At 47.4% G+C, this 101,384-nt stretch overlaps 3 protein-coding genes across 4 annotated transcripts; 1 reads left to right on the top strand and 2 right to left on the bottom strand.

Annotated features, from left to right (window-relative positions):
• Nucleotides 1–426: 426 nt before the first annotated feature.
• LOC100765804 (stimulated by retinoic acid gene 6 protein-like) lies at nt 427–39,504 on the bottom strand. The gene is made up of 18 exons (XM_027403169.2): nt 39,485–39,504; nt 29,726–29,801; nt 27,390–27,490; nt 23,336–23,466; nt 21,999–22,119; nt 20,871–20,916; nt 18,163–18,291; nt 17,655–17,725; nt 16,348–16,459; nt 12,751–12,904; nt 8,368–8,443; nt 5,717–5,798; nt 5,471–5,519; nt 4,917–5,034; nt 3,775–3,894; nt 2,567–2,730; nt 1,137–1,283; nt 427–575 (listed from the first exon to the last, which is right to left on the bottom strand). The coding sequence occupies exons 1-18, from the start codon at nt 39,502–39,504 to the stop codon at nt 427–429; spliced, it is 1,866 nt and encodes a 621-aa protein (XP_027258970.1).
• Nucleotides 39,505–56,005: 16,501 nt separating this feature from the next.
• Nucleotides 56,006–70,239, top strand: Igfbpl1 (insulin like growth factor binding protein like 1). Of its 2 annotated transcripts, none has more exons than XM_035439000.1 (4): nt 56,006–56,441; nt 65,821–65,934; nt 66,608–66,720; nt 70,090–70,239. In XM_035439000.1, the coding sequence occupies exons 1-4, from the start codon at nt 56,006–56,008 to the stop codon at nt 70,237–70,239; spliced, it is 813 nt and encodes a 270-aa protein (XP_035294891.1). The 2 variants fall into 2 exon arrangements, with proteins under 2 accessions (XP_035294891.1, XP_035294890.1); XM_035438999.1 differs by having other exon boundaries at nt 65,821–65,930; nt 66,604–66,720.
• An 8,998-nt stretch (nt 70,240–79,237) lies between these two features.
• On the bottom strand, nt 79,238–80,797 carry Aldh1b1 (aldehyde dehydrogenase 1 family member B1). Its single transcript, XM_035438975.1, has one exon. The coding sequence runs from the start codon at nt 80,795–80,797 to the stop codon at nt 79,238–79,240; it is 1,560 nt and encodes a 519-aa protein (XP_035294866.1).
• Nucleotides 80,798–101,384: the final 20,587 nt, after the last annotated feature.

Here is a 101,384-nt window from a genome sequence, read left to right on the forward strand (position 1 = left end):
AGTGTGTGTGTGTGTGTGTGTGTGTGTGTGTGTGTGTGTGTGTGTGTGTGTGTTGTGCTCCATTTTCTCAGCTTCTAGAATCAAATTGTCAAAGAGCTGTTGCAGAGATTCAGCTAGAAGAGAGGACCCTAGCATGTGCCTCAATAGGATCAAGTGTACACAGCAACCAGGTGCAAGCACTCTGAGACTTTGGGTCCTCACAGCAGTTGTCCAGGTACATGAGGGACTGTCAGCAGTCAGGCTGTGTCTGTCCTGGGCCATTTTTGAGTGTGAAGATTTGGGTAAGTGCTGGGCTCTGCGAAAGACAATGCCTACGCCTCACAGCCTGGCACTAATGTCTTTTGAATGAGTGTCACCATCTTCTAGCACCTGCACCCTGCTCACACAGCAGATCACATAGCCTTGGAGCAGAAGTTGGTGGCCCAATCAGCAATCTGAGCAAGTTGGCAGAATCTGTGTCAACTCTCGGAAACCATGGCCTGATTTTGATTTTCTAAGCGTGATGAGCCTGGGGTTGTTGATCAGCGTCTGCAGCAAGAGCCACCTCGTTTGGGCTCTGGCTGAGAATCGGGGACCTAGGACAGAATCAGAAAGAGCAGGGGTAGGGGTGTGGGTGGGTTTGGGGTGTGTTGCCTTTGCTATTCTCAAACTTTTGGAGCTGTTACCTACAATGCAAAAGGAGTGACTGGAGGCTTTGGATCAGGACTCCTGGGAATGAGAAGTAGAAGGGTTATCCCACAGACCTGTAGGGAATGTTAGTGAGGATATCTGAGCCCTTAAGGGGCAGGAGGAACTCAGAACACTTTCTGTAAGCAACAGGCTAAAGTAATCAAAGCTGAGCTCTATTTTTGAAATGGCATCTGCCAGTAGCTTGAGATGTACCTTGGCATCCCAAGACAATGGGATACAGATTAACTGTGCTAGGAGAACTGGGGCTCAGTTCTGGAATAGGCAGGTGAGCTAGTCTGCAGCCCAAGGCCATGCAGCTTGACTGACGGGAGCTGTACCTCCTGAGCAGCTTGTCCCAAAGGGATGCAGAGAAGGGGGAGCAATAAGGGGATTGGGCACCTTGAGGAAGCCCTTGGGTATCCATTTCCCACTCTGAACTCAGTGCAGGTTCAAATAGGAGAGACTACCTGCTGACTGGTTCAGGTACCAGTATTTCGTGATCTTCTGCAGCTTCCGGTCCCTGTGGCTTGTGATTAGGATGTGGCAAAAGCTGACCAGCACAGGGTTGGTGTGATAATGGTCCACAAAGAGCATGCCAACCCATGCATTGAAGCCTGAAAACCCAGGTGAAAGCAGGTCAGGTCCAGCCACACACCCCATCATTGCCCAGTTGTACTTTTTATGATGCTATTGCTATTTATTATTATTATTATTATTATTATTATTATTATTATTACTATTATTATTGGAACCATTTCCCTATGTATCCCTGGCTGGAAGTCACTGTGTATACCAGGCTGGCCTTGAACTCACAGAGAAAGATCTACCTGCCTCTACCCCTCCTGTCCTGGATAACTGCTAGTCATTTTCTTTTTACCTAGTGGTCTGAGTTCTTACAGAGAATCTGCAGAGTCAGTGTAAAGATTTGGAAGGATTTCAGAGAGAATATTCTACTCTGTGCATTTGATAGAGAACTTGAAGCTTGAAGGGGCTGAGAGCAGCCAAGATAAGACAGAAGGTGCCAGTGCAGATTGTAAACAGCAGAGCGAATGAATGACCAGGCCCAGGGGCCAGAAGCACTAATTTTACTTCCTACTTCCTCGGGAACAGCTTTGATTTTAGAGTATATTAAACTAGATATATTCTTCACTAAATGTTTAAGTGACAATACTAATCATTCTGAGATTTGTCTCATCTCCAGTCTATGTGGAAAGTTTGAGTCTCCTGTCCCACATCTCAATGGCCTGTGGAATGGGCAGGATTAAGGAACCATGAATTTCCTCTGACCACCAGAATACACATTTCTTGTGTGTGTTCATGTGTATACAGGAAAGAAGAGGTCTTTCACCCGAATCTGGGGCTCACCGACTAGGCTAGGCTTCTGTCCAGTCAGCCCAAGGATCCTCCTTCCTCCACAACCCCAGTACTGGGATTATAGGCAGATCATGCCTTGAATGGCTTTTTGCATAGGTTGTGGGGATCAAACTCAGGTCGTTAAGCTTGCACAGTAAGCCCTTTAAGGACTGAGCCATCACCCCAGCCCAGAATGCATGTTTCCATTACTTGGCTTTATGACCTCTACCAGAAGACAAGTTCTAGGCCTGTGAAGGTGTGAACTCATGTAGGGAGAAACCCTGATTAAAGGTGCCGCTGACCAGGCCCAGGCGTGATTAACAAGAGTTTAAGAAGGGGGGAGGCAAGCACAAGGCTCTTTTTCATCTGGCTGAGCTGACTAGGAAGCATTTTGTGGGTCCCTCCTGCTGAGGTACAAACCTGGTCACTGGCTTCCTTGCATGAGTACTTTTCCCCATTAAACTACTGTTTATCAACCTATCTCTGACTCCACTTTGTAAACGTCAATAAACTCATATCATATCCATGTAGACCCATCACTTACCCATGTCTACCCCCTCGTAGCCGCTCTGCATGATGGTTCTGTCAATGCGTGCAATCAGCCATGTGCCCAGGAAGCAGCTGATGAGCAGCCTGGAGAGGCAGGCGCCCAGGCCCAGCAGCACATTGTAGAAAAACAGGAAGTAGTTGAAGTTGTGGAATGCTCTCCTACAGATAGAAGCAAGCACGAGACAGCCCCATAGTCAGGCAAGGCGGTGACACAGTCTGCTCTGGCTTCATCCAGACCAGACATTAAATTCTGAGACATTCTCCTAAGTTTACGATCTCCTGCTGGGACATAAGTGTAGCTGAGTGCCTAGCTCACAGTGCTGGAGGGTACATGTGGTCCTGATGGGGGATAGGGAGCACTGAGCAAAGAGCAGGGTGAGTGCTACTTACTTTGTGTGACCTTAGGATTCTTGCATGAGGCTTCTTGGGGCTGGCTTGAGGGTTGCAACAATATTGTGGTTCACCCTTGTCAGACCTGTTCCTGGTCCTCCAGAGGGAAGGTCCCAAAGGATCACCTGACCACATGGTCCTGTTGCTCAGGGCCAAACTGCATCCTGAAAGTCACAGACTCCTCTGACAGAGGACTTTTTGGTCTTGTCACTCTGTATGGTGGACATTTGGGTATCTCACTATTCTCCCAGCTCATACAGTTTATATCTTACTGTCATCCACGCCAGTTCCTCCTCTCTCCTCATCTCTGGCCTCTCCCCTCCTCCCAGACTCTGCCCCCCACCCCCTCCTCCTCTTCTTTAGATCACTCAGGAATCCTTGTCCCTTACCCAGGTGCCAGTCCTCTCTGGTAACCGATGAAGCTCTTAGAGGTGTCAAGTGGGGATATCTATCTCTTTATTGTCAGTGCTAAGGCTGCCTCAGTGAATGAATGGATGAGAATTACATGTACTTGGCTGTACTGTTCATATTTTACATGTGTCTTCCTTAAAACACCCCTTTAATGCAAAATAGCTTACAAATGGGGAAACTGAAGTTCACACATTTAGTGAAGTCGTACAAGGTCACACAGCTCTCCTACCACCGGAAAAGGCAACTCTGGATCCCAGGTCATGTGGTCCCAGAGCCTCCCTCTGTGCACATTGTAGTAACCTCTCACAGAATTCAGAGCCCTCCAGAACCCGTGCACCACTAGGTAGAAGGTGGAAGCAGCAGCCACAGCCCTACATACCCACTGCCCTCCTCTGCCCTCACCTGTTGTGGAGAGCCAGGGGCTTCTGCTTGTCAGCCGTGCTCAGCTTGGGCTGCAGGAAAAATCTGCCAGCGATCCACACCTGCAGGATCATGAGGCCCACGACTATGGATAGGGTGAGGCTGAAACACAGGGCAGGTCCACCCTGAAGTGTCTGTGCTACTGTCCCAGGTCCTTCTCTGATACACAGTGAGTGGAGAGAGAGGAAGAGAGAGACAGACACAGACACAAGAGAGACAGACACACACAGAGACACACAGAGAAAGACAGAGAGACAGATAAAGAAATAGAGACAGAGAGAAAGATAGAGACAGAGAGAGGGAAAGATGAAGAGGGGGGGAGACAGCAAGCACCCCTGATGAGCAGCAGAAGAGCAACTCCTGTGCAAAAGAAATAAAGACCCACAAAGGGATGGTGACCTCCCCCCAAGACCACATGCTGACTCTCTAGATCCAGATCACTACCCATGGTTCCCTGTTGTGTCCCTTTTTGCTAAGGGTGGCAGTGGAGTGGCAGCCCTCAGAACAGCACAGCCAAGTACATGCAATCCTTTCACACTGAAAAGGAAAGCAAAGAATAAGCTTGAGAACATGCCATGGAGTGGATAGGCAGCACTGCAGGTGCACTCGGCTCCAGGCAAAGAGCCGAGGAGTCCTCCAGCTGAACTGACGTGGGTGGCAGTATGGGGAGCCTGGGCTTCAGCCTGGCCTTCTCCTTGAGCATAGCTCCAACCCTTCTAACACTTGTCTCCTGGTGGCATCAAACTCTCAGGGCTGTCATGAGGAAGGGGCTTGGCAAGTGCTCAGCAATCAGCCTTTCACAGTCTCCAGAGAGCTGGGTAGGGTAGAAATTTTGCACCGGGCAATATAACGCATCAGCTACCTTACCCGTGCATGGTTCCTCCCTGCTGTCCCACCTCTCGCTTCATCCCCTTACAACTTATTTCCTTGTTGGGAAATGGAATTCTCTGTATCATGAACATGAATGTGAAGTCCCATGGAATGACGGGAGAAGACTTGAAAACATAGATTCCCTCGCTGGGAGGTGCTGTGATGACCCATCCCTGGGTCATCAGAACAAGACCTTGGACCCAGGGTCTGGGTCCCCAGGACCAATAAGGAGAGGTTGTCTACTCAGAACTTACACCCCAAGGCCCAGCCCTCGCAGCATCTCCAGGCCTTGATGGTGGAGAATGGGTAGCACTAGGCTGTACATGAGCATCACACCACAGAGGCTCTGCACCACATGAATGATGAGGTAGCCTGCAGATGAAGTAGAGGGGGTCACCAGGGGGTCCTTCTTGGCCCACCCCCATATGCCTCCCTGCAGGCAGACCTGGCCTATGCCCCGTTCCACCAGAGGCACTTGGCACATTGGCTGGAGCTGTTTCTTCTGCCTACCATAATTTCCTATCTTCCTGCTTGCTCAGCAATCTGCCAGATGCGGTTCAAGTGTCAACTCAAAACCTTTGAGTCCCTTGCTGGTATGGAGGCCACTCCCTCCTCTGCTTGTTGATGCCCTTAGCAAACACAGCCGTTGAGATGAGGGCAGATAAGAGATGACACATGGTGTTTCTCCACTATTCTCCAGACTCCTCAAAGCTAGAAGCTATGGCTGTTTCTCTAGCCCTTCTCCTCACCAGTAGAGAGTGCTCAGGGAACATGTGCTGGGCTACATGGATCCTGGGGTGACACTTACCCCAGAGGATGTAGGCTATTTGCCAGCCAGAGTACCTTGCAATGGCCACCTGCAGTTAGAAGGAAAGCAGGGGTCTCAGTAGGATGAGAGCTTCCTTCCCTCCAAGCCTTGTACCCAGGACCCCATCTGATCTCAGGGTCACCCATAAACCAAAGCAGGTTCTTCACAGAGCCACATCTCGGGATGGAGGCCTGGCTTGACATCTTTGGGCTCTTGTCATGTGGCTCAGCTCCCCTACAGACTCACCACACTAGCTGCTGAGGAGGGACTCTGGAAGTTCTGAGGGAGGAAGTCTTTGTCTCCAGCCCACAGCCTCTTCATGTGCTTTCTGTGGGAGAGGAAAAGTAGGTAGCATAGTCATGGCACTTTCTGTAGGGTCAGAGCTCAACAGAAAGGCCTGTGGAGGCCTATGGCAGTTGGTGTCAACCGCAGCTCCAGGAGAAGTTATGATTTCTCTTCAACATCTCCAAGGTTACTATAGTTCACAAAAATAATACATATTGATCAAATCATAACAGCAATTGAATCTGATAGATGAGATTACATGGTTTTTTCATTCTATTTTCTATACTTATTCTGTTATGGTGAATGCATATTATTTAATATTTTTAAACAGTTAATACCAGAAACTCAGTTTCATTGATAGCTTAACCTTGTAGCAACATAAAGAAAAATCATAGATGGGTGATATGGCTCAGCAGGCTAACTCCATTGCTGCTGAGCCTAATGACCTGAGTTCAGCTCCCAGGACTCACATGGTAAAAGGAGAGAGCCAACTCCCACAAGCTGTTCTCTGACCTCCACACATTCCATGGCACATGTACCCACACAAACACATCATACACACACCCACACATACAATAATAATACATTTTTGTTGTATGGGGGTGTTTTTTATTTGTTTGTTTGTGTTTTGAGATAGGCTCTCTACATAGTCCTGACTGTACTGGAACTCACTATGTAGCCCAAACTAGCCTAGAACTCACAGAGATCTGCTTAGCTCTGCCTCCTGAGTGATGGGATTAAAGGCGTGCACCACCACACCCAGCCTAATAATACATTTTTTAAAAGAAACAAATTAAAGGGGCAACAACCCCTCATAGAACCCCATCCCTCACCCCTCCATTTCCCACACCCCTGTGCAGTTTCTGGGCTATATATGATGGTTAGGTTGGTGGTGTTCTGCTCCTAGGCCACACTTCCATTTATGGGATTCTTCCTTCCTTCCTTCCTTCCTTCCTTCCTTCCTTCCTTCCTTCCTTCCTTCCCTCTCTCTCTCTCTCTCTCTCTCTCTCTCTCTCTTTCTTTCTTTCATACTTTATACTTAATCTCTAGTATTTTTCCTGGCTGGGTTCTACTTTTCATGATTGCTAAACTGGAAATTCTTAGAATGACAGGAAAAATGTATCTCTGGGCCCCCACTCCCAGGGAACTGAGCAGATTCTCTCCCATAGCCTTCCCCCATTGCCCATGCCTTAGTCTCAGCCACAAGCACCCTCGGCACTCTCTCCCATCAGCCAGTGACTCAGATCCTCACAGCAGACCCAGTTCTCCTCCCTCCCATAGATGCTCTCAGCCCTCTGTCCTTCTGTCCATCTCCATTCTTTCCATCTCCATTCCTTCGTGTCATCCCAAGTACCTAGAAACAAGTTCTACTGGAAACCCCAGTGGTCAGGCCTGGAAGGCACTCAGAAGCACTCCCTACCAGGCAACCCACAGCCACCACACTCTACTAAGATCCAGAGAGGACATCAGAAACCCACCCAACAAAGACAAGACCTGATATTAACACATAGAATTACTGTTATCCCAAACCAAGATGCCAACATGAACACACAACCAATAACAGCCAGGACAGTATGTCTCCAGTAGAGGCCAGTAGCCTCCCTACAGTTGGCCCTGAGAAATCCAGTATAGTTGAAACACAAGACAAGGAAGCACAAGACAAGGACTTCAATGTGTCTATTACAAATACGATCCAGGACTTCAAAGAGGACATGAATAAATCCATGAAAGCACAAACTGTGGAATGAAGTGAAGAAAACTGTTCAAGACATAAAAGTGAAAACAGAATCAATGAAGAAAACCCAAACTGAGGGAGAACTGGAAAAGAAAAGTTTAGGAACTCAAACATGGAACCTCAGAGGCAAGCCTCTCCAACAGAACACGAGAGATGGAAGACAATCTCAGACACGGAAGACAACAGGGAAGACACTGACACCTTGATCAAATAAAATGTTAAATCTAAAAAGCTCCCACGAAAAAATCATTTGGGAGATCTGGGACACTATGAAAAGACCAAAGCTACTAACAATAGGAAAAAAGGGAGATGACACCCAGGTCAAAGGCACAGAGAATATTTTCAACAAAACCATACAAGAAAATTTCTCTAATCTAAAGAAAGATGTGCCTATCAAGGTACAAGAAGTGTACAGAGACAGAGGAAGACGGAGAGACAGAGAGTGGGCACAAGCATGTGCCCTCTTCCTGCACAGCTTCTCTGCTGGGAGCCTGAGCAGCAGGACAGATCTGACACCCAGCAATGATAATGCACAAGAAATGCCAAGGTCTCGAGTATCAGGAGTACCTGTCCCTCGGCTCAGTGCTGGAGCATAACTGTAAACGCTGAGAAGAAAATGCTCACCTCTCAAGGTTGGGGTGAAGTTGGGATGAGGACTCTGAGCATAATGGTAGGTCATCATCGATGTCCAACTGTTAGGCTTATATTTTTCTTATACATTTCTTATATGCATTAGACCATACCTGGCCCTTATATTCACTTCCTAGTGCCACACTAAGCCAGGCAGGTACTGTTCAGGAATTCTGGATAAAGAATGCTATTCTTTTTTTTTTTTTTTCCGCTGAAGTCACACAAATGACTCATAGAATTCTCTTACCTGTAACAGGCCAAAATGTGGAAGAGATAGCTGACACACGTGAGGGAGGCGGGCAAAATGGTCACCACCCAGACTCCTGAAATATGAAGGGTGACATGAGAGGGCTTGGAAAACACACCTGGAGTGGACTTGCCACCAGCAGATCCTCATCAGAAAGGTGTAGGCGAACCTATTACACTCCTTCACCTTGTTCTCTGAGAGTGAGCATGTGCAGGGTTTAGCCTCACACATCCCCGGGACAGTTGATGGTTTCTGCATGGTATTCTGAAACTTTTGATTCTAATATGTTCCAACTACACTCAATTAAGGTTGGGAAAACTATATATGATCCGTATCAACAGTAGGCTCCATCCAGGAAATAGCTGACTTCTAATTGCAACTTTTGGAGAGGTGACAGGGTGGGAGTACATTGGTCACATGAATAGCTGGGATCAACAAGTTGTAGCATTCACCTTTCATGGGGTTTTGTTAGTTAGGCTCTGTCTTGGTTACTCTTCTGTTGCTGTAACAAAATACCCTGGCAAATGCTGTTTAAGGAAGGGAGTTTTTATTTTGGTTCATAGTTCTTAGGTACAGTCACTCAGGGCGGGGAGGTCACAGCGGTAGTAGCTTGAGGCAGCTAGTCCCATAGCATTTGCAGCCAGGAATCAAAGGCAGATGAGTGACCCCGAGGGCACCAGGTGCACAGGTGTACATACACCTAAAGTAAAAACTGCTGTGGAACAATCTTTGTACACTGCAAATACATGTTAATGTCACTGGTTAATAAAAGTGCTCATGGCCCATAGCTAGGCAGGATTTTCAGGGAGAGAGGACACTGGGAGGAAGAAGGGCAGAGTCACGGGAGTCTCGGAAGTAGTGAGGCTATGCAGAGGAAGCAGGAGATGAGCATGCGGTACTGAAATAAAGTACTGAGCCGCACGGTAGGACATAGGTAGAAATATGGGTTAAGTTGTAAGAACTAGTTAGTAACAAGCCTTTGTTATTGGCCAAGCATTAATAATAAATAGTAAGTCTCTGGGAGTCAGTTGGTGGGACAGAGCTGACTGGCAGACCTGATGAAAAACTCTACCTACAAAAAAAAAATAAATAAATCTTTAAAAAATGGGTGGCACTAAAATGGAAATATAAGGTGCTCTTTGAGTGTGGCGCTCAAAGACCCATCATACTGAACATAAATCTACATTAAAGATTCATAAGATGTTCACAGGCCACAGTAAAGCACAGAAATATGGAAGGATCGGCTACTGCCTCAGGGTTCACTTGTAAGGTAACTTTATATGACCATAGAGCTGAATTAAGTAATTCATAGCAAAGATGTCCCCTCTGGCTTTGGTGTTCTCCCAGCTCATAGTCTTAGTGGGAAGAAAATCACTTACAACAGGTTGTCTTGTGACTTAAGGGATTGTGGTGGTTTGAATGAGAATGTTCCCCATAGGGTCAGATGTTAGAATGCTTGATCCCCAGTTGGTGGAGCTGTTTGGGAAAGTTTAGGAGATGAGGCCTTGTTGGAGGAGGTGTGTCACAGCAGGCTGGCTTTGAGAGTTTAAAGGCTCTTGTTTACAATTCAAGATGGGGACTCTCAAATTCTCAGTTCTGCTCCAGCTGCAATTCCTGCTTGATGCTTTTCTGCCACAATGGACTCTTATCCTCTTGGAACTCTTATAAGCCCACAGGAAGTCTCTATAAGATGCCTTGGTCATGGTGTTTTATCACTTTGATAGAAAAGGAACTAATACATGGATATTAGGTGAGTTAGGATCATAAAATATCAGCACCATAAAATCTTTTGGAAACTATCATATTGCCTGTCTAAGTCCCAATTTACAGATGAGACCAAACATATGTGTGTGTGTGTGTGTGTGTGTGTGTGTGTGTGTGTGTGTGTGTACATGCCAGAGTACAACTTTCAGGAGTTAGTTGCAAGGACATGTGCTTATATGGGGGAGGGCAGAGGTCAGCCTTGAGTGTTGTTCCTCAAGAGCTGTCCACATGGGGACTGGAGAGATGGCTCAAAGGTTAAGAGTGCCGAGTGCTCTTCCAGAGGTCCTGAGTTCAATTCCCAGCAACTACATGGTGGCTCACAACCATTCATTATGAGATCCGGTGCCCTCTTCTGGTGTGCAGATATACACAGAAGCAGAATATTGTATACATAATAAATAAATAAAATCTTTAAAAAAAAAAAAGAGCTATCCACATTGGTTTTGTTGTTGTTGTTGTTGTTGTTTGAGGCAGGGTCTCCCATTGGGACCTAGGGCTTGGGGGCGCTGGCCTGCAAGCCCTAGGGATCTCCCTGTCTCTGTCTCACCAGTCCTAGGATTACAAGCATCATACCCATTTGTGTGTGTGTGTGTGTGTGTGTGTGTGTGTAAGAACTTGAATTGTCCTTCTTGCACAGTAAGCATGTTGCTCACTGTGGTGGTTTGAATGAGAACAGCCCCATAGGCTCATATGTTTGAATGCTTAGTCATCAGGGATTGGTACTACGTGGGAGGGATTAGGAGTCGTGACCTTGGAGTAGGCAAGGTCTTGTTGGAGAAAGTGTATCACTGTGGAGGCAGGCTTTGGGGTTGCAAAAGCCCAAGCCAGGCCCAATATCTCTCTCTCTTCCTACTGCCTGTGGACCCAGATATAAAACTCCCAGCCACTTCTCCAACACCATGTTTGCCTGTGTGCCACCATGCTTCCTGCATGGTGATAGTGGACTAAACCTCTGAACTATAAGCCAGGTCCAATTAAATGTTTTCTTTTATAAGAGGTGCCATGATCATGGTGTCCCTTCACAGCAATAGAACTTTGATTAAGACAGTCATTTAGTCATCTCCGCAGCGGGCATTTATCCTGAAATCTTGTCCATGATTCTTTCTCGTCTAGGAGATAGTGGACATCTCCTCTCTCCAGAGATGGAGGACATATAATTAGGTATGTCATTTTCTGAGAAAGCTTCTGTTATAAAGTACCTTTCTTGTTACAAAGTGTGTGTGGGGGGGGTCACTAGACAGTCCTCCAAAGGAGATATACAAATGTCCAACGCACATACAGAAAAAAATGCTCATTATTTATCTTCAGGGGATGCAAATTAAAACACAATGAAAAATCACTTCACAGCTGTTACCGATCATGGTGGGAGGCACGCAACAGGCAGGCATGATGGCTGTAGCAGCCACTTAGTGCTCACATTTCCGATAACAAGCTGGAAGGAGAGAGAACAACTGGAACTTTAAACTCTCAAAGTCCTCCTCTATCAAGGCTACACTTCCTACGCTTTCTAAAACATGACTGGGAACAGATGTTCAAATATATGAGCCTGTGAGTGTTGATCATTAAAACCACCACAGCTTGTCTGCAGGAGAGTATCTGGATTGCACTCACTGAGGTGGGAAGACCCACCCACTGTGGGTGGCATCTTTTCCATTGTTTGAATGGGGAAAGGGAATTGAACACAGACCACACTTGCTTCTCTGCTTCCTGACAGTGGTTACGATGTGACCCACTGCTTCAAGCTCCTGCGCTATGATTTCTGTGTGTGATGGACTGCCGTTAGCTGTGAGCCCGAATAAATGTCTCCCTTAGGTTGCTTTTGAAAGAGTCGTTTATCACCACAATGGAAAGCAAACTAAAACAACTACTGAAAATGAGAAACTCTAAGGCAGTGGTTTTCAACCTCCCTAACACTGTGACACTTTTATATGGTTTTTCATGGTGTGGTCACCTCCCAACCAGAAAAGCATTTTCATTGCTACTTCATAACTGTAAGTTTGCTACTGTTGTGAATTATAATGCAAATGTCTGTGTTTTCTTAGGCAACCCCATGAGAGGGCTGTTTAACCCCTAAGAAGAACCTCTGTTCTATGGGCATGTTCAGTTCAGCCCCAAATGGCTTCTCTCTTTTTTTTCACTTTTTTAAATTAATTACATTTTTTCACTTATTTTACATCCTGACCGAAGTTTCTCCTCCTGTTCCCACCCCCACATCCTGTCTGCCCCCTCCCCTTTCACTCCTCTTCTGTTTCTGATCGGAAAGGGGCCGGCCTTCCATGGGTGTCAGCAAAGCATGGCATATCAAGTTGAGGTAAGACTAAGCTCCTCCCTCTGTATTAAGGCTGAGCGAGGCAACCCAGTATGAGGAATAGGTTCCCAAAAGCCAGCTCAAGCATTAGGGACAGGCCCTGATCCCATTGCTAGGAGTCCCACAAATAGACCAAGCTACACAACTGTCACATATCAGTTCCAAATGGTTTTTAACAAAATGAGCTGTCCTGAGCCTTCCGTCCTAGTCAACCCAGGAAGGCACAGGTCAACTCTAACACAAAAGAAATCCAGACACCCTGGTCAGGCAATCTCAGGGCTGTTTGGATGATGGGGAGTGGGTGGCTTTACCTTTAGTAACACTGATCAGTTCTTTCACCTGTAGGATGGCAGGGGTCGAGGTCCCCGTCTCGTTCATGTGGGTGAGGTAGCTCTGCAGCCTGTCTTCAAACAGATCCAGCTTGTCTTTCACAAGTAGAAACACACAGAACTCGATGACAATGAACTGGGAATGCAGAGCACAGGCAGGCGTCAAGGTCTCCCAAGACCAGCTCAGCTTGGGGACAGATTTCTTTGGGACTTGAGGCCAGCCTTTCCAGGCAGCCAGAACTCTTTTTGAAAATGACTGTGCAAAGCTTGTTCTTCACTCACAATGACTCAAAGGACACTTGAAAGATAATGTAATCACGTGATGGAAGGGTGACCCTCGGGCCAAGACCAGCCACATCTCCATGGCTCCCCTCCCTAATGTTAACAGGAGTCAAACTGGAGAAGGTAGTCCACATGACAGCAATGCTTGTCCTCTGCCCTGTCCACCACACCCTTGCTTCTCTGGTTGCCATCACCTTCTTTCTCCACCAACCAAATCATGTTCGTTTTCTAGAGTGGAGTGCAAATGCCACCATTATCGGTTTCTTAGTTCAGAGTAACTCACTGAACTTTAGAACATCACCATTTCCTTTTCTCTTCTGGAATGGGGAGGCAGAGACAGGCTGTGAGTTTGAGACCAGCCTGGTCTACAAAGTAAGTTCCAGGACAGGCTCCAAAACTACACAGAGAAACCCTGTCTCAAAAAGAAAAAAAAAAAAAAAAAAAAAAAGTCTTATAGAATGGCAGAACTCTCTCTCTGTCCATGTCTTACTCCTCTTGAACCCACAGCTTCTCCTGGACTAGGACTTTGCTAAATCATCTCTTTGCCCTCTCCTAGCTCTTAATACAGTGCTTACTATACAGTAGATGTTCAATGACTTCCTAAGACACACCATAACACAAAAGTCAAGTGAGTTATTCAGTGCTGCAGAGAGCTCCAGCTGTCCCTTTTAAATCCATCCTCTGGGGACTGAAGCTCACTGGATGAAGTGCTTGCAGAGCAAGCATGAGAACCTGGATCTGATCCTCAGCATCCACATAAAAAATCCAGCATGGTGGCATGTGCTTGTGTAACCCCAGACAGAGTTGGGAAGGCAGAGAGAGGCAGGTCCCAGGAGTTCAGTGACACTGCCCCCACCCGACCCCAACCCCTGGCCCAGGCCAAGCCTAATCAGGGATCTCCAGGTCCCAATGGGAGACCCTGTCTCAAAAAAAACAAGGTTGGGGAGGTGGCTTGAGAAATGGGTCAGGGAATAAAGCACTTTTAATATAATCATGAAGATCCATATAAAAGCCTGGTGGGTGTGGCAGCCGCCTGCAATCCCAGTGCTAGGGAATAGAGCCAAAGGATCCCTACAACAAGATGACTAGCTAGAGTAGCTCAATTGCCAAACTCTAGGTTTAGGAGAAGCCCCTGCCTGATGAAATAAATGGAAACAATTGAGAAAGACACCTGATGTCAACCTCTAACCTCCACATGCACACAAACACACACAAACACACACATTGGAGCACGAGCACTGTTCACACACCCTTATACACCACACATATATACACACATGCAAAAAAAAAAAAGTGACGACTCTGAGTAGCAACACCCAAGGTTGATTTTTGGCCTCCATACATGTGGATGGGTACACATACATTTATACACACAACTATACTAAATTAATTAATTAAAAAATCATTCTCCCTTCTTTGGTCATACAACTGGACTGCATTTCCAAGCCTCCTTTTGTTAGATGTGGCCACATCACTCCATTTGGACAGTGGAAAACAAGCAGAAAAGACAGGTTCTTCTATACTTCGTTCAGGAAAACCTTCTGCAAGCATTTTGGTATTTTCCCTCCATGCTATTAACTAGGTGGCCTTGAGGTCCTAGGTATGGGGAGGCACTTGATAGACGATTTGGGGTGCCTTAATGATTGCAAGGCAGAGAGCTGCCTCCCCTACCTGCACATGCTCTTAGCGTTAGGGGTGGGAGTTGGGGCAACAGACATAGTGACAAGCCACTGGCATTTAGAAATGTGTGGTAATTTAAATGTAATTGGCCCCTATGAGCTCATAAAGAATGGCACTATAGGAGGTGTGGCCTTGTTGGAGGAAGTGTGTCTTAATTCACTGCCTGTTGCCTGTGGATCAAGATGTAGAACTCTTAGCTACCTTTCCACCACCATGCCTGCTGCATGCTGTCATGCTTCCTGCCATGATGATAATGAACTAAACCTCTGGAACTGTAAGCCAGCCCCAGTTAGATGTTTTCCTTCAAAAGCAGTTGCCATGGCTGTGGTGTTTCTTCATAGCAATGGAAACCCTATCTAAGACAAAAGGCATGGGAACTTCGGTATAACCTAATTAAGGCATTCTCTTAAAACCTTGACCACAGACTTAAAGATACATCATCCCCCTGCCTTAAAAACAAGCAAAGACAACTAGGCTTTACTGTCTGAATTCTGCATGTTACAGTTGTCTTTGACTCAGCCATTTTACTTCCAATGACTTAGACCATGACCAGCATTTTGATTTTATATCTGATAAAACTAAAGTGAGAATTATAATAACACTGAAAACATTTTCTTGAGAAAAAAGCAAATGAAAGATATTTAAATTTCAATCTATTCTAATTTCCCACTTTCATCTTTAATTTACTAAAATTATTATCTTTAATTTACTAAAATTATCTTCTTGAGGATTAATTACCTGCTGGACAGTGGTGGTGGCACACGACTTTAATCCCATCACTTAGGAGGCAGAAGCAGGCAGATCTCTGAGTTTGAGGCCTGGTCTACAAAGTGAGTTCCAGGACAGCCAGAGCTACACAGAGAAACCCTGTCTCAGAGGAAAACAAAACAAAGAGAATCAATTATTTTATATTTAAATGGCTTAATTCTTCACAGTATAACTTATTATCTATAATTGCACATTTTCTTTAGAGATCATTACTTCTATAATCTTTCCTGGGTCAGTTTTACATATCAAATGATACCTGCCATAGTTTTCCTTTTCAACTCTTAGTCAATGCTAAATTTTTTTTAGCAATTCTTTTATTTTAATGATTTATTTTAACTTTCTGTACATTGGTGTTTTGCCTGCATGTGTGTTAGATTCCCTGGAACTGGAGTTACAGACAGTTGTGAACTGCCATGTGGTTGCTGGGAATTGAACCTGGGTCCTCTGGAAGAGCAGCTAGTGCTCTTAACCACTGAGCCATTTCTCCAGCTCTGTCAATGCTAAATTTTATCATATGGATTTTTTTTTGAGACATGGTCTCACTATGAAGCCCTGGAGCTATATAGAAGAGATTATCCTTGAACTAAGAGATCTACCTGTTTCTGTCTACTGTGTGCAGGGATTAAAGGTGTAAGCCACCACCGGTTTAGTTTTATTTATTACTCTCCTGTGACTGTCACCACATGGGTGACATGCAGGTGAAAGGTAGGTTGAAGCACTGTTCTTCCTCAACTCACATTTCCATTCTGACCTAAGCATTAAGCACACACTGCTCCCAAAGACCAGGTGACCGAAACCCAGACCCTTCTCTGTTACAGAATAGGAAAGGATTTTCATGGTGCTACTTACAAGGTATAGGCAGATGGATGCTAGCACGAGCGTCCCAATCATCCTGCTGGGGAACTGGAAGCAGGGGTCCCAGTCATACACCCTGGTCTGAAACCAAGACTTTTCTCTTTCTCTGTGAATGAATGAACACCAGAAAAGGGACACTGGGAGTTTCCACCCCTCTTCACCTTCCCTCATCCTTAAGGACAGAGAATGGAGGTATTTTTTTGGAGTTATAAAAAAACACAACAAAACCACAGAAACCCCAACTTCTCTTGCTGCTCAAGGTTCTAACTAGGTTCTGGCCACCCTGGGTGTGATATGAGGCTTAGGGGAGACTTCCCAGGTGGAACTGACACAGACACAAGCCCCTTTTGGTCTGCCTTGTCTTCGTCTGTCTGAGGGCAGACAGACGAAGAAATGCAGAGTAGTGGCTGCTCCAGGCTGGAGCTGCAGCAGACACACTGGACCACGGGGCAGTACTGAGGAGGAAGTCACATACTAAGATGCTGGAACAGAGACAGGTGGCTTGTGGGCCAGCAATATGGACAGTCTAGGGTCACTATGGACTGCTCACCTTCAGAGTTCTTATATATGAGAAAATAATACATCTGGGTTTTGTTAATGCCAGTGTTATTTCAAATATTTTGATATAGGTTCCAAAAGCAACTCTCACCACAGTAGGAACTTTGTCTCTATGGGACCTGGGACAAGATACATTCCTTTTCTGGGATCCACCCAGTGTGAATTGGTGGCTGAGGCAGAGGTGGGCTGGACTGGACTATCTCAGAAGCTCCAGTGGAAAGCTAATAATCCCCACCCTGCATCCTACTTGTTAAGTGAGGCTGCCACTACTTCCTGTCCCAAGAAGTGTGACAGGAAGCATGTGACTTGGGCTCAGCCAATCTCTGTAGGCCAATCATCTAGACATAGTGATTATTTTTCAGCTGGAATTTGATACAATGGAATATACTCAAATGATTTATTTTAAAAAATGGAAAGTGAAATGTCTTCTTTCCTCTTGAAGTCTGAAGACTGTAGTGTGGAGGAAGCCTACCCAGTGTGAAGCCTGGGCAGTCAAGAGCACAGCTGGGGGCACTAGGAAGACATAGTTCTGAGGTTGTCTCTTAAGCGCCCTGGAACAGACTCCCTCTCAAGTCTTTTTAGAGTCCTGGGTCCCCCATTGCCCTCCCTGCTTTTGTCTGCTTTGGGTTGGTTCCTGCTATCAGCAGTGCCTCTCCACAGTCCCAGGGTCTGTCCCCACCCCCCACCCCCACCCCCAGGGCCTGGCTCAAACCGCAGGGCTGAAGAGGCAGAGGGGCACTTACTGTGGGCAGGACTTCCTCAGGAGCCGCTTCACATGCTCTGCCTGGTGGGCCTCCAGCACTGACTTTTCTTCCTGCGAGGAAGCAGGGCATGTTCTGGCTCACAGTGCCAGCTAGGCTTTGGTCTCTTAAGGGGTCATTGCCCATGGAGGCCAGGATTTGGTCTCAAGCTTTGCCATCCCAGCTCCTGTCATCCTTCCGGGCAGGTTTCAACTTTGTCAGGCTCCTACTTGTCCATCAGCCCCCCCCCCAAACACACACACACACACACACACACACACACACACACACACACACACACACACACGGTCAGAAGTCTGGCCCTCCTCAATTCTCCTAGCCCAGGCTGGACCAGCCACTGCTCTGAGAAGCTTGTCACCCTCACCAGAGAGGCTGTGCAGGGAAGCACAGTGAGAAACAGTGACAGACACTCCCCCCCCCCCCACCCCACCCCCACCTCCCGGCTGCTATGAGGACAACTCTTCAGGAACCACCTAAATTTGGCACTCACTGCCTGTGGCTCCAGGCCCAAGTGGATTGGCAGAGCCTTAAGGAACATGTACAGGAAGCGACAGAGCAGAAAACCCAGGCACAACAGTGAGGGCCAGTAGAAAATGAGGGTCTCGAATCTCCCTAGAAACTGCAACAGAAACAGAGTTGGGGTGGGGACATTAGCAGGCTGTAGTGAGGTAAGGTTGGGGTACATGACCCCTGTGAAGACATGGACAGGACTGTCTTCCCAGGGGCTCCCACCAGACAGATGTCCCTTTCCTGCACAACTAATTCAGTAAGCAATACTTGCTCTACATGGTCAGCCAATCTCTGACTGCCCCCCTTCCACCTGGTCAACCAATCCCTGCTTCCCTTCCCCACATGATCAGCCAATCCCTGCTCCCACTACATGGTCAGAAGAAAAATGGATTTGGAGTCCAGCAACCCCAGATGGAAAAGTTTGAGCCCTTTTATTTTATGAAAACAGCTTGTTTCGTTTGTTTGTTTTAATCTAATGAAGAAAGTAGATGTCTCCTTTGGGGAAATATGAGAGACTGGAATACGGGGTTGAGTAGGTAGATGGAAGGAGGAGGTTGGGATGGGGAAAGGAAGAAATAAAAGAACAGAGAGGGATAGGAGAAGGGAGAGAGGAGAGAGGAAGGGGGGACAAAAGGGAAGAGGGAGATGGAAATGAATGGGCTTCTAAAGGGAGTGTTTTCAACTTCTTTGAAATCCTTTTTTTGTTAACCGCTTCAGACAAATGCTAGTAGGACTCAGCTTTCACACTGTTCTGGCTGGTTTCCTGTTCTGTCACATTCTGGGGACCAAGTTCCCCTAGGAAACTGGGGTTTGGTGCTGTGATTAAGGATACAGGATAGAGACGCCCTGAGATGGAGGTGTCGCAGTTTCCTTTCCTCCCCCAACACATGCTCCAGCTCACCGTGACCATGGCCAGCATTTTCGTGTTTTTCCTCCATGTCTGTCTGTCTCTCCATGGATTGGAGTGGAACTTAACACATAGCAGTTCACAATGAGAGAGTCTGAATTAGAAGTAAGATCCTATCCTCTCCCTACATAGAGCCAAGAACATTTGGAATTTCAAACGCACTTCTGGAGACTGAGAGGTTCAACGAGGTGCAAAGGAAGACTGTAACCCAGAATCCAGGTCCTGGAATCAGTGGCAAAGAGGCATCCTCCTGGGCAGAGGCTCGCCAGGCCTTCCCAGTCCCAAGTCGAGATGTGGAGGGAATGCTCAGCTGCTTGGTCTCACCTCTCTCTCTCTCTCTCTCTCTCTCTCTCTCTCTCTCTCTCTCTCCTCTTTTTTCTTCTTTCTTTCTTTCTTTTTCTTTTTTTTTTTTTTTTAAGACAGGGTTTCTCTGTGTAACAGCCCTAGCTGTCCTGGAACTTGCTCTGTAGACCAGGCTTGTCTCGAACTCACAGAGATCTGCCTGCCTCTGCCTCCCAAGTGCTGGGATTAAAGGCGTGCACCAGCATCCAGCACCAGTCTCTCTCTTCTAACTGGGCTCTACCACACTTGTCTTTATCACATGCATCTAATAATCCACTGTTAAATCCTGGCAAGTGTGGTAAGGCCTGATCTCTAGGCCCAGATAACCTCCCTGACTCCCCCAAACCTTCCTGGGAGCCCTTCAAGTGCAGTGTGACACTTGAAAGACCACAAGAAGGAAGGACAGACAAGGAACAAGCAACTTGCTGATGGTGTAAGCCTTTACTTTGTGTAAACCTGCTTCATCAGGGCCCACTGACAAGCTGGGATAGTTATGGCAGAAAGGTCAACAGTGAGGAAGGAGCTTAAAAAGCATCTGGCTGGGGACTGGAGAGATGGCTCAGGGGTTAAGAGCACTGACTGCTCTTCCAGAGGTCCTGAGTTCAATTTCCAGCAACCACATGGTGGCTGAGACCATCTGTAATGAGACCTGGTGCCCTCTTCTGGCATGCAGGAATAAATGCAGGCAGAATACTGCATACATAATAAATAAATAAATAAATAAATAAATCTTTAAAAAAAAAAAGCATCTGGCTTTGGCCCCAAGTTGGCCATTGCTAGGGTAACCAGTGAGGGGTCAGTTAAAGTGTGTCCATTGATGACAAGCATCTTTCCTGGCTGGTCATTACTGGGGTCCATGGGACAGGGAAGGTAAAAATCTAGAGAAATACGTTCATTTACTGCTAGAAACCAAATCAGCACCAGAATTGTCACAGTGTAACCAAATGGAGCTTTTCCAGAACTGTGTGGCCCTGGTTAACAATATCCTTTCCATTTTGCTCCTTTTCTGGGTTGCAGCTTCTATTAACTCTGGTGATGGCACCGGGTGGTCATGCTGGAGTTTTCCCCTGTGTGGTTCTCCAATTTTACACCAAGAGAAGCTGGGGCTGAGTGGAGGGGAAAGGGGCCTTGACATCAGCCTTCGCGGCCCCAGATCCCAGCTCTGCTGCCTCCTGTGATTTACTTGGCAAAGTTGGCATAGTCTCCTCACCTATGACATAGGTTTGATGAGCTGTCTTGAGGACCAAATGAGACAATGTCTGCTTGTGACCAGGGGGCAGTGAGTGAAAAGTGCTACACAGAAGCCAGGTGAACCGTACGTGATCCCCTCCCCCAGAGGTGGGGAAACTGAAGCCCTGAGAAGGCTTGTCTGAGCTCCCAGAGCCAGATGGCCCTGAGGTGGTAACTGAACACCCTGAGTGAGGTCATCAGGGACTTACCTGGCCATGGGGACACTGTGAGATCTGAAGAATGGTAACCACAAACCTGTAGGAAAGAAGCAGGTTAGGGTTGGCTTCTGTCCCAGCATAATCCACAGCAGCCCAGCCCTGCCTGCTACCCCCAGGGAGGAATGTGTATGTCCCTTCCTGACTGGGCACCTGCTTGTGCCTAGTTGAGCGCTGCATTTGCTGGGCCTGCCCTGATGGGGGACACATCTCAGAGTCCTTGTGGACCAAAGAGGAAGACACAGGATGCTCCTCCTCTCTCCCTCTAACATTCAAGGAGGCAGAAATCCAGGGCTGGCAAGTGATTTATCCAAGCCACTTACAGACACAGAGCCAGGGCAAGGTCTTAAGTCTCCTGACTGAGGCTGAGGCTCTTGCTGAAGGTAAGAGTAGGTGGGTGGGAGAGTGGGAGCAAGGGATGACCCTCAGAGACTCAGGAGTGGAACTGCTCCAAGGCAGGTCACTCAGTTGACAGAGGTTTCCTGGTGTCAGTTCTGCATAAGTATGTAGTGCTGAAGTCATATTCAGTGTGAGCCAAGCATCGTTCCAGGAAGGAAAAAGGAACAGGGAAAAGGGACACAGAGGCCCAGGGACCAGGGTACAGAGTCCGTGAGGCTCTTTCTTGCTTTGTCCCTGGCTTACTGTAGAACATAAAGAATGATTGTTGAGTAAGTGGAGAGGTATGGACTGTAGGAAACTGTGTGGCTGAAGGTGTGTGCTCGACATCCTTAGGGACTGGAGAAGGACGGGGAAGAGGCCAAATCAGCATGGCCCTGAATGTTAAGCAGACATGGCAACTTTCTCTAGGAGAAGCCGTGGACATGGGGCTCCTGCCTCCTTTGTGAGGACCTAGTCAGTTTTCAGAGTGAATTTTCCTTAATTCCTGGCATCTAGGAGTATTCTAATCATGAACACCCTCCTAGGGTGCACACAGGGTCCTGAACAGACTTGTGGAAGCCTCAGAAGTACACCCAAGAAGAAGCAACAGAGGGGCATTGGACAAGTCACCTCTGTCCATTCTGGGCCTTGTTCTCCATGAGGAACCCAAGCCCTCTTTGTCCCCATGCCTAGAGTTCAGCCATGGCCAAAATGGCCAGAAGAAAGCCAGCAGAGTCATCTTACCAGGTCAGGGAGTAGCTGAAGCCCAGGATGGAGCTGACCAGACGGAACTCTGAGGACAGGCAGGCAAAGAAGGGAAAGTAAGACAGGCCAACTTCCATGCCCCCGATGAGAAGCACAAAGGCTGCAAGAGACAAGGCCGGGATGCTGTGGGATCCTCCGCTCACTACTCAGAGGTGGCCAGGAGAGCTGTGGCACTCCATTCTGAGCTCGAGCCTGTGCCTCAGGATCTAAAGAGCTGACTGAATGAAGGAAGAGCTTTAGACCATGGCAGAGGAATGCACCAATGTCCTTCCGTCAGCCACAGACCCTTCCTGCTCCTCTCCCCATGGCTGGTGCCAATTGACCATGGAGATGAAGACTGGAATCTTTACGTGTGAGTAACTCACAATATGCAGACAGATACAAGCCAGCCAGCAAACTAAAACAGCTATAAGGACAGCATCTAAGAGTACCACGGAGGCCCACACAGGCATGTTGTGTGTACTGGAGAGCACTTGAGGGAAGGTGGTGGTCACACTGGTCCACCCACTGTGCACGCTGGAGAGCACTTTCTACAGAAGTGATGGTTACATTGCTTCCCCACTGGCTATCTCTGAGATGGACTGACAGCATCGAGGAAGGGCTCAGTCACCCGAGATGACCCATACAGTGTGTCAGCTTTGAGATGCTCCTGGGCCTATTGCACAAAAGAAATGGCCAGGGTTCTTGCTTTGAGAAAATGACAGTGCAGTGGGGAAGACTGCAGGAGAGCAATCTGAAATGAACTGTACAGAGGCACATTCGTCCTGCCACAGGGACACAGACACAAAAACCAGTGACACCCCATCCCCAGGAGACAAAGACTCGAACAGTCTTCCTGGAGATGTTGACTGTGTTTCAGCAGTACATATTGCAGTTTGTACCATGGAGAGGAGATTCTGGGATTGTATGAGAGCTCACCAATCTGTAGGTCAGAGTAACTCCTTTAAATAAAGCATGGAGCCTGGGGAGAGAGGCCGTGGGCCAGTGTCCAAAGAAGCATACATCATTTATTGAGGAGGAGCCGCAGAAACTGCTGCTGTTAGAAGGCAACAATGGGGGCACTGGCTGAGGAGATGAGGAAGATTCTACTTCCTATGCCTTGGTTATGTCTGTCTAAAGCACCTCTGAGTCTAACTGGGAGGAGCTCCCTAGGCAAGCTGGGAAGTGTTATGAGCTACTAAGCATTGACTTTGGGCAAGGGACAAGGCTAAGAATGTGATTGCTCACAGAGTTCATGCCTCCAGACAACCCCCATGGCCACTGAGAGCAAGTATGTCCAGCAAGCATTCCCAGGATGTGTGAGGCAGGCCCGGTACCTTGGGCCCACTGTGGAACCTTCAGGGGCTGGTAGCCTTCTGAGAACAAGAACATGACCTTATTGGCTGTGGCCCCAAAGGCAATTCCATAGGACCATCGGTTGCTGAAAGTCCCCACAAAGTCCAGAGGCCTGTAGACAACAGAAACAGTGTGTGAGGTTCTGGATTACCTGGAAAGCAGCTGATTGGAGGGAGAGGGATCTGCTCATTGCAACCAAGGTCGGGAGCTAAGCACAGACTCAGGACTCTAAAGTAAGGAAGACACAGTTCTTCCCACAGAGGACCTCAACATCTAGTAGGGATGGAGCAAGGACACTGGGAGCCATGACACCTAGCAAAACAAAACAAGCTTTTATTAGATACAGACAGTGTTATTTGAATACCAAAACAAGGAGCATGTCTCATCAAATTTAGGGAGACTGTCAGGCACCCAGACATAGCCTGTGAAGACTCTTCCCTCTGATATCTCTGATGAAGGTCTGGGTGTCATTGGCTAAGCTAGAACCATGTAAAGGAAAGAGCTAAAACTATGCCACTTCAACTATGCCACTTTGGCATATGGGATATTTTGATTTAAAGACACTTCAAAAAATGACAATTAGAAGAAATATGGGGCTGGAGAAATGAATCAGCACTTAAAAGCAAAGTTTGCATCCTCCAGATGATTTCATTCCCAACACCCATATGATGGCTCACAATCATCTATAATTCCCAGTCCTAGATTATGCAAAGCCCTCTTCTAGCAATTGTGAGCATTGCACGAGCATGGTATGTAGACCTACATGCAGGCAGAATACCCACCACATATAAAGGTTAAGGTTGGAAAACTTTAAGGGAAAACACACACACACACACACACACACACACACACACACACACACACACACATACACACAGAGTGAGGAGCCAGAGAACAGACTCTGCAGTGTAGAGTGCCTACCACTCTTGTGGAAAACCTGAGTTTGATCCCTAGCACACATGTCAAGTGGCTCACAACTAAAAGTCTGTTAACTCCAGGACCAGGGAGCTCTGATGTCTCTGGACCCTGAGAGTACCTGCACTCTTACGAATAAAAATAAATCTTTAAGAAGCATTATAAAAATATTTCTCTGACCAAGTTAAAAACAGATGAAATTCCCATGTAAAAGATGCCCCCAGAGAGTAGAGAAATGGCATGATAATTCTCATGGATGAGAACTTGAAGCCAAGAGAATTCTACAAAATAACACTCTTTGATAGTTACTCTTGGTTATCTACTTTCCCCAAACTTATTACATGCTCTCTCTCTCTCTCTCTCTCTCTCTCTCTCTCTCTCTCTCTCTCTCTCTTTCTCTCTCTCTCTCTCTCTCCTTAAAAAAAAAAGGTGTGTGTATATGTGTGTGTTAGGCATATGGAGATCAAAGGACAACAACTTGTGGGAGTCAGTTCTCTCCTTCTACCACATGGGGAACTAGGGAAGGCCATTGGGCTTGATGGAAAGTGCCTTTACCCACTGAGCCACCTTGCTGGTCCTACATGTTCAACTTTAACTGCACCTTTGAATCTTGTGTCCTTATGGGCTCCTGTGCCTGTAAAAGTCACATTAAGCAAATTGATGTTTTTCCCCTGTCAGTTTGTCTTCTGTCAATTTAATTCTCTTGACATTTTGGTTGGGAGTCCAGCCTTTAATGGCTGAGCCATCTCTGCAGCTCTCAATTTAATTCTCAAGCCCAGCTGGAAAACCCTAAAAGCACAGAGGTGAAATTTTGCCCTCCCTAAAGTGACAGTGCTTTCCTGGCCATGGCTGACTGATTCATGGGTCACTGCTGGAGTTTGGCTACAACAGGCCAATGTCTGGCCTTGTCTTTCTCTAATTGTGACCCTGACTGAGGCTGTGAGTTGTTAAAGTCATTCCAAGTCAGGATCAGAGTGCTGTCACAGGAAAGCCAAAGTCACAGGGAAGCAGGAGCCTAAGTGACACCACCAAAAGGAGCATGGCACAATGTCTCAGAGATGCCCCAGTGACATGGGGCGACAGAAAAAGACAAAGTCAGCTTGGGAGTCTCCTTTCAGTTCTCAGGAAATCAATTAGTTACTTATAAGAATGTTGTAACTTTCTTTTTAAAATTATCTCTTTTTGTTTCCGGCACTAAATGTGGATAGATAATGTTTCTCCTAAGCAAAGGAGTTTTCCCTAGTTCAGAATAACAACCAGAATAAGAACCTGGAGGCAGGAATACTGGAACATGCCTGTAATCCTAGCACTTGGAAGGTGGAGGCAAGAGAATCAGGAGTTCAAGGTCATCCTTGGCTTCCCAGTGAATTTGAGGTGAGTGTGAGTGTGAGTAACATGAGGCCCTGTCATCAGGAGAGAAAAACAGAGTTGCACTCTGGGGATCTGAGAGCTGGTCACTACAAACCAGAGTCTGCAAGACCTCTTCTGCCTTCCGTTGACCTCAGCCTAAGGAAGTGTCTTCATCTCCTGCCCCATCAGGCCGTCCCTATTGCTTTCCTCAGCACCAAGTTCATGTTCCTGTTTCAACACACTGCCCTCCATGTCACCAAGTGCTTAGGAACTATAAAGTCTGCAGGGTGGAACCTACAGGACTTTGGGAGGAATTCCAGCTCAGTACAGGCTAGTCAAACTGAATTCCATTAAGACCCAACCATGGTACTTAGGTTGCATGTGAGATTCCATTTACCAAAGTTTAAAAAGAGACAGAAGCCTCCTACTTTGCTTATCATGAAGTCTTTGTGGCCAACAAGAGGGGATGTGTTAGTTACCTTTGTGTTGCTGTTATAAAATACCCCAACGAAAAGCAAATCGGGGTGGGATATTATTTGGACTTACAGTTCTAGAAGGGATACAATCCACTGTGGTGTGGAAGGCATGAGTATGAAGCTGGCCACATATTTCTGATCACATTTCATCTGTGCACAGAAAGGAGGGAGGGAGGGAGAGAGAGAGAGAGAGAGAGAGAGAGAGAGAGAGAGAGAGAGAACAGGAACTTCAAAGCCTGCCTCTACTGATATGCTTCCTCCAGCAAGGCTCTTCCCCTGGAAGGTCTCATCACCTTCCCAAACATGGCTACCAGCTGGGACCAGGTTTTCAAATACATGAGCCTATGATGGACATTTCTCATAGCAGGGAGCATTAGTCAGTGACAATGAGAGAGGCCAGCATGACTAAGAGAACCAGGTGTTGTGACAGGAGCCAGTCAGATAAGCCATGATCATGTAAGTCCAGGAAGTTTAATGTGGTTGCTTCACAAGCTCTGCCACATGTCCAGTGTGGGGTCAAAGAGTCTTTATCAATGTGGCTGTTAATCTTGCATGTTAACTTGATGAGATAAAGAATCACCATGGAAACATGTCTGCGGGTAAATTCATGAAGATGTTTCTAGAAAGGTCTAGCTGACCAGTTCTGAACTTGGATAATATCATCCCATCCCATAGTTTGGGTCCTGGTTAGACAGAAAGGAGGAAGTGAACAGAAAACCAGCCTCCACTTCTCTCTGCTTCCAGACCGCAGAAGCAATGTGACCAGCTGCCTCCTCCTCTGTCACCATGTTTTCTCTGCTATGACGAACTGTATTGCTTCTTAAACTGCAGACCAAAATGAACTCTTCCTTCCCTCTGGTATCTGGTACCTTCTTTGTCAGGTATCTGGTCATAGCAATAGAAAAGAGTAACTAACACAGCCAGCCTCAGCCCTTCACCTTGCCTTGTAGCTTGCAGGCAGAGCAAGCCATGGGGAGCAAGCCAGGAAGCAGCACCCTCTGTGGCCTCTGCATCAGCTCCTGCCTCCAGGTTCGTGCTGGCTTGAGTTCCTGTTCTGGCTTCCTTTAGCCATGAACTACAATGTGGAAGTATAAGTCAAATAAACCTTTTCCTCCCCAGCTTGCTTTTGATAATGGTGTTTCATCACAGCAATAGAAACCCTAAGACAAGCTGGAAGGGCAAGTGTGTACAGTGGAAGAAGACTGATTCTTCACAGCGATGTGGCCTTGTGCTTTGTATTAGTCCCAAACACAGGATACCCCAAACTTCAGGGGATGACACTGAACCAACTCACATGATGATTCCAAAGTGATCCCCCAGGAGGTAGAAGGTGTCATCTCTTTGTCTACGATGCTCTCGTCTTTGGAGGAAAGACAAGACCAAAATGATGAAAAGCTGTAAGGAGAGAACAGTATGTTATGGGACCCAGTCACCCTCAGGGTGGCCTTGGTGGCCTCACAGGAAAAGAACATGTGGGCAATGGAGAGCTAAAAGCACCTGTGACACCCTGAACTCCATGTACTTCAGAGCTACCAGAAGGTTCTGTACTGACCTTTTCTCTGTGTGGCCCTTCACAGATAGAGGTTCAAGTCCAACCTCTCCCACATACTGCTAGGAGGGAGGCAGATCCTCCCTGTGCTTGGTTTCTGTCTGTACAGAGGCAGCCACGCCTATCAGGCTTTTCCCATTTTGCTTTTGTGGATGTGGTCATGTTCTTAAGCACCAGATGCATATTCTTCTTTTATTGTTTTTAAATCTATCTATCTGTCTGTCTGTCTGTCTGTCTGTCTGTCTGTCTGTCTGTCTGTCTATCTATCATGAATACAGTGTTCTGCCTGAATGTATGGTGGCTCACACTACCTGTAATGAGATCTGGTGCCCTCTTCTGGCATGCAGGCAGACATGCAGGCATATTCTTTATCCTACTTTTACCAGGAACTTTTTGAGAATTGTTTATATGTGCTCTCCATTTCCTTGTCTTTATTGGCCCCTCAGACCCTATCATTGCATTGAAGGAGCTATGACTGAAGTCACCAGAAGTCATTCTATAGCTCAAGGCAATGCCCAACTCCAATGTGATCTGCCAGCGGTGCCCCAGGCTGACTGCACCCTTCTCATTCAACCATCTTCCCTGGGTTTTTCCACCATGCATTCTTGCTCTCGCCATTTCTTCTCCAAGCCCCTGGATAGCTCATTCCTTCCCTGGCTTCTGGAGAGAGATCTCTTGTATGTCCAAGCCCTTGTCCCTGTTTTCCTCCAGGTCTGTCAGGCTATCCAGCTGGCATTTCTGTTGAAAGCGTCTCAGATTCAGCATGTTTTAGGTGAAACTTACCATGTTCCTATTGCCCTGTTCCTTCATCCACCCCAAACCTGGAACTCTCTCCTCCCACCTCCTCCCCATACTGAGGGTTGACTCTAGGGCCCTGCATATGCTGGGCAAAGTGCCTTACCACTGAGCTGCATGCCTAGCCCTCTTTTTACTTTTTTTTTTTTAAAATGTGGGAACTATGCCTCATGAGATTGTTTAGAAGAGTCTTGAACATGATCTGTAGCCCAGACTGGCTTGAGATTTTCACCCCGCCTGGCTCAACCCTCCTCCCACAAAGTTCTTTCCCGCACAGCCCACCCACCCACCTCCTAGACTCTCCCACCACCTCTTGGTTCTCTGCTCTAGTTTTCAGTTTCTCCACTTTGCCTTCCTCCACCCTCTACAGGGCCTTTGCACAGAAGCTTTCCTCTGTGTCTGGAATGTTCTTCACTGTATCTTTCAAGGTGACCTTAGCCCTATCTTTACTGCCTTAGGAAAGTCCTTCCTGGGGATTGAGGAGATAACTTAGAAAAGCACTTGCTGCCCAAGCATAAGGACCTGAATTAGATCCCCTGCAGCCACATTAAAACAAACAGATGTGGTGGCATACATCTGTAATCCCAGTACTGGGGAGGTAGAGACAAACAGATCCCTGTGTGCTGGTTATCTAGCCAATCTGCTTTAATCACTAAGCCTCAGGTCTCAGTGGGAGACTGTCTCAAAAAAACAAAACAAAACAAAACAAAACAAAAAACAAAAAGTGAGGGCTAAAAAGAGGATGCAGTTAAGAACACCATTAAGAATACTGCCTGCTTCCAGAGGACCTAGGTTCAATCCCCAGTACCCACACAGTACCTTGTGGCCATCTGTAACCCCAGTTCAAGGGCATCCAAGGATATTAGGCATGTGGGTAGTGCCCAGACATACATGCAGACAACACATTCATAAATAAACAAATTTAAAAACTGAAAAACCAAAATCAAAGGTGAACTGTACCTGAGGCCTTTGGTCTCCACATGCAGGCATACACACGTTCACACACATACACCTGTGCACACATACACAATAAAGGAAGAAAAGAAAGAAACCCCCCTTTACACTCTGTCAGAAGTCCCATATCCCTGACACTTGGACTCTAAATGCTTTCTTGTGTGTGTTTGGACACACACTGGAAGGAAAACCATCTGCTCTCTCTCCCTTGAGTGATGCAGGCCTGCCCAAAAGCTGTGTGGTGGAGCATCCCAAACTCCCCTCCCTGGTGCCCCCTCTGCTCACTGCCTGTGGCTCCGTGACCTCCCCTGTGTTCCCACACCTTTACTTACTGAAGGGATGAGGGAGTAATGGAGGAAGAACTCCCTGTCCACTGAGCTGTCACAGGTGACATTTAGCTGCCTGGTCCTGGAAAACAGGTTCACATCATCAGTCCCCAGGACAGCACTGACTCCAGTCTGCAGGAGTTTGGACCATCTGAGCTTCCTTACTTGCTTTCCCCAAGACCGGGACTGCTCACTCACCATCTTCCCCAAAGGACTGCTGTCATCCATTGTTTTGAAGATCTATCCAGCATGCCTGGAGCTGGCACCAAAACCCCCATTCATTTCTGGATGACATAGTCATGGGTAGATTTGGGTTTTGTGGGGTGTTCTTTTTACATAATACTACAGAGTTTTTCACATTTTAAGGGAAATTAATGACTATGAAATCCTTTAACCAGAGTTCTTCCCACCCTCCCAGAGCCTCACAAGGGCCCTGTGCAGGTGAGGGGACTGAGGCTGCGCCATCATTAACTTCCCAAGAAATCAGCCTGTGAACCTGGTTTTTCATAGCCAAGGTCAGAAATACCAGTGAGCTGCTGGGACAGGAGGGCAGCCATTCGACTACACACCACATATGTCCTCAGAGTTCAGGATCTCAAGGCAAAATTGCCAGGCAGCTTTCCCTGACAAGGGATTTTCTCTTTTCTAGGGGACACCACACCTTGCAGCTGCTGCCCTGACTGCACAGCACTACCGTGGCCCATCATAGCATCACCTCCATCCTCTTCGTTCTTGCCCTTCCTGACTCCAGTACACCCAGCCAGCCATCTCCTCAGCTGCGTCCTGCAATCAGTGACTCCTGCCCCTCAGAGGTGTCAGGGAGAGCAACCCTCGGGGGAGACCAGGAACACACACATCTCCTGGAATCCTTTAAAATCCTAGCGGCTTCTGCTTATGCCTGACCACACATCTAAAATATCTAGATATCAGTGGGCGGGGCTCAATAGGTGAGAAGTGAGACAGAAGTGTAGTTCTGTTTTTGCCTCTTGAGAAGGTAAGCTGAGCACATGCATCAGTCTCTCAATCATACAAAAAACCCTTACATGGCAGGAAGGAAGGAAAGAAGGAAGGAAGGAAGGAAGGAAGGAAGGAAGGAAGGAAGGAAGGGAGGGAGGGAGAGAAGAAGCCATACTTGAGAGCAAAGAGAAGTATCAGAGAACTGAGACAAGATTAAAGAGAAAAGACCAACAAGCCAGCAGGACCACAGAGTGTGAGACCACATGTAACGAGCTCCATAACCATGCAAGAAGCAAGAGCAGGGCCAGTGAGATGATTCAGCTGGCAGAGGGACCTGCCACCAAGCCTGGGGAGAGACAGAGTGTGTGTAAAATGCAATGATCCAGTCAGTGTATCTGGAAACAGGCATAGAGTGCTGACATGAGGCTTGCAAAGGGAGCAGTAAAGACAGAACAGCTTAGCCCAAGTAGCCTACCCTTGACCCTGGTCAGCCAGGGACAGTGTATTTACATCTCCAGTATAGAATGCATGGATCACAGAGAGAAGACCATGGCTGCATCAGAAGTAGCACTTGGAGGGAGCCTGGAGCTTCACAGACCAGCCACTGAAGTGTCACAGCTAGCACATCCACCCCCCCACCCAACCCCAAAGCCAGCCTTAAACCACACCTGACATCAGTTACAGTCAGGCTCCCGACATAGGCAGCATATCCTCTCAAGCACACGTGAACACCCATTCCAAACCCAAGATACCACAAGAAAGACTGCCCCCAAGACGCCAGAGACTCAGTGAACACTGTATTTATTCCCTTCCTCCTGAGGAAGTGGCAGGAACGCAGGCTCTCTCTGGAGTGAACGCTAGAGGGCATGCCCTCCAAGGGAAATCAGAAAAAGAAGACTGCCAAGGGCCCCAGGAATTTGAATATGTAAATATTTGTTTTAAATCTATAAATGCCAAATTTATTCACATGTAACATTCCATTTAATGATGTAGTCAATGCATATTTATAAGCAAAAGAACTGAAAAATATTTTCCATTATAAACTGTCTGAAAGAAATTAGAGAAGATTCTCAGGCAATAAGAAAAATGAACCTATGAAGAAGGGTTTGAAGCAACAGGAACAGAAGAAGCAGCAAACACAGTCAGTAGCTAGGTGAGTACCTCAGGATAGGATGTCTGAGCTTACAAAATAGGATGTCTGATCCAGCATCAGCTCAAGCACCAAATGACAGCTGCATGGAGGGCAGAGGGAAACAACAGCTGGCTGGCTCCGCTCCCCTGTTTACAGGGGACTCCAGACTCTTGCCTCCTCCCTTTGTGACTTAGATAAAAACGAACTTCTAGATAAGCAGGTTAACAGTTCAGAGGCAGGCCACCATAAGAGAACGGCAGAACAAGAGCCAGTACCATAAAAAGTTACAGGAAAGAAAAGGTTCGATCACGCCAACAACGACCAGGAAGAGAAAGAAAACTAAGTCAACATAAATGACAGACACAGACCGATGGCATCTAAAAACTAGTAAGTAAGCTGCTAGTGGAGGAAGAAAAGGTATTTAAACATAATTTGCAAGTGACCTGATTTTTCATTTCTTTTTAAATGATTTGCTTATTTTATTCTATATGGAAGAGTGTTTTGCCTGCAGGTCTGTAAGTATACTGTGTGCCTGCCTGCCTGGTGTCAGCAGAGGTCAGGAAAGGGTGTCAGAGCCCCTGGAACTGGAGTGCAGGTAGGCTGCAAGTCACCACACGGGTGCTGGGAATCGAACCTGGGTCCTCTGGAAGAGCAGTGAATGCTTTTTACTGCTGAGCCATCTCTCTAGCCTCCAGAGCTTTCATTTCTCAAAAGATGTAAGTGGGCCACTGGTGTTAACTAGTGTGAAGCCTCCCTAGCACCACAGGCAGGAAAAAACAGGGCTGGTGAGGACACACAGAGAGGGTAATGCTGAATGTTGGTAGGAATAAAAGTTAGTATGGTCACTGGGAAAAACAGTATAGAGGGTCCTCAAGATCTAAGCATAGAACTGGGAATGGTGGCATATTCCTTTAAGCCCAGCACTCAGGGGACAGAGGCAGGTGGATCTCTGTGAGTTAGAGGCTAACCTGGTCTACATAGTGAGACCCTGTCTAAAAATAAACAACTGACTAAGAATGGAACTACAACACTTAGTACATCATTCCAAGTGTGTGCATCCAAAGGAAAAGAAATAAAAATGTTCCCTGTAGAACTATTGTGGTAGCTGAGATAGAGAATGAGCAGAGGTGCTCACTAATGGATAAACTGATAAAGAAAATGTGGTATGTATATGTGATGGAATATTGCTCAATCACAAAAAATTAAATCCTGTAATTTTCAGGAACAGAAATGAGCCTGTAGAATATCAGGTTGAGTAAAATAAGGTAGACACAGACAACAAATATGCTTTTTAAAAATTGATCTCATGCAAGTCCAGAGGCTGGGAAGGACAGGGAGCAGAGGGAGACAGGCATGGGCTACAGCTACAGAGGAGGGGTAAGGCCCAGAGTTACAGAGCACAGAAGGGTGGTCACACCCAGCAGTGATGTACTGACTGCTTCCAAATAGCTGGAAGGGAGGGTTGAGATTGCTCCCAACACACAGCAACGATCAATGTTTGAGATGACTGCGGGATAATGAATGGCCCTGCTCTGACCAGTGTATGAGGACCTGCCATGTCACACCCACACCCTGTGTTGCTATTGTGTGCCAGCTAAGAAGTTAAAATAGAAAACAACAGTCCAGTATGGGATGCAGCTGCAGCTCCAGCACTCACGAGGTGGAGGCAGGAGGATCACAAGTTCAAGGCCAGCCTCAGACATACCTGGAAACCTGAATTGCATGAGTCCTGAATTTTTGAAAAAGGCTAATACCATAAAATAAATCCTTAGCTATCAATTAGTACTGAAACGAAAGATGTCATCTGCCTTTTCAGATTGGGAGCCCCTGAAGGGAGCTCCCAGCTGTGCTGAGGGGCTGAGAGGAGATGGCATCCTCGTTTATGGGAGTCTCGATGCAAACAAGAGTGAGGGCTCTGAGCACTGCTTTGCTTATACACCAAGAACCTTTCTGGATGCAGTAACTCCACTTCTGAAAATTCTACTTCTGAGAAGCACAAGCCAAGGATGGTCAGAGAAGCGCCTGCAGAAGTGAACTAGGATGCAGATATTCTCTCCCCCTCTGGCTCCCCCTCTATTTCTAGTTCATAATTTAACTTTTTGCAGGTTAGGTAGCATTCACTTCTTTTTAAAACAAGGAACTGACAGGGGGCGGGGGAGGGGAGGGAAGTGTCAGGAACCCAGTGGGTGAGCTCCTTGTCCTAGCCAGAGCATGGCAATCTCCCCAGAGCACCAGGCCAGCGTTCTGGGGCTTTCTCATCACCCATTTTGAGTCTAGCTGGTGCCTGGCACATGGGGACTTGGAATGGTCACTGATTTCCAGAAGAACCTCCTTCTAGAGGCTGGAATCCAGAGAGGGGCAGGGATCAGAGAAAATCACACAGCTTGGGTCTTTTTCAGGTCCTGTTCGGTTTGCCAGTATCGAGGGCAGCAAAAAGAATGGTCCCTAGTTCAGTGCAGAGGAGGGGTCATGGAAGAGGGACTAAATGCATGCAGTGTGTCTGCACAGGACTGTGTATACACCTGGTTCGGTGCAGAGGAGGGGCCGTGGAAAAGGGACCTGATGCATGCAGTGTGTCTATGAAGGACTCTGAGCACACCTGGTGCCAAGGAATCTGCTTTAAGGGGAATCCCATGAATCCTCAGGCCTTGGAGGACCAAGGTGGACACAGGTGTTGCCAAGGCTGGCTTGGGTCTGTTTGACAGGACCAGCTGTCACGATGAGAAACACTGCATGGTAGTTATTAAACACCACTGTCAAAAATTAAACAGGTTACATTAAAGGCGTAAGCAATGAAGCCTGAAAATGCCTCATTCCTGGGGAGTATGCCTTCATCTGCATTGTGGATCCCGCCCTCCTGAGCCCTGAGGCTTGGGATCAGCAGTGACAGGAACCCAGAAGGAACCAGGGATTACTTCCAATCAGCGCAAGTTGACCATTCTATGAAGACTAAAAATGATAGAGAAAATGTCTATAATGCAGAGCTTTTAATCTGTTATATTTCTTTTTAAGATTTGTTTATTTTCATTGTATATATATGGGTGTTTTGTCTGTGTCTATGTCTAGGCCTGAAGAGGTCATCCGGTCCCCTGGAACTGGAATTACAGATTTTGAGCCACCATGTTGATGCTGGGAACTGAACCTGGGTCCTCTGCAGGAGAAGTCAGTGCCCTTAATGTTTGAGCCACCTCTCTAGCCTCAAGCCTGTTATACTTATAGCTATGCTTTGTAAGCTACTCAAAAATGATTTCTTTTTTTCTTTTGAGGTGCTATTCTTCCAAGATTCAAAAACTCTTATCTATGGCTCATCAAAAAGTACTTTCTATACCAGGGCCTTCTCACTGGTATCTTCTTGCTTCTTCCCCATTTGTCTGACTCATTCATGTAAATAAAGCATCTACCACCACTCATGTCGAAACCAGGCTCACTGACCAGCTGCAGTTCAAGGCTGACCCGGAGACAAGGGATCAGCAAAACTCAGAGTTGTCATTGAGACAACTAACTGGCTCTGTTCAACTGGAATAAGGAGCAGGGAGTATTTACCACATGGGTATGCTATGTGCCTATCTGTTTTATCAGTATAATCTATAACGAACTCGCATACAGCTATGCCTATTTTTGTGTAAAAAGCCCATCATGACACATCTCCAGCATGTCCCCGGTAGCTGTACTCCTGCCTTTGGGCATGGCCTAGAAGAAAGAGGGTGTCCACAGTTGGAAGACAGAGATAAACATTAACTGTGAATTGGCAAGAGTGGAGCTAAGAGTAAGAAAACTGTAAGTTCAGTGCCAGCAATCAGAGCAATGTGAGCACACTGTGAGTAGGGCACCGGAAAGCTATGTGAAACCTTGTTTTAGTTTTAGGAGGTTTTGGGGGTATGGAAGGGGAGTGACATTGAGACAGGATTTCTTCCTGTAGCCCAGGCTAGCCTCTGCCTTAAGGTTCACCTCTAAGCCCTCAACTCCCCTTCCTCCTCTGCTGTGGGCAGCTCTGAGAATAAACAGGGTTTCTCCAGCTGAGCATCTTCACCCTGTAATCAAAGCCCTCTGGGAAACTGAGGCATGGGGCAGGGATTACAAGGAGTTTGAGGCCAACCTATGCTATATATTAGATTTGAGGCTCATTTGGGCTACACACTGAGAGCTTGTCTTCAAAAAAATGAAGAGAAACACAGGAGAGCTGAAGGGGACTCTAGTGATTGAGTAGCTTCCCCCCAGACTCCAGAGCACTTGACCAATTCTTCTGAGAGTGTCCTTCCTCCCAGGATCAGCCTTCTGGCCCCTCCCCTCCTCTGACAAGTGAGTCACTGTCACAGGGCTACAATATCAGGGCTACCTGACCTGGGCCCCTTGCCATGATGTGGATTGCAGTCCCTCACTTTGGTAACCAACAACCAGTGTGACTGCTGACTCTGGCCCCATGATCAGCCCAGCAATGTGGCCCAGAGCAGGACACTTGTGCTCTGATGTTGCAGCTGCCCCCTTGAGCTGCCAGACTCTTCTATCAAAGAAGCCACACAAGGAAAATGGCCCTGTGTCACCACAGCTCTGCTGAAGTTGCTGGGGCTCCTGGGGCTCAGATACCCTCTGCTCTCAGCTGGCCCCTGGGAAACAAGCTCTAAGAATCAGAAGAATGACCATAAGGGCCCTCACATACGCACCCTACATCCATTCTGTTTTCTCCCTGGCCCCTTGTCTTCTCTGTGTGCAGACCTCTGGTCTCTTGCCTCCACCTCTCTACTTGTTTGGAGTTGATTTCCTGGCTGGGCATGGCCAGATCCTGGTTGCTGTCTTTCTCCGAGGAGCATGCATGACTGTTTTTATGTGTGTCTGAAAAGCCCAGAGCAGCCATCATGAAAAAAAGTGTGTCGTGGGTGGGGGGGGGAGCAACTAAAGAAGAAAGGGGTCCATTTCTACTCCCTACATTCTCTGTTTAAAGATTTATTTTACCAGGAACAGAGACATAGCTCATGAGTTAAGAGTACTGGCTGTTCTTTGGAAGGATCTAGGTTCTATTTTCAGAACCTATACAGCAGCTCACAACCATCTGTAACTCCATTTCCAGGGGATATTTTCTTCTAGCCTCCATGGGCACAGGGCATACACATGGTACACGACATACTTGTAGGCAAAACACACATGCAGATTAAAGAAAATGGGGGAAAAGAAAGTTATAAATATATTTATTTGTGTGTGTGTGTGTGTGTGTGTGTGTGTGTGTGTGTGTGTGTGTGTGTTTCTACATATGTGCAGGTGTCCCAGGAGCCATAAGAGAATTCAGATCCCTAAGCTGGAGTTGTGAATAGTTTTGAGACACTGGACATGGATGCTGGGAACCGAACCTAGATCCTGTGCAAGAGAAGAATGTGCTCCTACCCACTGAGCCATCTCTCCAGTCCTTCCCTACCAGCTATCCAACACAGCAGCACACACCTTCATGTCCTTCACCCAATGGAAGCAACTGTAATGTTCACTGAATGCTGTGTGGTGGATAGACACTCTTCTATCTCCTTTCCAGCTAGCCCCTTCCACAGCATATTTCAAAGAAGCCAAGGAAAAGCCCAAAGTGCCACTGGGTAGCAGAGTTGAAAGTCTAATACTTTAGGTCTTCCAAGTAGGAAGCATATTCAGACACATGGACATAAGATTCTGATAGAGAGTTTGTAGCCAGAGTCCTTGGAGGGGAAATGACCCCATGTTCTGTGTTTGGAGAAAAGCTGAGCAGCATGCTCAGGCCAGAGAGTCCCTGTGAGAAGGGCCCTGATTGGCCAGGCCTTTGCCCAGGAGGAGACTATAGTTGAAGAAGCTCTTGGGGACAGGACTGACATTGCAAGAAGGTCAAGGGGGCGGAGCAACTGACACATGATGGGCCTAGTCCCCTCAGCACAGCCTACAGTCAGCTGCCTGCCTCCTGGGGAGCACTTTCTGAGTGTCCCACAGAGCCACAGGTCAGCCTGTCCCAAATGCACAGCCCTCTAACCAGCTCGTCCTCTGGAGCCCTCATGGCAGGAGTGGTGGCTTCATGCACCTATCTGAAGTCCTCACAGCAGGAGTAGTGGCTCCACATCACAGACCCAGAGCAACTCTGGCTGTCTTCTCCATCCCCATGGAATCCCTTCATCTCTGTCCATGCTCATAACACAGGCTATCATCACCTTCACTAAGACCATAGGGCATCTTGCTCCATCTCAACCTGTCCTTCATGTGGACCAGACAGACCTCTCTAGAAACTCACATCTGATAGCATCAGGCCCCTGTCACCTCAGTCTCCCCCTTCTGTAGCCTCAGAGCCCACTGGGGACACAGGGGGAGAGGGGCAGATTCTCCTGGGCTCCCTTCCCACATCCAGATATACTCAGCCTGCTCAGTCTATCTGTCCTGCTTTTCTAGGTGACACGCATCATGCCCTCTCTGTCTTCATGGCTCCCCTCTCTCCTGTCTTCTTTGTGAGCCCTTAGAATTCTGAGAGATCGTGGGACCCAGAAGGCAGTGGGCCTGTTTTCTGTTCTTGATCCACCATGTTTCCCGGTCAGAGTGAAATTCTCCATCCCTGCCACCTGGGCAGGACTTCCCAAATCCTCCATCCTTCCCATTCCAGTTCTGTTCTGATCCTCTCAGAACTGTGGGCGCACCCACTACTGTCATAAGGCTATTTTCAGCAAGATAGTAGGAAAAATGCTGCTGAGGAGGAGACAGGGGTACTCTAATACACTCTTGGGGTTATCAGCACAAGCATCCTGGGAAATTGCATGGAGGGTCTCTAAATGAACAAAAGTACAACTTCCGTAGGATTCAAAACTCCCACCAGTGAGAAATAGACAAAAGAAATGAAACTAACATATCCAAGAGGTACCTGAACCCTTGTTTATTCTAATAAATATTCACAATAGCCAAGGTATGGAATCTACCAGGGAGTCCAACAGTAGATGAGGAGACAAAGAAAATGTAGTGGAATACTATTTAGTTTCAAATAAAAAAGAAAAGCCTGTGATCTTAGACAACATGATGAACCTGGAGGACATTCCAGGAAGTGAAATGACCCGGGGACAGAAAGATAAATACTGCATGACCTCATTCATATAGGGTATCTAGAAAGGACTGACTCATAGAAACACAGGGCAGGACAGAAACAAGGAGACCGAAGAAGGCTGGCAACAGGCTAACCACTGCTACAAAGTTACAGTTATGAGGAATGAGTGCCACTGTTTCAGGGCCTAGAAAGGTGGCTATAGTTAACAATCAGCTACATATTTCAAAGTGCAAGGGAAGTGGGGAGCGTCTTATCACAAAGAAATGATAAATGTTTGAGGTCAAATCAGTGTGCCATATGCATATCAAGACATCAGAGTGTACTCCATACATGTGGACAACTATAAAACATCCATTAAAAGGGGGAGGAAGATAGGGAGTTTCATACCAGAATGACAGGTGAAGAAACCATGGAGACAGGATTCCAAGTTACCATCCTGTAAGTCCTTACCTGGGCTCTACCCCAATGTGACTCTGAACTGACATGGGGGAAATCTACCATAGTTCTGCCTTTTTTGTGTCTGCCTGCCTGCAGGTTAGCCAGTGCATGCCTTTCTCCCACTGATCCACTGATCACCAACATCAAAAGAGCTAGGAGGAGCTAGCTATCTGGAACTTTCCATCATGTCTCAGCCTCTGCCTCTCACCTTGTGCTGGCTGCAAGCATCTTGCTGAAGAGTGCTGCTGCAGGTGGTGTGTGGGTGGATGCTGCAGCCCCCGGTGCTTCAATGTCTCTCGGGCTCTTGGTTATGATGGCTTCCCATGAACTAGTGTTCTGCTCAGTTCGATCTGTAGACCCAAAACTCAGAGAAAAGGCAAACATCCAGTCAAACATTTACCTGGGAGTGAAATCAGGCAGCAGCCCTCTCTTCCTGGTTTCACAACACTGCTTGCTGCTCTGCTCCTCATTCTACGAGATTGGGCACCTCTCTTCCATTGCCTCCTCCTGGGCCTCGCTGCTGTCCCTTTCACCCCTCTCCACTGCCCCAGCTGTGGTCCCAGGACCACCCACCTCCCACTGTATGTGGAGACTTTGCTGGGCAGCTGTGTGCCATTGGGTAGCTATAAAAATTTATTATAGGTAATAAACTAGGACTCTGCCTCCAGGCCATAAACCAGGACCGCTGGCTGGCTTAGAGGTTTTCCCTGGGCACTGGCAGCCAGCCTTTTGCTTGGAGAAATGAGCAGGGACAAGTTCAAAACAGAAACCCCCCCCCCCCCCCGCCACATGGCACGGCCTGCTAGCTGTACCATCCCTGGGCCTCCCATTCCTGGGGCAGAAAGTAAGGCTGCTACTTAGTGGCTCTCCCCCACCAAGCCAGGCTCCAGCCACATTGGTATCTAGGAACAAATACCCAACAAGGATTCTTAAGGGTGGATGCAGAAAGGCTCCCTCTACCACACTTTCTTTAAGGCCACCAACCAGCTCCCAAAGTAAGCAGACTATGACACACGGGACTGATCTGTCTCAGCGGTTCACTTGACCCTCTCTAATCCTTCCTGGAGTACAGAGGGTGTTGTCAGCACCTGAAGGCCCAAGTCTCCTATTTTAAGAGTTAAGGCTTCAGGTTAGCTTAATGACTTAAAGGCACGGTCTCCAAAGAAGGTCGCATCCTGAGTAACAGGAGCTCATGCGTCTGAGCTCAGAGCCTACCCCAACAGTCTCATTGGCTATGGTGGGAGGGGAGGCAGTGAGCAATGGTCACCATTGTCACTGATGCCCCAGACAATGGTATCACGCACTTGATCTCTCTACCACTGCCTGAAACATCCTTACCCAGTCCTGCCATGCCATCTTCTTGGCTTGGGCACATTCATCTCCTGTATACAGCCTTCCGAATGTGTGGGACGCTGGTGGGTGCAGGGTTTTGGAGTGTAGTTTTGGGAGTCAGCTCTCCTGTTAAGAAACCTGTTACTAAGTAAGTCACAGTGTCTGTCCGCTGAGCCCATCTGAAGATGAGCTGCACCTGGGTTATGGACACTTGAGGCTCAAATGAGCTAAGATACCAAACATGTAAGGAGAGTGACTGACACTCAGAGAGCACCGACCAGCTGAACACCTAGTCATGACAGATAATGGTGACCAAGTCCCAGGGCTCCTGACTGATTGTAGTGGTTCAGCCACATGACCAGATCTGAATCAGCACAATGTTTGAGGTGCAGAAGAGGCTCCGAAAATGCTGGCTGTCAAGATGGTCTTGAAAGAAAGATAGAACACAGGAGGGCCCAGGGCAACTCAGCTTTCTTCCAGGTTCCTGCAAACAGAGAGGCATGGGAAGCACTGCCTGGAAGCCGGCTGCTGCTTCTCTGGAATGGCAGTTCTCCAGTGTGTGTGTCCAGAGGCTCAACGGCAAGGACCACAGCTCTCTGGTAGGCGCGTAGAGCCCATCTCTTCTGGAGGTGCCCACTGCAGGTCCTCCTGGTTCCTGGTCAGGATGCAGCAAGTGGCTGCATTCTCCTCTCAGATGACCTTTACCATTCTCCTCACAGCCTGAAGAAAAGGCCATTGTTGAACTGTCTCTGGAACACGGGGTGATGGGAAGGCAGACACTAATGTAGAAAAGCCAAGACATCTATTCTTAAACAAGTAAGTTCAGGGAGATTTCATCTGTAATAACAAGGTGCCATGTCTGAGGGGCTGGCATGAGCCCTGTGGTCCTATTCTTTCCACACCCCTTCAGGCTTTCTTGCCTTTTCTGAAGATTCAATGTTGAATCCAAACCTAGAAGTTGAGATGTATCTAAGATATTCCCATGGATGATTTCTCTCCAGAATGCCGGCCTACATGAGCCTTCATGAATACTATTTCTTCTATGCAATGTACACTGATTCCTCTACCCAGCTTTGGGATATCTAAGTTTTTACAGGTTCTTTGGGGGGTGTTTTGTTTTTGTTTTTGTTTTTGTTTTTGTTTTTTTGAGACAAGCTATCTCTCTGTCCTGGAACTTGCTCTGTAGACCAGGCTGGCCTCAAACTCATAGAGATTCACCTGCCTCTGCCTCTTGAGTGCTGGGATTAAAGGCATGCACCACTACTGACCAGCAGTTTGTACAGGTTCTAGATTAAAAAAACAAAACAAAAAACAAAGCTGGGCAGTGGTGGTGCACGTCTTTAATCCCAGCACTTGGGAGTCAGAGGCAGGTGGATCTCTGTGAGTTAGAGACCAGCCTGGTCTACAAGAGCTAATTCCAGGATAGCTCCAAAGCTACACAGGGAAACCCTGTCTCAAAAAAATAAAATAAATTTTTAAAAAGCCAAACTACTGTATAGGGAAGAGCACTGTGGCACTCAGCTGGAGATCTCAGTAGAGGGATGCTGCCAAGGGCAGAGTGAGGAGACAGCATTGATGGAATTCACCAGGACCCAGCAGAGAAGTCACTATCTTTGATCCCTGTGCCTATTGGGGTACAGAGTGTTAGTGAAGCCACAGAAGGAACAGTATGTCACAATGACTGCATTTGCTTCCTGAGAGTCAGGAGCCTGTCATAGGAGAACCTCTATTCCTTCTGTAGAAGTATGGCCTAATTATTAAATTCAGGAACAAATGAACTCTAGTATCTGGGAGACCTGGTGACACTAAGTGTTTCTGGGCTTGGGAATGACCCTTGACTAAAGACTGCTTTTCTCTTTTTGAGAAAGAATTTATAGTTGGCTCACATTCCTTCACAAACAGATCTGGGAACCAAATAAGTAATTAAAACCCAACCTCCCAGCTGGGCATTCAAAATCTGGAAGAAGTTGATCCTTCCAGACTGTCCTGAGAAGGCTCAGCTCTCAAAAAGCCATTGAGGTGGTATAGCCAGACTCTTGTTTCCTTGCTCATTCAGACACTCATTTGTGTTACAAATATCACAAAGTGCTCTGTACTGTGAACTATGTTGGTCCTTGGGGCTAAATGCTTGCTAAATCTAGCATGTTCCTTTCTGGATAGGTCAGGAGCCCATCTTGCACAAGGCCCTCCTCCCTCAAGAGAGGGCAGAGTTTTACACCTTCACCCACTCAAGACATGGAGAATGATGGATAAACAACTGCACAGATGGACTGGGGAAGCCCTGTGACGGGGCTGCATGGGGAGAAGCGGGGTCAGAAGTCATTTGAAGGCTGCTTGTAGAGCATCAAGAGAGTCACTCAAACTAGAGGCATGCAGGGACAGAGCAAAGAGGGAAGCCTGGGCAGGGAGAACTAGAAACCTGGGCCTTCAACCCCACTCTTCCCTAAGAGCTGTGTGGCTCGAATCTGGCTCAGTAGCTCCAAAACTTGGTGAATTTTGCCATTGTTGTAGGGGTGGGAGTGGAAGGTGATGAGGGAGGTAGGGGGTGACCAATGACTATCTTTCTCAAGAGAGTTTTTATTGCACAGGACTAGGGTAGTTCCTGCCATAGCTGGTTGTTATAAATGTGTCCCTGGCTGGGGATGTAGCTCAGGTGGTAGAATAACTGTCCAATGTACACCAGGCACCAGGTTCCTTCACCAGCACTGTAGAAACAAGACGTGTTGGCTCAGGTATGTAACCTCAACGCTTGGAAGGAGGAGATGGGAGGATTTGGAGTTCAAGGGCATCCTTGGCTACATAGTGAGTTCTAGGACAGCCTGGGCTACATGAGACTCCATCTCAATTATCAAAAACATGAAAGTAACACAAGTCCCCTGGCGGTGTGTCTCTGTCACTCAGGTTCCTTCTGCCTTAGGTTTTGAAGTAGCAGTAGGCCCTCTCCAGAGCAGAGAAGATGACAGCAACATGCTCCACGACTGCCAGACTACAGAACTGTGGGCCAAAGCTACCTTTTTGTTTATAAATGATAATTATACTTAGGAAAACTAACCAACCGTGCAAAAGTCCCTCCCTGCCCTAGGCTGCAGTGGGGTAAGGCTTCGGCAGTGACATCTGAAGACTCTTCTGTCTACCTCTGCAAGTTCCGAGGGTTTCCCTGACCCCAACACTCACACTCGGGGAAACTCACAGCTCTGGGCATCTCTCCTGACCAACTCTTTGGCTCTTCATCATAGGAAATTAGCATTGAACCCATGAGGAAAAGTCACTCCGATTTTGTCCACATGGTGGCGCTTTTCCAGAGCACTGCTCCAAGAAGCTGTAGAAGCCCAACGATGTGTAGAAGGAAAGGTCCAGTTGTTTAGTTTCACAGGTTGCTTGCTCACTGCCTCACTCTTAGTTAGCTTTCTTATATAATCCAGGACCACTTGCCTAGGGCTGGTGCTGCCCACTTTGGGCTTGACTCTCCCACACCAATTAACAATCAGGACACTCCCCCCAGACATGCCCACAGGCCAATCAGACCTAGCCTTCCTATCAAACGGCCATAGTCTGTGTCAAGTTGACCATTTAAGCTAACTAGGACAGAGAGCAATTCGTTCTTTTTTAAAACAGGCTTTCAGTTACCTATATATTAAAATAATAGCATCTGCCACCACCATCACATAGACCTTTTCTCTAATGCCAGTGTGCATGGGAAACTGCTGGCATGTCTCCATTGGCAGTGTACAGTGTGGCCAAGAAATGGGCTGTCCGAGTGACAAGTCACGCTGGTGGTTAGGAGCTCCTTGTCTCTTAAGTCATAGGTATGCGTGAAATCGTAGGTATGCGTGAAATGTTTGCAGAGGTGGCTATGGATCTGGGTGGGATGAAGCATCTCTCTGCACAGTGCTGTTGTATAGAAGATAACATTTGGGGAGACTACCTAATAATGCATAATCTTCGGAATGCTGTGAAACAGAGCTGAACTTAAACGCCTCCTTTCAGAGGTCATTAGCTTGGCCGGATTCAAAGCTTCTCCACATATAAGACTAACTTTTCCACCAACAGGCAAAAGTTTAACTGAAACCTGCCTGTGTGAATGACATATAATTTCTGCACAGGACACTGCTTATTAAATATGACACTATATATAGGTCAGGTTGGGACATAAGGACTTGTTTTAGAACTAGGGGAGGAGCTTTCTCACCCCCCCTCCCTCCACACACACACACACACACACTCTACAGTGTGAGTCTCTTAGCACCAAGGCAGTACTTTGAGATAACACACACTGTTACCTGCCAGGCCTCTCCCCATCTCCTGCTCTACCCTCTCCCCTATACCGGCTGTGCCCTGCTCCCTGTGGTCCTCAGGCCCCTGGACTCTGCTCTCAATATTCACTCCTGCAATTCCTGCTTACTCCCTCCACAGCCTACAGCCAATAAAACAGCTTCTAACACTTTGGGAGTCACTTGAGGAGTTAACTTGCCCTGAAAACTTTCTATTCTTTTTTTACCCCATATTTTTCTATTTAATACTCATAGGGGGCTGGAGAGATGGCTCAACAGTTAAGAGCACTGGCTGCTCTTGCAGAGGACCTGAGTTCAGTTCCCAGCAACCACATGATGACTCACAGCCATCTGTAACTCCAGTTCCAGAAGGACCAGGAACATGCACTGTACACGTGCATATGTGTAGGCAAAATATTCATACACATAAAAATAAGTTAAATTAAAATAAAACAACAATAGCAAAACATGTTTTTTGAAAAATAAAATAAAAATGCACAGCATGGTGGTGCACACCTTTAATCCTAGCACTCAGAGGCAGAGGCAGGAGGATCTCTGTAAGTTTAAGGCTAGCCTGAACTACATACAGCATGCCAGCCAGAACAATGGAAAGAGACTGTCTCAAAACAGACAAAAAAGTAATACTCTGCCAGGCATGGTGGCGCATGCTTTTAATCTCAGCACTTGAAAGGCAGAGGCAAGTGGATCTCTGTTAGTTCATGGCTAGCCTGGTCTACAGAGCAAGTGCCAGGACAGGCTCAAAAGTGACAGAGAAACCCTGTCTGGCAAAACAAAAAAGAAAAAAATAATAGTAACACTGATGACTCTGCCCATCCTGGGCCACCTTCTTGAGCACACAGCATGTAGTATGTGTGTCTCCAACCCTGTGCCCAACACAGGCTTGGCATGCTGTGACAGCCCCAGAAAGTTTGCTGAATAAAGAATGAGTGAGTGAATGAATGAATGAATGAATGAATGAACAGACAGGTTATGCAGTGTGCAGTTGTGAGGTGAACTAAAACCAACATTCAACGGTGCCCTGAGAATAAGGAAAATGCCAACTCTTCCACTGACCTTGGCAGGAAGGTGTTCACCTCCTCACCACAGGAATGATGACTTTGAAAGGGACAGCCTAGGCCTGCTCAAAGGAGGCAGCCCTTTCGTCACGGAGGCTGACTGCCTTCTGAGAAAACACATCTGTAGGGAGACACTGTAGCCCCACCTCCTAGTAGCCCCGACAGGTGTGCTGGAACATGCCTGTGAGGGCGTGGTGTGGGGAAGTCCAAGGTGACGTAGGAAGGCAGGAAGGCTTTTTTTTTCCATTCATTTATTTAGCTCATAAATAAAGTCATGCACAATTATAATATGTAATACAGTATGTTCACAATGGCATGGCTAAATTAAACCAATTAACATGTTATATCACACATATTCATCATTTTTGTTTTGAGAGCACTTAAAGTATACTATCTCACAACTTTTAAAATAGAGCATATTGTTATCAGCCATATTTATCATGCTCTCAGTAGACCTCAAGACATCACAGAGTCCATGCCGGCAGCAAGGCTTCTTAAGGGACCTCGGACACTGGACCTTCCCTTCTTCTTGCCCTTCTCCCTGCTCCCTCCTCCTCGATCTGGCCTGGCTGCCTTGCTGCCCTGGAACGCTTTGGCCTGCGCTTGGCTGGTGTATCTGAATAAAGAAACCTTGGCCCTATTGACTGCTGGTTGATCACTCCACACACACATCCCCCTAGATGTGGTCTCTTCAAAGATCTGTGAGGAAAGCAGCAACGGTTCCTACATAGGAGAGGGAGTGGCACAGGGCTTCTACGTGGCTCTGTGTCTCTTGTGACGTGACAGCTGTACTCTGTGTGTCAGGGTCATGATGAGACCTGCTAGTCGTCAAGTTCATGTGTCCATTCTGGAACCCTGGAGGTCACTACAGAGTGGAGGCCCTGTAGTGACCTGGGTGTGTGGGTGCCATCAGCCCTACTCTGCTGTGGCTCACTGTGGTAGATGGTCAGAGGGAGCCCCTGAGGGCAAGCGGCATCGTTTCAAACAAAGGCACAGTGTCTAGGTTAAGCCTGAAGACCAGGTAGGGGAGCCACGCTCTTCACTGTGCTGATTCATATGCACTTTGGAACACCAGATGTGAGGGTTTCCCATTTTGTGGAGCAGGGCTTCAACTCTCTCCTCACAATGCCTTTTCCCAAGAGAAAGATCTACACAACCCCACATAAACAGGTAGATAAAATAGGTATACAAATCAAACACTTACTGATAATGATTCAGAGAGAAATTTAGTTTTCAGCAATTTTTTGGTATATCTTTATCTTTTGTTAAGGATTAAGCAAATTTACATACCAATGAGCTTGTTCATGTTTGCATGCAGAATTTACCTTGGCTAAGTATCTGGTACTGCAGAATGTTGTCATCGCACAGCAGCTTCAAAGTTTTCCAGAGTCACTCTGTATTTCAGTCATTGATATTTTGATTTTATAATCTCATCAGTGCTTTGAATGGATGTGTGATGCATAGTGCAGAGATAGATTTAGGCCATTTCAGAAATCACTGGAACTTTTTTTTTTTAGAGACAGAGTCTCACTATGTCACCCTAACTGACCAGGAACTCTCTATGCAGTACAAGCTGACCTTGAACACCACCAAACACAGTTTATTGAATATTTTTTTTATGAAACTCATCACCAACTCAAATGGCAATTTTTAAATCAAACATTCTAATACAATACTGTCAAATAAATGTACTAATTTGATTCTTCTATCCTGAGGAATGATGGTAGGAAAATATTGGAATCCTCTGTGTTCCACAGTGAAGCCATTATGTGTCTATGAGAGCAGAGAACTGTGTACAGCAAAAAACCCTCAATTCGTCACTAGCCATCACAGCGAGGCAACACTGCAGAGTCCTGTGGGTCACCTAGACTGTGTTTTACTTCCTAGTCTGCAGCTGTAATAAAATACTTGGCAAAGGCAGCTTAGTGAGGACTGTTTTGTCTCACAGTTCCGAGATGCTAGTTCATCACTGTTGGGAAGTCACAGCAGCAGGAGCTGAGGGAGGCAGCTGGTAACACTGCAGCCACAGTCAAGAAACAGATAGCAGACAGGAGGTGGCAGGGCACACACCTTTAATCCTAGCACCCAGGAGGCAGAGGCAGGTGGATCTGTGAGTTCAAGGCCACTCTGGTCCACAGCGTAAGTTCCAGGATGGCTGTCCAGAGCTACACAGAAAAACCCTGTCTCAAAAATTTTCAAAAAGAAAAAGAAAAGAAACAGAAAGCAGTGAGTGGTGTGTTCCTGCCTCTGCTCAGCCCACTTTCTCTACTTTATACAACCCCTCCCCAGGATCCCCTCCCCAGGTCTCCCTACCAAGGGATGGTTCCAGCACAATTGCAATAGATCTTCCCATCAGTTAATGGAATCAAACTAATTCCTCGCAGGTGTGCTCGAGGCCTGTCTCCCAGGTATTCTAGATTTAAGTCAGGTTGGCAATTAACACTAGTCATCAAAGACACGCACCTCAGCCTGTTGCCTATTGTGGAGTATCTGCTTTGGTAGTTAATGGCTCACTTGGCTTCTGCTATTCTGGGAACCTGGCCAACTGCACTGGCATTCAAGAAACACCTTCATGGCAGAATCTCTTAATTGTCATATATGGATGGCAACGGAGAAGCAAAAAAACAAAAACAAAAAAAACCCAAATCTTTCCAATGACACTTGTGCTCCCCTCAATAGTGTGGTGTGTGTGTGTGTGTGTGTGTGTGTGTGTGTGTGTGTGTGTGCATGCGTTTACATGTGTGCAGGTATATGTACTGTGTGTACATCTGTAGAAGCCAGAGTAAGATGCTGAGTGTCCTCCTCTGACACTTGTTGTCTTATTCCTTTGAAGCAGGTCTCTTGCTAAACCTAGAGCTTGCCTTTTTCTGCTAGGCAGCCTACAAACCCCAGAAAATCCTCCTGTCTCCCCTCCCTCCAGCACTGTGGTTAAAGACACACCTAAGACCAAGCCTGGCTAGTGTAAGGGTGTGGGGATCCGAACTCAGGTCCTCATGATTAAGTAGCAAGTGCTTTTAACCACTGAGCCATCTCTCCAGCTCTGTGGCCTTCCTTCCTTCCTTCCTTCCTTCCTTCCTTCTCTCTTTCTTTTTTCTTTTTTAGTATTTTATTCCTTTACTAATTCGTTGAGAATTTTATACAACATACCGTGATCATATTCACCCCTTTCCCTCTTGCACCCCCAATCTACATCTCCTTCTCTACACTCCCGATGCTGTGTCCTTATTTTAAAAAAAGAAAGAAAGAAAAACTCCATCAAGTTCAGTTTGTGCTGCCCATATACTCTTGGGCGTGTGGACATCCACTGGAGCATGGTCAACCTACCCAGAGCCCCTCACTGAAGTAGAACTAACTCTCCCTCCTTCAGCAGCCATCATCTGTCAACTGCTCCTCAGCTAAGGGCTGTACATCATGCCAGCCTCCCATCTCCATGCTAAGATTTTGTCTGGCTTGAGCTTACACAGGTTTTGTGCACGCTGTTTCAACTACTGTGAGGCTATGTGTGCAGCTGCCCTACTGTGCTAGCTATTACCTCTGGCCCTTATAATCTTTTTTTCCTGTCTTCCTCAATGATGCTAGAGCCTTGGAATGAGGGCATGAGATATTGATGCCCAATTTAGGGCTAAGCATTCCTAAATCTCTTATTCTCTGTAACAGTGACCAGCTGTGGATCTTTGTGTTAACTGACATCTACTGAAGAGAGAGGCATTCCTGGTGAGGGTTGAAAGACGCATTAATCTATGGATAAATGATAAGTCCTTAGGAGGAGTGGGTTTAATAATATGGCCACGTAGCAGAATAACAGTGGTAGGTTTTCCCTCAGAGACTATGGCCTGCCTAGCCACATGTTCTAGCCTCTAATAGCAGTACCAGATATGGGTTTTATCTTGTGGAGTGGGCCTTAAATCCAATCAAAAAGTGGTTGGTTACTCTCACAACATCCGTGCCACTATTGCCCCAGCGTATGTGTCTTGCTAGGCTGGTCACTGATGTAGCTTGAATGACTCACAGCTGAACTCAAAAAACTAAACATTAAAAAAACCTCAATTTTAAAATGGGGCATGCAACTGAACAGAGAGTTCTCAAAAGATGAATACAGATGACTGAGAAAAAAATGTTTAAAGTTCAGCATCCTTAGCCGCAAGTGAAACACAAATCAAAACTACTTTGAGACTTTGAGCACCTTACCCCAGTCAGAAAGACTAAAAATAGTCACAAAAGCTGGTGAAACACCGTGGTGGGACTTCAAACTGGCAGAGACACTATGGAAATCAATGTTGTTCTTCAAGTATTTTTTGAAAAGATGTATTAATTTATTTATTATGTATACATTGTTCTACTGCATGTGTCCCTGCAGGCCAGAAGAGGGCACCAGATCCCATTACAGATGGTTGTGAGCCATAATGTGGTTGCTGGAAATTGAACTCAGGACCTCTGGAAGACCAGCTAGTGTTCTTAACCTCTGAGTCATCCCTCTACCCCCCACCCCCATCCCCACTTCAAGTATTTTTTTAATTAGTGTCATTGTTCACAGTGATGTGTTACAATAAATCTTTTGGCCAAAAGCGCCTGAGCCCCACCGCCACGTGTCAGCTTTAGGTGAGCCGCCTGCCCAAGTTAGGGCCCAAATGAATACACAGAAATTTGTATTAGGTACAAAGCTGCTTGGCCAAAGACTGTTAGCTCAGTCTTAACTATCATAAATCTATATATTTTATAAGACTTATCTTATCGGATGCCTTATTGGTGTCCCTCCTTGCTGGGATCACATCTTGCTGCTGGAGCAGGAGCAGAGGGGAAAAAAGGGGCCCTTCCCATTTCTCCTTCGCTTAAATATGAGTCTCCTTGTTATGTCACTTCCTGTCTGTATCAGCACTTCTCTACTACATTTCCCAGAATCCTCTTTGTCTCCTAGTCCCGTCTATTTGCTGTCTCATTGGCCAACCAGTATTTTATTTAACAATCAATAAGATAAACATACACAGTACATTCCCCATCAGTGATGACCTTCATAAAGACATTTTCATTCAAGCATATCATATATTTTGACAATATTCACCCTCCTATATCCCCCTTTCTCCTCATCCCCTCCCACTCGTCCTCTTCCTTTCCCCAAAGTCTAGTTTGTAGTTTTATGTCATACATAAAATTATGTACACACACACACACACACACACACACACACACACACACACACACACAAGAGCCACAGATAAAAGAAAGCATGTGTTATTTTGTCTGAGTCTGGCTCATTTCCCTTAATGTGGGGCTTTTCAGTTCCATCTGTTTTCCTACAAATGACATAATTTTATCCCTCTTTATGGCTAAATAAAACCCCATTATGTATATATACATACATTTTCTTCAACCATTTATCCGTTGCTGGGCACCTAGGCTAATGATTCCATAGCTTGACTGTTGTGACTAGTGCTGTAATAACCGCTGCAGGTGTCTCTGTAATATGCTGCCTTGGATTCCTTTGGGCTGATTCCTAGCAGTGGTACATTCACAAGTGACTGTCTCAGTGTCACAGTGACAGGAATGTCCTCTGAGCCCGATGGAGAACTGAATGCGTGGGCAGGCATGCAGGTTGTTTATGACAAATCTGTTCCAACATCCCCCTAAGCCTTTTTATTCTTTCCTCTGCAACACACTAAGGGAGTTCTGGCATTTCCATATTACTAGACAGAGGTCATCACATCACTAGATCCTAGCTGATAAGTAAACTGCAGTGCCACCTCCTGCTACCTGAGCCCGACCCCGAGTCTAGAATCTCTGGTCAGGGCATCCGGGTCAACAAATGTGACTCCATATTCCAGATGTTATCCTTGCCCTGTTCACATGTCTTGTGCCTGTTGAGACTCTGGGAGTCAGGGAGTAGATCTCCGGGAGCAAAGCGTCCTTGTCAGGCAACTGCCAATGGGACCTTACTGCAAGGTCCTCAGTAAAGACGGGCCAGGCAAGCTTCCTCTAGCAAGGGAGGCTTCTGCTTCTTCAGAGTCCACATCGATATCCCTATTTCAAGTCTCAGGCACTCACCCTTTCCAAAGTGATGTCCCGACTTTGACACAGGACATTGGCAAGGCCGTGGATTCAGCTTAGGTTGTGATTACGCAGCCAACACAATTCAACTGCATCAGCCATTTTCAGCAATACTGGCCCTGCAGCTAAGAAATACAATTCTTACTTGCTCTTTTCATAAATAATTTAAGTGATTATTGGAGCTTATTTCTAGTGAGGCTTTCTGGCTGCTTGACTGTGGCCCATCTTTGAGGGCTGTTTCCTGGGACCACTCCCGATCTCCATTAATGTCCTTATCATATAATAGACAGAATTTAGTGGAAGAAATTGTTAGCTAGGTAAGTCGAAGGAAGCAGCTGCCATCCTCAGGGATAGAACAAAGGGAGACTGGAATAATTTCAACTTAAACTCCCAGAAGAGGAGACCCTTGGTGCTGAACCCCACCCCTTTGCAGAGCCATGCTGCCCAGCTGATAGGAGTGTCCCTGACCTTGCAGAAGGGACACTGTGAGGCTGGGGTAGTCTGCTCTGACTAGGGCTGGACTCCAGACGACCATCAGTACAGGAAGAGCCTGACGATCTCTGCTCAGCTCTCAGCCCCAGCAGTCGCTCTGTGCCAGGCCCTGGTCCTGCTCTGCATTGGTACTGTAGAGAGTCAACCAAAGGGCTAAGAATTCTGGGGTTCCCTCTTTGCAGCTCCTCCCTCATTTATGCCCCTGCTCTCCTAAAGCCTTGTTGCCCCAACTCTAACCTCTGACCTCTTCCATCCAGACAGACCTCTTGGGCCTGCTTGAGCCACCTCTCTGCACTGTGGCCTGGAACAGATGCCCAGAGAGTAAACTGTGTGCCTCCTTGCCCTAATACAGCCCAGTCCAGGGCCTGTCTCATTGTTTTATCCAACTTTCCAGCAGGAAGAGGTCTCTCCTGTGGCTCTTTTGTCAGCTGCTCAGAATGCCCATCTTTGCAGAAGTCTGCATCTTGCTGTGTTCACTGCATACATCATTGAAGCCAATCATGCCTCTTAAGACTCCTGCACATCATTCCTGAGACTTCACTCTGCTCTGTAGTGGTCCACTAGGGATCAAAAATCACAGCGAGGCCTTCCAGGATGGACCTGAGGTTGGGCTGTTGATGAAAGACCTCCCTTGCTTGAACTCCCATGGGACAGGAACACCTGTCATCTCTGGGCCTATGGGATGAATGAACGAGTGTACACGAATCCTCTTTGGGCCATTATTGGCCTCCCCTTGTGTTTGTGCCTTGGCCCTGTGTGTAGCAGAAAGTCACATCCATTCCTGCTGTTTAGTCACTACCCAGATGTCTGGGGTCTCACCATCTACCCCATTCCCTTCCCTATCTGGAGAGCTCACCCCCAACATATACCATAATCCTGTGGGGGCCCACGGTGTTAGTGGGCCCCCTGAGAAGCATACTGCACACTATAACTAACTGTGCTAGACTGTGGACTTGGGGTAATTTTAAAAAGAGACAGAGCTGATCATCTTCAAAGCCTGGCATGTTTTCCCCACCCAGACACACTCACACTTTGATGCCCCAGGCTCAGGGCTGGAAAATGAATCCTTTGCTTTAATTCTCAGGGTCATTATGCATACATAATGCTTTCCCTACCATTTAAAAGGAATGTAGATCGTATGTAAATGCGCCTCTGTGGAATTGTATATCCCAACCCGCATTAAGCAAGCACACATGAATTTCATAGTTACATCATTCAGTTCCTGCTCCCTCAGTGTCTGCATAAAAAAGCAGACAAATTCTTTTCTGTATACATTTGCCATGTCTGGTTCCCCCCTGGCCTCAGAGCCAGGCTTTGGACCTCCTGATGGTTCATTTTGAAGGGTTTTCAGAACCTTAGGGTCTTCCACCTCTAATGCTTTGATTCCTTCAGTGATGCTCCTCAATATTCACCCTTGAACTCTTCCACCGAAAGGGCACCTACTCATTCTGGAGCAGACTACCCTCTGCTTGGACAATGAAGAGCCATTAGAAAGCATGGTGTTACTGGAAGACTGTCCTGTCAGGCGGGGAACAGTTTATCGCTTCCAAACCTGCTTTGTTGCATGAACATGGTGTTTCCTTCACAGCATTAAGCAATCTCTCCCTTCCCTCTCTCTCTCTCTCTCTCTCTCTCTCTCTCTCTCTCTCTCTCTCTCTCATACTCACATGCACATATGCCATTACACAGACACGCATTTTATAATGACCAGCTTACCAAGCAATATATTATAAACATCTCTGCATTTCCATGAGCCTACATCTTGCTCATTTTTTTATATCTATCTAGTCCTCTATTGTCAGATGGGCCATAATTTACTTAATCAGTGCCTGCCCATGGGCAATCAGATTGTTTCCAGTTTTTTTGTTGTTGTTGTTTTTTGTTGTTGTTGTTGTTGTTGTTGTTGTTGTTGTTGTTGTTGTTTTTGATGCAGTGGTCGACTCTGGGATAAAATCTTCAAGTGGAGCGATTGTTTTCTTAGGAAAGAGTCACAGATGGGATTAGGGGGTCGAGGGGTGTGGGCCGGTTAAAGGGCCATTTCAGGTGAAGCCGCAGTCTCTGGGAGGAATGGAACCTTAGTGCTGTCCATGTGCTGAGAACTTTCCTGCAGTCTCCTCTTTATTCCTAGCCATTTCCCTCCCTTCCCCAAGGTACTCTGCTCTAGATGCCCAGTGCAAGGTAAGAGGTCGAGTACCTGGCCAGATGGTTCCACTCTGCTCACCACATAAAGCGGCCTCCACAGGGGCTTCTTTCAGGGATAAGGACCTCACCCAGAAGTCTGCAAACTGGGCAGGAACTGGGCTAGGAAAGGAAAATGTATGCAACTCATGAGATGTGCAGGATTTCGTCCTGGGCACTGAAAGGCTTTCTGCATCTCTAGAGTAAGCCAACAATATACAAGAGAGCGAACTGTGAGTAGTAGGTGATGGCTCCTGGGAAGCCTGGTTGGTAAGCTCTTTCTCTCTTTTGGGTGGGTGTATTCCGCTAGCCACACATTACCATTAAGCGTCCAGTGATAAGGCCACTTCTGTCGGGGATGAGGTGCTCAGAGCCTGGCTGGGAGCCTGTATGAATAACCCACAGCAAGAAGCTGTCTTTCAACATGCTTTACTAGCTAGGCCATAAGCACACTGACACTGGTTCTCTGGGACCCCATCCCAACACTCTCAGTAGCCAAAGGAAAGAACACAAGTTGTTAAATATTGTGCATTTGTACATCTAAATACTGTGTAAAGTGTAACATCAAGTGTAACATCAAGACTGATCTACACAAAGATACATCACTGTGTCTGGTCACCACAAGGCCCCTGTCAACCATTAGGTGTATGGTTAAGAAACACCCCTGAGAACACACACCCTTTTCACCTGTGCTCCCATTCTTTGGACGTGAGACTGGATTTCAGAGATGATAAAAGGCGGGAAACCTGAAATTCTGTAGGCAAAAAAAACCAATTGCGAAGTCGTGCATACAGCACTCTGCAGTGCTGTGTCAGTGGGTGACTGGGCTATGTGCTCACCCACGCTTGTATGAGCAGAGAAAATTCCTAAAAACATAGCCAAACCTAATAGCCAGAGCGGCCACTGGGAGCAGAGCCTGGGGAACTGGGATTCGAGCCCAGAGAGGAATCTAATCATCCATTTCTAAAATCTGACATCTTAAACTAGAGATTCCCTTTACCAAACAAAACTGGAAAGATGACAGAATAAAATAAGGCATCTTGGTGGGACAATTGAGAGTCATGGTATTTGAGATTGGCAGACAAGTTGTCGTTTGGACCGGGCTGGGTGTCCCCCCACCCTCCACCCCCGAGCTCAATCAAAAGCCGCAGAGTTGTTCTGGAGACTTCCCCGCAGTTGGGCGCGCGGGTAGGACCGTGCTGGGCTGGTCCCGGGCCGAGGGGCGCCCCGCGGTGCAGGCCGGGCCAATCAGCGGGCGCGGGGCGGGCGCGGCAGCTTTGCTAGCGCCGAGCGCTAAGCGGAGCAGAGGCGCTGCTGCCGTCCATCCGGGAGCCGGCCATGCCACGCTTGCCGCTGCTGCTCCTGCTGCTACCGTCACTGGCCCGTGGCCTCGGGCCCCGCGACGCTGGAAGACGACAGCCTGAATGCAGCCCGTGCCGGCTGGATCGCTGCCCGGTGCCCTCGCCCTGCCCAGCGCCCTGGATCGCCGCGCGAGACGAGTGCGGCTGCTGCGCACGCTGCCTGGGCACCGAGGGCTCGAGCTGCGGGGGACGGGTGGGCGCACGCTGTGGCCCCGGCCTGGTGTGTGCCAGTCGCGCCGCGGGGACGGCGCCCGAGGGCACCGGGCTCTGCGTGTGCGCTCAGCGCGGCACGGTCTGCGGCTCCGACGGCCGCTCCTACTCCAGCATCTGTGCGCTACGTCTGCGTGCCCGGCACGCACCCCGCGTGCACCCTGGTCACCTGCACAAGGCACGGGATGGCCCCTGCGAGTTCGGTGAGTGGAGTTTGATCCCGAAAGGCCCAGGCAGATGGGAAAAGCGGGACCCCAATGCTCTAAGATGTGGGACAAAGAATTTTCTTGCACAGAAGCGGACATCACCTGAGCGTCAGTCTCCCCTCCAGGAGCAATATTTCACATCTGAATTTCATGTTGGGGGAGGGGGGGCGAAGTCTACACCCTGCCTGCTGCCTTTTACACTTCGTGGAGATTCCAGTCCTAAAGCAAACAGGAATATGAATGCTTAAGAACCTGCTATTACAGTTATTTGAAAATGGATTGGAGTGGGTCCTGGGCCAAGTGGATAGTCTGAATAGAGAGGGAGGAAAGATGAGGACTCCCAGAGATCAGGAGTCCACATGGGATTGAAGAGTCACCAAAACAGAGCACCAGGGTACTGTGTATCCAGTGAGACCCTGACTAAACTAAGGCCCTCAGGGAACTTCCACCGGATGAGACCTTTGGAAACTTCAGCTCTGAAAAGATTATGGAACCATAGAGGCTGACCCAGTCTAAAGTGCACACAATTTGAAGTGCCCTGCTTTAAGGAAATGAATAGAAAAGTCTCAGTTGCAAAGGACTTCAAAGCTTAGCAGCACACTGCACAGCTCCCTGGTGCCCTAAGTGATTACTGTCCTGGGTAATTTTTTAAAAAACAAAATGTCAGTGTCTATGGGTGTCCAGAAAGGCTAGCCTACTTTGCCCGTTTGTGGGTTTGACATGTCTAGGACCCATCTCTTCTGTCTGGAAAGGATAGTGGAGAGCTCAGGGTGGTAAGTGTGATGGTTGGGCGATCCCCAGGATGCTGCCATGTAGCCTATGCTTCAGACTTCTCCAGATTTCTGGCCTGAGTTGAGAGATGAAGTCTAAACCAAATGCCCAAGTTAGTGAGTGCTTCAGGAAAGACCCCTGGTGGCTCTTTTTCCAGGTTTAAATAGTGCTTGGTATTTACTGTGTTATTTTCCTCTCCTTCCAATTACTCCATGGAAACCTGCTCAAATCCAGAATTCTGATGGATTGTTGGAAATGGGACAGCAAGTCCACCATACAGGGAAACAATGACGATGTGCGTCCCGGTGAGGGGCTGAAGCAGGCTGGGTTACACAGAAAAGTCACTATGGCTCTTAGTCCAGGCTTCAATGGAGGATGGTACTGGCTGGGGGGGGGCAGGGGGCGGCATACTCCTGGGTAGCTCTTGGCTTCCACAGTGACATTGAGCCAGGTCATTTCCCTGTCCAGCCACAGCATTCCCAGCAGGAGGGGAGGCATTGTTGATGCCCTCTCTGCTTGGAATGCTCGTGCCTGCCCCTGGCACCGACACAGTCCCGTCTTTCCTTCTTGTAGTTCTGTCACTGTCTACAATCTGCCTCCTCAGCAGTTGGTTCACAGGCAGTTCCCTTTGTCTGAGACAGGTAGCACTAATGGCACACACAGGACACAGTAGAAATGCTGACCAGGCCCCCAGAGCTTCCCAGGGGTGAGGGCTTGGGTGATTTTTCCCTGGAGTGGCATGCTGTTCCTAGGAGAAAGACTCCTTCAAGGCATGTGGCCCAAAGCTGCTTTATGCAGAAGAGACCCAACCCCAGAGAAAGCAGAGGACTTGTCCAAGATGTCCATGAAGGCTGCCACCTCCCAGGGTCCCAACCTCTTGTCCAGCCCTCTTTCAGGAGTGGACTTGATAATATTAAGGCAGGCAGATGGTGGTTGCTATGGTTACCAGAGTACAGACAGATGGCAGATGGAAAACCCACACCCCTAATTCACTGAAAATTACCAAATGACAAGTAAATGTGCCAGCCCCTTGGCTCTGATCTATGGGCTCTGAGACCCGCCCTGGGCTCCAGCCTGGAGAATAAAGAGGTCCTGAGAGCCAAAGGGAGCAATTCAGAAGCCACTTCCCAGGACCTCATTAGTGACAGACTTCAGCACTCCTGAGCTCAGCTGTCCTTTCCACCAGGGTTTGTGTCAACCACCTCAGACCTGAGGCTGTCTCCCTGTCACCTCCGCCTTCACAAGCTTGTATGGTCCTTGCCCTTACCTTCCCTTTCAGAGAGGCAAGGGCTCCTCCTGCACAGGAAGCTGTTTCCCTACTCTGCCGGCACCTCATTCTGGACTGCCCTAAAGCCATCTTTAATTCAAAAGACACAGCAGGAGCACTTTTAACAAAGCCCCAGGGGACCTTGTTTGAAGAGAAACAGACAGTTTTACTTCAGTGTTGGTGACAGTCACTCCTCCTCAGCTCCTTCCCAACTCCTTCAGCACCCAGGCACCTCCTCTTTAATGGAGTGGGGGTTTACATGTAGTGATTAGCTCCTTTCCAGTGAAGACCAGTGTCTCTGATGCCTCTGTGGGACACTGGCGGCAAACAGTGCTTGGGTCTAGGTGCTGCCCTTCCCAGAAGCCTTTGCTCAGAACTGCCCACTGCCTAAAATTGAGAGCAGCCTTTGAACCTTGTACATTAGACACCTATGTGTGAATATTTTATTGTTAGACATTGCTTTTGCAATTGTCTTGCATTATTGTCCTTGATTTTTGCAATCACCTTAGGGAGGGGAAGAATCTTACCTATCCCCGTAGTGCAGGGATCTTCAACATTCCTAATGCTGTGACCCTTTAATACAGTTCCTCATGTTGTGATGACCCCAACCATAAAAATTATTTTTATTGCTACTCATAACTGTAATTTTGCTACTGTTATGAATCATAATGTTTTCCAATGGTCTTAGGTGACTCCAAGGGGTCTCGACTGACAGGTTGAGAACCACTGCCTTAATAAAAGGGAGCATTAAGACACACCAAACGGGGGTTTCTTGAAGCTACACAGCTGGCCCCAGCTGAGATGGGGTTCCAGTCCACTTGCCTAGTTCTTGGCAGATCCCTGCCCTCCGTCTCCAGCCTGCAGGGATTTGGACCCCAGCAGTTTCTCTGGGAGCTTGAGCTCCTGAATCCTAGAAAATTCACCTTGGTTGGAATTCCTGCTCCATTTAGAAGCGCGAGGTACGTGTTACCAGGTAACCAGAGGAGGCGGTGAATGCCACTTTGTGAGAGGGACAAAGAAAGGGGCCTCGTGTTCCAAAGCCTTTCATGAATGCCGAGGGAGGGGATTTGAGTCTCAGGCTGCAGGCAGTGGGATTAAGCTGGGGCTCCTTCCACATCCAACCGTGATTATAAGCATAAATTATCAAGCCTGTTCGGCACGTTGATCATTAAATTCTTTGCTTGTCTGTGCCTTAATACAAGCAGATAGGGTCCTGGGGGACGACTCTGGATATTCTCGCTGTCCATGGCACTATTAACTTAAATCTCTGAGGCATGTAGGACGATCTTTCATTTCAGCCACCAAGGACCCATTTAATGGAAGGGGTAGGGATCACCACATGCAGTAATAACACAGGTCCTTTGATCTGCGAAGACCCACACAGCTGACACAGATACCTTCATTATGTTCCCACATGCCAGAGGGTGCAAGGCAGTGTTGTTCTCTTCCCAAGCAGACAATGGTCACAACCCACCCAAGCAACAGTGGACAGCACCTGGACTCGCAGGCAGTTGAGTCTTCCTGGTACTGTTTTGCCTATCCAGTGGACCTACATCTTCTGACCACACACAGCTGAGTGACTGTGACCCGCTGTCTAGCCCTGGGGTTGATGGAGCTGTGCCAGCCTGGATTTCCTAGGCTGCTGCGAGCATGAGAAGGAAGCAAATACTGAGCGGGGAAGAGTTAGAAAGATGAAACTGATCCATTTAGAAGACTAGACTGGCCAGGAGCCACCGGCCCTCCTGAAAAGCCAGTTTATTCCAGTCATAGGTAGATGAGAAGGAAAATCCTGCTCCATCCAGGATGCTGGCAGCCCTGACAACACTGAGGTGAGATCGCTAGATGGAGCGATCTAGCTGGATCTAGCTCCAGCCTGTAGGGCATTGAGCCACTGCAGTTTCTCTGAGCTCTGGGGATCCTGAGGGTTGAGGGTCATGGCCTTTGGTACCACCAGATAGGACCTGTTACCAGAGGTCAGTAGAGGGCTGCATGCAAACACAGCACAATGGAAAGGTCTGTTCTGAGTAGCATGAGCTGCTGTGTCCCTTAGGACATCATGGCAGATTGCAAGAGGTCTTCAGCCTGTGGAGCGCAGGCAGTGGGTATGTCATAGCTTAAATATGAAGTGTTCCTGTAAGAAATGTGTATTAAAGGTTTAGTCCCCAGTTGTAGCACTAATGGGAGTGGTGAAGTCCCTGGGAGATGGGGCCTAGCTACAGGAAGTAACTGGGCATCCATGCCTTAGTGGAAATCTTGTCCCAAGAAACATCTTTATTCCTCCCTCTACTTCCTGGCAGCCATTAGGTGAACAGCTTCCTTCATTCTGCCCTTCCACTATAATGTCTCTGTCTTGCCACAGACCTAATAAGAACAGTGCTAGCCAGGATGAACTGACTCAGGTTCCAAGGAGGACAGGCACCTGTGTCCATTATGAAGAAGCCACAACTGAAACTGAAGCATGACACTGGATACACAGCCTAGACAGAACTTGAAAAGGTTTTCCTTGATCCCTGCCCACAATACTGTTCTTCCTGTCTCTGGTAGTCACTTAGTACCTGTTGTCATGCTTGAGTAATGTGAGGACCGGAGATGTCTTGCTAGTGTTATGGGCAATCACTAGTGGGCATTGCTGGGAGGTGATGGGCAGAATGTTCCCTCTCTGTGCAGAATAGAACTCAAATAACTGGCCTGAGACTGTCTCATCAGAATCTTCAGCTGGCAAGGTTGGCCTGTGACTGGCTGCTGAGAACTGGGACTTAAGGAAAGTAAACCATTCCCAGAACTGAGGAGAGTAGCCCACTGCCTAAACGTCAGAGTGTGGTCCATATTGATGTTTCATCACCATGAAACACCTGCAGTGACCATGACAGAATGGCTTTGTTTTGGCTCCTGGTTCTGGGAGTTCCAGTCCAGAATCCATAGCACCATTTCTCTTTTAGCCCCTGGCAAGAGCAGCCCAGCCCAGTAGAGTGTGTGGTGGAACACACTTCTCAGCTCCCATGCCAGGAAACAGAGAGAGGAGGCACGAAAACCCTACCGTCCCTCTGAGATCATACCTCTGGTGACCTAAAGACCTCTTGCAAGGATCCACCCCGCCTCCCCCGGTAGCACTCTGAGAACTCCAGCAGCCTCCAGCACATGAGCCTTAGGGGTCACTTATCCACCCATCTAGGGATCTGAGACTTTGGTTCATAATTCAGTATCTGTGTGATCAGCCCCCACTAAAGCCCTAGTACCAAGGCCCTCATGAGCGTCCCAATTAGACAGCACTTCACAGTAGTGTCTCAACCCATGACTGTGCCCTGTATGGTTCCCCAGGAGCTGGTGCCTGGATCCCCTACCTGACTTTCCTCTCTGGTGAGTTCACTCTGTATCTTGACTTGACATGAGTTGCGACTATGTGACTGTACCCTGTAAGCCGTGAGGCCTCCCAGCAAACCACTGTGCCTGGGGGCCCCTTAGCTGCTCTCTCCTTCTAGGATGGAGCCCATTAAACTAACAGTTGTCTCGGTTTCAAAGCTAGTATGGAACACTGTGGCGGGAATGTGAGTCCCTGTTCCTCCAGGCCCTTCACCTTTCTAAGCCTTAGCTCCCCAGCTGTAAAATAGTCGTTAAAACACCAACTTTCCAGGGCTGGTGAGGATGCCGAAGAGTCCTCTTGGGGAAAGGCAAGATGGTGTCAGCACTGAAGTGAGGCTTGATCTCTACAACCAGAAAGAGGAATCATAACCTCTCCCATTAGTGAGGGTAGGCTAACCCTGGGCAGCTCCCCCTGCTGGCATCCAGTAAGGCTGCTGGAAAGGAAGGCGTTAACAGCTGTAAGCAACCAGCAACTGTGCCTTAGCTGTGGCATCCTTACGGTGATTGTTATTGACCGTGCAGAGCTGTTATGGCTAAGAACGCAAATTCAGTGCAAGATACATTCAAATTAAAAGAAGAAGACTGACAACAGGCAGCCTGAGGAAATCTTCCAAGGTCACAGAACTGCTCTGCTTCCAACCGCGACTTCTTCCCAACCGTATGCATCAGTCCAACCTGGGTGTGTGCACCAGAATGAGTTGTGTGCAGCATGCAAATTTATAGATAAATAAATGCATTGGGAAAGGTCGCTTTAACACTGAAAGCAGGGGGCTCTTTTGTAAAAGAAATGGTATTTCCTGCCGTGATGGCAGTGGCAAAGGCAGCCTTCCCTAGACAGTCCCTCTTAATTGTAGTTATTGAAAGAGAGAGAATGGAGACTCTCAAGGAGCGCACATAGGAAATGTGATTTACTGGTTTATTCATTTAGGCCTGAAAGGGAGTGATGAAGTCTCATTTAAAATTTATGACTTTACTTGAAGGAAAGTGAAACACGTTGACGGAGCGTCCCTCTGGAACCTATTGACGGCCCTGGAATCAGGGGCGGTAGGACTGTCCCACAGCCGTTTGGGGACAGGCTTGTGGGTGGAAGGGCTTGCAGCTGGAGCGCTAGTTTCTAGCTGTGAGGAGGTGCTGGCAGGAGGATGTGAATAAATTAGCCCCTCTTTGTTGTGGCAGATGGGGCTTCTGCCAGACAGCCCCGGTGTGGGTCTGTGGCTGCAGGGCATGTTGGAAGTTGGGGGCTCTCTTCACCAGAGTGCTGCCTGCACTCTTGGGTTTGGACATCCCGTTGGAAAGCAGTCATGTGGGCAGAGCTGAAAGTGTGGCTGATTGAAAGGGGTAGGTGGCCTGGCATGGGCCAGGCAGTCTGTACTCACTGGAGAGCAGTTGCACCAAGGGCTCCAGCCCTGGCGTCATCAGATGGTGATGACAGAAGAAAGAAGCAGCACCGATGAGAGTGAGTTGGATCACAGAGCCCTCCAAGGGCCCAGCTCTGCAGGGAGTGAGTCCTCCATTCCTGGGGGTGTGCAAATGCTCAGGAACTGGCTTGACAAGATCTGCCTTCTCTGTGTCTGGAGGGGTCACATCAGCCTCCTTCCTGTGCTGGCTCAGTGATTAGGAGCACTGGCTGGTCTTCTAGGGACCTGGGTTTGATTCCCAGCACCCACAGGACAGCCCACACCATCTGTGATTCCTTTCTGTGGCCTTCCACCCCTGCATCCTTCATGTGATCAATCTTGTCCCTCTCCCTTTGTTCTCTTATTTTATTGCAGCTGTATCTCCGTGGGCATAGGCCCGGCCATACTGCTTGGTTTGCTGTCTCCAGAATAGTGACATTTCTCTTTTAGGTGCCGTGTTTTCTTCATCTAGCGATCTGTCTGCCATATCTGCCCCTGACTCTTGCTCACAGGTCATGCTACCCCAATAATTGCTTTCTCCTTCCATGGCTGGTTCACTCTACAGTCTGGGGAGGCAGGGGTCTCCTTAAGTCACCAGAGAAGAGCTGACAGTCTTACCTTGGCCAGGCCTTTGCCTTGCCAGACATCATGGCTGGGCTTGCTGGCTGGCATGGGTGAGACTAGGTAGAGAATCCTGAACCCCGAGGCTAGCTGTGATGCATCTGGTCAAATATGAACAGAACACTTGTTTAGAACTTGATTTCGTAGGGAGGCCTGTAGGGCAATAAGTCTTGAGCATAGGGAAGGTATGGGCATTAAGGGACCTCTGGGTGAGACTTGATGCCCACCGAATAGATCCCTGGTGTGTTAAGAAGAGAAGTGTGAAGGGTGAGCTAAGGGTCTAACCTGTGCTACAGGCTCTCAAGTCCTCCTAAAGAAACAAAATCCAAGCCCTTCTTCTCTGAATCCCCTGAACACAGAGGCAGAAAAGTGTCTCTGCCCTTGGTAACTTGACTTGACACCACCCCTCGGGGTTCTTAAGCCTTTTCCATTGTAGGACCTGAGAAATCCCTATGTAACCCTGAGTACAGTGTATATAAAGAAAGCACGCAGCTAAGCATCAAATGTTTGTTGATAATAGATCATGAATAAACACACTTTAAAACAGGTCTTTAGTATATGTATAATTTTTACCATTCATTGAAGCTAAGAGCAATGTTGCACCCTGATGCAATGGATGTGCGTGTTTATCTTCACATAAAGAATTCAACCTTGGGAGCTGGAGAGATGGCTCGGTGTTAAGGGCACTGGCTGCTCTCCCAGAGGACCCAGGTTCAATTCCCAGCACCCACATGGCAGCTTACAACCATATGTAACTCCAGTTCGGGGGATGTGACACTCTTCTGGCCTCTGCAGGTGGTGGGTACACACATGGTGCACAGACATACATGTAGAAAAAAACAAAGATACAAATAAGTTAAACATTTTTAAATTAAAAAAAAAAAGAATGAAATCTTCTCTGACATCAATACTGCAGGATGCATAGTATCTTCAACACTTTCCAAAGTTGGCTGAAATTTTTATTTTTATAGCACCCCTTCATATAAATACATGGTACAGAATGGCGGAGAGGGCTGGGGATGCACCTCAGTTGGTGTGCTTGCTTAGTGCATAAAGCCCCAAGTTTAACCCCAGTTCCATGTACCACTGATGTCACACAGCTGCGATCCTAGCACTCAGGCCTTGGAGTCAGGAGAATTGGAAGTTTGAAGTTATCCTTAACCAAGTAGAGAGTTTGAGGTCAGCCTGGACTAAGGAGACCCAGTCTTTAAAAAAAAAAAAAAAAGAGAAAAGAAAAACAAAGAAAGAAGGAAAGAAAGAAAAGGAAAAGAAAAGAAAAGAAAAGAAGGCCTTTGTTTCCTGTAAGCCAGTGTTTCTGTAAGAGCAGAAAGCAAGCACAGTAAAAATAGAACAAAAAATTCCCACAAGCCCCCGCAGCTCATCACGCACAACTGTCTAGAATCTCAATGAAGCATTTGAGGTGTGGGCCCTTGGTGTGTTGGCAGTGTTGCTAGAGGTGTGTGGCAGGATGGATGGCGCAGGTGCCAAGCTCCCGGGCTCTGAAGCTCAGACTGCCATGGAGTTATATGATATGACATGTGTGCACACTACCAGAGCACCTCAGATCCATTCCTCTTTTGACTTTGAATTAAATTTTGGTCACTGTGTTTTCAGAAAACTTTGATTGTTACCAGATTTTTCGGGACCCCCCACCCCTCACAGGCACTTATATGACTCACAGTTAGAGCCAGATTCCAGAGGCAGCCAGGTGCTTAGCTGAGGTGTTTCAGGTACTCACGGGTACTCACGAGGGAGTGTGTTGAGATCCTAGCTCCGCCCCTAACCACCGGACATCTGAACATCACTTTTCCCTTTTAATTCTCTGTTTTCCTGGTGGTAAAAGCAGAGGCAGGCTTGCAGATCCCAAAGGATGTGGCGTTCCCTCCTGGTAGGGCTTCCTGTAAGCCTCAGAGGTTGGGCTCCTGCCAGGGTAAAGGGTTGTTCCTTTGTCTTCTCCCAGCTCCAGTGGTCCTCATGCCACCTCGAGATGTTCACAATGTCACTGGGGCTCAAGTGTTCCTTTCATGTGAGGTAAAGGCTGTGCCCACCCCGGTCATCACCTGGAAGAAGGTAATTTTCTCCAAGCGTTTATTTATACGTTTGCCTGTGTGAGTGTGCTTTGTGAATGTGGGAGAGAAGGGCAGAAACAAAACAGAAGGACCCGTGGGTGGTAAACAGTTTTTCCTTAGGTGTGTTTGTGTGGGGACCAGAGGATTAGGCAAAGATACTCCAGCCCTATGCCTCGAAGCTGCTACCCCAGAGCTCTCTCCAAAGGAGGCCTTGCTTTCCTTCCCATACTATTTTTTCATTTGGTCAGTTAGATGCCTAGAAAGCTCTGTTAGCGGACATATTGACAGTTGCTGGGTCCTTAGGACCTGCTTTGTTGTGACACGGAGCTATAAGCAGACTGGTCTCTGTCCTGTCCTGAACACTGAGGGCCGATTCTGAGAGACTGGCAAAGGTCACAACTTAGTTGTCCCCTTGCCCCAACAGCCCTGATAAGGGCTGTGGAATTCACAGCTATTCCCTTTGGCAAAGTTGACAGCCTCTCTGTTCAGCAGGCGGCGCTGTCCGAATAGACACAGATTTAAAAGAAGACCGAGTTATTTGCATAAGAATGACGGGCGTTTGGATTTCTGCCTTGGAGTCCCAGGGAGGATGCAGGTGGCCAGAGGCCTGGGGGTGGTCAGTCTGCCTCAGAATTGGTTTTCTAAATTGTATGTGCTTTCTCTGCCTCATGTACGTTGCGGGTTCTCCTGAGGGCCCCGAGGGGTTGGAGGAGCTGCCTGGAGACCATGTCAACATAGCTGTCCAAGTGCGTGGAGGCCCTTCTGACCATGAGACCACATCCTGGATTTTGGTGAGTGTTTCAGATTATTGAAAATTACCAATAAGCCACCCTTTGTCTTCTGATGACAAAGGGTAAACTTTTTAAAAATTTATTTATTATGCATAGAGTATTCTGCATACATGTATGTCTGCAGGCCAGAAGAGGGCACCAGATCTCATTATAGATGGTTGTGAGCCACCATGTGGTTGCTGAGAATTAAACTCAGGACCTTTGCAAGAGCAGTCATGCTCTTAACCTCTGAGCCATCTCTCCAGCCCAACACAGTACACTTTTAAAAACTGTTCCTTAGTCTTTCCTTTTGGCTTTGCTGGGGATTGAACCCAGGACCTCACTTTGCATTTTTATTTTGAAGGCTGATGAGATGGCTCAGTGGGTAAAAGTACTTGACCTGAGTTCAATCCCCAGGACCCACATCTTCAGAGGATGGAGAGAACTGACTTCTGTAAGCTGTCCTCTGATCTCCATACGAGTGTGTGTGTACACACATACACACAAAATAAGTAAATAAATGTCATTTTAAACAATGAATTTTTTTTTTTTCCAGACAGGGTTTCTCTGTGGCTTTGGAGGCTGTCCTTGTAGCTCTTGTAGACCATGCTGGTCTCGAGCTCACAGAGATCCACCTGCCTCTGCCTCTGCCTCCCGAGGGCTGGGATTAAAGGCGTGTGCCACCACCACCTGGCTAACATTGAAATTTTTATTTTGAGACAAGGTCTCACTAAGTTGCCCAGGCTGACTGACCTCAAATTCTTTAAACCTGTTGCTCCAGCCCACAAAGTAACTGGTATGTACCACCAGATTCAGCTTGCCCCTGTCTATGTCCCACTGGACCCTCTGGAGTAGGTGGGGCAGATTAGATAGTTCCCAAGAGTATAAGTATCTTAGGTAGGGTTTTGTTTTGTTTTGTTTTGTTTTGTTTTGTTTTATTGCTGTGAAGAGACAGCATGCAAACATTTAATTGGGGTGGCTCACTTACAGTTCAGAGATTCAGTCCATTATCATGTCTGGGAGCATGGTGGCATGCAGGCAGACAAGATGTTGGAGTAGTAGCTGAGAGTCCTACATCTTGCAGGCAACAGGAAGTCGAGTGAGACACTGGGTGATGTCCTGAGCATAAGAAACCTCAAAGCTGGCCCCCACAGTGACACACTTTCTCCAACAAGGCTATACCCACTCCAACAAAGCCACACCTCCTAATAGTGCCACTCCCTATGAGATTATGGGGGCCAGTTACATTCAAACTACCACAATAAGTGATCTGCTGCAGTGGCCCCAAAAGATGTCCCAGTGTCCAGCTGTGAATGGGCTGCCCTATGTGACAAGGGGAGCAGGGTTAAGGCTTTAAGATGAGATTGCCTAGGGAGACTCGCAGGTAAGTCACATGCTGTTAGGGTCACAAGAAATTGATTGCCCGGGCCAGTCCAATTTAAAGGTGAGTCTATATGAGGAAGAAGGAGGTATGGCAGAATGATAGAGGTATTCCCCCATTAATGAACTGATGGTGGAAGATAGAGCCTAACTATACTAGTGTCCCTTAGAAATTGGCCAAGGCAAGAAAACACACTGTCCCCACCCCAAGGTTTAGGGATGCTGGACAGACCCTGATTTGAGCCTGCTGGACCCACACTGAAGGTGATAAGTTGGTATTGGTTTAAGCTGCTAAACTGAGACTATTTGTTAGGGCAACTACAAGAAACTAATGTAGCTGCCTAAGGCCACAGGCAAAGAGGGAACTGGAACATTGGGGTTCTCCCACAGGCCATTGTTAATAGTACTTAATAACATTTTTGCTAAGATAAAGGAATGCGACTTGTTTGAAAAATCGAGGGAACGGGAGCTAAGGCTGAGGCTGGACAATCACCGTTGCTCTCTTAACTTTAGTTTCTTGTGATCCAACAGCCTGTGGTATATCTGTGATTCAGTCTCCTATAAAATGAGACTGATGACACTCACCCTTTTCCCCTGTTGTGTGACAAAACTTTTCCTGGAGAGATGCTACACACACACACACACACACACACACACACACACACACACACAATCTACACACCCCCAGATAGGGTTTCCCATGACAGAGCAAACGATGAATACCACCAAAGTCCAATGTTGAACCAACGAGTTTTATTAAGGTTACTCAAAGACAGCTGCAGCACCTAAGCCCACCCCAGCAAGAGTGACAGCTCACAAAAATGGGAACCTGGATCTCACTGCACAGCCTGCAGGCAGCTCAACAGGTTGGAGAGTGCCTTTTCCAGGGCTCTCGGTTGGTCTGAACCTCTTCCAGGTAGCCCAGCTGCTTCTAGGCAGCTGGTCTGGTCTGAGGGTCTTTGCCGCTCATCGTTCCATCTGACTGGAAGGCTCAATTTTTATTGCTTACTCTGGCAGGGAGGGGCCTAGTGAATCTGGTCAGTTTCAGGGACTTCCTAAAGCTCTTTGGAGTTGTTTACCTTCCTGCTTAAGAAGCTTCCCTGCAGGATGGAATGTGTCAGTCTCTGAGGAAGCTGACACAAAACACCCTGATTGGTGTGAGTTCAATGATACTGTGTGCCTGACTGTACCACGGCATGTAGTGGTATGCAGTGGAGAGGGGCTGTTACTACAGGAGAAGCCAAGAGACAGGAGAGTGGGTACGAATGTGGTGAACTCCATCATGCTCTCAGGGATGTCTGCTTCGCTTTCACCAGCTCTGGGCAGTTTGACAACGCTTCATCCAGGGGAGGAACTTGGAATGAAGATGAGTGTGTGGCCTTTCCCAATCAAGTATATTCCCTCTTTTCTGTGTGTAAGGGTTGAGGACCAGGTCTCTTGGTGGTATCTTGTAAAGGCTGTCCCACAAAGAACACTTGGCAGTCTTCTCTGGGGGGGTTGATGTTTGTCTTTAAAATCAGCTCTTGCTACCTTTAGTGAAAGGCCAGGCAGCTCACAGTAAAGGCTGAGCATATAAAGAAGCCACTAAAGCAAGAGCCACAGCAGGGACCAGGACCTTCAAGAGGGTCCCTAAGACGACAATGCCACTATGTGCCAGCCTCCATGGCAAGGAAAGAAACTGAGAGCCCTGTCAGATTCTGAAAAGCAACAATCATGCAGCTCTGTCCTAAGTACAGGTTGGGGTGTGGCTCCGTTGGTGGAATGCTTACTTAACAAACAGGAAGCCCTGTGCTGGATTGTCAGGGCCACAGAATCCATGCGCAGTAGCACAGGCCTCTCCTCCTAGCACTCTGGAAGTGAAAACCAGAAGATCGGGAGTTCAGGATCATTCTCAGCTACATAGTAAGTCTGAGAGCCTGCCTGAAAAGAAAGAATGCTGAACAAGGTTGTCGGTTTTGAGTGTGATCTGTGCCGTGTGCAGTCCTATAAACTTGTCTGTTGTATTTCTAGATCAACCCTCTGAGGAAGGAAGATGAGGGAGTGTACCACTGTCATGCCGCCAATGCAATTGGAGAGGCCCAGTCCCACAGCACGGTGACAGTACTTGATCTGAGCAGATACAAAAGCCTCCACTCCCCAGGTCCAGCCGACCTCCTCTGAGGAACATGGTACACATCTCAAGTCATTCTGTCTCCCTCCCTGTAGCATAGGAGATGTGACTGCTGCAGGGTGACTGTGACTCTGCTCCACTGATTTCTCAATCAAAACCAGGTTGGAGCAGCAGCCCCAGTGTGGGTCATATCCATTCTTATGGCAGACAGGATGAGCAGGAACCAAGTGCAGTCTCATTCAAGTTTCTGCTCAAAAGTGATGTCACATTTGCTGATGGATCATTGGCCATAGCAAGTCACACGGCTGTGCTAGGTGGAGAAGTGGGACACACACACACACATACACACACACACACACACACACACACACACACACACACACACACCACTCACAGGAGCCAAAGGGCAGCATGATCCTCTCACAGGTATGGCAATTGCCATCATGAACAGATACCACTGTCAAGACTGACCAGCAAGGTGTAATGGGGCAGGAAAAATTAGAAATAGATATAATTGACTTCCTTTTCTTTTTAAAATTTGTTAAGTGCATGAGTATTTACCTGCATGTATGTATTTGTGCTACATGCATGCCCAATACCCGTGGAGACTGAAAGAGGGCACTGGATCCCCTGGAACTGGAGTTACAGACGGTTGTGAGCTTCCATGTGGGTGCTAGGAACTGAACCCAGGACCTCTGCAAGAGCAGCCAGTGCTCATGGCTGCTGAGTCATCTGTGATAGACATTCTTAAAAGCAGAAGGACTTTGCTGTGGTTCTGATCTCTTGATCCTTCTGCCTGCGTATGCTGGACTGCCTTCCCTCAGTTCTGTAGAGAGTATATGGGGAAATGACAGACATCACCACAACTCAAGGAGTGCAACGGGCATGAGGCAGGAGAGTCTTTACACTGAGAGATTGGAGGAAAGATTTAAGGACCGTATCTGTAGTCATCAGAGGTCCCAGGAATAGAGAGAAAAAGATCATCAAAGTGTAATACCACAGGACTTCAGCAAAAGCTGGGAAATCAGATCTTATAAGTTGTCTTCCTAATACTCAATTTTTTATTATGCATGGTATACATGATTATATGTATTGTTTTATATCATTTATAATAGCGTGGTTTACATCCACGTCTTGAGCTCGCTTTAAAGCATGCACTATTGGCCAGCTCTTGTTGTGTGCCTCTGGGACTGAATGCTCACTATCTCTGTACAGCCATATTGGGGCTTTTTAGGGCGTAAGAAGTCCTTTCCTATAAGCTGGAGTCCACTTCCTTGGAATATCTGGCTTTTGGTCTTGAATATTCTCACTGCCCCAGGATTGCCTGTCCCCATCAGCCCTGGCTTCATCCCTCACTGAGGAGGGATTGGACCCCAGCATCACATCCTCCTCCTCAAATTTAACACACAGGTCATTACAACAGATCAAGCTTCTGCCTCTAATGTCCCTTGCCCCCTTCCTTCCCAGGCTTCTGGAGACACCGGTCACAACATGATGGCGACGTCAAGGAGTGGATCATTTTACTCTGTGAAAATCTGGGGAAACTGCCTGTAGATGACTCCTTTTTGTATGTTTTTTTTTAAAAAAGGAATGCAAACTAGATTCTTACACAGATGTAGTTTTCAGCAGGGCAGACCTTGGGGAGACAGACATGCATGTAGCTTTTTTATACATTTTTGGGATGACTCGTTCTAGAACAGTTCTTTTTTAACTCTTCTGCCCCAGGATGGGTCGCACACTGTGTGTTTGTAACATTAAAGGGCTCAAAACAAGGCACGTGCCGACCGACTCATGATGTGGTATCTGTGACTTAGTAGGTACTCTGTGACTGTGTGTCATGGAGAGAAGGGGGTCCCTATACCTCTCTCCTTGGTGGCTGGGATGGGTGTTTTCCTCCTCTGGGTTGTGGTTTCCACCGAATGCTCCCTATAGCCCCATCCCCCTAGAGTGATATGGGCCTCCAGAACAATGGTCCTGGCATTCTTTTTAAAGTCACCACTTAATTCTTGGCATGGACAGTTCGGATGGCTCTTCTATCCTCCTCCTCCCTGTTGTGAGGAAATTTAGCTCTAGATGGGACCCTCTGCCAGACCTAGTTGCTGCTGGACCAGTGCTGTGTACAGCATTCTCCCAGCAGACAGACTGTACCTACCTGACTTCTGCTCATCATACTGAAGAAAGGAAACTGGGTGTCATCTGTAGGTGGCGGAATTACACTACAGTACAGTGAATTTGTCCTTACCCACTTAATGAGGAAAAGAAAAAAGAAAATATCTGTTCTCTGCTCTCTGGTCTGCAGGTTCTACATGACCTCTCTCTCTCTCTCTCTCTCTCTCTCTCTCTCTCTCTCTCTCTCCCTCCCTCCCTCCCTCTCCCTTCCCTCCCCCTCCTTCCCCCCTCCCTCCTTCCCTCCCTATTTTTTTATGCTGGGATTAAAGGAATTCGCCTGGCTGCCTGCAGTGTCTTAACATCAGGGTTGGGGTCCCTCACTGTGGACAGGCCTGAAAGTTCACACAACACTGCCCTACAAGTGAGCCCAGCTACTGTGGGAAGAGCAGGGATTTCTGCTGTCCCTGACTCCATACAGCAGCCAGGCTCAGGGAGCAGGTGCTCTGCCAGAGGTGACATTGAGCAGGACAGAATTTATAGCTGCTTCCCCAAGCTCACTTTCCCCAGGATGACCTTAAACCAGGGAGAAGAGATGCTATCACACCCAGTGGGCCCGAGGCTCATCGTGTTTAGAAGTTCTTGTTAGAACTGGATTGTCTCCTTTAATTGTAGCAGAGCTGAGTCTGAAATGCTGGGATGTTGTCGCCTTCGTGTATTGCACACGAAGAGGGAGACAAGCTTGAGTCTGGAAACGTGGTGTCCATGTGCATATTTACTGTATGACCTGGGCAAGTCCCCTTCACTTGTGGGCTGCAGTATCCTCAAGTGGGTGTGTGGCAGCCCTTCGTCTGTGTAATCATCAGAAGTGAAATTGAATGCTGCTGTCAGTTTGGGAAGGCCAGGGAATCTGCTTGTGTCTACACCAGAGTTGGCCCTCCTGCTCCTCTCAGCTCCCCCCATCGTGGTTATGTCCATGTCTGGGAGTCTGCTCTTAATGTCCCTGTGAATTGAGTGGGTAGGAAATGGCATGCTCAGATGCTTAGTGGAATGACATCAGAAGGATGTCACCTTGGAGACACCTGGCTATGGAGATGGTGACAGAAGTATTTTGCTTACATGACGGTGGTAAATGCAGTGTGCAGAGTCACTTGGTCACCTCAGATCTGCGTTGGATGCAGGAGCCCCTAGTGGAAGTACTAAGTGTTGTGACCTTTTGGGGCTGGGTTGTATGTCAAACTTATGAGTGACATAGGTAAACAATGCATGCTACATTTTGTGAAATGTTCACCAATGTCCAAAAAGGTGGATCAGCATAGTTGTTCAGCCCAGTGGCTTTTCACTCTGGGAGCTTCAAGGACCCTTCTGAGAGCCAGAACACATGCCGTGACTGTCACCATTTGGAATCAGTTACCGACCTACACACAAATCACTGTTTGTATAGATTTCATGACGTTGCAACCTCTGCACCCTGATAACAAATGTCTTCAGGGGTTGACTCCTTGCTCTCTCCACCCTGGGAATGCTGCTTCAGATGCTGGATCCAGGTCCCATCTGTTATCTTTGTCACCCTGTGTGCATCTTGCCCCTGTTTTTCTGCTTGCATTAGCTATTTCCATCCGGCTCTCCTCACTTCTCCTATCTGGCCTGTGGTTGCCTTCTTGTCTGGTCCCTATTTTCTGTTTCTGTTTGTTTTGTTTTGGTGTTACTTAGAGACAAAAGTCTCACTGTGTGGTTTAGGTTGGCTCAGAACTCCATATGTAGACCAGGTTGGCCTCAACTGACAGAGATCTGCCTATTTCTGCCTCCCCGTATTGAAATTAAAGGTGTGTACCCTATCACACCTAGCCCTCTGCTTGCAGGGTTTTGTTGTTGTTGTTATTATGCTTTGTTTTGAATATGTATGGATATTTTGCTTGCATGTATATCTGAGCACTACCTACATGCAGTATTCACAGAGACCAGAAGGAGGCATCCGTTCCTCTGAAATTAGAATTATAGTTGGCTGTGAGCCCCCATGTGGGTGCTGGGAACTGAATCTAGGTCCTTTTTCTCTTTTGATTTATTCTATTTATTATCTATACAGCATTCTGTCTGCATATATGCCTGCAGGCCAGAAGAGGGCACCAGCTTTCAGTACAGATGGTTGTGAGCTACCATGTGTTGCTGGGAATTAAACTCAGGACCACTGGAAGAGCAGCCAGTATTCTTTTCTTTCTTTCTTTTTTTTTTTTCAATTTTTTAAATTTAAGATTAGTAGTTGGTTCTTATATTTTTATTTTTTGAATTACAAACAAGATTGAATTACATGACAATCCCAGTTCCCTTCTCCCTCCCTTCCTCCCCTACCACCCCCCAACTAAAACCCTACCTATTGAATATCCTTTCTTCTAATCTACACCTGACTCAGCCTTTCTGCTCCCTCATGACCTCTGCATCCTTCCTCTTCTTCCCTTTTCATTCTCGTAGCTCCCTCCCCCCTCTTCCCGTGCTCTCAATTTGCTCAGGGGATGGTGACCCTTTCCCCTTCTCCAGGGGACAATGTTTGTCTCTTTTAGGGTCCTCCTTGTTTACTAGTTTCTCTGGCAATGTGGATTGTAGGCGAGCAGCCAGTATTCTTAACCTCTGAGCCATCTCTCCAGCCCCGAACCCAGGGGCTTTGTAAGAGCAAGTGCTCTTAACCACTGAACAATCTCTCCAGTCCCCTACTTATAGTTTTTACCCATCCACTATCCCCGCCTGATCCTTCTGTGTCTCCTGACCTTGTATTTTCATACATTTTAGTAATTTATTCACTCCATGGTCTGTACTCTCATCTCCCATAGACAGAGTGAGGAAGGGGTCAGGTACCAGAAGGTGCAAGTCACTAGATAGGAGAATCGAATGTGTGCCAGGTTCTTGCCAGCTTCGTGTGAGAGTTTTCTGAAGGTTCCCACCAGCTGCCCAAAAGAAATTTAGAAAGAGATAACATCCACACAATCTTAATCATAACATTTTAAACTTGTGGGTTTTTTTTATTATTTTTGTTGATGCTTATTCCATAAACTCAACTTATCATAGGCATGTATAGGGGAAAAAATCAGCATAGGTGAACTGGGAAATGAACGTGCTTGCTGCACAAGTGTGCGGGCCTGCATTTGATCCGAAGAAACCGCATTAAGAAGCTGGCCATGGCTGTGTAAGCCTGGGGAGGTCGAGTGGATAGATCTCTGGGGCTCACTGTCTAGACAGCTAAGCCTAATCAGCAAGCTGCCACCAACCAGAGACCCTGTCTAAAAAAACAAGGTCAGAATGACATCTGAGGTCCTCTGCCTTCCACAGGCACATACACTCACATGTGACCTGCATACCACATGCCTGGATACACATATTCATCTGTGTAGACATACACACATATAGACAAAACACAGTCTTGGTATTGTCCACAGGGAAGGGGGTACCACAGTGATTCTAAAGCCTGTACTCAACCGCAAAGGTGTTCACTTTTTATCCTAAACTACCAAAGGACTGGATTTTAGTACAATGGATATTTTCCCAGCAGGGTTTTCGATGAAATTAATTCCTATCTTTAGAAAATGCTGCCCTCCTGTCCCCCAAGATTGAAGATGTAGGCCAGACGATCAGAGTCTTCCAGTAGGGAGCAGTCTCCTCTAATGAGTTTCCTCATTCTCAGCCTTCGCTGGGGCCTCGTGAACGGTAAATCAGAGAGTGCGTATTATGTGATACTTTAATTAATTAAGAGGAACCACATTGCTCTGGTGTCTGTGGCTTAATGAATTCAGGACATGGAGCCTGGCGCCATGCTTGCCATAGTGGCTCAGTGGAGCCGACTTCTCTCTGCTGGAGTGTGAATTCCATCATAGGTCAGGGCTGCCTGTGAGCTCTGACTTGGTGGCCTCCTGGCTGAGAAGTGCCTGGTCCCCACAGGCAGAGAGAGTTCTCACAGTGCCTATCACTGGCCATCTGTAAAGTGCCTGGGAGGATGTGTCAGGCTAGATACAGATAGCAGCATTTGACAGAAGAGAAACGTGCGTATGTCCACTGGGGTCCTGTGGTTGTAAGGGATGGCTGCATTGTGTGTATTTTGCTTATGGTCTCACTCCTCCATCAGTTAGGATGATACAACCTTTGTCTTGGTCCCTGCTGTATCCCCAGCACCATTCCCAACACACGATGGAACACTTAATAAAAGATCTAATGAATGAATAGACAAGCTGGTTACCTTCCCCTAGTTCCTAAGCCTACTCCTCCAGCAAGGTTCCCTGTTTGCTTTTTTTCCCCAGACAGGTTCTCATGTAGTCCAGGAGAGCCTCAAACTTGATATATGGCCAAGGATGGCTGTGAGCTTACGGTCCTCCTGCCTCCACCTCTAGAGTGCTCGGATTAGAGGTGTGTGCCACCCTGCCTGATTATATGTGGTACTGGGATCCAAACCCAATGACTCATGCATGCTAAACAAATACTCATTAGCTGAGTTATTTCCCCAGCTTCAAGGCTCCCTTTTGTGGTAGCTGCCACAACACACCTAGTTACCCCAACCAAAAGGGGTCCGTTTGACTCTCCTCTTGTACCAATCTGTCCTCTTATCTTACCCTGCTTCCTGGCTGGTCAGGCTCTCCCACTGTGTCATACCCTGTTCAAGCTAGTGTCATGATGGGCAGAACAACAGTGTCCTACACAATCTGCCCCAAGTCCATTGTCCACATGGAAATAGAGTGGCCTTTAGAAATTTAATATGAGCTTATCCCTTTAAGGCTGCCAGAGCTTCCTACTGTGGGGCACGGCTTCCTTTGGGTGCTGGACAGAGTGCTCCAACCCCTGACCACCTGCCTCCCCAGCTTCCTGCTCCTGTGGGAACAGCTCTGTATCTCTGTGCTTCTTACAGGCTCTGGCCTTCCCTCTCCAAGAAAGGCCTACCCTTCCCAATGGTCTTGTCACCTCTTTCTCATCCACCAGGGCCTGTGTCCCACTCTTGCTGGGCCTTGCCCTGGGCTGAGCAGAGTGCAGCAGGCAGAGCAGAAAAGGGTCCCAGGTTGTGTTAGCTCTGCCTAGCTGTTTAACAAATGCTTGGCAGCATCCCAGGGGGAGTTTGGATGAGCAGGTGCCTTGTGGGTGCATCTCCCAGGGAACACCTGAGGATAGGAGTTCCAGATGAGCAGGTGCCTTGTGGGTGTTTGATAAATGCTTTCATTTCCTCTCATGGCTTGTGACATCTTGTCCCCTGCACTCCCACTTGCCCCTGCACTTGTCACCTTGTTCTGTAATTGTCTTTCTTACAGACTTTGCTCCCACAAGGCAGTCTTGCCTGATTCACTTTCTCCCAAAGGTCTTTTTTTTTCTCTTTCAGGTCAATGAATGATCTGAGCAAGTTAGTAGAAGTGGGAACCACCAGAGGTCAGCCTTGTACCCATAAAGATGCCAACCCAAATGGAAGTTCCTCCTTGGCATGGGGCTGATCAGGGCAGGAGTGGCTGGAGCGCTGTTGTGGATTGGGGACCACAGACGAGCTTAGCGGTTTGATTAAAGGGGTTCCTAAGTACACCCCTTTGTCTGGCCCCTGGAACACCCTCATGGAAAACTGACCCATTCACAAAGTGTAGCGTTCATAGACTCTAGCCACAGAGTGTAGTGTTCACAGACTGTAGCATGCACAATAAGCAGACTTTAGAAACTTGGAGTAAGGGCTGGAGAGATGGCTCAGAGGTTAGCACTGACTGCTCTTCCAGAGGACCTGAGTTCAATTCCCAGCAACTACATGGTGGCTCACAAATACCTGTGATGAGATCTGGTGCCATCTTCTGGCCTGCAAGGACAACAGCAGGCAGAACACTGTACAAACTATAAATAAATCTTAAAAAAAGAAAGAAAGAAACTTGGAATAATTTGTAAGCACCATGATCTACAACAACAGAAGACAGGAGACAGCTGGGCTTCAGCTTCTGATCTTGATCTGCAGGCCCGGATTTGCTATGACTACCAACTGTGTGTGTGTGTGTGTGTGTGTGTGTGTGTGTGTGTGTGTGTGTGTGTGTAAGCAACAAGAGTGGCAATAAACAGAGAACTCTGAGGAAAGAAGCTAGCAACCCCCTCCTGGTGAGATGGCTCAGTAGAGGTTAGGAGGATGACAGTGGAAGCCCCTAAGTGACATGGACTTGCTCGGGGCAGAAAATATAACATTTTCCCATGGATCGTTGCACATCAGCCAAGAGAAATCAAAGAGAAGCCCAGAAACTTAGGGAAGGAGGGGCTGGATGACTACCTGCGTCCTCTAAGGCCCAGAGACAGTAAAATGTTCAGCAGAGAGAAAAAATAATCAAGACAGGTTTGCAAACAGAACATTTAGCTTATTTTAATTTTTAAATGAAAAACATTCCCATACCCTAATTAAGTGTATAATTTGGTAGTAAATCAGTACAATTGCAATGTTCTCAACCATGTCCACTGCCCAATTCCACAACATTTTCAAGACCTCCTCAAGAGAAGCCCAATATCCATAAGCAGTCATTTCCCTATTCCCTTCCCCCACAGTCCCTGCCAACCACTGATCTACTTTCTACTACAGATACAGGTTTGGCCGTTTCAACATGAGGCTAACTTCTTTCACTTAGCATCTGTTTCTGAGGCTAGTTCATGTTGCACTTGGATCAACCCATCATTCCTTTTTATGGCTCCAGTCAATGGCTTTAAATATACCTTCTGGAGACTCCTAAGGTTTCCTAGCTATAACTCAAAGGTCATCAGTGAGGTTGGGACCTGGGGATGAGGTGGGTACTGCTCTGAGCCCAGCCACCATCTCTGTTTTAAATAGAACAGCTCTGTTTTTATTTGTTGACATTCCTTGTAACACTTCATTTGGAACTTAGGCTAAAATCAAACTTTTCCATCCCCTGGCTGGATATTGTGGAACTGTAGGACATGGCTGGGCCTTCAAGGTGGCCAGTCTCAGGAGTTCTTCTCCGGAACTTTGATGGTGACAGTCTTCACCTCTGTGTAGGCTCTAAGCCCATCTTCCCCCAGCTCCCTCCCGTTGCCAGATTCCTTAAAGCCTCCAAATGGTGTGTGGCAGGTGACGATATTGTAGGTGTTCACCCACACTGTCCCAGCTTGCAGGGCCTGGGTGAAGTATATGGCCTTGTCCAGGTCTCGGGTGAACACAGCCGCAGCCAGGCCATACCTGGTGTTGTTGGCTCTCTGAATCACTTCCTCAATCTTCTTGAATTTGAATAGAGGCTGCACAGGCCCAAAGATCTCCTCCTTGGCAATCCTCATGTCATCTTGCACGTCCCCAAAGACTGTGGGCTTGATGAAGAAGCCACGATCCCCAAAACGCTCCCCACCACAGAGAAGTTTTGCCCCCTCCTTCTGACCAAGCCCAATATAGCCCAGGATTCGCTCAAACTGCTCCTTGTCCACCTGAGGCCCCTGCTGGGTGTCCAGCTCGAAAGGGTTCCCTACTTTTCTCTGCTTGGCCTTCTCTACAGTTCTCTCAAGAAACTCATCATAGATGGATTCTTCCACAAATGTCCGGGAACCTGCACAGCAGCACTGGCCCATGTTGAAGAAAAGGGCTTCGTGACACTGGTCTACAGCATGACCCATGTCAGCGTCTGCCAGCACGATGCTGGGGCTCTTGCCACCCAGCTCCAAGGTGACTCTCTTGAGGTTGGAATCACCAGCAGCCTTCTGGATGAGGTGGCCCACCTCGGTGGAGCCTGTGAAGGCCACTTTATCCACATCCATATGCTGGGCTATGGCCGCTCCTGCTGTGGGGCCATAGCCAGTGATGATGTTTACCACTCCTGGGGGAAACCCTGCCTCCTTGATGAGGGAGGCCAAGTAGAGGGCAGAAAGTGGGGTTTGCTCTGCCACCTTCATGACCACAGTGTTGCCTGTAGCGAGTGCTGGGGCCAGCTTCCAGCCTTGCATGACCAGTGGGAAATTCCATGGGATTATCTGGCCACAGACACCCACTGGCTCATGCCGGGTGAAGCAGAAATGCTCACCATCCATAGGGATGGTTTTACCATGCCACTTGTCAGCCCAGCCAGCAAAATAACGGTACACCTTGATGACTTCATCCAGGTCCAAGACATATGACTCCTGGAAAGGTTTCCCATTATCCAAGGTCTCCAGGGAGGCCAAGTACACTCGATCCCGTTCCACAAGGTCGGCCAAGCGGTTCAACAGCCGGCCCCGCTCTGAGGCATCCATCCTGCGCCATGGGGACCCCAGGCGGAAGGCCTCCCGGGCTGCTTTCACAGCCAGATCCACATCTGCCCTGTCACCTTCGGCCACATGCCCGATGACCTCGCCTGTGGTGGGGTTCACTGTGGGGAAGGTTTTTTTGCTGACCGCATCACGCCACTCATTGTTGATAAACAGCTGGTTGTAGCGAATCTCTGGGTTTGGGATTGGGTTTGGGAGAGCAGCTACGGTGGAGTACGAGGTGGTCCTGCCCTGGAGGCAGAGCAGCCGGGTCACAGAGAATCGGAAGCTCAGCATGCTGAGGACCTTGGAGCCAACAGAAAAAAACAAGGTGAACAGGTGAGAGTGGGTGGGGCCACCCGGAGGCCCACTGATGAGAACGAGTATGTCCTCCTAAAACACAGGCTGTGGGGTACAAAGGCCTGAAGAACTCTCTAATCCTCCCTTCATGTCTCTGTCAAGTCTGGTCCCCTTGCTCACCTCTTCTGGGTTTCTTGTCAAATATCACTTGCTCTGCAAGGCCCTTCTTGGACCTTCTGTTGCAGTGTCTGGGACCTATGGCTGACCTATGTCTCATCACAACGTTACAGCCCATGTTTCTGGATGGAAGTTTAAGGTGCTAATGAGACACACCAGGCATAAAGTTGTACGTGGACAGACAGAATGTTTGAGAAAAGGTCCACACTATGGAAATGAGTAAGGAAGCCCCTGTGTGTGTGTGCGCGCACGTGTGTGTGCAAATGCAAGTGTGTGTGTGTGTGTGTGAGAGAGAGAGAGAGAGAGAGAGAGAGAGAGAGAGAGAAGTCATGTCCTCTGTGAGCCTTTAATGTTTGAGCAGCCAAACCTCTTCTCTCCAGCCCTGCTCCCTCCCTCCCTTTTGGAAATGGCCTATCCCTTAATAACCTGCCTCTGCTCAGTTCCCTGCCTGGGAACACAAGAATCCGGAATTGGAACCAGGGATCTAGCCCAGTGTTTCCCTAGCATGCACAAAGCCCTTGGTTCAATCACTGATGGGGCTCACTCCTGTAACCCCAGCACCTAGGAGATGGAGGCAAGAGGCAGTTCAAGGCCATAGTGAGTTTGAAGACAAACTCTGACGTATGACAAACTGTCTGAACAAACAGTAACAACAAAAGCAAACAAACCTTGGAGCAGCTCTGGAGCTGTCACAGTTTTTGCATATGTATGCCAGTGAGAAACGGCTCCTCCAGGGCTGGGAGTTTCCTGTCATTCCATCCACTGCTCGTATTACAGACCCAGAGGGAAGGGACACTGAGGAATCGGAATTTCTCCAGGAAGCCCCCTTCTGAGAATGACGGTACCCTGATCATTTGTATCCCAGCGAAAATCTGCAGGCACACACCTCCTGGCCTCTGTTTTCATGACTATAACCAAACAAGCACTTGGGAGTCCACGGCCAGTCTGGTCTACAGAGTGAGACTCCGTTTCAATGAAACAATTCTGCTTTCCCATCAGATTCAGGTCCCTGGTAATGTTTGGTCCTGGTGCCTAGAATTATACCTGAGACACAGTAGCTACACAATAGACACACTTGGAATGACAGGCTAAGGGAACATGGAGATTTCCACAAAGGCCATCACAGTGGGAAGGAGCTTAACCTTCTGGTGTACAAGTCAAGCAGCATCTGAGATGGGTCTGTTTATTATCAACTAAGCCTCTGAAAGACAGCAGACTTTACTAAAATAACTGCAATAAAATTTAAACAGTATCTAAAATTCCACAAAGGACTGTTAAGCAAGGTTTCTAGTTTCTACTTGGCTCCATAGTTAATCTCTGGCCAGGATAGATCATTGTGCCTTTTCTGTCTCACCTGAGTCTTGCTCTACCCAGCAGAAAAACACAGTTGCACCACCTGACCCCTGACCCCCAGCATTTCCACCCTCTTTTCCATGTGCAGAGAGAGGAACAAAGAATTCATTCAGGACAGCAAGGCTCCAGCTAGGTCCCTAGCCACACAGAAATCAATGTTGACCAGGAAAGCCGTCCCTGGGAAACCTGGTGTGTGAGTGTGTGTGTGTGTGTGTGTGTATGTAGTGAGGTTGAAAGGGCTAAGCTGACAGGAACGAGAGTGGTCCTAGGTAAAGGATAGCAAACTGCTCTTAGATCACACCAAGGCACTCGGGATCCAAGCCATTGCTTTCATTTTGTACATAGGAAAATCGCTGGTCACAGGTTATCCCACTTTACAGTTTGCAGTTCATCTTCTAACTGTAAATTCACCAGCCTCCCTGCAGTCCTCAGGTGATGAGAACGTATGTTGATGGCCACTCTGGAGGGGACCACAGAGGTTCAGGGACCTCTCTAAGAAAGTACAGAAGCTGCTCGTCCTTGGATTCCCAAAGGCCTAGCTTTGTGTTTCTTCCCGCGGATGCTCACCCACTGAGCGAAAGGCCTGCAGCCGGAGACCCGGGAACACCCACATGAGCGAAGGATGCTCGAGTCCTAGCCTCTCCGCTACCGCTCGTGGCGGTGGGCCAGGTGGGCGAGGGTGAAGAAACAGAACCAGATGAGGTAGGTGTGAGAGGGCTGTGTTCTCCCAGCCCAACCAGTGTCCTCCGGAGACAGACAGGAAGAGGAAGGAAAGAGGCGTGGAAAGACCCCTGGAAATACACCCGGGGGAGACCAGCCATTTCGGGGACCGGAGGGGTGGCGTGCCCCAGCGCCGAGGGAGGGCGACGGTAGATACCTGAGGCAGGTTGGGGCTCAGAGTCGTAGTCTCATTCAGGATCAAGTCCTGGTATGCTTTAGCGGTTAGCGTTCCAGGGTAGGACCTGCTGTGGTGTGGATCCGCCTCCGGGCATTCGCTGGGCAACCAATGAGATTCCGCTGCCAGCTAAGCTCCGCCTGCTCTCGGCGCCGCCCACGACTGGGGGAGTCTTGGCCCGGCACTCAGATTTCCCCTTTCTCACCGTCCTAGGCCCATCATCCTGCACTCTTCAGAGGTCTCTGATTGGTCTCCCTTGAAGCAGGAGGTTCAAAACTGAGAGGCTAAACATTCCTTCGACAATCAAAACAGGGACCCAAAGGGGCAGGGTTTCCCGAGGGTTGCAGTAGGGCTCCATCCTGGAGACCCTCCTTAAATGTCAATCATTGACAGACCTTGCTGATGGAGTGCCGATTGAAGTTAGACTAAAACGGTACTGAAAATTCCAGCTCTGAGAATCACTAGCAGATCGGAGACACTCCAAACAAAAACAAGCAACGTTGTGTGTTTTACACTGACCACCAATCTCTGCTTTTGGACTGAGGATGGACACTGGCCAAGACACTGAGGGGTTTGCAGGATTTGGACATCTTAAAATAACTCGCATTTGAAAACCAACCTAAAATGCAGTCATGAAGACATGACTCCCATGGGGAAAGGTTGGAGGTTGTATGGTGTGAAGAGCCTGGGACCTGTTAGGTAGTTAGTTACAGATTAGCAGAGTTGAAGGTCATCAGGAATGGGGACACCACCCTCACAATTAACGGCTTATAGGATCAGACATGAAACTGCAGGACTTTATTACAGGTCATAGGAGTGTGATCTTTGTCATAACTCTGATCCTGGGTGGAGTTAAAGCTCTCAGCACTGCCTGGGGTGGGGGAAGGGGTGGAGGTCATTAATAGATCACTAAACAACTATCTTACAAGATTATTGCCCAGCTCCAAGCTTTGTGGTAAAGAACAAAGACATACCATTCTCCCTTCTTTTAATAGTGAATCCAAATGGACTTGTCCATCACCTGGACCGAAAACTTTCCTCAGAAACAGTTGCCTGCTCTAGGGTCTTGAGGAATAATATAAACCTTCCCCCAGAAGTGGCTCAGCACAGTGGTCTCTGACCGCTGCCCTCACCCTTGGGAGCGGTCTGTTCTCCCATGGTTCCTTTGGTTATTGCCTAATCCCTCACTTCTCAGTAATAAACTTTACCTACCTTCTACTCTATGCTTGGTGTATCTCTTCTAGATCTTTCCACGGAAGTTAAGAACCAGGAGCCAAGGAGAGGCTGGGGGCGGGGGAGGGGGCTGAAAGGCCTGGAGTATTCACCATTTAGAACTCAAACCAAGTATGCCCTCCAAGTGTCTGAAAATTAAGACCAGACAGGGTCTGTGCAGTGCCAGAGGGCAAAGCCAGACTGGTGCAAGGGAGTTACAGGGCACCAGGAGAAAAAACGTCAAGGTAAGAGTGGGTCTGGGCATGTAGTTCACCTAATATATGTGAGGTTTGAGTGCAATCCCCAGTGGTGAGGAGACACAGTCCAGAAATGCCCCCAACACTGTGAGGAATTTACCTCCTTGGGGACTTCCATCAGTTAATGCCAGGCCCTTAACCACTCAGGAAAGAAGAATTCCAATGTAGGCAAGGGTTAGTACTAGCTTTATATTTAAGTGGAGGCATTCAGAGAGACTCACAGGAAAAGGACCAAACACACCCAAGTGTGGGTATAGGCTTCTCAAGGAAGAGTTTCATTTAGGTGTCTCTACAATGGTCATAGGTGGATGGGTGGATAGATATAGGCAGATAGATAGATAGATAGATAGATAGATAGATAGATGTGACTCTGTGGTCTGTTACTTTGTTCAAAGGATGTTATTTCAATAAGGCAGAGAGACAAAGAAACGTTTAAAAATTAAGTAAGAGTGTATGAACCGCTTTACATATTGACCTGGACTTAAAGAATTTTCCTCTGTAAATGAAACTGTAAGATAGTTTTATAAGAGGCATTGCTCAGAGTTAGAAATGAGAAGGGAATTTTAACACAGTTCAACTTAAGGCCACAGACATTCCAGCCCTAAGTAAGCAGAGCTCTTGGTTGTTTCGAGCATCCTGTTTGAGATGTCTTCAGGAAAGTGAGCACCGCTTCTCCAGGCATCCTGGGTTTCATCAGTCATGTTGAAGTTTCTTGACTCTCAGCCAGCCAGACACAAACTGGATCCCAGGGAGAAGCCTCTGCCCTGTCTTTATATCCTTCCTCACACAACTTAACACAAAATCAAACAAAACAGAGCTGGAAGGACTGCCTTGAAAAGTGGATGCTTTCCTCATTGGGGAAGAATAAGTAATCACAGATACCCCAACAGACAGACATCTATTTGCCAGAACTCTGCAAAAGGGAACACCACTCAAGGATGAGCTAGGCAAGAGGCTCCTCGACTCAGCTGTGGGTCAGAACTGCATGAGGAAATGTAGCAAGTTATCATCTAAGGCTTAGCTACAGATTCGAAGTCACTTGGTGGGGTGAGAGCCAAGGATTTATTTTTTATGTTTTATTTTTAGGTTCCCCAGATATGTGTGATGAGCAGATGTGTGACCATGCTTAGAAAGTATGGGCATAAGAGTTCTTTGTGGATTCTGTGAGTGCATCATAATGTTTCCAGAAAAGGACTTCTCCTGTGAATAGTTTGTGTTTAAATTCCACTCATCACACCCACTCCAAACACTCCATAAACTGGGGCATCAGAATTCACCAAAGTGGTTGGTCCTCTTGTAAAAACATTAAACAAATATATATAAAAAAGAGCCTTTTTCCTTAAATGTTTATTGAATTTAAATTTACACAATGAGAACTAAAGAAAGATGAATGGTTTCAAGATCAAAACTAAATGCATGAAAATAGCTAAATGTGTATAAAGAATATTCAAAACCCCAATAGCACAAGGTTTTTGGCAGAATTACGAACCACAAGAGGAGTACATTTGAGCAGGGTTCCTGATAGGACATAACTGTGATTTTAAGATTTCTCATGGACAGTTACATGCTAATCAACCAGGATCACACTTCCTGGTTGGAGATGATGACCTTGAAGCAGCTGAAGATGAAATTCATGAATTAGTTCTGCAGTAGGCTGGCTCTTTTCAGAGATTTTTGGATTTTTTTTTCTTATATAGAGCCTGTAACCGATAATGGGCCTGGTGCCACTATAGACAGTGTTTGGTTGAAGGGATTGGTGGGAAAAGGGTGAGCTAACACAAGTCCGGCTTTAATCTGGATCTTTTGAGGTGGCAAGACCCACCTCTTCTCTGGACCATGCCTTCTACTTTAAGCCTATATAAGGACATAGAAGAAAGAAGCTCTTGGAGTCTGCTTCTTCAGGACTCTGACATATACTGAAGACCAGTTAACACATCTAGCCTTGTGGACTGAACAACTACTGGATTGTTGGACCTTTCATTCATAGACAGCCATTGTTGGATTAGATGGGCCAGCCTGTAAATCATTCTAATAAATTCCCTTTGTGTGTGTGTGTGTGGGGAGAGAGAGAGAGAGAGAGAGAGAGAGAGAGAGAGAGAGAGAGAGACAGAGACACAGAGAGACAGAGAGACAGAAGAGAGAGAGGGGGGAGGGGAAGAGAGAGAGAAGGGAGAGAGAGATTCATTCTATAAATTTTGTTACTTTAGAGAACCCTGACTAATACAATGACCTCCCAGCTGAGCCATCTGTCAGTCAGAATCAACTGTTACCAATGGTTCTCTGCTGCACTGTATGCCACTATGCCTTGGGCAGCTTTTGGAAGCGTGGGCATCTGGTTTCCTGGTTGTATTGTTAAGCTCTTCCATGGATTCCATGGTGTAATTAGCTTTGTCAACTACTGATATAGGACAGCATTTCTGTCATTTGGAAGAAGTTAAAAGGTGGGCTGTCCAGAATCCCACCCCAAATCTGAGAGCAAAGTCTGAGAAACGAGGAGAGCAGGGCTCCCCAATCCTGTGTGCAGGCTAGAAAACTCACCAGGGTTGCCGTTTGTGTCTCTTGCTTATTCCTTAGGTGGATGTGGGATTCCATCATGGCACCAGGGCAGCAGGTGCTGGGAATTAGTGGTGCTGGCTGCTGATGGGCAGAGGGGCTCATTGGACTACTTTTAATTGTGAGAATATTTATGCTTCTTCTTAAGAGGTATTTAAAAATAAGAAAGGCCAGGTGGTGTCGGTAGCACACACCTTTAATTCCAGCACTGGAGAGGCAGAGGCAGGTGGATCTCTGAGTTCGAGGCTAGCCTGGTCTACAGAGAGAGTTCCAGGACAGCCAAAGCTACACAGAGAAACCCTGTCTCAAAAAATAAAACAACAAGAGAAGAAAAGAAAAGGTTATATCCTCCAAATTAGTAAATGTGTCCTCTTTGTTTGGAGGCTCTAAAGTAGACCTGCTACCTTTGTGAGCCTTATGGTTGTGCCCAGGGGTTCCAGTCTTTATTTAAATCCAAAGCTAACTATTGTATACCAATGACTCAATAGACACAGATGGCATGAAGGGCAGGAGGCTAGGTGTCAGAGCCTGGGCCCTGGGCTTCACAGCAGCCTCTCCAGTGTCTTTATCACTGTGGCAAAAGGGGGAGGGTTGACCAAAGGGCCACCAGAATCTCAGGGCCCAGTAAAATGAAGTTGTTAACAAATTTTCGTTACAGGCTGAGCCCTGAGGTCAGACACCTTGAACCTGGCACATCTGCTGTTTGTGCAACCCTGTTGGTTGACTTTCCCATCCCGTTATCAGGAGCTGTTATGGCCCTGGTTGAAGTACAAAGTGTTGGCAGGGACCCAGTGTATCTTCACACATCTGCTGATTGAGCTGGCCTGAAATGCTGTTCTATCACTAATGGCATTGCCAGGGCCTTTTGGAGCCAGCAGGGCTAAAGTGGAGGTGACAGAAAGAAAGCAGTGAGTGGCAGCTCAGAATGTCCTTCCCTTCCACTGTTTCCAACCAGCTCCTTCTGGATTAGAGGCTGCTGCCTCAGCCCAGCCCTTACCAGACCCAGCGGCTTCCAAATTAGCAAGCATCTGCCATCCCTGTGCCTTCCTTCCCGAAGCTCCTGTCACTGCCGGTGTGCCTAGGCCGGGCCCTAAGCCAGGCCTTGGCAGTGTGGAGATGGAGCCCGTCCTCCGGTGGCTCACAGATTAGGAAGCAGACGGACATAGAAATCAGCAGGTTTCTCTCCCACAGTGTGAGAAAGCCCGGTGGTGCCAAGGTAGCAGAGAAATTGGAAGTGGGACCAAACCACAACACAGATCCTGGCACAGACAGGGAGAAGGCTTCTAAAGGAGGGCAGGCTGCAGCCGAATCTGGAAAACTGAATGGGGAAAAGACAGAGGGTTAGAGGGAAGAGGGAGCTTGGTGGCTTGGGGGTGGGGGCGTCCTTGAAAGGGGGAGGAGCTCCTCCTGGCTAGGACAATAAGAAGAGCAGATGTGAAGGGCTTGATATGCCACGCTGAGGTGATTGAGTGTCACACTGGGAGGAGGTGAGGATCTGGTCCTCTGTGAGCATCAGAGACCCAGCAGCCACAGTTAACTTCAGGTGGAAATGATTTCTTGAAATAAGTCCAGAGCAGAAGTGGTGGAAGGCACAGATCAATGATTTGAAAAGGTATGTCCCCTCTCCAGCTTACTATGCTGGTTTCTCTAGCTATGGACACTGTCTTCTTGATCCAAAACAGCTGCTTTACCAACCTGCCAGGAAGTAGGATACAGGGAGGGATGGGAAGGCAGACAGCAAATCACAGAAGCCAACTTCTCCAAAGGCAACATTCCCGCTCTGGCCCAGATGCTCCCACTTACTTCTCATTGGCTAGAACTTAGTTACACGGTCTACATGGCTATAAGGAAGACTAAGAACTTTGGTGTTTGTTTCAGGTGGCCAAAACATTGGGACTTCCATTTCTGTGGACACAGAAGCAACTTTGCCAAAGGTCTTTCTCCTCTCCTGTGAGGGCCAGTGGACAGAGAATGACCATTAAGGCTCAGAGAGAAGATAATTTTTGTCCAAATGGTACCTCTGGAGCCCAGCACTTCCTGCCACACTTTAGAGGCACCAAGCAAGCTGTGGAGACAACTGACCTAGTGCTGAGTGTCGCCTCGTTAAATCCTGCTCCAAAGTCCTCTTATTCAGTGGGTCCACCGGGAGAAACACTGTCCCTAATGGAGTATTGTAATGACAGATCCCTGGTCCTATAGATTTAGATATGGATCTAGGATCCAGGCTCCATGTACAATTCTGCCCAGACCTTACCATGGTAGAGATGGGAAGACTGAGGCCCAGTGTATTAGTGACTTTTCCTGTAGCTGGGATAAAATACCCTGACCAAAACCTTCAGGAAGGAAGGGTTTCTTCTGCCTCACAGTATGAGGGTGCAGCCCATATGTCCAGGGAAAGCATGGCGGCAGGAGCTTAAGAAGGATGGCCACATTGTGTCTGCCAGTTAGGAAGCAGGGGGAGGTGAATGATGGTGTTCACACTTTTCTCTCTTTTTCATTCACCCAGGCAATTAGGGTAGGGCATTCAGCTTGGCTAACCCAATCTAGAAAATCTCTCACAGATATACCCAGAGGTCTGTCTCCAAGGTGATTTTAAATCCCATCAAGTTGACAACATTGACCCCACCACACAAGGGTGGGGTAGGGGGATCATGGCAAAGGGCCTGGACTGTGGGCACCAGGTGCAGTTTATTGATCCCTCCCCATTGCTGGGTGCGATGTTTAAACAACCTTTTTAAACAGTCAGCATTCTGGTGAAGCGTCAGCTGCAGGTTGACAGAATGAATTACCCCAGGGTTGCAACAGCATACATGTTCCCCATTGCTCATCTGTTTCCATAGGTTACAGATCATGGACTATTTCTTCCCAAGAACAGAATGCTGGGCCTGAGAGGAAAGAGAGACCCACAGAGGAGGGTGGGCATAAGGTTTGGGAGGAGCCTGGCCACCTGGGTCCCAGGCTATATCAGCCTCACTGTATACTCTGTTACCTTCATGGGGAGGCGATAGGATGAATTTCAGATGTGAATAAAATCTTTCTCAGAAGGCTGACGTCAAACTAGATGAAAGGAGCTACTTGACCCCATCCTCTGGTTGCCCCTGAGAGGTCAAGGGGCTCTCAGCTTCCCCTTCTCTCCAGCTCTGGTCCTAGGCTGAGGGAGCCTAGGAACATTCAGGAGAAAGGGATACACAAAGACTCAGAAATGAAGCAGGCCTCTGCCAGGTCAGGTGAAAATCCTTCACCATGCTGGAGGAAAGAGTTGGACTACAGCTGTCTTCCCAGGGCCAACATCTCCAACCAGAACTCCTTGCTAGAAGGGGGGCGGGGGTAGTGACAGATTAGTACACCCCAAGGCCTGCTGTTAATGGGAGGAACAGGCTCCTAGGAGCCCTGGAAAGTGCTGCAGCCTGTAGAGGACCCATGCCAGACCCAGGTGAGATTCTACACACACCGATCACAGGACATCTAACTCGGACTAGTCAACCAACAGAAGCACAGAGCCTGGTCCTTGTGTCTGTCTGCCACACTGGGCCAGGGTTTACTCTATTTATTTGTTTGTCTTGAATTTTTTAAGATTTGTTCATTTTATGTGTACAAGTGTTTTGTCTACATGTGTGTGGACCATGTGGGTGCCTGGTGCCTAATGAAGTCAGAAGATGGCATCAGATCCCCTGGAACTAAAGCAACAGAAGGCTGTGAGCCACCTTTGTGGGCGTTTGGGATTGAACCTGAGTCCTCTGCAAGAACAAGTACTATTGATCTCTGAACCACCTCTCCAGCACCCTCAGTTATTTATTTTTATTTTTAAATTGGGATTTATTTACTGGGGGTAGGCTATATGCACTTGTCACAGCAGTGTGTGGAGGTCAAAGGACAACTTGTTGGAGTCAGCTCTCTACTTCCACCATGTGGGTTCCAGGGTTCGAACTCAGGTAGCCAGACTTGGTAGCAAGTGCCTTTACCCACTAAGCCATCTCCATGGTTTAGCTCCTTTACATGCCAGTTGTGTGGAGGTTTAGGGGTAGGAGCTGGGGCTGGGATGTCAGAGTTAAGGAGGAGTTGCATCCCAGGTCTCAGACACTGACTGCTCCAATGTCATGGTAATGAGCTTGTCTGGCTACAGAGAGGTTTTCTAGCTATAAAGGAACCCTGCCTGGTGGTTTGTGACTTGAGCCACAGAGGTTCTTGGCAGGCATGAGAGGAGTATGAAGAGTTAACACACTAATCCCTTCATCTCCCCATCCCACCCCAGACTCTCCATCATCTTCACCCCCCCCCCAACACAGCAGATTATAGGGAAGCCAAGGAAGGATGGGGCCTGCCCATGGCCAGGCAGAAAGCCCTGGTGGGAAGAGAGTAAATCCACAGCCAAGCCATGGCATCTGCAGCCTTGGAGGTGCAATTACTGCCTGCTGGGGACAGATCAACGCCTTTAATAGACATGTTTATTTAACAGGCTTCACAGTGCCCAGAGGGAGAGAGTGGATCATTCAATCTTGTTTTGCAGTAGAAGGAAAATGGAAGAGGAGGGGTATGGAGGGCTTGGACAGCCCTGCAACTGATGGAAGAGGCATCCCAGATGACACTCAATCAAAACACATCCTGGACGGCAGAAGGGGATAAGGGCACGGGTTTGCTGGGCAGATCAGGGTATTTACCTACACTGTCTGCTTACACTCATTGTGTTGCAGGGTGTCCACCGGAGAACTCTCTCAGACATGGGTTTAAGCCAATAAAAAGTCTTTATCAGTCTTTATTAGGTGTTCAGGATCCCAGTAGCACTGGGACTTTCTCAGTGTGAGTTTTTAAATACAAAAACCATGTTCTGGGCTGACATACTTCAGTTAACAAGAACAGCTAGCTAGAAGCAGAACTACAGAAACCAAAGCAAGGTTAGTACAGTTAGAGACTTCCCCAGAACTATGGACTTTGATGGATCAGGTCTTTGTTTTCTTTTTCAGGTGGTCCTGTCTACCAGCTGATTTTTATGGCTTGAATGATAATTCCATCATGGAGTCAGTTGTGCTATGAAGGTCTGAGGCTCTGCTACAATTATCCCCATTCTCCACAGAGCAGGGGGACAGGCTTCACAATTCTGTAGATGTTGAACTGGCCGGGCTGCACCCCTAATTCCTGATTACTGAGTTTAAAGCTTCCGAAGTCTTCCTGAACTGCCTAAAGGCTACAGAGCTATTTCTCTAGAATAGCATCAGCACCCCTGAGCATGGAAGAGGCAAACAATTATTTAAAAAATTCAGGGCCAGGCTGGAGAGATGGCTCAGAGGTTGAAAGCACTGACTGCTCTTCCAGAGGTTCTGAATTCAATTCCCAGCAACTATATGGTGGCTCAGAACCATCTATAATAGGATCTGACACCCTCTTTTGGCATTCAAGCATACATGCAGAAAGAGCACTCATAACTAAAAAAAAATACATAAATAAACAAAATTTAGAAACAAACAAACAAACCCCTCAGGGCTACAATGCTGCTCTCCTCTATGAGGAACCTGAGGGAGGATTTTGGGATTTCATGCTGCCTGTCAGAGCAGAATAGCCGTACATAGGCAGTTTCTTGCATAACTGAACAGCATGTGATGCAGGTAGAAAAACACTTAACTATCAGGGTGATACTGGTCCACGCACCTGCTCTGAACTTTGAGTGTGGTACCAGAACTCCCCAGAGAAAGCCTGAGGGACACAGACCCCTGAGTCGATCCTATTCTGAGTCTCCAATCTCCTGAGAGCTTGAGGAGTTTGGTTTCAATGTCCCTGAAAATGCTGCTATATCAGTGACATATGGGACCTCTCTCTTCACTCTGAGGCTTTTAAAGGGGGATTACACAGCACTGGGCAGTGGAAGGTGACTCGTCTCCTCTGTCAGAACTGAAGTTCAATACTGAGGAATACTCACCAAGGGGGAGAAAGACACAACCTCCTGTTTACAACAACATACTTCTGATCTCTGACAGCCTACAAGTTAGAGGTCAGAAATCCACCTCACTGGGCCAAAGCCAAGACCTGGCGACGGTCATGCTCCTTCCTAAGGTGTAGGGAGGACTGTTCCCTTGGCTTCTTCAGGTGCTGTAGCTGCTTTGCCAGCATCCCTTTGCATGAGATCCCCTTCTCTGTCTCCAAAGACAGCAGCAGCGTCTTGCTGGAGTTGTTCTTGTCTGTGTTTCTTTCCCCACATGCTTTCTTTTCATTCAGACAGTGGTGACTGCATTCAGGTTCCATCTGGCTTACGCAAGAATACCTCCTAACTTTGGAGGACTTCAAAAATCTGTTCTAGTTTTTAAATTAATTTTAAAAAACATTTAAAAACCACATTTATTTATTTATGTGTGTGTATGTGTCTGTCCTCATGCATGCCATAGTATATGTGTGACAAACAGAGGACAACTAGTGGGATTTATTTTTCTTCTTCTATCATGCAGGTTCTAGGGATTGAACTCCGGTCATCAGACTTTGCCCTCTCACCAGCCCTAATTTTCAGTTCTTTAGCTTAACTATGTCTGCAAAGACCCTTTGACTTTGAGGTACCATTCGTAGGTTCCAGAAGGTAGGACCCGAGGCTTTAGGGAGCTGTTACTCAGTCCACCACAACAGGGTGATTCTCACTCATGCTTTTGCACAGGTTCCACTGCTATCTGTAATCTGGCAGGAGACACTTGGCTGACAAGCATGTTCATTAATGTAATAGTTTGGTGTGTATGACAATTTGGTGTTTTATTAAGGGTAGTAATGGTTTTTGTTTTGGTTTGAGGGTTTTTTGTTTTTGTTTTCTATTGGGAATGTCAGACAAGCACTCTGCCAGTGAGTTATATCATGAGTCTGGTATCTGTTTAAAAAAAAAAAAAAGCAAGAATGGTATATCTAATTCCCATGTGACCCCCCCATTCCCTCTGCCTTATGGTAGATAAATCATTTATCACTGTTCCTCTGATGTTATATTAGGTGTGGTGATTTAAATGAGAATGGCTCCCATAGTCTCATATGTTTGAATTCTTGGTTCCAGCTAGTGGAACTGTTTGGGAAGGATTAGGAGGCATGGCCTTGTTAGGAGAGATATGTCACTGGGGGGTGGGCTTTGAGGTCTCAAACTCCCATATCATTCCCAGCTCTCTGTCTCTCTCTTTGCCTCAAGCTTGTGGATCAGGTGTAAGCTCTCAGCTACTACTCTAGCACCATGCCTACCTGCTTACATACCCCCTGCCATGATAGTCATGGACTCTAACCCTCTCAAACCGTAAGCCCCCAGTAAACTGTTTCTTCTATAAGTTGCTTTGGTTTTGGTGTCTCTTCACAGCTATAGAAAAGTAACTAAGACATTAGAGTTGATCTGTGTCATCAACAGCATATGGTTTACATGGTGACCTGTCCCTCACCATCTGACCTGCCCATCTGACTTGGAGGTAACTACACTCCATGGAGCTGAGATCTCCTTACAGGCTGCCAACATCCATGTGTGCACTCCACACACACGCTGAACCCTCCAGGCCCAGGCAAGCCTTCAAGTAGCTGAGACTATACTGTGCTCAGGTACACTGCTTCCCTGCCCTTGGTCTATACAGACAAGTGCTGATTGCCCTGGGTGTCCTACGTGTCTCTCTCACTTGTCAAAACTCACACCTCTTTTTATTCCACTCCCATTTAGTCTCTTCAGTGTACTACATTCAAGTTGGGTAAGAACAATCTACGAACCGGTGACAAGAGGCTTTGCACAGGGGCATCTATCTTGACACCACTGAGGCCATCTTGACCACGACCACTATTTTGCTCAACAGCAGGCTTGGCACACCTCCCAAGCCTATTAGGAGAAATGAAGCTATCAAGACAAGCAACTAAGTGTGGTGTGCCAGAAACTGTACTGATGAATATTTGTTACGATAAATCTTTCCACCAAAGCGGCCGGAGCCCCACCGCCATGTGGGTGGTCTCCGCCAGCCGCCTGATTTCTGCCTGCCACATAGATGGACAAAATAATACAGAGACATATTAGGTACAATGTTGCTTGGCCAATTACTAGGATTCTCATCCATTAGCTCAGTCTTAATTATCATAAATCTATATATTTTATAAGACTTATTGGCATCCCTCCTTGCCGGTGGCTCACATCCTGCCACTGGATGCGAAGGGGAAAAGGACACTTCCTATTTCTCCTTGCTCTAATATGAGTCTCCTTGCTATGTCACTTCCAGCCTGGATCACCACTTCTCTACTACATTTCCCAGAATCCTCTTTGACTCCTAATCCTGTCTAACTTGCTGTTTCATTGGCCAAACAGAACTTTATTTAACAATCAATAAGATAAACATACACAGAAGTACTTTCCCCATCAAATATTGGACACATTAAGGGGTATTTTTAGAAAGAAAAGGAAGTATTCTTACGGTTGTGGCCCATCCCTTCCCACCACCATGGGGTGCAAGGATCCCCTTGTCTAAACCAAGCTCTGTCCTGAAGTCCCTAGAAAACTTCTTTCTGTGTAGTTCTGGATCTGGAATCACTTTTCTTAGATTTCATGGCACATATTGACTTCAGGGGCTTCATCTCCTACAGCAGGATCACGTTTCTTTCCTGTGTGACCTTCCTAACCATGTTGCCTATCATCCCTGGAGGTCAGCTGCCATCATATGTCCTCAGAGCTGTCAACAGTTAAAAAATTGCTGTTACTTGGAACTAACATCCTTCCAGGTGAGAAAACATAAGTGTGACTTGAGAGGCAGACAAGGATGCCTACAGACAGCCCCAGAGCTTGGGTGATGGCTGGTTTCCCCCAGGGATGAAAGGCTGGGGATTTCTGTGCTGGAAATCCTGCATTGTCCTGCCCAGCTGTGAGACCCTCATTGTCACATGCTTAAGAAAATTTAAGATTTATTTATTTTTAATAGTGTGTGTGTGTGTGTGTGTGTGTGTGTGTGTGTGTGTGTGTGATGTGATGACAATATGCACGAGTCAGTTTTCTCCTTCCACTGTGATTAGACTCAGGTCACTCAGACTTGGTGGTAAGCACCTTTACCTGCTGTCCTGGTTGTGGTTTTTGGTCAACTTGACATAGTCTGAGAAGAGGGAACCTCAACTAAGAAAAATGCCTCCATCAGATTGGCCTGTGGGTAAGTCTGTGGGGGCAATTTCTTGATTGATGATCAATGTGCAAGGGGCTAACTCATTATAGGTGATTCTACTCCTGGGCAGGTAGTCCTGAAAGTCCTTTTACAGCCTGGTAGGGTTGTATAGCAAAGCAAGCTGACGGGCTGGAGAGATGGCTCAGCAGTTAAGAGCATTGGCTGCTCCTCTAGAGGACCCAGGGTTCAATTCCCAGCACTTACATGGCAGCCCACAACTGTCTGTAGCTCTAGTTCCAGGGAAGTTATCATACTAGGCAGCATGTGGTGCATATATCTGTGCATCCAGGCAAAATATCCATACACTTAAAATAAAATAGATAAATCTTTAAAAAAAAGAAAGAAAGAAAGAAAGAAAGAAAGAAAGAAAGAAAGAAAAAAGAAAGCAAGCTAAGCAAGCCATGGTAGCAAGGCAGTGAGCAGCACCCCCCTGATGCTTCCTGCCTCCAGGTTCCTGCCTTGAGTTCCTGCCCTGACTTCCCTTAGTGATATAGTGACCAGAGAAATGTGAGCTAAAATAAGCTCTTTCTGAGTTTCTTTTGGTTATGGTGTTTTAACACAATAAAATCCGAGACACCAGCTGAGCCATCTCAGCAGCACTTACAGTCAAGTGCACACATCTTAAGTGTGTGGTCACCTTAAGGACTCTTCGGATATGTGAGGACCCATCACAGAGGTCACAAGTCAGAATTGGGTACCCAAGAGTCTCCACCTGCCTGGGATGCCCTTCCAATCATACCCACCTTACAGGCAATTGCCTGCCCAGAATTCTGACAACATAAACTGGTTCTTTCTTTCTTTCTTTCTTTCTTTCTTTCTTTCTTTTTTTTTTTTTTTTTTTTTTTTTTTGAGACAGGGTTTCTCTGTGTAGCTTTGGAGCCTATCCTGGCACTCGCTCTGGAGACCAGGCTGGCCTGGAACTCACAGAGATCCACCTGCCTCTGCCTCCCGAGTGCTGGGATTAAAGGCATGCACCACCAACGCCAGGCCCTAAACTGGTTCTTTCTGGCTATGAATTTTATAAACATGGAATTCTGTAAGTGGGACTCACAGGGCGCTGTCTGGTTCTTCTACTAAGCACAGCATCAGATTCATTCACAGGGCCACTGTTTCTCCATGCTTGCTTCTATGTAGCCTCAGCTTTTGAATGGCTATACTTCGATTCATGTATTCATCCATTCAACTGTTGATGGACACATAGGTTGATTCCAGTTTGTATCTATTACACCTTGTGCTATTTCAGCGCTGTGGTATTTGTCATTTGATGCTGATATGCACCTGTTTCTGTTGGGTGGACATCAAGCATTCATGCATTCAGCTTTCAGAAGAAAAACATCTACCAGCCTTTCAGAAGGGGTATATCCACTTACACCCCAACAGCAATGTGTGTGTTTATTGTCCCAACCCTTCCCAGGCTTAAATATTAAGCCTTAAATATTAATTAAATATTAAATATTAATAAGACTTTAAACACCCTCTGCAGGCAGACAAAACACACCTTCCCCATTTTCAATCTTCCCCCTGTAGAGAATTCAAGTCACAGAGACCTGGGATCTCTTCTACCCAAGGGCACCAATAGGCTCCAAGAGAAAGGTTCTAATCCTGCTTATCCCCACCCTAGGCCTACCCCTGGCTGGTAAGCCAGACCTCACATCCTGATCTAACTCCCCTGAGCACCACAAGGCTTTGCAGATAAGTGTCTTTAAATCACTGCTGAAGAGAAGCAGGGCTGTAAACACACAATAATCCCAATAATCCAGGGGCTCAGCAGTGCAGGTCTGAGGGAGCCAATCCATTAAGCCGACCCCTGCCCAGAAGCTAATTCTCAGCCAGCCAGCCCTTCACCCCACTGCTCTGTGAGCGCTTCACCATTGCTTGCTAGGAGCCAGAGCCCTCAGCTGGAGACTGGATACTCAAGGAAGAGCCATGAATCCACCCTAGACTCCACAGAGAGCTGTGGTGACAGACAGCTACCTGTCCACCACTGTCCCCATTGACAGGGCAAGGGACTGACACGTGGGTTCTAACTTTAGCCCAGGGCATGCTTCCATGTCCCTAAGTCTTACAAGGGACCCCCCTGTCCCCTCCCCAGTTACTGTTTTAGCCCCACTTTTTCCAGAACTTATCAACTAATCTTCTGGCAGCAATTTCAAGGAGGACAGAGGATTACATCCATTTCCCAGTCCTGGGACTTTTCAGTGCTCACTCTCTGGAAAGCCAGGGTGTGCTACCCACACACCCACTGTCTTCATTCTCTGCAGCTGTGAAATGGGCTATAGCTAGTACTCACCTGTCAGGACCCAAGAATATCGATTATGATATTTTGGGTACAAACATCAACTCAATTACAGGAGCTCAAAGCTCCCATTGTCTTTTAGTTGCATGGTCTTGATGGAGAATGGTTCATAGTTTGTATTACAATAGACTTAGGCCCCTGGGTGTGCACACCCATCATGGGGCTGGTGGAACGTACCTAGGAACTAGTAATCGACTAGCGAGATGTGCCCTTGTAGAATGTCTGAAGGCTTGTATACGTGTCTAGGGACTAATGAGAGGCTGGTAAGGGCATGAAGTTCTGAGACTGTCTCTGGGATTAAAGGAAATATTTGATATCAGCTTTATACATGATAATAGATGTCTTCTGCTATCACCCCCACTGTTGAAAAGCTATTTAAACTGAATAAACTGTGGACTCCAGTATGAACTGAGAGCCCTCCTGAGATGACAAGATGTCTCTGTCTCATCTTTAACGCTGTTGGATAGCTAGGAGTTTCCTAATCCACACTTCCCCCACTCAGGGATGGATGCAGGGCTGTTCAGCTGTTTCCGATTGCAGCCCCAAGGACATCAGTCCAGAATAGATGACCTCTGTAGAGTGGGACTGATACAGGCTGGACCCCAGCACTCACCCTAACATGGGATAGTATTTGGGAGACTCTTAGTAAGACTCACGGAGAGGAAGGCACCAGCTCCATGGTCACACAGCTCATCTATGGAAACGTTAGGAATGGGATTCAGGCTTCCTGGGTCCTGGGTCTTGGGCCCAGGGAAGGACTGTGTTGGGTTGTGCACACAAATCACAGGCTTCACATCAGATCCTGGGAAATACCCTAAGTGGGCAATAAGAAGCCACTTTCCAGTCCTGATCAAAAAGAGTTAACCACCTGCTAGGATACTATTTGCTTTAATCAAGAACCCTGGTCCTCCCTGAAAGGAACAGCCACTTTCTGAAAGAGGTACCACAGCTGAGTGAATGGCAGAGCAGAGCTCCAAGTCCAAGTAGTGAACTTGCAGGGAAGGAGGGTCTTTGCCCCTGGATCTCATTTTATCTCTTTTGTAGTCAGAATTCCACTCCCTGTTCTTGACCTCAGTTTCCTCATTTGTACATGAACCCAGTGAAGCCTCTACAGTGACCCTGACTCCTCACTGACCACCCTGTCTGCCTGTGGACATGTGCATGTGAGTGCAGGTGACAGAGGGGAACCTGGGTTCTCCAGAAGAGTGCTAATGCTCTTAACGGTAAGCCATCTCTCCAATGTTATACTCATAGAACTGCCTTCATCATGTCCTATAGGCCTGGTAGATCATGTTTTCATTTTCATTCCATTCTAAAATGTTTTTAATGTCTTTTTAAATATGTATCTTGACCCAATTTTCATTCAGTAATGAGCTGTTCAGTTCCATGAGTTTGTAAGTTTTCCATTGTTGTTGATACCCAGTTTTAATCCGTGTTGGTCAGATAGGATACAAGGGGTCATTTCAGTTTTCTTGTATCCGTTGAGACATGCTGTCTGTGCAAGTTATGCGGTCAGTCTTAGAGAAAGTTCCATGAGATGCAGAGAAGGAGGTATGTTCTTTCATGTTTGGGTGGAATGTTCTGTAAGGTCCAATCAATTTACAAAGACATTCATCAAGCTCCAGAATTTCTGTTTAGTTTTGTCTGGACGGACTGTCTACTGATGAGAATGGGGAAGTCTTTAATAAGCAGGGTACAACCCATGGAACCACAGATGTTAGGTATAGAGTAAGGGATCAGATGGGAGGATGAGAGGGAGAGGGAACTGGGATTGATATGGAAAATAAAATTGTTTCTAATTTAAATTAAAAGGGGGGGGGGACTAGGACACACGGAGGAGGGCCTAGGCCCTGCTCCAAATGATATGACAGACTTTGAAGATCCCCTGTGGAAGGCCTCACTGTCCCCGGGGAGCAGAAAGGGGATAGGATAGGGGGTCGGGGAGGAGGAGAGGGAGCGGGAACTGGGATTGACATATAAAGCAAGCTTGTTTCTAATTTAAATAAAAAGAAAGAAAAAAGGGAGTAGGTGGGTGGGAAGGCTCTCCCAAGAAATAGGAAATATAACATATAGATATGTTACATAAATATAACATATAGTTATGGATGGACTGGGAGGGAGAAGACTGGAATTGGAGAATTAAATGGAAATGGAAAAGGAGGGGATATTGGGAAGGACAGCTAAAACTAAGGGCCATTTGAGGGGTCATATGGAAACCTACTACAGTAGAAGCGTCTTAAAAATACATATATGTATGAAAGAAATCTAAAATGGAATCACTGAATAATAGGGGGAACACAGCCCCAACTAGCCATCACTCACCACCAAAGGAAACCTCAAGTGCCAGGTTATATCTAACTGAATTGTTGGCCAAAGGGACCCACGGAAACCCGAAAACAACTCAGGTGATTGCCAAGGCTATTGGTTGCTCTCAACAAACTGACAACAAGGCCCTATTGCTGAAGACAACACATAAATAACTCACTGAACATGGAAAAGTCAAGCTAGTGCCTACCTAGAACCTTCACCCCCACTGAGCAGCCTTCATGGTACTGGAAGGTATTCTGTATGCTACCAGAGAAGAAAGGTAAACACTAACCTAGCTGTAAACCTTTTGATCTACAGCGGTGACCTACCTGCTTGATACACTAGTACAATGGTGTCACAAAAGTTGTGTGAGTAACCAACCACTGTCTGATTGGATTTGCGGACTACT

The sequence above is a fragment of the Cricetulus griseus genome, chromosome 2 (assembly GCF_003668045.3).
Source record: "Cricetulus griseus strain 17A/GY chromosome 2, alternate assembly CriGri-PICRH-1.0, whole genome shotgun sequence".
NCBI classification, from domain to species: domain Eukaryota; kingdom Metazoa; phylum Chordata; class Mammalia; order Rodentia; family Cricetidae; genus Cricetulus; species Cricetulus griseus.

Bases quoted from the DNA above. Each gene is read 5' to 3' on its own strand.
- Aldh1b1 (XM_035438975.1), bottom strand. From the start codon at position 80,797: ATGCTGAGCTTCCGATTCTCTGTGACCCGGCTGCTCTGCCTCCAGGGC.
- Igfbpl1 (XM_035439000.1), top strand. From the start codon at position 56,006: ATGCCACGCTTGCCGCTGCTGCTCCTGCTGCTACCGTCACTGGCCCGT. The intron at 65,935-66,607 runs TTTTCTCCAAGC...TCATGTACGTTG, and splicing joins CATCACCTGGAAGAAGGTAA to CGGGTTCTCCTGAGGGCCCC. The intron at 66,721-70,089 runs GTGAGTGTTTCA...TTGTATTTCTAG, and splicing joins AGACCACATCCTGGATTTTG to ATCAACCCTCTGAGGAAGGA.
- LOC100765804 (XM_027403169.2), bottom strand. From the start codon at position 39,504: ATGCTTGCAGCCAGCACAAG. The intron at 22,120-23,335 runs GTACCGGGCCTG...TGTCTCTTGCAG, and splicing joins GGTTCCACAGTGGGCCCAAG to CCTTTGTGCTTCTCATCGGG. The intron at 3,895-4,916 runs GTAAGTTCTGAG...CCTGTGTTTCAG, and splicing joins CGAGGGCTGGGCCTTGGGGT to CCTCACCCTATCCATAGTCG.